The 144179-nt window shown below is 33.8% G+C and overlaps 3 long non-coding RNA genes across 3 annotated transcripts; 1 reads left to right on the forward strand and 2 right to left on the reverse strand.

Annotated features, from left to right (window-relative positions):
- Positions 1 to 12459: 12459 nt before the first annotated feature.
- Positions 12460 to 13769, reverse strand: LOC141276981 (uncharacterized). The gene is made up of 3 exons (XR_012327471.1): positions 13671 to 13769; positions 13195 to 13317; positions 12460 to 12539 (listed from the first exon to the last, which is right to left on the reverse strand). It is a non-coding gene; the product is annotated as an uncharacterized lncRNA (long non-coding RNA).
- Positions 13770 to 43296: 29527 nt separating this feature from the next.
- LOC141276982 (uncharacterized) lies at positions 43297 to 99878 on the reverse strand. Its single transcript, XR_012327472.1, has 4 exons — positions 99798 to 99878; positions 99339 to 99400; positions 80571 to 80658; positions 43297 to 43319 (listed from the first exon to the last, which is right to left on the reverse strand). It is a non-coding gene; the product is annotated as an uncharacterized lncRNA (long non-coding RNA).
- On the forward strand, positions 74413 to 95915 carry LOC141276983 (uncharacterized). Its single transcript, XR_012327473.1, has 3 exons — positions 74413 to 74561; positions 75317 to 75438; positions 95736 to 95915. It is a non-coding gene; the product is annotated as an uncharacterized lncRNA (long non-coding RNA).
- Positions 99879 to 144179: the final 44301 nt, after the last annotated feature.

Here is a 144179-nt window from a genome sequence, read left to right on the forward strand (position 1 = left end):
TTACTATAGTTGGCATTCTTCCAAAACATCAAGTGGGTAAATCTAGGTTTAAATGTACGATAATAAAGAACTAGAACTTTGAGATTATTCATCCTTTCAGTCCTCAAACAAGTGCATTCTATAATACAGTCTAAAAAGAGAAAATACTACACAAGTTTAAAAAAAAAAGGAAAATATAAATATCAGCAGAACCTGAAGGAGGAAAATTCCAAACCAGATCAGCAACTAAATAATGATATCATGACCTAATTACTCAGTGTCTTTTCCCTTCTATCTTCTTTTCCCCCTCCTCCTCTATCCTTTTCCCCATCTCACAGCATCAGTATTTATCAGAACTTGTTGATTATTCCTTTATAATGTTCCTTTTTTTAATACTTTGTCCTACTGTATATAAGTTAGTCTTTATTATTTCACATGCATATTATTAAAATAGTTTCTTGCCTTAAATATTCAATTAAAAATCACCCATTATCTCTCCTCAAATTATTTGTTTACTGTGGGTAAGAAACTTAAATACCTTGAACATGTTTTTTGAGGACATACACAAAAATCAAATGTGTGCACATCTACATATTTGTAAAATGCCATCCTGTATATGTTACTCATTTGATAAGAAATCGTATGATTTACCATTGTATGCAGAATGATCCCCAAATCAGTTGAATGTGTTTGTCAAGTGCAGAATAAATTGTGTCCTTGGTGATGATGAGCCAGATTCTCCAAATGGTTACCTAGGCTATATGGAAACTCCTATGTGGTACCATTGTGAGATGTCAGGAAGCCACAATTACCTGGAGGGGAGCCCTATGCTGACAATAATAGAAACTAAACGAATGGCAACTATGTTTTAAAATGAAAGATTAGAAACACTTGGGCAAAACCAGATTTAGTTTAGATAATCTGTTATGAAATATTAACTAGAATATCTGAGTCAAAATTGAAAATTCAGTCCTTCATCAAGATATTTCATAATTTACTTCATATCTTCAAGTCCCTGCCTCCTGCAAATGGAAGCATTGCAAGAGAGAAAAACATACTGTCATAAGATTCATACAAACCCCAAACTAAATAAAAGCCTAAGTGAAATATATTAGAAGTCCTGTTCCCATTGGCAGTAATTAGCCTGTTTGTCCATTTATCTCAGGGAGAGACAATGAATTTTGTGATTATTTATGACAGTCACATCTTACATGAACTATTGCAATTTTTCCATTTAATCTTTAAAGTAACTCAGTTAAACTTATATTCATTTTAAAGATTTGGAAACTCAGGTTTAGAGGTGTTAAGTGACATAGCTGGTAAGAGGAAAATTAATGGTTAAATTCAGCTTAGTCACTTCCACAGATCACAATTTACCAAACTTCTTTTCCAAAGTAGAAAGTAACATTTTTGAAGCCTAGTGGTATAGTGAAAAACCACATGACCCTAGACAATCCCACAGATACACCGTATTATGGAAAACATGTACTTGAATTTATTTCATCCTTTGCTTTCAGAAGCAGGAATTATCATAGATTAAAAATGTGACCTGTATTGAATACTAAAACCTATTTTTCTTTATAATAGATAAACACAAAATATCAGTGCAGAGTGTTTTGTATCTACATTTATGTTACATACTTCTTAGGAAACTCTATAATCATTCATAAATCCTGGAACATTACTTAACTGCTTGGTAAAATCAAGGTTACTATTTCCTTTCCATGCTTGATACAGTTTTCACAGTTAAACATTGTGTAATCAGGATCCTGATTTTTTAAATAGATTTTTTAATGTAGTAAAACAAGCTCATGCAATCAAAATATAGGATGAAATAAACAGATATGATATTTTTCTGAGTATATTTTTAACATAAAATATTTCTCTAAGATGTCTGTTTTACTACTTGTAAAAAAGGAATAAAATAAGAAACATTTCTAATTATATTATTGGTTAGCCTATGCACAATATAAAACAGTAATTAAAAGTCAGAGACAGAAAAATGTAAAAATATGACCATGACTATTGGTCTTACTTATTCAAAATATTTTAAATGTTAATCTTTTGTTTCTTTCAAAATTATTTGTTTATATGTATATAAATGTTCTATTAATGTTTTATATTTCATACCATCTGAATTTCACATCAGGAATTTGTATTCACTTCATACTTTCTTATATTCAAGTTGACATTCTTTAAATATACATATTAATTTAACAGTGTGATTTGGTAATACATAACTATTTACACTGTCTCATTTATCAGACAATCTGATCTCTACTCCATATTTATTTTTCCCAAATAAAATTCCTCATTATTTTTATAAGATTGGTGCTCTATTCAACACGTCATTGTTATAACAGTTGTTATTTACCATTAGGCTAAATGCACCTAACTTGTATATCACCTTTTATGATCTAGTCTCAAATCACATGGTGACTTACTTTTCTAGTGGAGGCCGTCACAAAGGTCCACTCAGATTCATGAGGAGAAGGCATAGATTCTTCACCTTGATAGGAAGGTGGTAAGATTCTTAAAATTCATGTGGAATATAGCCATTTTCGGAAAATACATTCTGCCGCAGCTGCCTTCCTACTAAATGGGACGACAGACACCCTTATTAATTACACCTGATCTCTAAGTGTTGTTTTCTTGTTTTCCTTTTTTTGTTTTTCTGGGGTTTTTTAGTATGGTTCTTAGTTCCTAGCAGTTGGGCCATAGTATATTTTCTTCATTTGCTCTCTCCTAGCATTTTCATTTCTGTAGGCCTGTGATTTTCAAACCTGTATCCTAGTGAATTAAATTACTACATATTTGAAAGTTCAATATGACTATTTTAAAAACATTTTCAATCAGAGTATAATTCCCACGATTTTACTGTTCCATGTGATTTAATCAATTTTCAAGGATTTTTCCATATTTAGTATAATCCATAATCCACTAAAAATTGTTTTCTTAAAATTGCTATCTGTGGTTTGACAAATGTGTGTACATTATATACAAAAAGTGTATGATTATTGATGGTAAATATATCTGAATGTATCATCTAACCAATCCCTTAAATCAATAGGTTATTAAAATAAAATATTAATATACTAAACTAGTTGCAAAATGTTGCCTAGCTAGTTAATAGAAGAAAAAGAAAGCATTAATTAAGCACCTATTTTTGTTAAAGGGTCTGTGCTGTAAGCTGTGAACATAAATAACGCATAAATACTATTTATTCCCTTCCTTCCTTCCTTCTGTCCTTCCTTCCTTCTGTCCTTCCTTTCTTCTTTCCTTCCTTCTTCCCTCCCTCCCTCTTTTCTCCTCTTTCTTTCTTTTCTTTCTTTCTCTCATTCCTTCTTTCTTCATTCATTCATTCATTCAACAAGTATTTCTCTACTGCGTACTATTTGCCAGGTGCTCTCCTGGACACTCAGAATATAGCAATGGATAATATACACAATATTCTCTGTTCAAAGGGAGTGTATACATTTTAATAAATTAGAAAAAATACATATATACAGATTTTTTCATGATAAGTGCCATGAGGTAAATGGAGTAATATAAAACAGAAGATAAGGGGAAGCAATAGGGTGTGGGGGGACAATAGAGATTTTTATCCCTATGAACCTTATGTTCTTATGGGAACAAACACATGATCAATAATTTTTGTGTAGTATGGTTGGTGTAGGTATATTTGGTTTGTCACAGAAGCATACGAAACACAAAGAGCTAATTATGCTGTTTTATATGTTAACTTTTGTCAGCTTCAATGTATTTATCTGTAAAATAATATATCTATCCTAACTTTCCATAATAATATTCCATCTCAAATATATATGTGACTAATTATAAAATAATTATTTGTTATTTAAGTTCTTAAAATGCAAAGTCTTAAGTACCAATGTCTTTGATACCAGGGTTTTTTGCAAGGTAGCTTAAAATAATCAGCACTTTACAGTTTTTAAAAATGCTAGATTATATTTTATTTAGTAGCAAGGAATTGTATCACAATACAACATTTTCTATTGCTTACTAGAAATAAAGTCATTCTGAATTTCCAATTGCACTTAATACTAACATCTAAAATCATTTTCTGAATATTAAACCAGTTCTTTTCTAAAGGCAGTAGTATACTATGTACTAGAAAAAAATGAATTTTTATTCTGTCACCCCTCTTTGGAAGATTTTCTTATACTAGAAAAAACAAGCAATCATAAATATAATTTTCTATGAGCATAATGTAGGTGATAATTTGTAAGCACCTTTGAAATTTTTCTTCAAATTTGTCTGTTGATTATACTCTCATTTGTATGACATTGCTATGTGAAATTATTTTTATATATACTTTTATAATAATAAAACTTTAAACAAAAGTAGTAAATTAACATAAGTACTGATATATAAAAAGGTAATTCTCAGTCTGTGCATACATGAGAAAAATTGTTTATTAATGCTTTCTTTGCAGATTATAGTTGAATAGATAATAAAAATTAATAATATATTTCCTTCTAGTTCTGCTGGTGAAACAAAGTATTTATAATGAATCTACTGTGATGCATTAAATGTGCAGCACTGGTGCTATTTTAGATAAGTTAGCCTAGATCTACTTTGATAATTTATATTAAACATCTATTTATTCTCGGTTCTCTTCATTGTGTTATACATAATTGACTAAAGAGAAGGACTAGTTCACTGCTTGCAGAAGGAAAAACTATTGTTTGGAAACTTGAATCATGAAAGGAAAAATATTTGGACAAACGATAAATGCATATAGTGACGTTACAAAATTTATGTACACGATTCATTTATCTAATAATTCCATACACGCTTTTTTATTTATAAAAATTCCAAACCAATATATTTTGAGGCAAAGCCTTTTGAACAGTCACAAATAGTTGTTTCATGTTCTCTATGTTTAAGCCCTGAGGGAAATACAGAAAGATACATATTTTTTTCCTTTTAAGATATGAATTCTCCAGTTAAGGTAAGGCATAGTACAATTTTTAGCAAGGCTTTTAAAGTTAGCAGGATCTGCAAAGAGTCAAGTTTTGGGAAAGTCACTTCACTTCTCTGAATTTTTGTTTTCTCATCTATAAAATGGGGATAATAATGATAACTATGTTACAGTGCAATGGAAGTAAATTGATAATCACTATGCCTAATACTTAATAATAGCTTAAAAAGTGTTTTATGTTATAAGCCATTGTTGTTGTTAGTAACACTGGATGCTCTACGGTCCAAAACAAATTTAAATTTAGCATAACAATGCAATTTTTCTATAAGAGGCAGAGAAGATGGCTATCAAATATTGAGTGTTAACTGTGTTTTAAAATATAACCCACTGAGGAGTCAATTGGAAATGTCATTTTACATTAAGCACAAGTATTTGCAGTGATGATGATTGTGATTACTTGGCCTAAGAATCAAACCAAAGATGGCTTTTAATCTAGAAAGAAATGAAACATTTTTGGAGATTATTCTCTTTATCCATTATTGCTCCTTGACCATATTGTATGTATTTGCATGTTGGAGGATAAAAAGAAAAGAAAAATGGTTGAAAAGGGACAGAGTAAAGATGATTGTTCTTACATATATTTAGAAAACACTGGTTCAGGAAGGAACAGACTGATATACAGAGATGTAAGTAGTATGGACTCAATGACTTTTCACTTCAGGAAAATCAGTAGTTAAACCATTTTTTTTTTCTCTCTGTATGGAAAGGCATTTTTCAACTTGTCTAATTGATTAACATCCTGAAAATAATGGAACTACATAAGCTCCAACTTTCTACTTCTGTAGAAAAGCTGGCTAAAGTTACTATGGCATAAACATTTTTTGCCTGGCAGTTTATTGCACTCCATGGGCCCTTTGAAACAATGAAATCATGACAAAGATGTAAAATAATGGAAGGACAGTTTGTTCAGTTTATAAATCTATGTAAATTACATAAATAGCAATGCTTTTCAAACCTTGTATTTATGAATCAACTGGAGAGGATGCTCAAATGCACTAGGGGTAAAATGTACTTCCCTGGTGGCACAGTGGTTGAGACTCGATGCTCCCAATGTAGGGGGCCCAGGTTCGATCCCTGGTCTAGGGAACTAGATCCCACATGCATGCCACAACTAAGAGTTCTCATGCCACAACTAAGGAGCCCATGTGCTGCAACTAAGGGGCCCATCTGCCACAACTAAGACCTGGCACAACCAAATAAATAAATATTAAAATAAATAAAATGCAGTAGGTATGGTTTGGGACCTGAAAAATGTGCATTTCTTACAAGTTCCCAGTTGGTGTGGATGCTGCAGGTCTGTGAACCAATATTTTGATCAGCAAAACTTAGAAGATACCATCAAGAAGTAGAATCAGATTAGTCTGAGCCCCAGTATTCTTTTCATGTTTAAATACTTAGAATAAATATATTCTTACTTTATTCTCATATTCTCTTTTTTTAATCATTTACATTGGTTTTTTTTTTAGTTTTTGTATTTCTTAATTAAAAAAAAAAAAGTAACCTAAAGTTGGTAACCTCCTGGGTTGCTAAAGATAACGGTAAGTGAACCACGTTACCAAGCACATTAACCAAGCACATCAACCAAGTGTATTTTAGAGTAAAAGTTATATGTAGCTGCCTCAAACACATTTTGGAATAAGCAGAACCTTATGTAATAAATAGAGTTACTTGCTGCATTTTTAAATAATTCAAATACACATTTCCACTCTATTTTAAGAAAATCTGTGGTGATGTTTTAAATCCTACTAATTGACAGAGTTTGGAAGAATCAATGATACAGCTGAGCTGGAATTTGAGGAAAGACCATAAAAATAAGCTGTTATGTCCAGAAGAAGCTAATCTATAAAATGAATGCTTGGTCATGGTTTCCAGACATTTCAGTTCTAGGTCTTCTGCCAAATAGGCAATTGACAGTAGGGTTGTTTAGGTGGTATTTTTTCTTATTTTAGGACAAGGAAGCCTAGGCTTAAATACATTAAATTGTTTTTCCAAGTTCCCAAAGCTAGAAAGAACAAAGTTAGGATTCAAATCCAGGTTGCCTAATTCCAAGTCCCTCATTCTTTTGACAAATGTACCTGAGTTTATTAGAGAGACTTCCGATACGCTGATGCATTGAATTAGGCATTGGTAGCTTCCAATCTGATTTCTGTGAATAATTTGGGGCCAAAGTTTGTGCTTGTTTTAGGTATATTTCCTAAAGTTCCACCTTCTGACACAACTCTTTATTTCTCTTAATTTGTGACCATTTGAATAATATAATTTATTTTTTACCAAAGCATTTTAATTTTATAGCCCTTTTATTGCATCCCACATCAAATCTTGGTAAATTTAATATTGGTTAGTAAATATTTGTTTTCAATTTTGTCTTCACAAGCAATGTATATAATAATACGTTTCCCTGAATTCTTGATCTCCTTTTGTACTATCCATAACAAATCAGTATTAACAAAGATAACTTTTAACTTCAAATGAAGTGAAAATTTAAAATAAATTCATTTTCTTTATATTTCATAATGCATCAGAACATTTTTGGAGTATTTAAAGACAATAACAATTTTAAGAATATTTTATCCCCCTTAGGTAATATATATGTATTTCATATATCTCAAAGTAACATAATAGTTTGCCTTCTCCTTTTATATCACATTAACAGTAATTGAATCAGAAATATGAATATTAAAATTCCACCCATTTATCAGTGTTCACAGTGATGGATTTTCCCCTTCCTCTCACAATGTAGAAACTTAGTGAAAAAGAAACTTTGTTGCAATGCAACAGAGCTCTACTTTTTTTTTTTCCATTTGTTCAAAAGGGATTTTATTCAAAGATCTCATTTTCTAATGAGGAAAGGAAGAATATAATAGTCATTTCCCACATATCTGACCCAGAGGATTAAAAAGTTGATCTTTAGTGCGCAGTCAGGAAAAGAAAAAAAAAAAATCTGTAGTCATTAGCAAAGCCAAAACCATTCGTAATTCATGCGTTTTTACATTGTAATTGGAGTCGTGACCTTAGCAAAAAGTCAGAGATAAATGATTGACTTTCATCCATGGAAAATGTTGGCTTCTAATACAGAAACTTCTAAGTAAGTATCGGCTATCCTCAAATGCCCGTTTTCTCTAGCAGCGGCATTAGCCCTGCTAGAAGTGTGCCTTAATATGGTCTAATTGACAGTCTGAATGTGAGGCCGGGAAACCTCATCGCCCCTTATGCTAACCATCAGGGCCGCTGTCCCTGGACAGAGAATAGTTGACGGTTTCAATTACACCAGGATCATAAGATCATTGGCTGGTTACTTTTCAAATGATCACGATCACGTTTCCAAAGGTTCATTCTTGTCACTTTATATGGGAAGTCATCACTTACATATGAGAATAAGACAAGAAAGAACTTAGTATTTTTATGAAGCTAAAATATCTCTAGAGAAATTAAGAACTTGATGAACTTATATAATGTGAGAAAACAGGAATCACATAAGTTATCGTTGTCTGTTTGGGGCAGCCCACAATTATATTTGATTAGGAAAACATATTTTAACCATAGTAAAATTTTCATTTTTACTGTATCCACCCTATTTGTATATCTACGTATGAATAAAAACATTAGTTTTTAAGAAGGCAGCTTTTTCAAAGGTAGTAATCTCTTTATACATAAATTAAGATACTTTAAAATTTTCTATATTATTGGATATATACATATAAATTAAACCCTAAAATTAAAAATTTAAACATAAGGTTTGAAAAATTTATGAGAAACATTTTAAAATAACCTTCATATTCTCTTTTTAGTTCAGTCTTTTTATCATATTATATTGGCAAAATTTTTTATATTGTTTTAATTAAGTATTGCAGGTTTTCTTAGTCATCACCAACAGGTAGTAGGGGAAATCTCACTTTGTATATGGGGAGAGGGGTCGATAATTTGTTTATTTCATATGATGAATTTCTTTATAAAATACAAGTAATGTACTTCTACTTGAAAAAACATATATCACAGTCTAAATTTAGAGTGCCATCTAGTGATGAGTAAGAGTTCCATCAGCTATAGAATTTAGGAGATATTACTGCTTGTATAATGTTAACTTTAGTATAGATTTCTGTTTTAACCTGGGCAATATGGCTGAGCATATTCAATATTAATCTAGTGGACAACATGATAATTTAATGAACTCTATTTAAATTGGGAGACATTTTAATTTAAAAATGATTTAAAATGCATGCAATATGTTTAAACTTAGCAACAGAGAAATTATTTTCATGTAGATTAAGAATGAAATAGATTGCACTGGCATTTACACTAAAATATTTGCAGTTAATTAACACTCACTGATCATACTCAAGGTTACAAAAGGTCCCCCAAAAATGTTTGTTGATGGATTAAATCAGAGAACAAATAAAGAATGTTTTAGAACATATTATTTCAAATGTCTGTATAAAGCAGTAACAACGACAATTTTAAAAATAAAACTCCTATTTTACAAAATTGGTCAGCTTTGAGTATTTTCTCCTTTTACTGAGTGATTGATTTTTTTCTAGAGTATTAAGTCTTTGAAATTAAACATAATAATTTATGAAAATGAAAGCAAGGAACATAAAAGTTGGCAAAGGAAAGGAAAGGTAAGGAAAGGAAAGCGGAAATAAGAATGAAATAAAGACTAAGGAAGAGAGAGCAGGAAAAGGCAGGGAAGGCAATACAGCTTTATTATCTGCTCTGTGACAGCTATTGTAACAGATGCTATAACACATATAACTCTATTTCTTTCCACCTCTTTTAGTAGGAGGGCAACTGAGACTTAGTTAGGTCAAGTAACCTACTCAACTGCTTCAAAATTTTATTTTTTATATTAATCTGATTATTCTTTCCAAGTGTTAAATATTGTTCACCTTCAAAATCTACACCATAAATGTTTTAACAAAGCAGTTGTAACAACGCTTTGCAAGTTTTACTTATTTAGAGATCTAGATTAGTTTCCAGAAGATCTACATTCAGATCATAAGCTTATTATTTATTTACTTTTCATGGGATTTTGGCAATTTACTAAAGCATTTGGGAAAAATAACAAAGGTGAGAATTTTCAATGAGGTTTACTTCAGATCTAGTTTACTATATTAAATTAGTATTTAAGCTCATTCATTGTGGTATGGCTGGCCTCATGTTGCTTGCTTATGATATTTATCCACAAACAAAATGATTCTTTTGCTATAGATTAAAATCAACGAACAAACCAAAGAAACCAAAAAGCAGGTAAATCACCCCGAAAGAGTCAGGACTGGTTTGCCTTTAAGCTATAGCATCCTCCAGTAACCAGTGTCTTCCCTTTATAATCGCTCAAGTTATTATGGGGAAAAGAACAGCAGGTTTCAGAGGACTTCTATGGTTCTAAGGGACTCTGGGGCCCCTTGATCCCACTTGACCCAGTAGCTGTGTTCTAAATCAGTATTCTGCCATAATCACTGAATTTAATGCTCCCCAATTATACTCATTCATGGATTCTGTTCAATGTAGAAGGCATTCTTCTTAACCAAATTAACATTTTTTAAATGACATGGATTCACATTATGTCCTAAATGAAAAAATAATCTTCTCTTTTATTTTTAAAGAGTTCCTTTATCTGACCAAGTTTCTGAAAGAATAATATAGTTGATGCTTTCAGGGCAGTTTCTTGAAGGGTACTGATATGGGATCTATTATATGACAGAAAAATGGCTTCAACTCCTATCAAGCCAAATAGCATTGTTCTAATTTAGTATCAACTTCAATGTGACGATATTTCTCTGGAGATTTGCCAATAACCTGCTGTCATCATAGGAAGCGACTTTGGCTCAGGCATTTAGTCAGGAAGCAAGTCACAGGGGACATTCCCAAATGAGCAAGGCAGTCTCTGCCTTCAAGGATATGGAGAATTTTCTGTAGACTATTAGTTTGTTCATTTCACATTGAGAAAAGGAAAAAGGAAGGTCATGCTAAATATGTTTTGTCTTAGAATGCACTGTTTTCAGTAAATGAATCAGGGATAACTTGTAATTGTCAGTAAAAATTGGCCTTGAGCAAATTTTATTCCATAGCAATAGTTGATATTTGCTGTCTTTCAGTTCTCATTTCTAACTCTAATTTCCTTTTGGAAAATCACTGCTTCCCAATTTCTGTAACCCTGATAGATTTGTAAATCTTGATGCCTATCCTTACAGTACAGAACCTTAGGGGAGTCCCCAGAAGGTTCTTCTATTGGATCAACGTTTTTCCAACCTTTTCCTCCACTTCCAGGACATAATTAACACTTAGTCAATCAGATGCTCTAGCTAAGGATCTTAAACGTCTAGCATGTAACTGTGAACAGAAAAAAGGAAATGGCTTTGACTTCATTCTTTGCAAACAAGAAACTCTGAACAAGCTTTCCCTCTCAACTGCATGATCATGACTCCTTACTAATCACACAGTTGGGGTTTCTTAAATTAATTATTTATTTATTTTTGGCTGTATTGTGTCTTCATTGCAGTGCATGGGCTTCTCATCACAGTGGCTTCTCTATTTATGGAGCACTGGCTCTAGGAGCATGCGCTTCAGTAGTTGTGGCTTGAAAGCTGTAGGGCACCGGCTCAGCAGTTGTGGCACATGGGCTTAGTTGCTCCACAGCATGTGGGATCTTCCTGGCCCATGGCTCGAACCTGTGTCCTCTGCATTGTCAGGCAGATTCTTAACCACTGCGCCACCAGAGAAGTCCCAGTAATCACACAGTTTTAACATGAGCATTGAGACTTGGGAATGAATATTTAATCAGAAAATAACTCACTAGAACCTATGGAACCTCACTTTGAATAATTTGTAGAATTCCTGGAAGCAGGCGATACACCTTCTAAGGGAAGGGAATGGATATTAACAAGAAAGCTATTTTCAGAGAGGTAGGTTTAACAATTGCCTGCCAAATATTTCTGACTTCCAGACTCCAGAAATATGATATTATTATTGTACTCCTTGGCCCCTTTAGAGTTGAATGGAGCCTTGTGACTAAGTAAGACTGAGTGTGAGCAGAAGAGATAAGTGCCATTTCTGGGCCACAGTATTTAATTGCTAATGCAAGATCCTCCAGGACATACTTTGCCTGTCACTTAGTAACCAGCAAAGCTAAAATGGTAGCTCTTCTGTCAATTCAGGTCCCTCAGGGACTGTGTTGAGCAGTGATCTGACACCCCATGAAGGATGTGTTAACTGGGTGAGGAGTAATCTTTTGCTGTTTTGGCTACTGAGATTTAGGGGTTGGTATTTCAATATAAAACATCATAACATAAAACAGCATATCCTGACAAAAACAATCAGCTATATTCACTAATAACGTATGTCAGGGCCTCAGCCGAGCTGGAGAGAAAGACATGAGTTGTCAGCTGTCAATTAAAACAACAAGCCAAAATGAGAGTAACAGTCAAGCCTTTAATCACTTACTGTGATATTTTAAGCAGGAGGTTAAACCAAAGAAAGCACGACTCCTCCTCTTCCATTTTCCCCCTGCTGAAGGTCCGTTGGATCAGCCCAGTCATGGGCATGACATCACCAGTGAGGGAGCCTGGAACAAAAGGTTCCTATAGTTTTATGAACCCAGGGGCCAGGGGCGAGGGAGAGGGAATGTCTAAGAGTGGAAAAGTACTGAGAACTGAGTCAGAATGGAGAAAAGTGTCTTCAAGTTTTCCCTCCCCTCTCCCCTTGTTAGAAGGCCTCAGCAGAGGCACCTGAGGAAGTTGTTGGCCAAAGGCCCCAGATAAAGAGGCTTCTGATTAATGCAACTGGGTTAAGAACGCAGATATGCATGAGCGTACGGCCCCCCAGGAGGTCTGAGTCCTTGACTGCACCTCCCTTCAGAGACTGCAGTGCACTGACTGTGCAACAAGCCAGTGTGGGGAGGGCAGCTTTCCTCTATGATGCTGCCGGGTGAAGACTTTGTAATGATCTATAGTTAGGTCTGAAAAATCACTCACAGGATTTTTGGCCAGGAGCCAAACTCTTCAATATATACTTACAAGACCAAGAATGTATCTGCTTTGATGGTAGAATTGGGGAATTGATAATCATTATTATTTTTTAATGATCAGAAATTTTTTTTAACTGATCAACTTATTTCAGTTATCTATGGCTGTGTAACAAAGTGCCCCAAAACCTAGTGGCATAAACAGTCATTTTAATTTGCTCACAGTTTGAGGTTAAGGAATTTGGAAAGGGCTAACCTGAGTAGTTTATCTGTGATCCTTTTGGTATCAGCTGGAGTAGTTGTGACTGAAGGATGCCTTCCAAGACGGCTTCTCCATTCACATATCTGTTGCCTCAGTATTTGTTAGTCTCTCCTCTCTCTGTAAATTAAATCCCATAGTTATGACGTCTCATCTTCCAGGGTCTTTGTATATGCTGGGATTTCTAAGTTTTCTCACAACTTGGTGATCCCAGGGTAGTTACATTTCTTTTATGGTGGCTGGCTTCCAAGAGAGAGGAAGTAGAAGTTAACAGGTCAGTTAAGGAGGACACCTAGAACTAACACAGAATCACGCCTGCCCTTTTTTTTTTTTTTCTTTTTTTTTTTTGTCAGTACAGTCACAGAACCCACCCAGTTTTAAGTGGTTAGAAAATTAAGCTCTATCTCTTCCTGGAGGAATGGCAAATCACATTGTAGCAGCACATATGGAATGGGAGATACTGTTGTGGTTACCTTTGGAAATCAAATCTGCCGTGCATCCCATGTTGGTGGGTTTAGGAAGACTGGAATACTAAGTAGCTCAAAGAACATCTGTAGCAAAGCATTTATATTTCCTAAGAGCAAAAATATATACAAATTACCATAATGCAACATATACATATAATATGTTGTGTAAGAAAAAGTAGGATGAAATATTTCTTTTAAGGGATAATGTTTATTTCAAAGGGAGGCTTTATTTTAGTTTTCTATTGCTGCTATAACAAATTCCCACAAACTCAGGGACCAATAACATCTCCTATTTTTTATCTCACAGGTCTACAGCTCAGAAGTCCAGGTGGGTTTAGTTGGTTTCTCTGCTCCAGGTATTATAAAGCCAAAACCAAATTAACCACAGGTCGGGGTTTCCTATTAGAGGTTGAGGAAGGATCTGTTTCTAAGCTCATGCAGGTTTTTCACTGAATTCAGTTTTTTTGTAGTTGTCAGATTGAAGTCCCTGTTTCCTTGCAGGCAGTTATTTGGGACCAGGTTTTGCTCCTAGAGGCCACACATGTTCCTTATACTTTCTATGGGGATCCCTCCAGCAACAAGGAATTGAGTCATTGTGATTTCAATCCCTCTGACTTATTCTTGTGCCATCTCTCTCCAATTCCAGGTGGAGACGTGCTTATCTTTTAAGGGCTCATGTTATCATAGTGTACCCACCCAAATAATCCAGAATAATCTATTTTAAGGTCTGTAAACATTAAGTGCATTTGTAAAACCCTTTTGCCATGTAGCATAACATATTCTTAGGTTGCAGGGATTAGGGCATGGATATACTGGGCGGGCCAAAAAGTTCGTTTGGGTTTTTCCATAACATCTTACGGAAAAGCCTGAACGAAATTTTTGGCCAACCCAATACTTAGGGGGATATTCTATCTATCACAGAAATAACAAAAACACATTTGATTGTGTTTTGACAGATGAAGAGGATATTTTAGTGCTATAGAAGTTGAAGATATGGCAGAATGTGGACTGTCTTGAATTTATGTAAGGAAATTTGAACTAAATCTGTTTTTACTAGAGTTATAAGAATGGTATTGGAGCAGAAAATAATATGATTTTCTTTGTATTTTTCACAGATAAATTTACTGCAGATGTGGAAGAATCTTTAGAGGAAACTGATTCAATGTTTAAATATCAGGAAGAAATAATAATATTATATATTTTGGCTTACTCCTAAGATTGAGAACAGAAAAAGAGAACAATTTCAAGGGGGTAGGAATGAAAGTATTTGGTGATCAACTTTTTCTTAGTTATAAAAGGATCTTGATTGACATATGTTTTGCAAGTTTATCTAAAAAGATGGGGAGGACATGGAAAAATTTGGTTTGAAATTTTTATAATATTATAATTTCAATTTGGTTGAAATTATGATTTTGAGATGTGGTTAGGCTATCTTTAAAGAAATATCCTTGAGGTAACCAGATGTATTAATAGGTCATAAGTTCAAGAGAGAGATAAAATATGCAGAGGTACTTGTGGTTTTCTATTGCCTTTTAAATAATATAAATAATAATTATATTTAGAAGACCCATGTCTTCTAGAAGTTTACAAGGACACCTTGGAAAGCATTTTCCACCTTGTCTTAGTCCATTTGGGTTACTATAAAGAAATACCACAGACTGGATAGCTTATAAACCACGGGAATTATTTTCTCACAGTTCTAGAGGGTGAAAAATCCAAGATCAAGGTGGCAGATTGGCAGGGTGAGGGCCCTCTTCCTGGTTCATAGCCAGCACATTTCCACTGAGTCCTCACAAGGTGGAAGGGGCAAGGGAAATCTGTAGGATATTTTTATTTAAAGCACTAATCCCATTTATGAGAGCTCTACCCTCATGACCTAATAGGCTCCCAAGGGCCTCACCTACCATTACCATCACCTTTGGGGGTTAGGATTTCAAGGAATGAATTTTCAGGAGCCCTGAATATTCAGACCTTAGCACATCTTTCCCCATAACATCCCCTCAGTGGCATATTATATACTTTTTCTTACTATAATAATTGTTTTTCTTCCAATTGGCTGTTGTTAATAATGCTTGAGCAAAAGCATATCTTCATGTTTTTATAATTTATCTTTTTAGCATTTAAATCCTCTTCTTAACTGGCAACTAAGATTTAGGTTACCAAATCAACGATGTCTCTAGATGTCTTATTTTGCAGCATAAATGGAACTTGTTGTCTATTGGAACTTATTCCAAAATGGAAATAGCACTGTTAAGTGGGATGAGGCTAGATCTGAAATAAATTTTGATATCTATACTTAGGAACACACACACACACACACACACACACACACACACACACACACACACACACCTTACTTGAGTTTAAAATTATGAAGAGGTAGTAAAAAGAAGTCACAGAAGTAATGAAAAGCCAAATATATTTATGTGGTCAATAGAATTTTGCAGAGGGGAAATTATTTTAACCCTTTTAGCCTACTCAAACTGTCCTCTGACATCAAGGTTATTCTGGCATAGATGCTCAAAAGGAAATGTCCTAAAGGAGGCTGTTGCACTTTTATAACTAATACCATTGTATCCATGTCCCGTTATTCTTCTTGCTTGTTTCCATATTTGTGGAACAATTATTTTACGACTTTGTTAAACTTTTCCACAAGACTTTCTTTTAGAAAAGAGTATACTGAATAGAAATATGGTCTATGTTCTAAGACCTGATATATATATATATATATATATATATATATATCTACATAAATAAAGATCTAAGCCATTATTGTATAGTTTTATGCCAGATAACAAATAAATTAAAGCATGGATTATTATGGTAATGAATTGTATAGTGGGACATTTGATTTCTTTTTATCATTGTTTAGGTTTGGTGAATTCTAGTTTTATTTTGATTTGTTTTATTTCTGGTTTTTTTATGTTTTTGTTTTTGAGAATTACTATTTTGCAATGTGAAGAATTTCAGAAAGACTTATGAAGTTTATAAATAACAATAAATAATTTGAATTAATATTAGAATTAATAAAGTTAATATTTGTAAAACTGGGACTTAATAGATAAAGTCTCTAGGGGCCCAGAAAAAAAACAATGTGGGCATCATCTACTGATAAACCCATTATTGTTTACACTGCTATTTGCTAAATGTCTCCAAATCTTAGGGACACCTAGAACAGACCTTGGCCTTGGTATACAGCCTGGTAATTGCATGAAAACTGTTGTAATATGCTTATATTGATTAATAGCAATTATATAGCATAGAATAATATCAATTTTTGACACATTGCATGGCCTTCCTATTGCCATTATTCCATAATGCCATCTAATTTTGACTGCAGATTTGCAATTATTGATCAAATGTTGATTGATTCTGTATCCACCTCCAAAATTTTCTGACATTTTTTTTTCTATAATAGTAGGGTCTATTTTTGCATTTTTGCTCCCATTTCCTTAAAAAAAAAAAAAAAAGGTTAAAAACCAGGTACCTTATTTTTGTTAACCAGGTAATCCTGCTTCCTGTCCTCATTCTTTGAATGAACTCCATTTATTTAATGAAGTAGTTTCTTAATCTCCTGCAAAAAAGAAAGAACAGAGGCAGAACTTGAATTATATTGATGTATTAATGTCACACTTGACATATGACAGTTTATTTGGTTTACAAATGGATACAAACAATAATATCAAAATGCAGAGTATGGGCTTCCCTGGTAGCGCAGTGGTTGAGAGTCTGCCTGCCGATGCAGAGGACACGGGTTCGTGCCCCAGTCCAGGAATATCCCACATGCTGTGGAGCGGCTGGGCCCGTGAGCCATGGCCACTGAGCCTGTGTGTCCGGAGCCTGTGCTCCGCAATGGGAGAGGCCACAGCAGTGAGAGGCCCGCGTACCAAAAAAAAAAAAAAAAAAAAGCAGAATTGGCTATTATTTATACTGAACAACAGTGTTATTTAGAAGTTACGAAAAAAATCAATATGTTACTTGGAATTCAGTAGAATACATTAAATCTCTTTTTGTTTATTTTGGCAATAAAAGGTAGATTGCAGAAGATAAAAAACCCTGCAGTCAAACACTAATCCACTTCCTATCTAAACTTATACATATGCATTTACATAAGCACACAAATCAGTCACACATGTAAGATATCTAATGATTTTCTGTTGCTGAAAAGCTAGAATCTTATTTATTTCATAGAACATCAGAGCTGAGGGAACCTTAAACATTACATCACTGGAGCGGGTCTTTTCATTGCCAAGGTCATAGAGTGAAAGCGATTTAAAGTAGAGTCAATTCATCTTCCAAGCCCAGTTTCCATTTTATAAGAACAGTTTGTCCCATCTATCTAGAAAACTCAAAGAGTATAATAAAAGCACATTTCTAAAATCCCAAGATCATTTTAAGGGATAATGCCCTCTCCCACCTTCACATTCCAGAAGCTTGTTATCCTATTTTTGATCCTCAACATATTAGAGGCTTTGCTAATGGCTCTTTCTGGTGTTGAATCATCCAACACAAGAAAGTTTCTCCCTTTAGTGTGTGAAGAACCTAGAATGAGTTTGGAAACTTAAATTCATTTGATAAAAGTAACACTTATATTTTTAATATTTTTAGTATAGACAAATATATCTATATTTAATTTAGAGGGATATGGTTAGAAGAAAAACGTCCTTATTTTCTATCTATATTCCTAGAATGGAAACCACCAATACAAATCGCTGAATCATGTAGTACTATAGGAAAACAAATGATGAATGAACTCAGGCTCCATTTAAGAGTATTATACTTAAAACAAATCTAAGTCCACAACATTTTTAAATTCCTTCATAATATATTTTGAAGTTAAGAAAATTTTGTCAGATGAGCTCTATTTTCAATCACTCTAGAATTTATTACTCCTTAATTTATTAGTTTATTCAACACATATTTTTTAGTGCCTTCTATGTGCCTGACACTTTTATAGGTTATTTTATCTATTGAACAGAACAAATAAACTCTTTCCCACTGAGGATTCTGTTTCTATGTCTTGGAAACTCAAACCTACAGTCTTTGTAAACTAAGCAAGAGCTAGGTAAATCTGCAAATAAAATATCTTTTTAGTCAATTTACTTATTTTCTTTTCCAAAAGAGTATTCCATCTGGTGTAGACAGGGAATTAAATGAGTGTGTTTTACAAATCAACGTAGAGTTGAGGGGATGCAGAGTGGAGCAATTAGAAATGAAGACTCTGGGGCCAATCTACTTGGGTTCAAATTCAAGGTCTGCCATTCCAGCTGTGGGCAAGAGATGATGTTGGGCATGAAGGAAGAGGCCATATGACTTAGAGTATTATACCTTTATGGAATCATAAATTTATTTGACTATTACACAAATGAAGCACTTTAACTTGTAGCATTTCATAAATAGAACTGAATATTTGATCTAATATAACTGTGTGGAAACTGTTTTTTCAGAGGGGAGCACATTTTAGGCAGAGAAATTAGTCAAGAGTTCCTAATAGCCTAAGATAAAAATTCATGAGACTGCATAAAAATTTAAAAAATTATAATTGGAAAACACCAACAATTTTTGAGCCAGTTTTACTAAAACTTTATATGTATAGCGTCACTGAATCTACCCTATGAGCTAGGAATTATTATTATTTCCCATAAAGATGAATTAGGGGGCTTCCCTGGTGGCGCAGTGGTTGAGAGTCCGCCTGCTGATGTTGGGGATGCGGATTCGAGCCCTGGTCCGGGAAGATCCCACATGCCACGAAGCGGCTGGGCCCGTGAGCCTGCGCGTCCGGAGCCTGTGCTCCGCAACGGGAGAGGCCACAACAGTGAGAGGCCCGCCTACCGCAAAAAAAAAAAAAAAAAAAAAAAGATGAATTAGGGTTCTCCAGTCAATGGTAGTGGGATTGGGGGGGAGAAACAAACTGAGTTAACCCAACATTGAAAGAGATAGTTGATTCATTTTGGCATATAGTAATTCTTTGCTAGGTAGCTAGGTACCTAAGAGCTAGGTAGCTCCTGGATGCCCATGAGAGGATGTCAAGAATATAGTTGAATACATATGTGTAAAGCACATGGTGAGGTGAGAACAAGAAATAAAGATTATGAGTTTATGATGCACACAGAGTAAAAGCAGAAAAGAAAATGATACAAAATTGTCTAAGAGGCACCAGGATAATCTGAGCAAATAAAGGGAGTGTAGCCCTCCAAGGGGCTTGGGCTCAGCAGTATTGATGGCACCATAGAGTGATACAGTCTTACAAGGCCAGAAATGATTTTCATTAAATTTCGTACCTTGGAGACTTTTAATTTCTTTAGAGATAACATTTTTAATTCAGGCATGGAGGAATTGTTGGATTTAAAATGTCAGTAGCAAATGAGATCCAGGAAACTGGACTCATAAAATATAGAATATATTTTCTATAATTTGAATGAGAGGTTAAAGAGAAAGGCAGTTTGAGGGTCAGTAGCATAGAGAAATTTGTTCTATGTAGTTTTGGTTGTTATTGAAATAGATACATACACAAGAAATTGAAAGAGGATGAGTATCTAATAGAGATAGGAAGGATCCTTTTCCTGGAGCAAATCCACGAGGAGAGAGGTGGTGAGATTATCAAAAACACTCGCATCTGGAATAAGTAGTAGACTAAGGGACCGATATCCCAAAGCAGGTAAATTCCTAAATTCTGGATCTGTTCTTTTCCATGCTTAACATAATCATCATTTCACAGATAAAATTCAATTCCCATCAGACTATAAATCCTTCAGATTTTCACTCTCCTTCTCATGACACTGAATGACTTGTCCAGAGCAGAGCCTTGCTTGTGTATTTAAATTCCACTTACCTTTTAAGAAAGTATTGCCCTAACCTTCTAGGCAATTAAAAACATTCTTTTACATAATCATAATTTCCCTATCTTAATATCATGCATTTTAAATAAGTTTTCCTGTTTTATCTCTCTATAACAAAGGAAAAATAACTGGACATTATTCAATGCTCTAAATAAAAATATGAAAGTGATCTTAAGTCTTCTAAAGATGATAGGGGATAGACATTGAACACATTCTCACTGAAAGCATTTTTGAAATAATTTCTAATAAACAAAATGGCTAAGTATGCTCTCTGTCTTTCAATTAAAAAACAATTTCAGACGACAAACCATATGACAAGTCTGCAGTGTCCAAAGGATCAATCAGTCCAAGGACCTCTTCCTCTCTATCAACATTCATTTTAGTTAAGGTACTGCTACCTGCCTTAACAAATAAATCTTGATTTCTCAGACATTTCACAAGAGATCTTGTTGGAGACTTGGAAGGTAAAAATAGAGTAGAGGCCATGTAGTAGCTCACACATATTGTCGCTTATCTGCTGGCTTCATTGGCATGAGGCAGTGGATGGGCCTGGAATGCCTTCACTTTCCTCTGGATCCTTTCTTAGCTTCTCATAGTCCTGGGTTCAGTAGGAGTGTTTATCAGTACCACAAAGGAGTCAATTTCTACACTCCTCCATCAAGGTCAGAGGCAACAAGAACTGACAAGTTTCAGTCCATCTGCATGGGAATCCAGCTTATCCTTATGGGTTCCAGCTTGACCTTGCATGCTCTCTCCCACTGTACATCCAGCTTCCCTTCTTGACTTACCTGTCCTGTTTACTTTTACTTCCAGCATCACACTTGATTAGAAGAGCCTTAAGGAGACTACTTAACTAGTTCCTAAATTGCTTAAAGTCAAATTCCTGTAACCAAAAACAAACAAATGAATGAATGTGTTATGTGTATACATACAATATAAATTATGCTGATTGTTCTGCTTCTCTAATTAAACCTTGAGAGATATACCCAGTTTTTATCTTTAACATGAACTCTCCTCTGCAATCTTCACTGATATACAACCAGCCTACTCCAATCAACACTTTAAATTTATCATATTCAGGTCAAAACTTCTAAATTTTACTCCAAAACTACTGTTTCACATACATGCTCATGTCAATAAAGGGATATTTCAACCTCTTTAGTTCCTCAGGTTTGGGAACATCTTTGATTTTGCTCTTTATCTCGCACTCACCATCCACCTATGACTTCTCTAGCAAATAAAATTTCAAGCTCATCCATGTATTTATTTCACTTTACATACTAATGAAACAATAGATTAATTAATGTGCTCCACAATGTTTCTTGACTACCAAAGGATCTTACAAGTTTACAATTATATTTTTAAAACTATAGGATATAATATTTCTCTTCAGCAGCTTAAAATCTAATTGTGGAAGAAAAAAATCCAAACAATAACAGCGGCAACATCTAGATTTTGAGTAAGTTTAATTAAAGATGAAGAAGAGGGAGGAAGAGGAGGATGAGGAGGGGTAAAGAAGAAAAGAGGAAGAAAAGGAGAAGATTTCAGACACATAGCTATGTAAATAGAAACAGGCTGGAGTTTTAAAGGCGCATATTGTGGATTGTGAGCTAAACCTTGACCAACAAATATGGTTTGGGTGAAAAGAAAGACAGGGAAAAGGCATGCCAATCTGAAGCACTAAGGATAAAAGTGCAAGAATAGCAAGGACTGCCAAAGGACTGAACACATGGACAGTGTGCAAGGTTAAATGATCAAGTTAACATAATACAGTTAATACAATCATGGTGCTAACAAGTACTTCAGTTAAAGATGACCTTTACCTACCAGCACATATACCATTAAGTTGATCTTATCTTAGAAGCAATTATATACTAAAGGTCATTTTATTCTTTATTTTAAATGAATTTCTAATGATCAGTATATCTTAGTTTTATTTCTAGCAGCGCTTCTTTTCAGCGTATTATGGAGTACGCTAGTACTCTTAAAATAATCCTTACCTTGGTCATTCCAAATAGAGTCAACATGCTTATTTTGCTGTTTTGATATATTTTAGATGTTGGGGAATTGGATATTGAAACAAAATAGAAAGTTTATAAATGAATGCACTAGGCCTTTGTAATCATAGGGGGTGGGTAAAACTGATAAGTTTGCTGATAAAAAAAGTAGTTATATGTAAAGTTGACTTCCAGAATGTTCACAGAATTATTTTTAAGTATCATAATAAAAGTTCATGAACTTGTGCCTCTATAAGTTAGAAAGCTGAATACAAGCAGCAAGGTATTCAAACAAACTTCTTTCAAGCATAGTTTCATTAACTCAAATTTCACTTCACAAGTTTACAAGATAAGTTTTCCCAAATCTTTTATTCAAAAAAATGAAAGCAATGACTTGGGATTGTTCCATTGGAGGAAAGAAAGCCCATATAGAAAACTTCTGGGAAGTAGCCTGTGCTTCCTATGAGCAAATGTGAAATTTGTACCTTTACATTACTTTATGATTTTGGATTTCATTAAATGCTTTGTTTTCTGACCAGGGCTAGTAAAGATTCTGATTCTGCGTAAGGCTGTGTAAAGCTGATTTAGTGCACCTGGCAGGTGGTGTTCTACGTTGGGCTAGCAAAACTGGCAGACTTTATGGCTGAATATTCAGAGCCTTCTTGACTTGAGAAAGTTGGGCTTTCATAAAAAATATACTGTTAAGTATTTCTCAGGAATTATATTTTCTTTGTGTATACAGTTTTTGTGAGAAATATATTATCCATTCAAAATTTGATTTGTGAACTTCTGCTCCAGTGATCAGTAAAAATTTTAAATTCTTAAAAAAAGTTTTTTCTTCATCAATAAATGGATCTTTATAACAGAGATGAGGATGAGACAAGAGAGACATATAAGTTAACATTAATTTATAATCAAATGAATTACAGTAAAGGAATTAGAGAAAGTCTCTTAATAATCCAAATAAGATATCAGACTACAGTTTTTCATGTTAGTAAATGGGGGATGGTGAGAAGGAAGAAAACAATAGTTGAGTTGTGACATAGAAAGAGAGAAGTCCTATACTTCTGAGTCCTTGATATGTGCCAGACACTTTACACATAATTTCTCATTGTTTGTTACATTGATCTTAATTGTATAAATAATTATAAAGTGGGAATTCTAAGTCATTATGACAAAAAGCCTAGATAAGGGTAGAGCCTTAAATCTACTTGTTTGATAATATTCTGAAGGGTACTCAATGAAAATACTGGAGGGTGCTTAAGAAAAAATGGAAACAGAAAATATATTCTCAACAAATTAGGAAAGCAGAATCAAAATCATAAAGAGAGAAGAAAAGAACAACTCCCTTCATTCTGTCCCATACAAAATATTTATCACACATGGACTGGGCTAAAAAACATTAAAATATCAAATATATACCATATATAGATATACACATATAAAATGTGTGTATGGATGCATGTGCACGTGTGTGTGCATGTGCCCGTGTGAGAATTTAGGCAGGATGGCTGATATGTTTAATATTTCTACATTTTCTAATCATTTGGAATCAACTTAACATTATGATATTTGCAAAGCATAAGCTGAATTCTTTAAACTAGTGATTAGCATGTTTTCTGTTTTACTAGGCAGGAGTATATAAATGAGCAATTAATATAGTGTTGATATATAGCTATATAGCTATATATTCCATTATCTGGAATCGTTTCAACTAGGTACTTCATGCACAATAATGAAGGCTATAAGCCTGACTCAGTCACTTCAAACAGAAAATGTTTTGCCCCAAAACACAAAATAGTATTTTGTAAAATGAATTTCTCTCCCTTTTTTTTTTTCTGCAATATCTCCTGTGCTTTGATATTTTGGGCTCACACATTTAAAACTGCACTTAAGCAATAGTGAAAGCTTTTGGAAAATTAGGAATTCAGTAATAGCCACTTGAAATATTTTCCACAGTATAAAAATATTTACAAAAATTTTACTAGTTCTACTTAAACTCTTTAAATACACACTTCTGGATTTTTATATAACTTTTAAGAGGGGGGAAAAAGAAAATTGCACTTTGATACCTTTAGCTACAGTCAGATTTGGGGTATGATATAATCACTACAGAATTACTATCAGAAAAAACCTGACCAAAAATTTTGACTTAGACCTGAAGGTGTCTGTCAAGGGCACATATCCGAGAGATGCTGAGCCATGACAATATTAGCACATTTATTGAGTGTTTACTATGTTCTAGCTAGCTACCCACACACTCTACACATTTAACTTATAGTACCTTGATTTTGGAAATACAGAAATGGAGGCAAAGTTGAGTTTGTAACTTCTTCAAACCAAAGTCACAAAGCTAATAAATGTTGGAAACTGGGTTAAAATCCAATCTCCAACATATTACATATGCTGCAGTGGTTGCCTTTCAAAAGGGATGTGGGGACCACACATAGATACAGTTTTAGCCAGGTTGAAGATGATACTGTCTTCTTTGTATTTCTTTTCCCAGTCTCTGCTTCCTGTTTTTATCCTGTCTTCCCAATTCACTCTAGGTAGATCTGCAACTAAAAACACACTGTAGGATAGCATCTTCAGAGTTCTGTTTTCATAGTAACTAGAATTGTGAAAGTTACCATTCCAATGAATACTTTAGTAGAAGTCAGGATGAAAAGAAATGAAAAACAGAAGTTCTGTAAAGATATTAATTTCTCCCAATGAACATAAACTGTGGCAGGAAATAACAGGAGATTCCCATTCTCTATATTGTCAATATCTGAATGGGGAGGAGTTTAAGTAAAAACAAGGCCATTCATTGTCAGACCTTCAATATGGCAAACTACCAGTACTTTTAGGATCTTAAAGTTCAGACATTTAACAACCTGCTCTCCATTTAGGCAATTTATTCCTTGTGAAAGGAAGATTGGCAGGAAGGAAAGAAAGCAAAACCCTCTGTTAATCCAAAGAAAAATAGATCCTGGGCACTAAGTGCACAATCTTCTATCATGTTATCCTGACAAGACACTTTATACATGGAAAGAATCATTTACAGGACAAAGGGTAATTGAGATATTGACCTTAACCACGCCTTGATCTTAGAAACCTGTCTACTTGCTATACAGTCCCCATGGCAGCTGTGCCTATTTATTATTCTTTCAAAAAAAAAGATCCCTCTGGATTGTCAAAGATTGAGTGTCTACACAATATAAAATTCATAAATACACACTTGGGATAAATTCTCAACTAGTGTTGACAGGCTTTTAACACCTTTTGTAGGTGTTAGAAATAAGGTAAAAGCAACATGGAGTTGCTACTTGTGAAGAAGTTACTTAAATCATTATCAACTGATCCCCTACCGATCTTTTCACTCATGTTTTTGATCATAAGGTTACAAAGAAAGTGCAGTTCTAGTCCTATGTGGAAGTCCTTAAGAATAATTTAAAGATTGTGGGCCACTCTAAAGGCATATAACATTTCATTTTTAATCCTGAGTTGAAGGAACAATACTCTCCAGTATTTAAAACGGATTTCTTCAATGTTAACTATCCATTAAGTTAGAAGGAAAGAAAACATATGTATTTATTCTTTAAATATTAGACAGCATGTCCATTTCTAAAAGAGATGTGGATTTAAGTTTGACATAATAGCTTGAAAGCTTTCTTTAAAAAATCAGAAGATAAAGCTTTTTATAACAAAGACAGCAATCACAGATCTCAATTATTTGTGTAATGTTTTTTAAAAGATTAAATAATGTGTGTGTGTGTGTGTGTGTGTGTGCTTGGGTGGGACTGGAAAAAATGGTTAATATACATGTGGTTGTGGTTAATATAAATGCAATGGCAAAGGAAAACTGTTGATTAAGTTTTTTATATCATGTGCTAAGAAATTGAATGGAATTTTACATAGTTGTTTTCTCATTAAATCCTCACAGAAGAACTTTGGGGTATTGTGTATTACCTGACTTTTACTGAGAAAAAAGACACTGAATGATTAAATATATTTTTACACATCACAGATCACTGAAATTCAAAAATTCAAACTCTCACTTTAAAGCCTGTATTTTTCTCTAGGTCATGTATTGCTATCTGCGTCACGTAGCTTTCATGCCACTGCTTCAGTCACAGCCCTACATCATTGTTTAGCTAGTCCAAATCTCTGAATTGATATGTTAAAAAAAATCAATGAAATTGTATTTTAATCTCACCATTTTTCTTATTGTAAAATGGAAGTAATTATCCATAACCTGTCAATATCATATCTCTTTAAACAGCAATTGTGACAATAGTATGAGAAATTGTAAGCATTTTACAAATTCTAAGATGATAGGAAGTGTAAGATGTCATACTTAAATTATTTGTATTCCTTTGTTGTCATATTTGAAATTTTTTTTATTCTTTAACAGTATTATACAAATGATGTCTGACCTGTGTTCCTGATTAATATTCATAAAAATCTTCTTTGGGTAAGATATTGTTCACAACATAATAATCATAACAATAAGGCAATAAAGGAGAAAATGGTTATCTGGTATGATCAGCACTTTAAATCTCTTATTTAGAATATATGTCTTTTAGTTCCACTCCAACATGTCATAATGAGACTAAAAAGGATGAATTTTTCTGCCTTTTTCCAGTTTATGAGTATTTCTAGACATGCTAATCCTCTTTACTGTTAAGACTCCTATTGGTTATCTGAAGGGCATTTTAAATCTCACTTTCTCAAAATTTGAAACTCAAAAACGCTTTTGTTGATAGTATTTCTCACTTTACAAGGGAAAGCAGCATATTTCAGGTAGTGAAATCAATGTTTCTGGCATCCCAACTTCACAGATTTTAACTTATGTTTCATTGGCTCAATATTTAGAGTATTTATGAATCATATAGTCTTAATTCCCAATTTTTAACCTATGTTCTGAATAGTTGTAGTAACTGTATATAACAACAAATATGTAGCTACCATATAATAATAATAATATATGGAAATGTTTAAGGTTGCTTTATACCCATTATTTTTTGTGGGAGAAGAGGAGCTGTATGACACCAAATGATCAAGATTGCTTTATCATGTTTGCATATTCTACCTGCTGACATTTAGAGTTGATTTGTATGTTTAGAGATGAGAAAAAGAAATTAATAGAGATATTTGTGAAATTCTGATAGGGAAGTATGGCTTGTAGCTGTGGCAGGGCTATCTTAGTGTAAGCTTTTATATGAAGGACCACAAGTGATAAACTTTTGCAGAATATCAGAGATAAAGCCATTCTTCCCACCTCTTCATAAAAGTTATCAATGTTTGAATACAAAGAATACTTAGAAATTTTAGCAGCATCAGTAAAAAGTAGACGGTGCATGAAAGCTAGTATGCCAATCATGGACACTGGAAACAAGGAGGCTTTTCAAACAACTTTGTGAGCAGTAGACACAGATAAATGCAGTCAAAATTAGAAAGGAGAAAGAAAACTGACTTTAAGGTGAATATAAGGGACAGGCTGTTTTTTTGAGTGTATGTGAGACACTTCATTGTCAACTCTCATTAGAACTGGAAGAACACACTAAGAGATGTCTAATTCCCAACAATAAATTTCTGGAGGGCACCATAATTCGAGCACAAAATGGACATATGACCTTGTTTTGTGGTCACAAGCAACATTCTAGTTAAAAGAGTGTTAACAGTAGTTACAACAATCATACAAGAAATTATTGAGGCACTATATTTAAGATTCAACATACACTTTCTGTTTTACAGACATTACCTAATGTCTGATTAATAGAAATTAATCATATGAAATGAGTATTGCTATCACTATATTACAGAAGACTTTGAAATTCAGAGATATCAATTTGTCCATAGCAAATAAATGGTAGTCAGGATTAAAATCAGTTGCTCTTATTCTAAACATTGTGCTTTTAATAAGCATTACTATAAAATTTGGACTCGGTGCATTTTAACACATGAAAAGTACTTGTTTTCTACATCATACATTACAGCTTAAAGCAACTGACAAAACTGATGTAATGTAGGCTGAAATTGGAATAAAGTAGAATATAAAGAGAATATTTATGTATATATCCTCTCTCATTAGAAACTATGTTTGATCATGTAAAATTAAAAAGAAAAAAGATTTTTACCTGTAGCTCTAACCAGTTGATATTTCATTGTCCAGACTGCATCATATGCCCACTTATATATGCAAGGAAGAATGAGAAATGTATTTCTCCCAAGTGACCACACTGGCAGCTAGTATTCTCTGCTACATAGTGCAAATGACAAGTGGGCAGGGGAAATATAGATAGAAGATAGATACATAGATACATAGATAGATGTAGATTCAGAAGCTATGAAGTATGAATGCTTAAAGTATATATTTTAAAAATAAATCTCAATAGAAATAAAGCAAAATAAAATAGTGACATATTTTTCTCTTATGAAATTGCACAGCTTTTATTTTTGTCAATGTTGCTATTGTTGTTTTACTCTTAGTTTAGTTGTTGCTTGCTTGTTCAGAATATCCACTACTGGTTAACATTTAAGGAATAGTATTTCATACATCATTGGTGAGAAGATGATGTGGGACAAGCTTTGTCAATTTGGGAATTTGACAGTGTGTATCAAAAGCGCAAGTTATTCACCATGGGATATAGTCTCCATGGGGACAGAAACCCTGGCAGTATCTGTCAGCGAGCTGAGATGAATACCAGCCTCCGTACAGTTGGCCCTCCATATCTGTGGGCTCCACATCTGCAGATTTATCCAACCACGGATCAAAAATATTTGAAAAAATTCCAAAAAGCAAAACTTGAATTTGCTCCATCCCGGCAACAATTCACATTGTATTGACAACTATTTACATTGCATTTACATTGTATTAGGCATTATAAGTAATCTAGAGATGACATAGTATATGGAAAGAGTACATAGGTTATACACACTATTTTATATAAGGGACTTGAACATGCATGGATTTTGGTATCTGAGAAGGTCCTAGAACCAATCCACCTCAGGACTCTGAGGGATAACTGTACACACATGCACTAAATGTTCTTTGAATGAGTTGAATACCCCTAATTCTAGTAATTCTGATAGTAGAAAAGCATCTTAAGGAATAAAACAGCTTTGCATAAAATATGTGTAAAATGGTGCTAAATTTGGCCTTCTTTCCAAAACTGAGAATGGAAACAATATACATATTCCAAAATATCATACTGTTTGATTAGGTTATGTTTTCCACATACAATGGGATAGTAGAGATTTATTAAAAACAGTGATATTTAGAAATATAGGGAAATGGTCATGCTAGAAGAAAGAGCATTTATTATACCTAATATGAGTTTAAAGTGGTAAAAACACCCTATTTTATATTGCTAATATAAAGTTAATGCCTACTGAGTGTTAAATAGTATTCTGAGGTTAATTTCATCCTCACAAATGAGTAACTAATCTTAGACATCTTCAAGCTTATGAGGTCACTATTGCTAATAAAGTGTTAATTAATTTTTTAAATCTCACATCAGCCCTATGAGGTCAGTATTATTTGATTCCCTTGGAGGCTGAATTGGAGAAAGCTTAATTATGTTGCTTTAGAATATACATTAAAGGCTGGCAGAGACAGGGTTTGAACCCAGGCAATCAAGCTCCAGAGCCATTCATCTTAAGCCTTCTGCTCTATGCCTGAAACTATATGCATTATAATTTTTTGGGTTTCACCTTGTATGCTGAATTATAGTAATATTTATTTTTTATAATGCACATACATTACTTTCATAATAGGAAAACCAAAGCAGTATTTTTAGAGAGTTCTTGAGAAATGTTGGCTTAAAAACATAGGAAGTAAGGGCTTCCCTGGTGGTGCAGTGGTTGAGAGTCTGCCTGCAGATGCAGGGGACACGGGTTCGTGCCCAGTCCGGGAAGATCCCACATGCTGTGGAGTGGCTGGGCCCGTGTGGCATGGCCGCTGGGCCTGCGCGTCTGGAGCCTGTGGTCCGCAACGGGAGAGGCCACAACAGTGAGAGGCCCGCGTAACGCAAAAAAAAAAAAAAATAGGAAGTAAAAAAGAAAAAAAGGCATAAGGTAATATAAAGACCTTTGGGATAGAAGATGAATAGTTTGCCAAATGGATAATAACTGTCAAGGAATCACCATGGTTAGTAACATTATTAGAGTCTGAGGTTAACAGTGCTATGGTATCAGGGGGTATTGTGTCAAGGAACGTGAGTAAGAGGAGGAACTATTACTACTTTTGTGAGCTCTTATTCTGTGGTTAATGATTCAAGCTGTGGTTGACTCAACACTGTGTTCTCTCCTCTCCATGTCTAATAAATGCCAACTAGCATATGAGTATGAATTTCAGGTAACAGGATCAAACTTAATATGTTGTTTGATTTTGTTTTGTTTTGTTTTGGGGTTTTGTTTGGTTTTTTGTTATTTTACTTTAATGTAATTTTTAAAGTAAAGTGCATAATTCATTCATGGGTAAAAATATGAAAAGTGCCCTGCTGATTTTAAAAAAATACAGAAAAAGTTGAGAAGTATATTTATTATGTCTGCTGAAATTTTATTTAATAATGGGGTTACTAGAATGCAAAACCGCATGACTGAGCGTTCTTAACACCCTCTGCATTCAATAAAAAAAGTCAGATTAAATGTTCTTTATATTTCCTTCCAACCTTCAGTTCTCATTACGTTGTGCTAAACTTTAATTTTATAAAGATGCATCCTATATAAAGAATAAACAATGTTCTATAAAAATGTTGCATATTCAAAAATTAGAAATCTATAGAATATGTATCAATGTTTGTGTTAACAATAAATTTATTTCAACACTGATATTTTCCAGTGAGTAATTTTGCAACTGAAATATCAGTGACTTCTTAATATTTACATACTTATTTTGAAATTGAATTCCAACAAAAATACACTGTTTTTGGAAGTAAAATGCATATGATTAAAAAAATCATTGGTTCTGAAATTAGGATACTATTTATTTTAATTGACATACAATTATTTTATTAGAGGCTCTTTCCAAATGCAGTGTGTAGAACTGTCTTTATTTTATAATAATTTAAGTGATTGTAAAAAGCAAAATTCTTTTTTATCTGTAACTTAAATAAATGTCTCAGAGTTGACATAGGTTATAACAGAGACAAGACATCCCATTGAGAAAGGCATTTTCAGATTTCACTTAATCATTTATATCTTTCTATATATTTTAAGAGAGTTTATATATTTATATATACATACACATATATATACATATATATACATATATATGAATGATGGAATGAAACCTGAAACATATCTGGATACACATTCTTCAAAGTCCCTGAAAATGTTAGTTACTTCTACTCCTCCAGTGCAATGAAAAGGAAGAAAAGCCATTCTCAGCTATTAGGTGATTACAAAGAGCACTTTGCCCAAATCTCAATGGGGAAGCGTGAAATTCTTTAATACCTAGGTTTGCAACAGCAGAGCAGTATCAAATCTGACAACAGTAACTAAGAACATAGAAAGAGAGTATCTTTGAACTCTAAAATTTATCACTTTCAAACAGAAAGATTGAAAATTAAAGGAGGAATATGAGGAGACACAGAATAATCTAGAACCAGTATAACAGAAATAAGCGGAATTTTGGAAGAAAAAGAAAGAAAAAATATAGAGCTCTTTCCCACACCCATGTAGAGCTAAAATTTTTATTATGAGCTCATGTTAGAGGATTTGCATTGTGACTAAAATCATCACATTTTCTTAAATTTAAATTTTGCTGTAAATAGTCATGATAAAAAAAAAGTTCATAAATTAATACAACATGATTCCTTTATCCACTCATCACTTAAAATGTATTTAGTTGTTTATAGGCTGTTACAATGGTAAAAATTGCTTCTTTGAACATTTATGTATATTGATCCTAGTGAACAAGTGCAAGGTATGAACTTTTTGATCTCAGGATATCTTTATAATTTAAAAAAAAATTAAAAATCTCCCAAAGATTTTGTTTATGTGGTCTATAATAATCAATAATTACTCTATTAATAATTAAAATTAAGATATTTAAAAATATTTGCTTTTAAGGATTAAAAATTATTATTGTTTTATAATTATAATCATATGCTTATTATATGTTAATACATTTTATTGAAAATAACACATTATTTAAAACAATTAGTGAGAAGAATACTATTGTTTTATACCTTAATAGAAAAGAGCTGGATTCTTATTTTCATTTCTGCATTCAATCTGTTGCAATAAGTTTTTCTTTTTTTTTCAGCTTGAAGAATATAAAGAAAAGCTAACTTTGTGCAGAAATAATGTTGGAAAAAATGAGAAATATTTTAGTAGCCTTTTTCAGATAATTGTGCCTATTTTTGATACTATACTCCAACTTGACAAGTGATCGTTTCTTAAAGATTATTTATAATGTAGAAATCTGAAACCATATCAATAAATCTTTCATACTTTAATATAGTAAAAAACCATTACTATCTTTGAATGGATCTTTTACCCATATATGATTTTGTATTATCATATATTGTTCATTTGGAAAATATTTCTTCAATGAATTATACAAATCTTCCTAATATTGACACATTTTATTATTCGTTTTAAAAATAATTAAAATAATAAATTATAATTGTTAATATCTCCATTATCTTATCAGAAAAACTCTAAAGTATTGGGAAGATATAAAGCTCATGGAGATGGATACAGGCTTCTACATTTCTAATACTTGCTTGAAGTAACACCTTTTTTTTTTCCTAACTGTAGGTGTGTATGGTGAAGAAAAGTGACTATTGGTATAATTTGGAGTCTCTACCTTGATTTGTGCTGACACCAGAAGTTTTACTCACCATTAGTTTTGCACCAACAGTGCAAATGTCAGTACAATTATTCTGGGATAAAAAGTGACCATTCAAAAGGTTATTCAGCACTTTGTATATTTCAGCATTGCTTGTGTTTATTGCCAAGTATTTCCATAAATTATCTTCTATGATGGCTAGTTTGCACTTATTCTGGACCAATGCAAGCAAACAACAAGTACAGCCACATCTGTGTATTAGTCCTTTCATAAGTCAAAAAGTACAATCCTAAAGACAAAATGCTGACTCAGTCTTCATGTTTTAAATAAATTATTAATTTGAAGATTTACTCTATCATTGAAAAGTACATTGACATGATTTCTTTACTAACTTTGCATCTGGCAGGCATTCACCAGTGTGAACTATTCAAGACTTTTTCAATCTCTCAGCTTTCATGTACACTTATCCAGCCAGTGAAATATGAAAATTTACCCTGTAAGAGACGACATGACTTCTTCAAATGACTTTCATCTTTAAAAGAGCTCATCATGGGCTTCCCTGGTGGCGCAGTGGTTGAGGGTCTGCCTGCCGATGCAGGGGACGTGGGTTCGTGCCCCGGTCCGCGAGAATCCCACATGCTGCGGAACGGCTGGGCCCGTGAGCCTGGCCGCTGAGCCTGCGCGTCCGGAGCCTGTGCTCCGCAACGGGAGGGGCCACAACAGTGAGAGGCCCGCGTACCACAAAGAAAAAAAAAGAGCTCATCACATTTACCTTTTAAAACATTCAAGTATTTTTTTTTAATTAGCATGATTGGTTTCAAAATGGTGTCACATTTTAACTGACACATAATATTATTCAAAAAATCTGTGGTATAAGACATGAATCATATGATTAACATCTTATAAAGCTGAGAGAAAGATGGTCTTTGTCATATTTTCTTTTCTTAGTTACAGCTGGCCCAGTTTATTTGGACTAGTTTCCTTTTTCCATGAGTCAGAATACTCACTGAAATGTCAAATGCATCTTTTTCAGTATCTGCAATCATAGATGGTAAACCTGTGGGTTGAGAAAACAGGCTGCTGAATCTCCTTTTCTGGGCCAGTGTTTCAGCATTAACTATAAGAAAAATATATTGTAAATAAACTTTATTTTATTTAGGAGACAAAATGTTTTTATTCTAAAATATCTATTTCAGATGAAATTTAAGCATTTGGAAAAGTTTTTGAGTAACATTTAAAAAAAGATAAATGCAAAACAAGAATCCAAAGTATTCTTAGTTGTGTTTCCACATATTTACATTTACAAGTGATTACTTAAATATTTGGAGGAATTTCTAGCATCTTACTATTCGTATTCTCTGTTTTGTCCTTTTTCTGATTCTATTTTACTCCTTCTATGGTGCCTTTTTTTTTTTTTAATGATTGAGATATTTTGCTGTTGTTTTATCTTCTCTCGCTTAATCAGTTTATTATTCACTCTTAGACGTTGCAAAGGTTTCTTTAGTTTAGATATTTGAGTAAACGTGACTTCACAGAATATGCTCATAAATAGGCTCTTTAAAGGCAAAATGGCTGTTGTGGCAGGAGGCATACAATGTAGGCAAGCATCCGAGGACTAAGTCTAGGAGGTGTAGACACTCCCAGGGAAGGCCATTTACTACTAGGCTTATTAAATCAGTTAGGCCAGGACCAAACCAGCAGTAATAAAACTGATCATCAGTGGATGTTTGGACCTTAAACAGCACATCATAGATCTGCGGTCCTTATCTTGGCCAATAGTTGAAAACTGTACACTCAGACATCCTCAGATATGAAGACGGAACTTCATCAGTCCATTTGCAAATCAACTCTATCTTTGCATATGCTTTGTTTTACTCTTTAATAGTTGGCCTACTTTATCCTTCCCATCTAATTTAATAATATCTAAACTTAATATCATTATTCTCCTTTGAAAAAATATTTTTCTTTGTATTCTAGTCTCTTTCCCCCCTGCAATGGATAAGTCACTATTATTGTTCTTTTAATTGGTCATAAGCATTATACTTTTATTTAATATATTAGTTAAATATTCCTACAGCATATTTTTCATTTTATGTTATGCAGTTAGCAGCTTCCAATAGATCATTCTTGTTGAAATTAATTATTCTTTTCTAAACTAAAAAAAATTCTTCAGAAAATGCTGAGAATAGAACCTAAATAAGATGATCCCACACTAAGAGTTGCATTCAAGTTACTTTTATTATAAGAATAATATAATTTTTTAAAGTATTTCTAAAGAAGGATGCCTGAATATTTTCTACTCTACCATAGGATATATTATATTATTTATTTTTACTAAAGTGTGGATAAAAAAACTATAAGTGCCCTCTGACATTTCTTCTATGAGCATGTGTTGTTGGCTTCTGATTTGTAAAGAAAACTATTCACTTTTTGCTTGATATCAATGAGTATCATTAAACTAGCATTTTAAAACTGAAATTACTTTCTATTTTTCCTATTTGTTAGTTTACTTAAACATCTACATTTATTCTTGAAGCTTTTAAAATTCCAATTAATTATTTTCCCACCTTATTAACTTTCATTATGTTTCAGATTCATGTATAGCAGTTTAACATAAAATACTTCATTTCAGTTATCCACACATGCATGAAACTTGACTATATCTATTTACCTTAGTCAACTACTTACTACTTATGTCTTCATACTGGTTACTCATTTGTCAGGTTATGGTATAACTAAAACCACTTAAAAATCTACAGGTGAAATTTTCTTTATCGTATAAAGATAAATAATTCAAAATTTATGATTTTCCAAGACCAGCCTTAGACATAGCAAACCATCAACAGTCAGAAATATGTGTTATTTATGAAGTGCAAAAGAATAATGTTCACCTTATTTTTCTCTACATTATAATCAGACGTCAATAAACCATGGAGCATGATATCACCTAAAGCTATTTCTGTTGATAGTTTGACATGAGCAGCAGACACCTTGATGTGTAAACTCTCCCCTTTCTTCTTTCTCAGGCAATTTTTAAGAGATAAATTGTGAAACTGTCAGGATGTATCTTGGATGGTTTCAATAGGCTTGAACATGAGATACTTTTCTAAAATGTTGTGCTCAGGTGAGTTAAATGTCAACCATTAATTTAAGTAGAGAATTAAAACATCAGGATCATTCTATGATCAAGGTCATAAAATGAGTGGCTGCCAAAAACTCAGGAGAAAAAAAACCAGATTGGGTTGTAGATTATGTAAAAGACAGTGATTCTAAAATTTGGAAACTGTTTTCACCATTGAGAATGATGTTGGCTGTGGGTTTGTGATATATGGCCTTTATTATGTTGAGGTAGGTTCCCTCTGTGCCTACTTTCTGGAGAGTTTTTATCATAAATGGGTGTTGAATTTTGTCAAAAGCTTTTTCTGCATCTATTGAGATGATCATATGGTTTTTATCCTTCAGTTTGTTAATATGGTGTATCACATTGATTCATTTGTGTATACTGAAGAATCCTTGCATTCCTGGGATAAACCCCACTTGATCATGGTGTATGACCCTTTCAATGTGCTGCTGGATTCCGTTTGCTAGTATTTTGTTGAGGATTTTTGCATCTATGTTCATCAGTGATACTGCCCTGTAGTTTTCTTTCTTGGTGACATCTTTGTCTGGTTTTGGTATCAGGGTGATGGTGGCCTCGTAAAATGAGTTAGGGAGTGTTCCTCCCTCTGCTATATTTTGGAAGAGTTTGAGAAGGATATGTGTTAGCTCTTCTCTAAATGTTTGATAGAATTCACCTGTGAAACCATCTGGTCCTGGACTTTTGTTGGAAGATTTTTAATCACAGTTTCAATTTCAGTGCTTGTGATTGGTCTGTTTATATTTTCTATTTCTTCATGGTTCAGTCTCAGAAGGTTGTGCTTTTCTAAGAATTTGTCCATTTCTTCCAGGTTGTCCATTTTATTGGCATATAGTTGCTTGTAGTACACTCTCATGATCCTTTGTTTTTCTGCAGTGACCGTTGTTACTTCTCCTTTTTCATTTTGTAATACTGTTGATTTGAGTCTTCTCCTTTTTTTCTTGATGAGTCTGGCTAATGGTGAAAAACTGGAACCATTTCCTCTAAGATCAGGAACAAGACAAGGTTGCCCACTCTCACCGCTATTATTCAACATAGTTTTGGAAGTTTTAGCCACAACAATCAGAGAAGAAAAAGAAATGAAAGGAATCAAAATTGGAAAAGAAGAAGTAAAACTGTCATTGTTTGAAGATGACATGATACTATATATAGAGAATCCTAAAGATTCTCTATATATAGTATAGAAAACTACTACCAGAAAACTACTAGAGCTAATCAATGAATTTGGTAAAGTAGCACGATACAAAATTAATGCACAGAAATCTCTTGCATTCCTATACATTAATGATGAAAAATCTGAGAGAAATTAAGGAAACACTCCCATTTACCAATGCAACAAAAAGAATAAACCTACCTAAGGAGACAAAAGACCTGTATGCAGAAAATTATAATACACTGATGAAAGAAATTAAAGATGATAGAAACAGATGGAGAGATATACCATGTTCTTGGACTGGAAGAAACAACACTGTGAAAATGACTATACTACCCACATCAATCTACAGATTCAATGCAATCCCTATCAAATGACCAATGGCATTTTTCACAGAACTAGAATAAAAATCTCACAATTTGTATGGAAACACAAAGACCCTGAATAGCCAAAACAATGTTGAGAAAGAAAAACAGAGCTGGAGGTATCAGGCTCTCTGACTTCAGACTATACTACAAAGCTACTGTAACCAAGACAGTATAATACTGGCACAAAAGCAGAAATATAAATCAATGGAACAGGATAGAAAGCTCAGAGATAAACCCACGCACATATGGTCACCTTATCTTTGATAAAGTAGGCAAAAATATGCAATGGAGAGAAGACAGCCTCTTCAATAAGTGGTGCTGGGAATACTGGACAGCTACATGTAAGAGAATGAAATTAGAACACTTCCTTACACCATACACAAAAATGAACTCAAAATGGATTAAAGACCTACATTTAAGGCCAGACACTATCAAACTCTTAGAGGAAAACAGAGGCAGAACACTCTATGACATAAATCACAGCAAGATTCTTTTTGACCCACCTCCTAGAGAAATGGAAATAAAAACAAAAATAAACAAATGGGACCTAATGAAACTTAAAAGCTCTTTTATTTTTGAAACTTAAAAGCTTTTGTACAGCAAAGGAAACCATAAATAAGATGAAAAGACAACCCTCAGAATGGGAGAAAATATTTGCAAACAAAGCAACTGACAAAGGATTAATCTCCAAAATATACAAGCAGCTCATGCAGCTCAATATCACAAAAAAAACCCAATCCAAAAATGGGCGGAAGACCTAAACAAACATTTCACCAAAGAAGTTATACAGATTGACAACAAACAGATTAAAGGATGCTCAACATCATTAATCATTAGAGAAATGCAAATCAAAACTACAGTGACGTATCACCTCACACCAGTCAGAATGGCCATCATCAAAATATCTACAAACAACAAATGCTGGAGAGGGTGTGAAGAAAAGGGAACCCTCTTGCACTGTTGGTGGGAATGTAAATTGATACAGCCACTATGGAGAACAGTATGGAGGTTTCTTAAAAAACTAAAAATAGAATTACCATATAACCCATCAATCCCCCTGCTGGGCATATACCCTGAGAAAACCATAATTCAAAAAGAGTCATGTACCACAGTGTTCACTGCAGCACTATTTACAACAGCCAGGACATGGAAGCAACCTAAGTGTCCATTGGTAGATGAATCGATAAAGAAGATGTGGCACATATATACAATGGAATATTACTCAGCCATAAAAAGAAATGAAATTGAGTTATTTGTAGTGAGGTGGATGGACCTAGAGTCTATCATACAGAGTGCAGTAAGTCAGAAAGAGAAAAACAAATACTGTATGCTAACACATATATATGGAATCTAAAAAAAAGAAAAAAAAAACATGAGATTAAACTTATTCACCATCCTGATTAAAGGTATTAATGAGTCCTTGATTTCACAAAATTTTTAAATCAATGCCATTCATTTTTCTTTTTCTTTACCTTTATATTTTAGAAGCAGTAAGAATTTGAAAGTAATGCAAATATTTATTTAAATGTTTCATATGAAACTAGTCTCAGCACTTGTAGTTTCATCCCAAGTATGTTGTTCCTCATTTCAACATGTCATATTTCAAATACTCAATCAAAACTTACTTTTAGAATGGATTTCCTAAGGAAAGCTCTATGGATTCCTACTCTTTTCTGTAACAACAGTACTGCCCAGCCATTGAAACTAAAGAGTAACCTATACCTGTGGGTTCCTATAATGTACCTATATTTTCTTTCTGGGACATTATTTGTATGTATGTACATATGTATGTATGTATTTGCCCCAGATGATATATATCCAACCTCACAAACAAAACATTTTGAGGAAAAATTTTATAAAGAAAATTTTTACTTGCATATCAAGTGACGCTTGATATATATCCTTCATATATCAAATTACCATATCAAGTGAAAGAAGTGTTGACATATGATATATTTAGCCTCTATTTGAAAAATTCACCAGCAGTTCCTACCTAATGAACCCAGACAATGAAGAATATTTTAGGTTAAAGAGTGTCAACTTTAAATATTCAAACATTTTCTGGCAAAAATAGCTTTGGAATTATGATGATTCAGTTGAAAAAGTTACATTGTATTAAAATTCAGCCCAAAACATTACTTATCAAAAGGTTACCTAGTCAACAATTAGCACATCTGAGCAGTTTGGGAAAGAACTATTATTGAAAAATACTTTTGTATCAGAGTTAAGAGTAAAGAGATTGCAAGTATGTCTTCATTGCTATCTGAGTATATTACCTAATTTCCCTTCCTTCCTCCCTCTCTCCCTCCCTCTCTCTCTTTCCCTTTCTTTCTTTCTTTCTTTCTTTTTTCTTTCTTCCTTCCTTCCTTCCTTCCTTTCTTTTTTGTGGTATACATCTGTGGTTTGGTTTCTGACAAATTTTCACATTTTTAATAAGAAAGATGATTTGCCTATGGAAATCTTACATTATATTTTCATTCTATGTACAATACATATAACATTAAAAGCAAAATTATTTAAAAAGAATAGTCCTCACAATTGTTACTTTTCTTATAAATATAAAACCTGGGTGGCACCAAGAAAATTGTATTGCAAGCATTAATATAAACATCCCTTGTTCTTTTAGCAAAAGGCTATAGAGCTCTCTGGTTTCTAACTCAGTCTCATCCCACCTGACCCCATTATAAACTCAGTGCAACAGATCTAAACATAAGGAACTGAAACATTTGCATTGGTTTGGAAAGAATATACACCCACATGGGGACAGAACAAGTGAGGTTTTTATAGTTCCAAATATGTTTTCTTATTGAATTTGCACCTGCTTAAAGCTCAGCCAAATTGTGGTACATGGGCCAGTTCTATTTTCCATTTTCTTTGTGAATTAAAAGTAAAATAAGTGTGCAATTGAGCCTAGATAGCAGATGGTCCGCGATAGGTATAAACACATTGTACCATATGTCTGAATGGCACTTTCAGAAGTACTTGGAACTGCTAAAATATTTCATTGTCAATAGACATATGAATATACATACACTGCTACAATTAAAGATAAAGTGACTGATTCACGTCTTACCATTTGGGAGAAGAGTGGCTTAGGAATAGGTGTGTACTACAACTGGGAAACAGCAGTTTCCTTTGTTGACCCCTGAAGGGATAGAGAAAACAAAGCCAACATAAGGTGGTAAGTTTGTGGAGAATTTTGTACATTTAATAGCCATGAACAAGTAAGTATATGAAAGCGAGCCTCCCTCTGGCTTCAGAACTGTCTCTAGGGTAGCTGGATATCCTGGGAAGAAAGTTGAAGGTACTTGAAGTCCTTCTTTTTTCCTCATATGATTAACATTATCTTTATCCCATTCCCAGATATTTTCCTTTCTTCCTTGCAAAATGGAAAAGTAAGCAACTTTTAAAGTGACAAAGTTTAGCTAGATATTTTTACAGAGGGGAAAAACTGAAGTTCAGAAATGTTACTTGCCTTGACTCATAGGACATATCATGGCAACCAACAGCTGATTCAGGTTTTGAAGCCCATATTCAGAATGTCACATATGCTGTGTCTGCACTTTCTAAAGATACATAATATATAGCTTACCTCTATATTAAGGAGTGTTTTATTTTTTCTTCTTTTAGATGATAGTTTAGATTTAGTGAATGCATAGGTATGGATTTCTTCCTTCTTTTTTTTTTTTTTTTTTTTTTGTAATTTTACCCCTGGGTGAGTCTAACCAAGGAAATGGCTTCAGACATCACCTCTATGCAATCATCACTCATTTAAGATCCAGACCCAAATCTACAACTAACAGTTACACATTCACGTATGAATGTTCCATCACGGATGTCCCTAAACCAACAGGAAAACAGTGCATTTTACTACCACAGTATCCTGGTCAGCCTTATGCCAATCTAGGTTTCTGTGGTATAGATTTTGGCCCTAATATGTGCACAAATCATGAATAAAACTTCAGTCATCTTTGTCACTTACGTCTTCGCCAACTGCCTATTCAATTTATGGATAGTACTGTCACAGGCAAAGCCCACTTGTGTCCCAGGAAAAATAAGATGTAATCCAGGTGATAAATTCTAATCTCTTCCTTTGGGCTTAGTCTAGTTTCACTCACCTATAGTGGGTTGTGTGCAGAGGCCTTGCACCTAACACACTGAGTTAGAGTTTCTAGTGCAGAACCGCTGTGCCTGACACACCAGCACCATGTGCCCTGCGAAGTGCTATGCCCGACACCTCAATTCAACATGGCGATGGTGGGCCTTGTGCAAAGATGCTGCGCCCGGCACCTCAGTCTGGGGCACAGTGTGCAGCACGCCTGCGCCCCACAGGCGAGAACTCCACCCCCTCCCCGCTGACAGAAACCCTGAAAAGCAGCCCTACCCACAGCCTTTTGGAGAGTGCATGTGCTCTAGAGCAGGAGTATGCACTTCTCCATTCTTTGATAAAGAATAAAGCTTCCCTTTGCCTCTGAACCAAACTCGGTCTCATTCTATTGGCTCAAAGGACACCTGGCAGAAGCACTCTTGTTGGGGATCCACTCAAAAGGGTGGATAACAGTTCCTTCTGGTATTATTGTAATGGCTATCTAATGTTCATTTTCCTTAGCACTTCCACAGTCCTAGTTTGTGGCCTTGTCCTAAACTTTCTACTCTATCATATTAAATACCTAATTAATCTCCTAAATGTTTAATGCTATTTTTACATACTGTTTGTGTTTTTGCAATTGTGCTTTTGCTGATTTAAATTTTGTCTCCATATTACATAATACAAATTTTAAAATATACTTTAAAACATGAAACGTACAAGAGAATGTAAGTGAATGGCTACTGTATATTTCTTCACACATTTTAAAAATATTTGGTGGGGGGAACTCCAGTTCAAGAGGGGTGACATAGGAAGATCCTGGGCTCCCCTCTTCCCAGGGACACACCAAATCTGCAGCTAAATATGGAACAACTCCCTCTGGAAAAAAAAACAAAACACCTAAAAACCATCTAAGCAACTCCTACATGAGGGGCCAATGAAAGAAGACCCCTTATCAAAGTGGGTAGGGGAGGCTGGTACACAATCTCTCCATAAACTCCATCCTTGGCACAGAGACCCACAATCAGGAGGGGACTCCAAACTCAAAGTTTGTCCGTGAGGAGTGAAAGCTTTGAACCCCACATCAGACACCCCAGCTTTTCAGACCTGTTTCTGAGAGATGAGCTCCCAAAAGGTAGCTTTGAAATCCAAAGGGGCGGGCTCAAGACCACAGGCTGTAATAATCTGCGAAAGGGCTCTTAAAGCGCTTGCAGGGTCAGTCTCTACGGCTTTAGGGCTCAGCTTGGAGGCAACAGATGGAGAGGCTTATTTGGTATTCTTCAAACATTGGCCTGAGAGGGAGGCAAATAATTTAACACACGTTAGGAGGCTGGAAGGCAACATCTTCACAGTCTTCATCTGCCTCACTACAGCTCTCTGATATCTCCCAGGAAGAAACTCATACGCTCATCTGGAGTCCCAGTTTTTGCAACTGACACCTGGGCATCAACTTCAGACCTCCAAATTGCCTGGCTCTAGTAGCCAGCCTGATTTATTCTTGTAGTCCCACAGGACTGTATATATTTGTACACTTTAAAAGCTGCTGCCTGAGCATCTGCTTCCAATCATGTTGAATCCAGGTAGTGAATGAGATCTCTTCTGGAACACTGAAAGTTCTTGGCACAACCTCAACTACTGGGGTCCATTAAAAATGAAATAGGCTGCTGGTACAATCACAAAGGTTTGAGAACAACCAAGAGATAGGCCAGGGTTGAATGATAAAGTTCATCTCCTGTGTAAGGCCACTACTTCAAGACTAAGAGAGGCGGCTCTTTTACCTAATATACAAAAAATAACATAGAGAGTCAAGCAAAGTGAAGAAACAAACAAATATGTTCTAAACAAAAGAACAATATAAAACCTTAAACTATTGTTTTTGTATCATGCAATAAATATGTATTCTGTGACTACCTTAATTCAATTAAGATTATACCCTTAGAGAGAATTACATTACATAATATGACCCACATAACCTAGAAATATTGAAAAAATAAAGTTAGGTATGTCACAAATGCATAAAATGTATGTCAATGCCATTCTATCCTTATATAAGCATACCGTGAGTAATATTTAATATAAAATTAACAGTGTGTTTTCTTACTGTCTTATAACTTTGCTTTCAAAGAACTTAGAATAGGCCTCTCTTTCATAGTCTGAGAAACTGCATATCAGCCTATAATCACAGGTAAATTATTTTTTAAACAAATGTAACAATGTTCCCAATACTGTATTATGAATATGACTGTAATACTATATACCATAAAAATTTTATCATGATTCATTCATTAGTGTATAGGCTAGGCTACCATGAAGCAATCATACAGATTACACTAGCCTACCATAAAGAAATCATGTTGCTGCTTCTTCCGTTATCAATGTATGAATTGTTTTACCTGTAAAAATATTTTTTCACATTATCTTTTTAAAAAATTTTAATGTCTAGTAGTGATATATATATCATCTACAGTGTTTTGCATCATATAAAACAATATTCATATAGGTACTGACAGACAACTCGTCTTATAAACAGATGATGTAAACTTACAGTATGCATAAATATAGTACGGTACTGTAAATATTTTCTCTTCTTTATGATTTGTTTAATAATGTTTTTCTTTTCTCTAGTTTACTTTAATGTAAGAATAAAATACGAAATATACGTTAACTGTTTATATTATAGGTAAGAATTCCAGTCAACAGTAGGCTATTAGTAGTTAAGTTTTTGGGGAGTCAAAAATTATACATGGATTTTTGACTGTGCAGGGGGAAGAGGTCAATGCCCCTAATCCCTGTGTTGTTCAAGTGTCAACCGTACTTGAGAGATAATATAGTACTACTTTTTTTTCCATTGTGTAAAAAATACTTCAACAGTGGTGCCTTGGGCCATGGCTGGGCAGTTTCAACAAGACCACCCTTCCCATAGATAAAACCTATAAATTTTGGTAAACAAAAATGCACCTGAAGCCACTAAATATAACCAAAAGCACTTAGATACTGGTAAATAAAAATCAAACTTGAATAAAAAATAGCACTAAGTAGCATTCTCTCTTTCATAGATATTTTCTTGACCTTCAACCCCAGTCATCTCCATCAGGGATAATTCAAGTCCTATTAGAAAAAACAAAACAAAAACAAGCTTAAACATTTAAAGAGATAGAAGATAGAGTTAGCACTACCAGAACCAATGTAAAGTGAAAGGGAAAATCCTGGAAATGAGAGGGCCATAGAGGAAGAGGTCCATATCTGTTTATAAAATTGCCAGTTTCTGACTGACTCTTGAACTCTGAATTGAGGCATACTCTAAGAACTACAGATAAGGTTAAAAAAAATAATTGAGATTTGAGCTCCTCTTCCCACAGGGATGACAAAACTGTGGTTCAGCCAAGATGAATGCTTGCTTAAAAAGCAGAATCAGACTCCCTCTTGTGAGAACACCAGGATCACAACTAGCTGCTGGACAATCATTGACAGGAAGACACTGTAATTCACCAAAAAAGATACCCCACATCCAAAGACAAAGGAAAAGCCACAATGAGATGGTAGGAGGGGCACAATCACAGTAAAATCAAATCCCATAACTGCTGGGTGGGTGACTCACAGACTGGAGAACACTTATATCACAGAAGTCCCCCCACTGGAGTGAAGCTTCTGAGACCCACATCAGGTTTCCCAACGTGGGGGTCTGGCAACAAGAGGAGGAATTCTTAGAGAATCAGACTTTGAAGCCTACTGGGATTTGACTGCAGGACTTTGAAAGGACTGGGGGAGACAGAGACTCCACTCCTGGAGGGCACACACAAAGTAGTGTGTGCATCAGGATCCAGGGGAAGGAGCAGTGACCCCAGGGGAGACTGAACCAGACCCACCTGCTAATGTTGGAGGGTCTCCTGCAGAGGGGGGGTGGGGGGTTGTGGCTCACGGGGGGACAAGGACACTAGCAGCAGAAGTTCTGGGAAGTACTCCTTGGCGTGAGCCCTCCCAGAGTCTATCATTAGCCCCCAAAAAAGCGCAGGTAGGCTCCATTGTTGGGTTGCCTCAGGCAACCAGGGAGGGAAGCCAGCCCCACCCATTAGCAGTCAAGCAGATTAAAGTTTTACTGAGCTCTGCCCACCAGAGCAACAGTCAGCTCTACCCACCACAAGTCCCTCCCATCAGGAAACTTGCACAAGCCTCTTAGATGGCCTCATCCACCAAAGGACAGACAGCAGAAGCAAGAACTACAGTCCTGCAGCCTGTGGAACAAAAACCACATTCACAGAAAGATAGACAAGATGAAAGGCAGAGGGCTATGTACTGGATGAAGGAACAAGACAAAACCCCAGAAAAACAACTAAATGAAGAGGAGATAGGCAACCTTCCAGAAAAATAATTCAGAGTAATGACAGTGAAGCAGATCCAGGACCTTGAAAAAGAATGGAGGCAAAGATCAGGAAGATGCAAGAAATGATTAACAAAGACCTAGAATAATTAAAGAACAATCTAACAGAAATGAAAAATACAATAACTGAAATGAAAACTACACTAGAAGGAATCAATAGCAGAATAACTGAGGCAGAAGAACGATAAGTGACCTGGAAGACAGAATGGTAGAATTCACTGCTGTGGACAGAATAAAGAAAAAAGAATGAAAAGAAATGAGGACAGCCTAAGAGACCTCTGGGACAACACTAAACACAACAACATTTGCATTATAGGGGTCCCAGAAGGAGTAGAGAGAGAGAAAGGACCAGAGAAGATATTTGAAGAGATTATAGTTGAAAACTTCCCTAACATGGGAAAGGAAAGAGCCACCCAAGTCCAGAAAGAGCAGCGAGTCTCATACAGGATAAATTCAAGGAGAAACATGCCAGGACACAGAGTAACCAAATTGGCAAAAATTAAAGACAAAGAAAAATTATTGAAAGCAGCAAGGGAAAAACAACAAATAACATACAAGGGAACTCCCATAAGGTTACCAGCAGATTTCTCAGCAGAAACTCTACAAGCCAGAAGGGAGTGGCATGATACACTTAAAGTGATGAAAAGGAAGAACCTACAAACAAGATTACTCTACCCAGCAAGGATCTCATTCAGATTCCATGGAGAAATCAAAAACTTTACAGATAAGCAAAAGCTAAGAGAATTCAGCACCACCAAACCAGCTCTACAACAAATGCTAAAGGAATTTCTATAAGTGGGAAACACAAGAGAAGAAAAGGACCTACAAAAATAAACCCAAAACAATTAAGAAAATGGTCATAGGAACATACATATCGATAATTACCTTAAACATGAATGGATTAAATGTTCCAAACAAAAGACAAAGGCTTGCTGAATGGATACAAAAACAAGACCCATATATATGCTGTCTACAAGAGACTCACTTCAGACCTAGGGACACATACAGACTGAAAATGAGGGGATGGAAAAAGATATACCATGCAAATGGAAATCAAAAGAAAGCTGGAATAGCAATACTCATATCAGATAAAATAGACTTTAAAATAAAGAATGTTATAAGAGACAAGGAAGCACACTACATAATGATCAAGGGATCAATCCAAGAAGAAGATATAACAGTTATAAATATATATGCACCCAACACAGGAGCACCTCAATACAAAAGGCAACTGCTAACAGCTATAAAAGAGGAAATCAACAGTAAGAAAACAATAGTGGGAGACTTTAACACCTCACTTACACCAATGGACAGATCATCCAAAATGAAAATAAATAAGGAAACAGAAGCTTTAAATGACACAATAGACCAGATAGATTTAACTGATATTTATAGGACATTCCATCCAAAAACAGCAGATTACACTTTCTTCTCAAGTGCACACGGAACATTCTCCAGGATAGATCACAGCTTGGGTCACAAATCAAGCCTCAGTAAATTTAAGAAAGTTGAAATCATATCAAGCCTCTTTTCTGGCCACAACGTTATGAGATTAGAAATGAATTACAGGAGAAAAAACGTAAAAAACACAAACACATGGAGGCTAAACAATACATTATTAAATAACGAAGAGATCACTGAAGAAATCAAAGAGGAAATCAAAAAATACCTAGAGACAAATGACAATGAAAACACGATGATCCAAAACCTATTGGATGAAGCAAAAGCAGTCGTAAGAGGGAAGTTTATAGCTACACAAGCTTACCTCAAGAAACAAGAAAAATCTCAAACAATCTAACCTTACACCTAAAGGAACTAGAGAAAGAAGAACAAACAAAACCCAAACTTAGCAGAAGAAAAGAAATCATAATGATCAGAGCAGAAATAAATGAAATAGAAACAAAGAAAACAATAGCAAAGATCAATAAAACTAAATGTTGGTTCTTTGAGAAGATAAAAAAAAATTGATAAACCATTAGCCAGACTCATCAAGAAAAAGAGGGAGAGGACTCAAATCAATAAAATTAGAAATGAAAAAGGAGAAGTACAACAGACACCGCAGAAATACAAAGCATCCTAAGAGACTACTACAAGCAACTCTATGCCAATAAAATGGACAACCTGGAAGAAATGGACAAATTCCTAGAAAGGTATAACCTTCCAAGACTGAACCAGGAAGAAATAGAAAATATGAACAGACCAATCACAAGTAATGAAATTGAAACTGTGATTAAAAATCTTCCAACAAACAAAAGTCCAGGACCAGATGGCTTCACAGGTGAATTCTATCAAACATTTACAGAAGAGCTAACACCCATCCTTCTCAAACTCTTGCAAAAAATTGCAGAGGAAGGAACACTCCCAAACTCATTCTATGAGGCCACCATCACCCTGATACCAAAACCAGACAAAGATACTACAAAAAAAGAAAATTACAGACCAATATCACTGATGAATATAGATGCAAAAATTCTCAACAAAATACTAGCAAACAAAATCCAACAACACATTAAAAGGATCACACACCATGATCAAGTGGGATTTATCCCAGGAATGCAAGGATTCTTCAATATACGCAAATCAAACAATGTGATACACCATACTAACAAATTGAAGAAGAAACACCATATGATCATCTCAATGGATGCAGAAAAAGCTTTTGACAAAATTCAACACCGATTTATGATAAAAACTCTCCAGACAGTGGGCATAAAGGGAAACTACCTCAACATAATAAAGGCTATATACAACAAACCCACAGCAAACATCATTCTCAACGGTGAAAAACTGAAAGCATTTCCTCTAAGATCAGGAACAAGACAAGGATGTCCATTCACCACTGTTATTCAACATAGTTTTGGAAGTCCTAGCCACGGCAATCAGAGAAGAAAAAGAAATAAAAGGAATACAAATTGGAAAAGAAGAAGTAAAACTGTCACTGTTTGCAGATGACATGATAGTATATGTAGAGAATCCTAAAAATGCCACCAGAAAACTACTAGAACTAAGCAATGAATTTGGTAAAGTTGCAGGTTACAAAATTAATGCCCAGAAATCTCTTGGAGATCATTTTCAATATTTCCATCTTCATAAAGAACTTGTGTATGAGGTAAGTGTTGTTATTTTATATATATTTCTATGTAAGAAATGATTTTCAGATTGATGAGGTGAATAAATAAATATCCTGATTCCAATGACTGATAGAGTTAACATATTAATCGTTGTACACTGATTTATATAGTCTAACAAATGATTTTTTTACTGAATGTGACTGGTTATATTTTTTGGCTTCTTTTCCTAATCATGTTGATAAAGTTTGCAATTAATTCAGTGATAGAGAATATGCCGATCTATATGAGCTGATATTTTGTAACAAATAGTACAGCTAAAACCTAAAGTGACCTTGCATTCATATGCAAAATATTCTCCTTACACTTCTGTATGTGACTGAAAAGCTTTGAGTTTATGAAAACAAAATAGCAGAATTAAAGATGAGTGAAGAACATCAGACTTAGTTATATTTTGATGAAATATTCCTGCTATTAATAGGTATTTTTAATAGGTATTTTGATTTGCCTTCAAAATGGGATTTGTGACAGTTGAGAAGAATTTTTTCTCACAAATTATTGAAGAGAGATGAGTATGCACATCTCCATCCTATTGAATAGGTCACCAAAGCATGGGCCTTGAAAGTCTGAACAAAATATCAATATTACCCAGGATTTAGAGTAGGGAAGAAAAGGTAGAGATGATAATTTGTGGCTGAGAATTAAAAAACAAAATAAAATGCATCATATCAAGTCCTGAATAAAAGATCTACTTGCTTCTGGGTGTGCAAAGGTGGTAAACAATTCTGTTATGTGCTTACCCCAGATCCCCCAGCTGTTAACATCTCATCTGCTTTGCCAGTATCTATATATTTATATCTACATCTGTATCTATATCTGTCTGTTTGTCTATTATCAATCTTTTTGGGGTTTTTTGAGAGCAGTTTGCAGAAATGATGAACCATTAGCCTGAATAAGTTAGTGTCTATAATTTATGAACAAGGATGTCTTCTATAACAAGTACACAAACATCCAAATCAGGAAATTAAACATCAATACACTTCTAGTGACAAACCACAGACTCCATTTAAGTTTCACCAGTTGTCCCAATCACGGCCTCTATAGCAAAGGATCCAATATTACATCACACATTTCATTCACTTGTCGACTCTCTCTAATCACATTCAATGGAATGCTTTTGTAGTCTTTTCATTACTTTCATGATCCTGAGTTTTTTAAAGTACTATACTACAGGTAGTTATTTTACTGAATGCTGTGTCAGTCTTTGTTTGACTGATATTCATCATGATTACTTTTTTTAGCTGTTTTAACAGGGATATTGAAGATGAAATGTATATTCTTTTTATTCCATCATGTCAGTTGGTACATGATAAAAAATTGCCCTATTGTGGGTCATGTTAACTTTGATCACCAAATTATAGCAATATCTGTCAGGTATCTTCATTCTCTTTGTCTTTGTAAATTATGAGTATTTTGTGATGACATACTTTGTGACTAAAATTACACTTTGTGTAAAATTGTGTAAATTTATACTTTGTGTGAAAATTTTTCTGTTTCACATTTTTACCCATTACTTTTCATATTCATTGATAGTTGTCTATATCAGTTATTGCCAGGAGGGTTACCAAATCGTGATTTTCTAATTCCATAACTTCTTCTGCATTTGTTAATTGGCATTTAACTGTAAAGATGAGTTTTTCTTCTCCATATTTATATATTTATTCATTTATTTATATTGGTATGGACTTATGAATTCTTATTTAATCAATGAGCAACAATCTGTTACAATATTTTTGTATGTGTGTGTTCACTTTTACTTGTCTCATATTTGTCCAGTGGGAGCCTCTTAAAATTAGAACTCCTGACCTTTCAGGATGTCTCTCATTCCTTGAGAATTTGCTTATTTTCCTTACTGGGTTTTTTAAAAATTTTATTTTATTTATTTTTTATACAGCAGGTTCTTATTAGTTATCTATTTTATACACATCAGTGTATACGTGTCAATCCCAATCTCCCAATTCATCACACCACCACCACCACCCACCCCCAGCCACTTTCCCCCCTTGGTGTACATACGTTTGTTCTCTACATCTGTGTCTCTATTTTTGCCCTGCAAACTGGTTCATCTGTACCATTTTTCTAGGTTCCACATATATGTGTTAATATACGATATTTGTTTTTCTCTTTCTGACTTACTTCACTCTGTATGACAGTCTCTAGATCCATCCACGTCTCTACAGATGACCCAATTTTGTTCTTTTTTATGGCTGAGTAATATTCCATTGTATATATGTACCACATCTTCTTTATCCATTCATCTGTCAATGGGCATTTAGGTTGCTTCCATGACCTGGCTATTGTAAATAGTGCTGCAATGAACACTGGGGTGCATGTGTCTTTTTTTTTTTTTTTTTTTTTTGCGGTATGCGGGCCTCTCACTGTTGTGGCCTCTCCCGTTGCGGAGCACAGGCTCCGGACGTGCAGGCTCAGTGGCCATGGCTCACGGGCCTAGCCACTCTGCGGCATGTGGGATCTTCCCGGACTGGGACATGAACTCATGTCCCCTGCATTGGCAGGCGGACTCTCAACCACTGCGCCACCAGGGAAGCCCTGCACGTGTCTTTTTGAATTATGGTTTTCTCTGGGTATATGCCCAGTAGTGGGATTGCTGGGTCATATGGTAATTCTATGTTTAGTTTTTTAAGGAACCTCCATACTGTTCTCCATAGTGGCTATATCAATTTACATTCCCACCAGCAGTGCAAGTGTGTTCCCCTTTCTCCACACCCTCTCCAGCATTTGTTTTTTACAAGTTTCTGATGATGCTCATTCTAACAGGTGTAAGGTGATACCTCATTGTAGTTTTGATTTGCATTTCTCTAATAATTAGTGATGTTGAGCAGCTTTTCATGTGCTTCTTGGCCATCTGTATGTCTTCTTTAGAGAAATGTCTATTTAGGTCTTCTGCCCATTTTTGGATTGGGTTGTTTGTTTTTTTAATATTGAGCTGCATGAGCTGCATCTCAATATTAAAATTGATATATCTTGGAGAGAGAATTTGCTTATTTTCTGACACAGCAAAATATTCCAGGTTTATTTTATTCTTTGTTTTTTCCAGATTTTTATTGGTCATTTTTTCAAAGAATCTGTATTCCTTGCAGTGGAGAAAGATATTTGGAAATATTTCTAATTATTTAGGAATGCAAGATCTGAGTACTAGATTTGCTCATCGTTACAGGGGTGTCACTGCTTCCAGGATTTTTCAGAGAATAGATCCCAAAATATATGAATGTTTATACATGCATAAACACACACACACATAATCCACACAGGCATACATATGTTTCTTTCTATACCTATCTCTATATTGAAAATTATTAGTTTACACCCAAAACTATTCTGACACCAATTATTCTGACACCAATTATTATAGTTCATGTTGCCTTTGACTCTTTCTCTCCTTATAACTCCTCTCTCTGACAGTGAGAAAACTCATTTCATTTTAGTTAAAAATCATTACGTTTTGGCTCAATCCCTCCCTATATCACAATCTGCAAGGCTATTCTTCACTCATACCTAACAGTCATACTTCTGTTTACTGGACTGTCTGTAACATTACTGAGACCTGAAACATAGCTTGGCCATGGGCTTGAAGCTCTAAACCAGAAGGCCACCTTCAAAAAATACATTGTGAAACAAGTGGGGCTATAATGGTTTTTTGCTTCACTTTTTTTTGTACATATTACTTTTGTCCCTAATGTTTGCTTCATCTTTACTGTGATGGAGGTACTTGTATAGATGGAGATAGATAAATTGCTAACAAAGAAGGAAAGGGCCATCAACAGCAAGACACAGTATATGCTGTAGGATGTTCATTTATTTATTTAGCTAATATATATAATATTATAGATATATTTTATACATGAAATATAATATATAATTATATAAACATGCATATGCCTGTCTATAATCATATATTTTTGTGTATGTACATATTTTATATAGAAACATATATATACATATACACACATAGAGCAAGAAAGAGAGAAAGAGAGTCAGAGAGACAGAGAGAGACATATGGACCATCTTCTATTTGCCAGGATCTATGTTAAGGCTTATAAAAGAATACATATCTTGCCTACAATCAAAAAGCTAAAGAATAGGGAAATGAATATGAAAAAGAATATATTTATATGTGTGTGTCTGTATAACTGAATCACTTTGTTGTGCACCTGAAACTAGCAAACATTGTAAATTAACTATACTTCAATGAAAAAAAGGAAAGTTGAAGATTTAAAAAAAAAAGCAAATGTGTGCCTATTAAAATAGTTTTTTCAATTAAAAAAAAGCTAAAGAGCAATCTACTTAAATTCAATATAGATGTCATACTCTTACTACTCTATAAAGTTTGAAAATTTATAATAATATTTTAATATTTATTTTATAATATTTTTCTCTAATAGTTTTATAATATTCATACAATATCATGTATATTATAATAGTTATATCTTATTGTGCCTAAATTAATTTCAGGGATCACTTTAAAACTGCATACAAAATTACTTCACTACCCAAAATATATTTGATTTTTTTATGTGTTTGGTAAAAAAGGGGTAAATAGAACAACAGAATTATTGTTGAGACAAAGTAAAATAACGATAATGGTAATGATGATGATAATAATAAAAACTTTATACAGATTCTCTATAGAAATTAATTGAATTGACTGCAGTTATCTTGAGAAGAGATCTACTGAGCACCTTTGTGTAAGAACACATAAGTATAGCTTATTGCCTTCCTGATTGTTCACTTCCTCTTTCAATAGGCAGAAAATTGTTATCAATACAGAACTCTGTCTTTGAAGATAATTTTAATCACCAATCACACATATAGTTTGTAAATTACCCTGAAGTACAATTCCACAGTACATAAGAATTTAATAGAACTCACAAAGGCAGGTCCTTAGTGTCAGCTAAAATAGAATACTTTCAGATGAAATTACTTTCTAAGCCATAGTTGAGGAAAGGCTAAACAATTTTCTACAAACAATTATTATTGACTACTCTGCTGGTAGCATGATGTTAAAAAGAAATTTATTACTCTGTTTTAGGTTTCTGAATTTTCAGTTTATAGTCTAACATCATGTCTATATCCGATTTCTATTAAGCTGGGAGATGAAGGAGACTGTATGTTTTCAGAGGCATTAAATAGGAGTTTAGATTTTGTTGTTAATTCAGGCTTGACATATTACAATACATATACTAAGAAAGGCAATTTATTTAGAATGCTTACTGTGTTTTTCTGCCTTGTTTTTTAATTTGGGGAGATTATGGGTTTTTTTTATTATTGATCTGATGTAATTATGTAGTTCCCATGTTAATTAAACTATAATGCCATAAAATAACTAGATATTATAATCTATCATGCTCACAGAATTTTGAAATTTTCAGATTGAAGACTGAACAGTGATCTAGAAATTTGTCACAGTTTATATGTTATATTTTACAAATATAGCTTTTATTTGCAAGGTATGTAATAAGATGTAATAACCAGAAACAAATAGATGAGTAGCATTTGTTGATTGTTTATAATGTGTGAGGTACTGTTCTAGCCCTTTTCATAAACATTTTGCTCATTTTATAGAAAAGGAATCTCAGGCTTATCTAAGGTCACATAAAGTGGGGCTGAGGTTCAGAAAGGATCTGTCAACATGATTAAACATTACTCAATACCTAGTTGTTTAGCATTAAGTAAAGGAATATTTTTATAGAATATAGTTTTTGTTCAGGATAATGCTTTTATGTTTTATTTATGTTTTTCTAATTAGAAATTAACTTTCTAATTTTCTTTATTCCACTTACGAGGACTTATTTTGATTAACTATATGTATTAATTATTTGTTGCTGTTGTGAAATACTACCACAAACATAGTGGCTTAAAAGAACTCAAATTTATTAATATTTTCTTTCACCTTTATCTTATAGTTCTGGAGGGCAAAAATCTTAAATGGTTTTCACTGGGCTAAAATCTAGGACTTCCTTTCAAAGGCTCCAGGAGAGAGTCTGTTACCTTGCTTTTTCCAGGTTCTAGAGGCTGACTGTAATCCTTGGCTTGTGGTCACTTCTTCTATGTGCAAGCCAGCAGTTATGACATTTCGATCTCTGCTTCCTCTGCTTCCATTGTTCCATCTTCTCTGACTTTGACCTTCCTGCTTCCATCTTATTAGGATCCTATAATTACACTGAATTTGCCTGAATGATTCAGTATAATTTCCCTATTTCAAGATCCTTAATTTATCTGTAAATTCCTTCATTTGTAACAGCAGGAGGGCAACACGTGATATCACTGCAATGTGTCAACTCAAAGTACATGATAAAAATATTTACAATGGAGTGATATTCTTTCTAAATGTTCAAAGATTACATTTAAAAATGTGAGTCAAACAAATAAATCATAATAAGTGTATTCTTTTCCAAAGAATCACAGAAAAATAACTTTCTTATCTTAGAATTTTTGTTTGTTCTTTTAGAACTTAGTAATAAAATTTTCTTCTGAGGAAAAATTGAAGGTTTTGAGAATCACCACAACATATGCCAAATTCCCCAAAGAACACAGAACCAATGATTCAAGGAAGATTGTGAGGAGAGGTAGTTGTTGAAGGATTATTTAAAAGAAGCCCTGCATTTTATGTTCTGTGTCCATCCCTATTCAGAGAAGTAAGATGGCCAAAGATTTTTACTATTTTTGGTATTAAGTATGTATCTATTGAGATGGGTACATATAGCTAATCTACACACATAAGGCCCTATAATAAAATCTAATTTCATGGGAAGAATAAATTAGATAAGGTTATCCTACATCCATAGTTATTACATTTCTCATTGTGAATAGTTAAACTTGAATTCTGGTTTATAGTTAAATTATTTCTGAGGTTGCTGGTGTGAGGTCATGCATAGGTAATACAGTCATTCTCAATGTATCTTGAAATTAACTTTTTTAAGCCTTCAACCCTTAAAGTTAGACTTTACAAATTTGTGAATTCATGATGTTAAAACTTAGAATGTTAGCTAGAGATGACTTCTAACATCATATTTATTTTACCAGTTACCATTTATCAAAAATCTATAACCTTGCCCTTTGCTCAAGCTGGTCTCAGGAGTGGGCAAGCAACTAAGAAGATTGTCAACAAAGTATAGAACAGAAAAGATTTATACCACAGCCACTGGAGAAAAAGAAGAAAATGTTAAAAAGAACAGATATGAGGACATACTGCCATTTGACCACAGCCGAGTTAAATTGACTTTAAAGACTCCTTCTCAAGATTCAGACTATATCAATGCAAATTATATTAAAGGTGCTTATGGGCCAAAAGCATATGTGGCAACCCAAGAACCTTTAGCAAATACAGTAATAGATTTTTGGAGGATGATATGGGAGTACAATGTTGTAATCATTGTAATGGCCTGTCGTGAATTTGAGATGGGAAGGAAAAAATATGAGCACTATTGGCCTTTGTATGGAGAAGACCCTATAACATTTTCACCATTTAAAATTTCTTATGAAGCTGAACAAACAAGAACATACTACTTCATTAGGACACTCTTACTTGAATTTCAAGATGAATCTCATAGGCTATATCAGTTACATTATGTGAACTGGCCAGACCATGGTGTTCCCTCATCATTTGATTCTATTCTGGACTTGATAAGCTTAATGAGAAAATATCAAGAACATGATGTGCCTATTTTTATTCATTGTAGTACAGGCTGTGGATGAACAGGTGCCATTTATGCCATAGATTATATGTGGAATTTAATATTTTTAACTTAATACAATGTTTAAAACATTTTTTAATGCCATTGCTGTGTCAATTTTTAACTGAAGTATGATTGACTTACAATATTATATTAGTTTCAGGTGTACAACATAGTGATCCAATATTTTTGTACATTACAAAATTATCACCACGATAAGTCCAGTTACCATCTGTAATCATACAAAGTTATTATAATATTATTGAACTATATTCCCTGTGCTGTACATGACATCCCTGTGACTCATTTGTAACTGGAAGTTTGTACCTCTTAATTTCCACCTAGTTCACTCATCCCCCCACCCCTGTTCCCTCTGGCAAAAACCAGTTTGTTCTATGAATCTGTTTCTGTATTGTTAGGTTTGTTCATTTGTTTTGTTTTTTAGATTCCACATATAAGTGAAATCGTACAGCATTTGTTTTTCTCTGTCTGACTTAGCATAATACACTCTAGTTCCATTCATGTTGTTGCAAATGGCAAATTTTCATTCTTTTTCATGGCTGAGTAATATATATTCATCATATGTACATGCCACATCTTCTTTATCCATTTGTCTATTAATGGGCACATAATTAAACTAAAAAGAGACAATTTGTGCTAAATGAGAAGGAAAGCAATAAAAATAATGCAATTCGCAATCTGAAGCTTTTGAGAGAAATTCAAGTGAAGAATGACATCTTAAGTATATTTAGGTTTAAATTGTGGTCTGATTATAATATTTTTGTTGAAGTACATTTTTGGTGGTCTTGATTGCAATCTGTGAAGTCATTCAATTTTAATCCTAAATATAGAATTAAGTTTAATTAAATCACTGTTGTGCTAGTTTTGGAAAAGTTTTTGCTGTTTTTGTTTTCTTGCGCAGATGTCTCCTAATTGCCTGCTTTTAGTGACGTTATTTTAGATATCAAAAATTCACATTCACATTTAGCAGCTTTCTAAATAATCAGATGTGAATTAATTTCAGTTTTTTAATACTCTATTCTCCAATTTTGGATCTTTGTTACACAGCTCTTAAAGGCCAGAAGCTCATATTTTCAATTCTGGCAGATGGAGAATTTGCGAAAACTTTAACAAAAATGTTGGCACATATCCATTCAATATATTATGCTAAAAGTAGCTCTAGTTTTTACTATAAACTGTATTTTCTTAACAGATTTGCTGTTTCCCCCACTCTCTGTCTTTAAGGTGCACAAACCTTGTATGATATGCAAATGACCGATTAGATCATGAACAATTTATTTAGTGAAAAGCAGCTATGCTTGGGTAGCTCAAGAAGATGTGTCTCAGTGTTTTAAGCTATAACAAATCTGAGTTTTGTTGAGTTAGTGGGTGAAGGGAATTCCAAAGATTCCAGCCATTTTTCCTGGCCTATGTACTATAATCATGATTTAATGTAATAGTATTTGTTGCCTTATGTATTGCATTGCTCCTATGTTGGGTGCATATATATTTATAACTGTTATATCTTCTTCTTGGATTGATCCCTTGATCATTATGTAGTGTCCTTCCTTGTCTCTTGTAACATTCTTTATTTTAAAGTCTATTTTATCTGATATGAGTATTGCTACTCCAGCTTTCTTTTGATTTCCTTTTGCATGGAATATCTTTTCCATCTCCTACTTTCAGTCTGTATATGTCTGTAGGTCTGAAGCGGGTCTCTTGTAGACAGCCTATATATGGGTCTTGTTTTTGTATCCTTTCAGCGAGCCTGTGTCTTTTGGTTGGAGCATTTAATCCATTCATATTTAAGGTAATTATCAATAGGTATGTTCCTATGACCATTTTCTTAATTGTTTTGGGTTTGCTTTTTTAGGTCCTTTTCTTCTCTTGTGTTTCCCACTTGTAGAAGTTCCTTTAACATTTGTTGTAGAGCTGGTTTGGTGGTGCTGAATTCTCTTAGCTTTTGCTTGTCTGTAAAGCTTTTGATTTCTCCATCAAATCAATGAAATCCTTGCTGGGTAGAGTAATCTTGGTTGTAGGTTCTTCCCTTTCATCACTTTAAATATATCATGCCACTCCCTTCTGGCTTGTAGGGTTTTTGCTGAGAAATTAGCTGTTAACCTGATGGGAGTTCCCTTGTATGTTATTTGTCATTTTTCTCTTGTTGCTTTTAATAATTTTTCTTTGTCTTTAATTTTTCCAATTTGATTACTATGTGTCTCAGTGTGTTTCTCCTTGGGTTTATCCTGCCTGGGACTCTCTGTGCTTCCTGGATTTTGGTGGCTATTTCCTTTTTCATCTTAGGGAAATTTTTGACTACAATTTCTTCAAGCATTTTCTTGGGTCCTTTCTCTCTTTCTTCTCCTTCTGGGACCTCTATAATGCAAATGTTGGTGCGTTTAATGTTGTTCCAGAGGTCTCTTAGGCTGTCTTCATTTCTTTTCATTCTCTTTTCTTTATTCTGTTCTGTGGCAGTGAATTCCACCATTCTGTCTTCCAGGTTACTTATCTGTTCTTCTGCCTCAGTTATTCTGCTATTGATTCCTTCTAGTGTTGTTTTCATTTCAGTTATTGTATTGTTCATCTCTGTTTGTTCTTTAATTCTTCTAGGTATTTGTTAAACATTTCTTGAATCTTCTTGATCTTTGACTCCATTCTTTTTCCGAAGTTCTGGATCATCATCACTATCATTATTCTGAATTCTTTTTCTGGAAGGTTGCCTATCTCCACTTCATTTAGTTGGTTTTCTGGGGTTTTATCTTGTTCCTTCTTCTGGTACATAGTCCTCTGCCTTTTTATTTTGTCTGTCTTTCTGTGGATGTGGTTTTTGTTCCACAGGCTGCAGGATTATAGTTCTTCATGCTTCTGCTCTCTGTCCTCTGGTGGATGAGGCTATCTAAGAGGATGGTTTGTGCAAGTTTCCTGATGGGAGGGAGTGGTGGTGATTAGAGCTGGGCGTTGCTCTGGTGGCCTGAGCTCAGTTTAACTTTAATCTGCTTGTCTGCTGATGGGTGAGGCTGCATTCCCTGCCTGTTGATTGTTTGGCCTGAGGTGACCCAGCACTGTATGGTTCTTTGGTGGGGCTAATGGCAGACTCCAGGAGGGCTCATTCCAAGGAGTACTTTCCAGAACTTCTGCTGCCAGTGTCCTGTCCCTGCGGTGAGCCACAGCTGCCCTCTGCCTCTGCAGGAGACCCTCCAACACTAGCAGGTAGGTCTGGTTCAGTCTCCTATGGGGTCACTGCTCCTTCCCCCTGGGTCCTCATGTACACACTACTTTGTGTGTGCCCTCCAAGAATGGAGATTCTCTTTCCCATAGTCCTGTCGAAATCCTGCAATCAAATCCTGCTGGCCTTCAAAGTCTGATTCTCTGGGAATTCCTCCACCCATTGCTGGATCCCCAGGTTGGGAAGCCTGACGTGGGGCTCAGAATCTTTACTCCAGTGGGTGAAATTCTGTAGTATAATTGTTCTCCAGTTTGTGAGTCATCACCCAGCAGTTATGGGATTTGATTTTATTGTGATCGTGCCCCTCCTACCATCTCATTGCAGTTTCTCCTTTGTCTTTGGAAATGGATTGTCTTTTTTGGTTAGTTCCAGTGTCTTCCTGCCAATGATTGTTCCACGGTTAGTTGTGATTCTGGTGCTCTCGCAAGAGGAAGTGAGTGCACGTCCTTCTACTCTGCCGTTGTGAACTGAGAACTGTTTCAATTTTATATTTTCTGTTTTAATTATTTGGGTGTTTTAGATCCAGTTCTTTTTATTAATAATATAAATTTCTACAATCTCTTGACATTACAGTATCTTTACAATTAGTATCATTCTAGGCTATAAGTTACATGATAAAGGCACAACAACTGTCTTTTGTGCACCATTGTGCATCTACAAGTGGATAACAGCTGCTCAATTAGTAAGTGATTAATAATACTATATATATTATTCAGATATATATAATATACTAGGTATATATGTAATTAGGTGTATATTTTATCTGATACATATTAGATTTTATATATATATATATATAAAAAGTTAATATTCCGTGTCCATTTATTTGCTAATTCATACATCAATCATTCATTATCCATTCATTCATTCATTTATATATATATGAATGAAAATGATTAAAAGAGAGAGTGTTTTCAATTGCAGACCATTTCTTAGGAGAAAACCATCCTTTGAGACAGATAGAGAATGCATCTGCAAATTTAGATCAATCTCTTATTCTCTGCAACTGTTCAAAATCCACCTAAATCTTCAACTTTAGTTTGCATATAAATTTAAGGCATTCATAATGATTTTAGAGGCTTCTGGGTTACATGTAAATATAAGGTGTGTATATTGATTTGAGGGTACTCACTTCACTGCCAGTAGCATTTGATTTCAAAGGCTAGAAGCAATTTTGCTTTGCACTTATCAAAATAAGAAATGGATTTCTTTTTAAGTTTCTATTATGTGTCCTTGAACTAAAAGACTTCAAGTTGTTTAGGCATCTACATTACTGATCAGTTCCACTTTCTTTATTAGGATAATTTTAGGAAGTGTGCTCTGTAGCTTATTCTTTAGAACACTGGCATTTTTTGTGCAATTTATTTGACAGCAAGGATTTCAACCTTATGATCAATTTTATCTCAAGTGGAAGTCAACACACAGGAGTAATAAAACTAAATCAACACATTAAATTTTTTATGGGTTAGCAGCATTTATCAAAAAAAAAAATACTTAGTGGTGACAAGATGCTCTGTGGTGTAAGGGATACTTGCATGTACTTGATTTCCATTTCCTTCTTATATAGGAACTCCACATCTGCTTATATCTTTGATTCTTGGATATATTCTTAATATCTCAAGTCAAGATTTTCCTGGAGTTTGGATGATTTAATATCTTATAGCTAAGCCTGATGCCTTGCCAGAATACTGCTTCCAAGTTGTCAATAAAGCTGGACGGTTCTAGTACTCAGATATCACAGGTAATAGAACTCCATTTATTATGTTGTCCTCAGGGATAATGTTATTATAAAGTGATGTAATGATCTCTTTAAAATATGTGAGTTTTATATGTTTGTTTTTAAAATGCAATCATCAGTTTAACACAAAATTTATTCAGTGCCAGTAACATTAATTTTAATATTTATTTTATAATTTATTTATAATTACAGGTAAATTAAAAAGAATTAAAAACAATGGTTGATATATGCTTATAAAGAAAATTCTAAATTAATATTATTATTAAAATAAATGTCTTTAAATATTTCTGTAATTTGAAGCTTGATATAAAAATATTTGTCCTATACTTCTATAGTAACCTTGATGTTCAAATATTTTATTATTCACCTAACAAATGGAAACTATTAGGAACTAAATGGAAACTAAATAAACTATTAATGTTTCTTTGTTAAATCATGTTTAATGGGCAGACTTTATGGAATCTAAGAATGCTAGGGAAATCAGTTATGTTGGTAGCATGTAGTAATATATTGCATTCCAGATATTCTCATCACACTATATAATACTTACAAAGTAATGCAAAATACAACTGACAAAACACACTATAATGGCATACTTTAAGTTAATGTTTATGAGAAATTGTAATGCTTCACTTCCATCAGAATAAATATAATCATGAAGTTTAGGAACATTGATGTATTGACATTAATGTGCAACTTCCACATTTAGAGGAATAAATAATTTTTACAGTAGTTCTAAGATTCATACAAATATAGGCAATCTGAAAATAGAATATTAAAACAGTTTAAGGAAACAAAAAAATTCAAAGAATTACAATCATCTTAAATAAACCGTAAGGTACTTAAAGATGCTATTATTTTGCAAACATTTAGAATATTTGAGAGAGTCATTGAAAGTAGACAAAAAATTCTCAACATCTACTTGATCATGAGTCAATAAAGCACCAGGAAATCTAGCTTTACTGTATGCTATTTCCCACTAACAAAAGCACTTTGTAGGCTGGGAATGAGTTGTGGTGCATTGGCTGCCTAAACAAATTGCAGAAGCAATAATCCAAGGTTCACCTTTGAAGATATTGGTGCTTTTTCTGAAGTTAAATGCAGTGAAGCCTATTACATTTGTGTCTTATTAACCAGCTTCAAATAGAGCTATGAAGCACTTTGTCCTCACTTTACGGGAAGCCCTAGAGACATTATTTTGCTGCTAAATGATTTGTCTTTGAAACATTGTTTGGTAAATTTCCACTTACTACAATGAATGAAATAAGGGGGTTTTTGGCATGTGTTCAAAAGGAAAGAAAGCAATTGTACAGTGTGTTTTTTCCCCTAATTGGACAATGAGAAATGGCTTAAAACATAAATGTTATGTGTCTATTTGCCCCTGGGGATTTTGGGATTTAGAACAGAAAATTGGGATTAAAAACTAAAACTCTGTAAGTCAAATGGAATTTTTAAAATAATGAATTTGCTTCACATTTGGTAAACAAAAGTTGAAATATGAAATGGTCTATATAACTGTGATAATTGTCTATCATACAATGTGGAGATAATAATATCTTCAAAATTGCACCATTTTAAAATAATATTTAATTGATTCTTTTGAATAAGGATTGAAAGCACCCATTCCACTGCCCAAAAAACAAAATACCTCATTGGAAGTGTTGACATTGATTCCTAAGAGAACTAGTAAGCCAAAGTTTGGAAAACAAAAACCACCTTTTATCAGTTGTTTTAGGCTTCATGAGGTACCAATAAAGTGTTAAAAGCATCAAAGTAAATTCCTTTCCACAGGGGCACATTAATGTATTTAAGAAATTGGTAAATTTTTAGATCAGAATTATCTGGCAGAAACTTCAAAGTCAACAGCTTCTTAAACACAACCCAGAATAAATTATTCACTTCTTTTAAGTTGCAGAAATTCTTATTGGTTAAATAGCCATGCTCCTTGTTTAGAGAGTTTCTAGAGGATTGAGATGTAAAGTACTACATTATATATTTCATTGCAACCTGTATCTCCAGAGAAGGTATTCAGGTACATCATTCTCTCCTTCTGTGCACTATAATGTATCTTCACTCATGATATTTCCAGAGTATTCCAAATTTGGGAGCCATGCTTTATTCATTTTTATATCCCTAATATTAACAAATATATTTTCTTTAATTATGTACTGAATGAACAAGTAAATGAATCCATTGAATGAATGACCAAAATTAAAATCTCTTTGATCTTTAGAATACAATGTAAAATACCTTAGGAATAATTGGTGCAGTAATTAGTACATTTACATTTGCTTCCATTAATTCTTCAAACAACAGTAACAACAAAAATCCAACTGAGATCTGGTATCACAAAAAGTACATTTTGTGTCGAACATGTTTATATTTCTACAGGCATTCAGTAATACTTACTAACTTAAAAAAATACTGACACCCATTCTGTTACTTCCGTGTTCCAAAAAATGAAAACCACTGACTTAGACAAGCCTCCTCATTTAGTAGCTGAAGCTATTAGGATCAAGAGACATTAAATCCCTTTGATTTTTTCACACAGGTAATGAATGTCAGAGCCAGGAACTGGTCCCCAGCTTCCTGGAATCTAATCTGGTACATTATCTTTTAGAGTGCTCTACTTCCCTATTTGGACCATTCTTCTCAGTGAGAGCAAATACAAAGATGAAGAATGAATGGGACTCGGTGGGTTGGTTGTCAGAGTTTAGTGAATAACTCAGGGGTTCAAAGCTTTCAGAACAGTTCTGGTGAACATTCCCTGAGAGTTAATGACATGTTATTTTGTTCCCTTATGAATTCTTGAAATTCCAGCATACAATAGTCAGGAGCTTAGTCACAAAAGCATAATGTAGACATAGTTATACTAAGGCAACACAATTATTACTAAGAGGGCTTAGTGTGACCAGTTTAAAAAGCAACACACAATAAAATTGGTGATGTTGAGTTTGTACTTTTAAACTTCTGGGTATTATGAAAGGGAAAAGAAACAATTTCAGATAAGGAAGGGAAAGAAAATAAATATAACTTTGTAAGGAAAAGAGCATATTTCAAAGATCAAATGGTAAAAACAACAACAAAACAAGGAATTTTGATAGAATTTGTATTATTTACTGCAGCATAAAAAAACTAAATAAAAAGTTATTGATGTCCTTGGAAGCAACCTGAGTGTTCATCAGCAGATGAATGGATAAAGAAGATGTGGCACATATATACAATGGAATATTACTCAGCCATAAAAAGAAAAAAATTGAGTTATTTGTAGTGAGGTGGATAGACCTAGAGTCTGTCATACAGAGTGAAGTAAGTCAGAAAGAGAAAAACAAATACCATATGCTAACACATATATATGGAATCTAAAAAAAAAAAGGTTCTGAAGAACCTAGGGGCAGGACAGGAATAAAGACGCAGACATAGAGAATGGACTTGAGGACATGGGGAGGGGAAAGGGTAGGGTGAGACGAAGTGAGAGAGTGGCATTGACATATATACAGTACTAAATGTAAAATAGATAGCTAGTGGGAAGCAGCCACATAGCACAGGGAGATCAGCCCGTGCTTCATGACCACCTAGAGGGTTGGGTTAGGAAGGGTGGGAGGGATATGAAAGAGGGAGGGGATATGGGGATATATGTATACGTATAGCTGATTCATTTTGTTATACAGCAGAAACTAACACAACATTGTAAAGCAATTATACTCCAATAAAGATGTTAAAAACAACAAAAAAGTAAAACAAAAAAGTTATTGATGTCCTCAACATGTTTACTATTCAAAGGGGAGAATAAGTACATGATAACATGTCATATGTTTGGTAATGATCTAAATGTTTTGTAAATATTGTATCTTTTAATCCTTACAATAGCCCACTGAGGTAGCTGTTATTATTGTCCCCATTCTTTCTTGGGGAACCTGATGAAAAGACTTTAAATAAATTGTCTGTAGTATCATAGGTAATTAACAACCTTGACAAGGTTGATAATTGTGGTTATTCTGACTTCAGGTAAGTACTCCCTAAACATTATGCTCTACTGTCTCTGAACCACTATGCTATACTCTGTCAAGATGTAAAGCTAGCATGATAGAAACTATGATGTAAAACAAATAGAAATTAAATAGTAAAAGAACACAGGAAGGTGTCAGTTATTTTAAACTGGGAATAGTGAAAGTTTAACTAAATTAGTGGCACTTAAAATTGGCTTAGGAAGTCCACAGATAGAAAAGAGAGAAAAAAATGTTGTATGTACAAGTACACAAAAAAGTGATTATTCGTGAACTGCCTCAATCCACACTGTAGCTGCAATATTTTTCCACGGATTCTTTTCTAAACTTAACATTTGGATATTTCACCTGCTAACTCTTCTTGTCTACCACACTCAAGATTCAATATAACTACCTAATTATTAATTTATACTGTCAGCCCAAATATGGAGAATTTATAGTATGTTCCAAGTCCCTTTCCTAAGTGAATAGGAAACAGAAATCAAGATGTAGTCCTTACCAACACAGAGTATGCAGTACTGTGTGGGATGCAGAAAAATAAAAATTTATCTGTAATTTACATGTTATTTGGTAGAAGTAAGCCCAGAAGTTAAGAACAATCAAGCCAAGTCTACTAAGGTTCAGGGAAATATTCCTGTAGAAAAAGATGCTGAAGCAAGTACTGAAAGATAACTAGGAATAATAATTGGAGTAAAATAACATTCTAGGTCAATGAACAAAATATGAAGAATTATGGCAGAGAGAAAGACATACACCATTCTCTAAACCATGTGATATATCACTCAAAATTTCCCTAACTCTATCTGTTTGAGACAAAGATTTTATAGCACATAGGGTCAAGTGGTACTACTGCTAATTGAGTCTTCCATCTGCTAATTCTTATTATTTACAAACTGTAATAAGACTTGAACTCTGCAAGAAACATCAACATGCTTAGGAGAGACTGCCATACTCTATCCTTAAAATATTTAAAAATACGAAAAACTGCAAGTGAGGCACTAAAAAGGAACTGTGATCAAACCAGGGACTGAAATAAGTGGGAATAAACGTACCTTGCATCATATACCTTGCTAAACAAAGAGAAACAAAATCAAAAGCGATATGGTTGTATATGAAGGACAGAATAGTCCCTGGTAGACCACGGGGTTGGCATGATAACCCAGGTAGCCTCGCCACCCAGTTAAATGCTGCAAGTTGCATATAGAATGTGGCTTAAAAGTAAAAATAAAAGGTCTAGTGAAAAGTGAAGTGATATTGTGAAAAATAATTTGCTAAAATCTTAGTATCGTCTCTTCTTACAAAGCTTTCTTCAATTTGTGCAGCCAGAGTAAATTACTCACATTTCCATGCTCCCCTAACATTCTGTACAAATGATGATTACAGCTCTTACCAAATTTTATCACACATTCCATATTTATTTCTTTTTGTTATACAATAAGTTTCCAATTATTCCAATGAATGATGTATGAATTAATTTTTTAACTAATTAACTGATGAGAAAATTGAATACATATTTTTGGAACCTGTTCATATACATAATTTGCTTTTATACATTATTATTTTGTGAATGGCTAATTTAGAAGAGGAAAATCAGCTCAAACACTTGCTATAAAATATTTCAGATAAAGTATGTATAAATATTGAATAGAAGTTTAAAGGAAAGAAATAAGCTAGTGAAACTTCATCTGTGAGATCCAAAGTCTTTTTAATATTTTATTTTCAAATTAAATAATAGGCATTTGTATTTTCTTTTTTATATCAACTAAAGTACAATATAAAATATAATGCATGTAATCATATAGATATTAATTTAGTATATAAATATTATACCCTAATAGATTTTTGTTGTGATTATTTTGATTTTATAAATTTTTATCATATTCCAGTAAAATGATATAAGGTGGTACATGCTACTATATTTTATCATTTTACATATGTATCAAGTCATTTTTCTATAACAAGTTACTCAACAAATAAGTACTGAGGCCCTTCCACCGAGAGTCCAAAGATTCTGGGAACACAATAAATTAGACTGGCAAAGCCTCACTATTACACAATGTATATTCTAGTTCGGAATTATATCAGTAATTAAGCTCTTGTCATTCAGCTTCCAATCAACCCCTTGATATTCTACTTTGCAATACTTGGACTAGGATTCTTCAAACCAATTTTTTTTTTTCTCGTCAGCTGACTTCTTTTATCTTCTGCCAAATGGACACACTATAGGAAGGTAGGAAGGAAAAGGATGGGTGTACTTTTTCCTGTCTCTTTGGTTGCTGTTTCAGTTGGCACCTCTATGTCATTGGATCTTTGCCTTGGAAGTAACACCACTTTGATCCATTTTCCAACTTCCTTCAGCACTCACAACCAATCTTGTTATACTTTCTCAGAACTATCTGAGAAATTACTATTACTAGCCAGACAGTGACCCCTGCTCAGAGCCCAGATCTGTAGGTTTATCGCTCCTGATGTATCAGCACCAGCCAGGAAGTACCCCTCCTCAATGTCTGACCCCAGGTTGACAGGGACTCTTCCTTTGAGTGTCTATACTTGGATAACCCAATATTATCTCTGTTTTACTTAAGTGTTTTCAGTTCACTTTTCCAGACATCCCAAAATTACCTAACTAATATCCTATACTAAATTTTCTCTGTTGAAATACTTACTGTGGCTTCACTTTCCCTGACTGGGTTCTAATTGGTATTAGATTCAGTACTTGCTATTAGAAATGGTCCAAAGAAAACAGAACCATACATATGTGATTATGAAACTGCTTGGTTATGTTTTGTCTTAAGGCAGTAATGAATTCCTTGACAATGAAAAATGGAATATTAGTGGGTTTCCCTGAAAATAAAATTTATTAAATTAATACGTGTTATTGACTGTGAAGTAATGATTGCTGAAGCAAGTGCACTGGGGAGCAAGAGGCTGTTGTACATGACCATTACATTTATAATGATGACAACAGGATCTGATCAGTGCAATCTCTGATTCTGAATGCACCAAAGAGTTTATGTAAAGAAAATCCAAGCTTACAACTTTGCATTCTCAGCTCACATAATTGAGAACCAGAGAGCTTCCATGGAAGCCTCAAAAGAATCACCTAACAATCTTGTATTCCTTATAGTTTTAAGACAGAGCTCACAGAATACCAGAACCAAATTGTAATCGTATAGCTTTCAGAATCACAGCATATGCTGAATTCATAGATCTCTCCTCTCTCTCAGTGAAGTATTTATTTTGAAAGAATAAGACTCTAAGATTATAGTCATATAGATAGAATCAGATGAGCTGAGAATATTTAATACCCAAATCTCTCTGAGCCACATTTGCTAGCAGAAGGATACCCACTCTAAAGAGATCTATGCTCTCCAATGTCTATGGAGACAAGTTTTACTTGCTATTGCCTGACAGGTACAATAGTATACCTTCATGGTCTTTTTTCAAGGCGATATCAATTTTCCTGCTTTTTACCATAATCTAGTCTGCAAGCATCTTGGTAGTATCAAAAAACCACAGAACAATTTACACTGTTCACCTATATTTATGAGACATTCCTTATTAAATATAATGGCAGGAAGTAGCAATGGCCATAAAACGCTTAGTAAGAAAATTGTGAACCAAAGGTTGGAGTTAAACCCCACAAAAATGAGGGTCTTGCCATCTCATTAAATGATGTGAGTATTCACTGAACTAGAGCATATAAATATAACCCCTCCTATGGCACTTTGCATCATCTACTTTGAAAACAATATGTTATACATACTTTGTATAACAAATAAGACTGACAATGTTCAGTGAGTGAGGCCAAGGGCAAGAGAAAACTCTTTAGAAAGTCCCATCTGCAATAAAAGTTATGATGTCATATGAACTTTTTCCAAAGCAGTTCCGCTGTTATATAAAATATCTGTGGCAAAAAAAAAGGGCTGTTCTGTGAAATATTTAGGAAGGCCAATAGGGCACTGAAAACTTCTAGGACTGTTATGAAGCAACATCTTTCCCTCTTCTGCATATAACATTTTTTAAATTTCCTTATAAGAAATACTTTCTGGCTTGTTACTGGGCCCTGTATAAATTGAAAAATGATCACAAGACATCAAGAGATCATGCAGCTTGACCTAACAATTTGGTTGGGCATCTTCTGGCTACCAAATTGTAAGACAGAACATTCACAGAAGCCATCAATCATCCTATGTAAATGATGCATTAGAGATCATGTTCCAGCAGGTAAATAAGATACAAAGAAGTTTAATGAGAAGCTGGCTCAGATTCCTTTAATATCTTCTCTCAAAACATTACCACTCCTCTTCTCATGGCCTCTTGCAGAGTTCCTTATGACAAATTGACTGAAGAGGAAAGAGGAAATATCTTAGGCCTTTTGTCCATACAGTGTATCTAACCATAAACAGACTACTGCAGTAATAGAACTTCGATCAGAAGTGTGTTCTTGAAAGTCAACGATAAATGAAAATCATCTCAGTTGGCAGAACGTCAATCTACAATATTTTTGTAGATCCTTTGTCTGGATCAATAAATACATAGATGTATAGATCTATATGCATTTGTATGTGGGCAGTAGCTAGTGGTTTGGCTGTATGATCAGAAATTTGGAAAATGAGTAGAAAACAGAATCGAAAAATTAGTGACAATGGGTTCATAGGACTATATAAATACACCTATTGGAATGAGAAGAGTATGAAGCTATTTGTCTACCATTGAATGCTGACCTGACAAACATTCATCTAATTCAGAGGAGGCTTTCAATAATCGGATGGACAACATGACCTCTCTTTTGGATAACATTCTGTCTCCAACCAACTTGATGCTTGATACTGACTTATAAATTGGCCATGGTAGAAAGGATAGCGGCTCTGCATGGGCTAAACAATGTGGAATTTCCTCGCTAAGACTCATTTTGCTATTTCCACTGCTAAATACCTAACTTTGCAACATCAGAGAAAAAATTACTGAGGCCCTGATACGGCACCGTTCCTAGGGATGATTTCATTGGTTACCATCTCATAGGAAGGGCAGTGATTTGTCCTAACGGGTTTAGAAAGATACCTTATTTATGGATTTGCTTTTCCTGCACATAATGTTTAATAGCACCACCACCTATGGACTTATTACTTCTGAACAAAGGAATTATTTGCAGCAAATAAATGTGGAAATGGGCATGTGCCATAAAATTCAGGGTTTTTTTTTCACATACTTTATCATCCCAAGCAGCTGCCTTCATAGAAAAGAGGAGTGACATACTAAAGGCTCAGTTATAGTGTCAGTTGAGAATTAATTCCATGAAAGTTTACTGTTCTATCTTACAGATATGTGATCTATGCTTTAAGATAAGTATCGAAATATGGACAATATTTTTCCGTTGCCAGAAAATATAGATCTTAGAATCAAGGGGTGAAATGAGGGAGGATCAAATTACTATTGCTTTAGATTTCTATTGCTGCCATAAAAAAATGTCACAAACTGAAACATTCACTTAAAATAGCGCAAATTTATTGTCTCAGAATTCTGTCAGTCAGAAGTCTGGTGGTCTTGGCTGGTTTCTTGGCTTAGCTTATAAGAGGACTGAAATCTTCTGGTAGCAAGATTTTCTACCAATTTTCTATGCAATCTTTTCTGGAGGCTCCGGAGACAAATCCACTTCAAAGCGCATGCAGAATTTTTTGGTCAGAATCCAGTTCAATTTGGTTGTAGGACTAAGGTCTCCATTTTCTTTCTGGCTGTCAGACAGGGTTTCTTCTTATCTTCTCATCTCAGGTTACCCCCATACTCTATCTCATTGAATCTCTCCTCCATCTCAAAACCAGCAATGAGTTGTATTCTCATTCATAAAATTTCAATCTCTCTGACCTCCCCTTATGCTTCATTTCTCCTCTGCACCTGTCTGAATGACGCTTCTGCCTTCATTTTCTGTTTTTAAGGATTCACATGAATACATGGAACCCACCTAGATGATCTAAGATAATGCCACGTTGAGGTCATCTGATTAGTAATCTTAATTCCATTACCAAAGTCCTTTCACAGAACTACCAAGATTAATATTTGTTGAATAACTAGGGGATGAGTATCTTGAAGACACTTTTATAATCCTGCCTGTCACACTACTGCACCTAATAATTCATTTAGAAATCTTTCCCTGTACCAAAAATGTTTGTTGTGCTCTTACCACTAGGGCACAGAAAAAAGGCCCACTGAACTGGAGGTTGAAGTCATCATTTGGCCATTTGATCTCCTCATTCCACTGAATATGCAAAGAACACGATAGTTATGGGGTGATGTTAATGATTGTGATACCTATGAGGTAAATACGTTACTGATACACATTAGGGATAAAGAGGAGTGTGCTTAGAACCCACAGATTTATCTGAGGTGTCACTTAGTACTTCCATGTTTAAAAGTAAACGTTAATGAAAACTACAGCAACCAATAAAAGCCAGAACAAAAAAATGTTAGATCTTTCAGAAATGAATTTTGAAAAAAAAAAAAGAAATGAATTCTGTGGTCACCCCATAAGGTAAAGAACTTGAACCTGCCTAGAACAATGAATTGGTAGTTAAAAAAAAAGAATGAAAAAAATATCAGCTTTGTTGATTATGGGCTTACATTTAGAGAAAAAAAACAGGATTGTAGCAGGTATGCATATTCCCCCCTCTACTTGTTACACACACACACACACACACACACACACACACACACACACACTAGTGAATATACTTTCCAATTTTTTTGTTTCTACCTCCTATTTTTCTTTTATTATTGTGTAAATGGAACATTGTCTGTTAGTTAACTTTTCGTGTAGCATTTAGATTTCAATATATTCATATGTGGGGGGGGGCTGTAACACCATTAGTGGACTATTTAAAATAAATCAGAGGTGGATGATATGATAGTTTCTGTGAGTTGAATAAAATGAGTCTTAGCATCTTGCCCTGTCTTTTGGAAAGAGGGTAATAACTTCTCTGTTTGCATGAAAAATAGTTACATCTTATTAGGCAAAAGGATAAAGTTGTATTTGTTATTGGATGGAAGTTTATTATAATAAATGTATGTGTGGATACAGTGTACAAAAATGATGAGATATACTGGTTGTTAAACATTTTCTCTCTGCTGCATCATATCATTTGCTCCCCAGCTTTTTAACCACTAGCCAGATAGCATCCCATGCTTATCAGTCTAAGTCTCATTTCCATTGGGCCCATTTCTCCAAGTTCTTAAAGCACTACCAACAGCCAGTTTAGTGTCTTCCTCGGAGTTTGAGCCTTTCTTTGCAGGGCCCATTCTATGAGTTCTTAGGTTCTTGTACTCTCTGCCTCTTTTTTTTTTTTTTTTTAAATTTTTAATGTCAGCTGTAGGGGTAGTAGTCTGATGCCTGCAGTTGCAATGTCTATGTTACTTCAGTGTTGTCTTTTTGCTTTTCCAGTTCTCCAATACCTACGAAATAATTCCTTATATTTAATTCTCTATTGAAATAACCAGTATAGTTTCTGTTTTTCCTTGAAAGTACCCCCCTCAGAGAGAGGGAAAGAGTTAATAAGCAAGTAAAACAGTATAATATTAGTTAAACATGATGTTAGAGAAAGTGAATCAGAGAGAAACAGAGGTAAAGACAGAGAAAAGAAGGCAGGAAGAAAACCAGAAGAAAGGAGGTAGGAAGGAAAGAGAAGAGAAGGAAGGAATTTCATACAGTAGAATTATGAAGGAAATAAAGAAAGATAATAGGATGGAAGTTGACTGAGGTGAATAGTGAAATTTCATACAGTATGATTGAGGAAAGACTCTAGGAATGGGACACTTGAATGAACACCTAACATAATAGCCTGGTGTGATACTGATAAATGTTACAGCAATTTTCCCATCAGCTTAGTAATGACATACGATTTTCAGCATGGAGCATAACACAGTGTAGTGCATGCGGCAAAGCAGAATCAGTATGAGGATTTGAGCAATGGGAGAGCTGTTATGGAAATGTTTAATTCCCCATTCAAAGTTTTGACCCTAAATATTGTTGAAATCCAGATGGCTGACCTAAAGCATACCACAAAGGAGAAGTGTGGAATGTCCCTAAAGTGTTGGAATGTAATTGAAGTATCATCTGACTTTTCATTTGCAAGGTAAGCAGTTTTTCATGGTTTCCTTTTTATATTTACATAAAAAGGATTTCTTAGTGAGACCAGAAGGCTTAGTAATGAAATAGAACTTTTGAAGCAATAGCAGTCAAGTTGAGAAGTTGTTTTCCAGAAAAGACAAGAAGAACAAAATATAATAGATAGGAGGATGAAGATCTCTAGCAAAATAAACCAGTTTCTTCTACTTTGGAGGGAATTTGTTCAGTGAAGTTTAAGTCCCTGGTGAGTATTAATCCATATAATTTTGCAGTGTGTATGATATACATGCTTCATTGTGTCAGTGCAACCACTGCATTTTTGAGAGATAAATTGAAAATATTAGAGATTGATGATCCAATTAATGAGATTAGCAGCAGCAGAGGAGAGAGCAAAAAATTTAACTTAGAGGAGATAAAAGTTCTCTACCTGTTTTAACATCTATTGGTAGATATTACTTTCTGGGGAAGTTAACAGGTGAAGAAAATTGGAAATGCACCAAAAGTTTTGTATTTACAAGTAAGAAAAATAGTGCCATTTTAACGGCTGTCTTTATTGTTTTACTTTCAATATGCAAGTCACAGAAGCAATCATTATGACACTGGATATATCATATTGTTGCTATATAGCACCTTAAGACAATTACACCTCCTAACTGATCTCTGAGATAATTGTGTTTGGTCCATCAAACCATTTTACGGATAGTATGAATAGAGAATATGCTACCAATCTATACCCCTCAAAATTTTTTCCTGGAAAATCATGAAACACATTTTTGCCAGAGAGAAGACAAGTTAGTCTCCATATAAAATTTCTCGTGTATATAACTTCATAATAAAAATTGATTCAAATTCCTTATCACATGAATCTCCAGTACCATTGAAATAATAACAGTTCATGTTGTTTATACCATTTTACAGTTTACAGTGTGCTCAGTTCAATTTAATTTAATGTTTCTCAACATATTTGTAGTGCCTACATTATGTTTTGTGTTATTTTAGGTATAAAGATGCAATGATAGATCACCATTATCTTCAATTTGCTCACATTCCAGTGAGTCAGAAACCTAAAAATGTTATTATGGATTGTACTGAAACCTACTCAGCACAGCTTCACAATCAAGGTAAACATAAAAACCAAAGGCAATTTGTAAAGAAGTGACTATACTATCTCTTCACTAGAGAATTGAGAGACCCATACATATAGGTCTAAGGAAACTCTATCTTGTTGCTTTTAACTTTTCTTTTTTCCCATTTTCCTGGATTCTAGTTAGTTTTCTAATAATTTGCTACATTGTTCATACTGCTGTCTTCATTATATTCCTTTTATTCTGTGATTATGAGTAAAATAATTACAGAAAAAAATTACAAAAAAATGTGTGCATTTGTTGGAATATTATAGATTTAATAAAGTTATCAATAAATTTAAATCAGCTTAATATATCATTGGAATTTAAATATGGACATTTAGGAAAATGATTACTTGCTTTTGTGTTTTGCAAGTATGTGGACTGCTTGCCTATAGAGATGAGTGGAATCTTCTGTTCTACCTCCCTACCTTCAATACCATGGCTATTGAAGGGGGGAAAATCCTAAGCTGAACATCTCTATAAATTCATACATTTAATGTCAGATACTTGTCCAAAAATTTGTGTTTGGTGGTGTAAGTATGAGCATTACATTTAATAGACGTTAATAAAAGGTTTTTAACGGATTCAGTGATGTATCCAAATTACAATGTTACACAGTTTTTAGGCAGTAAAATAAGACTTGATCTGCTGCCACATAATTATTTTTTTCCAGTATTCCATGTTATTTGGGCTAAAATCCATGAAAATACCCTGACCTTATTCTAGTATTTGAAAGTGGATGGTAGATTCCTCTTCTTCCACCTACATCAGAATAAAATAACCTGAGACCTATAAGATCACAAGGAAGCAGCCATGCAAAACTGCATTAGCACTTTCCAAACAGAATGGAAGGAAAGACCATTAGATCTGAGAGAGAATGAATAGGACATAATGAAGCAAAAGAGGCAGTCCAGTGAGGCAGGAGAGGAGCGAATAGAGTTTAAAGGGGAGGGCTATTATAAGAGAACAGAGAAGTAGACAGAATTCTGATGTGGTAGTCATTAATTTTTAGTTTATTTGTTTGCTTCTTTAGTTAATTGGTTTACAGCTATAGACACACTTGGTAATTTTATTTTCTTGTGAGAACAGCAACAGTGCAAATCTAATAGAATCACCAAAGGTGGTAGTGAATAGACAGCCTATGAAAATATCTTTTAGGTGATCTTATTATTTGATTCGATGCAGTACTAAAGACAGATGAATTCTGTATATTTGAAGAATATCTTCCTTAAATTCTGTCTCTATTATTCGTTGGGGTATAATATATGAGTAACTGTATCTATTTATTATTAAAAGCTGTTTGAGGATTTTAAAAATATTCATTCCATACAGCACTAGGAATGGATAATGATAATTTATAAAATAAAGAGGTTTTCTGGATATTAAACTGATAAATCTTATTGCTTTGCTGTAGCGTTCTGAATTTTGTGATGAAAAAATGCCAGACTTTTCTTATGAAAGACAAGTTACTATCACTTAGGGACTTCGTATAAGTTCTTAATTTCAGTGCTAAATTAAATGACTCCATTATCCTGGGGAGGGGGAAATAAATGTCACCTTTTTTCAAAATGTGAGTGTCATCTTTGATATTATTAGTCTCTGCATTGTGTTAGGCAAGCTGATTTTATGTGTTGGAGCAAAACCCATGGCTCATAAACTCAACAGAGGTGAGTGAGTTATGATAGTCTTGGAAATGCATTAATGAAATTCTGCAAACATCAGTATGGTACATTAGTCTTCATCATATTTGGCTTTATTAAACACACAGATAGATGAGAGGCTGTCATGTATGCCAATTGTTTTGCTTTTTCAAAATGACCCAAGGAAATATAAAAGGTTTTCCTTTTTTTCCAGCTATTTTAACATCATGTGTAAATGATAACATTTCATAGTTTGTTGATTTAAAGAATGAGATAGTTTAGGATTTTGTCATCACCATAATTTAATATTCATCAAGGATCTATAATATGTTGGACACAAAAGAAAAAAAAAGGACACTGCAAAGACACAGTTTCTACCCTTAATTTATTTTTGCTTATTTTCTCTAAAGACTAGAGAAAATATAATGTTTACTTCAGAGTACACGTTTTGAAAGCTGAAGTTTTCCATCAAAACCAATGGGGCTTAAACCATAGTAAGGACTAGGTTGATTTGTTCATTTCAAGGCAAAGTAGATGTTAAAATGACATTTATACCAACTAAATAAAATAAAAAACTAAAAAAAAACTAAAAAAACTAAAAAAATAAAAATTTAAATGTTGAGCTCATTGAAGGAAAATTTTGCTCTATTGACCAATTATATGAATGTTTGGTTTTTGAATTCAAATTAAAAACATGACTTACAATCAGGATTTTTTTTTAAATTTGGGGTGATATATAATAAACTGTGTAATTAATTTAGATTTTGGAACAGGAAGATGGCAGTCACTTTAAAAATGTGATGTAATATATACCCTAAAATATTTTATTGTATGTATTCTTTACACATACTTTAGCCATGGGACATTCCTTTAATATATCCTTTATAATATCCTAAGAGTAAAGTATCTCAAATACCAAATTCATCTTTCTTTTCAAACATAGTTTCCACGTTTAGCCAATGTATATTCTTTCCTACAGCCATATTTTATTATGTGTATATATCTATCACTCTTTGTCTAATTTTCTTCTCTCATATTTGTCAAGGTAAATATTATGTCATACTACTGGTGATTTTCTAATGGAGCATTACACAAGTTCCTCAGATCTTTTGTTTTAGTTGCTGTTATTCAATTTTTATTATGATGATGATGGTTGTTATCTGAATTTTGATATCTCTTATTCCTGATCATAATGTATAACTGTATATTATCTAAGCACTCAGTGTTATTAGTTGGCTATATGAATACATACTATCCTTCTATCCATCTACACACACATACTTATATATATAAGTATATATATACATATATGAATATATGTATTCATGTATATCTGTATGCATATATATGTGTATACATAAATTATGGATAGTGAGGGGTAGCATTTAAAATATATATTTAAAATTTAAAAATCAAAAGAATGCATATGCATCAAGAGGATTTTAGTTACAAGAAAACCAATAATTCAGTGCAAGGCTTATAGGATTCATGAAATTCATTTTATTAATTGCATAAAAATTGTAGAACTATTTAGAAACTTGTCAGTAGGATTCTAGTAATATTTTAATGTCCTTTAAACTTTCTACATTGCTTTAGGTGAGTGTAGATATTAGAATATGAGGTTTTTAAAAATAATTAATTAATTATTTTAAATTGAGGTTAACATCGGCTTATAACACTCTTTTTATCCATTTATAACCAAAATTTATCTTATCAATTATCAGTTAGTTGAACATTATTGTAAAGGAAAATTTGAATTTCACATTGATGTGGCAATATCATTTAAGAATCAAACATTTGGGAATAACTGTATTTCTAAATATATCTACTAGATTACTATATAAATATTAACAAAAGTCCTTTTTGAAAATAGAATATAAGAAATGGTTTCTTTAGCCAATTCCAGTCAGATTTCTGTGCATTCTACTGAAAGTAATACATATCAAGGTAGATGATTAAAGTTATGCTTATCTGACAGCTGATGTCCAGTTAAGAGTATAAAATTTACTTCCATACTCAAATATTCATAGTATGTAATGGAAGATAATAATGAAAGACATTGGACTGAACACAATTATTTATTTGTTCTCTGACCAAAGGGATCAATAATGATAAAAAAGGAATAAAAATATTATGGAAAAATATAATAAACTTAGAGTGGGTATCATTGAGGCTACTCAAGATAATTGAAAATAATTCCTACATTTTGAAAATGTCACCAATTGTTAGTTTAGACTTACTAGTATATGACCTGTAAATTCTTATTTCTAGTCTTCCTTACTACAGTGGAAACTTGTGATCTACATTATACTAACTGGATGTACCTCTTTAAGGCTTATTTTCTTATGCATGAAATATGATGTCACAGAATTCAGGGAAAATGACTTTCTGGCTATCATGGTGGCAGAGTTGTTAGTTGTTCAGAAGCAGTTGTGTTATTATCTGTTACTCAATAACTAGATGCTAAACATTAGGACAATGCTTTTTTGTACATTGGTTGTTGAACTACGTAGCTTCAGAATTTGATTCCCTGGCTATCTGGAAGATTCTGTGAGTCACCTAATATTTATTAATAATTTTTTTTAACTACCAAGAAACGGATTTTACTACTTGCAAGGATGAGTTCTAGGCAAAAGTAATAACTTCAAGAAATGATTGCAATTAATAAATATTCAAGGATATGATAAATTTGGATTTCTTATGTGACCTGGTCTGAATTCAATACTACAGGATAGAAAATTGGAAGTCAGGAGAATCCAGTGGTGCATATATTATTCAAATTCTTACTTTTACTCACCTGGATCATAATGCCTGTGAAAAGCAAGACTCTGACAAACTAAGGGCTACTTCATATTGTACCAATTATTTAATGATAAAATATGGCCTTCAGCTTTTAAATGCTTACCTCAAGACACAGTCATAGAAAATGGAGATTTTTATGATGCTCTACTTTCTTATTTCCTCCAGCATGGTGATAATGATACTGAAAATCAAATGTATGCTCTGAATCTGCAAATTTCTGAATTATAAGAGAGGATGGATCTCTAGGCTTTATATTCTCGTGTGTGGAATTTTGGTAATTAATTAGAATTAAAGATGACCAGGAAATTGAGAAAATTTTGAAAATGCCAAACACACAAAAATTTTTTTCACCAACCAAAGAAGCTCCTCTTCTGCTCACTGAAGCTTAAAGACCATGTAATTATCTTGCCTGAGAAAATCACCTAGTAAAAGTAAGAGTATTCTCTTCATATCCTACTGTAACTACCATGCATCTTCCACAAATCCAGAACCATATCATATTGCACAAGGCCAGCTGCAAAATCTCATTTAAGGAGGCTTACAAGACAAAGAATGCACGTTCTGTGATCACATCTATAAAGAAAACTTAGGTATATGTATAAAAATGTATGCCTGTGGTGCTAGACAAGGAAATGAGAAATATAATTTTCTATATGTTGCATTTATAAATATGAGTTCACTTACCAGAGATTTTGAATTAGATGTACTCCCACAAAGTGGTAGTAATTGATTTCTCAGTAAGAGTAGACAGTAACCTAATTCAATGGGGGTTCTACACAAAATAAAGTTAAGATGTCAGAAATTCCTTGCCAAATTGGAGAGGTAAGATTCCAAGTCTAATGAAGATACAAGTGTTGGAATAGATTTATATGGCCTGCTGTGCACATCTATCATTTAGATATGCTCTGGGGTGAGGTTAAAAAAATAAATCATTTTAACAGGCATTGAGAAATTCTTTAGTGAGGGGGGAGCAAGCATCTTATAAAAATATTCTTTTGGCTGTTTTCTAAAGAACAGAGATGTGGGTGTTAAATGCTGTTAATAAAATGTGTTGCTTGGTTTCAATGTGGGTAAGATGCTGATCTGGCAGAATTCTAGTACCAGTACTAAATCACCAGAGGTAACCTTCATAGCTACTAGGTTTTGTCTCTAATTAGAACAGAATGATCTGCAAGACTAGTTGATAGTAACTAATTAATCATTGGTTCCCACAACAAATATAACTGGGTACAATTTGTATAATTATATTAGGATTGTATAATTGAAAAAACAAAGCATCCTATAGGCCTGGAAAACAGTTCCCTAATATGAATCACTACAATACAAAATCTCTACCCTTGCCTCATATTTTAATCTTAATTGATTCAGACCCAACGTGGGCCCCTAGTGTGTCCTTGAGTGAGATCTATACTATGATACTACAAGCATCTGTTATATCATCATTCTAACATTTTCTAACAGACATGTGTCATTTACCAAGGTTACTCTGTACTTGTAAGTTAATGGCAATTTTCTTGTATAATTTTCCTGAGTTATATTCATTAGAACTCACAATGGCACTGTTGTCATGGTAGTATCTTATGGCTTTCAGGTTTCAAATATGTTTGGTTATGTACAGCTTACTTATCAGTGCTTTATTAGGTAATAGAAGTCTATTTAGTATTGCACATATAATATTCCCTTTGGAGTTTTTACAAGACTCAGCAGCAGATTTTTCAGCACTGTCACTTGTGTGACTATAGTAAGAGGTAAGACTAATTTAAAGTTGCCATAGAGGTCCTTTGGTTTAAAAGCATTCACTAGGTTAGGAAATAACTTCTCTGAGACTATTACATTCTTTTGCAAGGTATTCAGTATGCATCAAAAGCATCAATCCATTCCACAATAACGACGGTTTTTGTTGTCCTATACTGACTATATATTGAATTAATTCCCCAAAGTTTTCCTCCTCTTCCTGCACTTTATCTCAATTAATAATAGATATAATCTTAAGTTGTTTGTGAAGCAGATACTTCTATAGAATCATAAGGACTAGCTCCATGGAAAAACTCCCTGGAGAAAGAAGAAGGAATTTATCTGCCTATTATTCTCTCATTTTACGTTTGATTTGATTCAGACCAGAATAGTTTCTCTGCTGAGGCTGACCAGCCCCGTAGCTAGTGACTCTGTTTCAAACAAGATATTTTTGCAACATGTCTTGCCACACCACTGAGCAGAAATCTGAATTCTAGAGTGGCTGTATAATAAATCATCTAACACAAACATTAAGCATACGTTGGGTGTGTGGGGGCATGGAAGGCAACTTTCTGCTTGGAGTTAGTATGGGGACATAAAAAAAATAATGCTGTTAAAACCCTTCATATGATCACAAGTAAAATTTGATCTCAACATCATACCACAAACAAAATGATTTCTAGATAGTTTAGAAGTCAAAGTGTACAAGACATATATAAAACATTTTTTAAGAAAATCCAGAATATGTTCATCTCCTTGGTAGAGAGGGTTACTACTTTAACAAAACATAGAAAGTTGAAATGGTAATAAAACATTGAAAATAAAATTTACTACATTAAGTTTAAGAACATGCATTGCTCACAAGATACCATACAATGTGTATAAAGAAAGCCACAAACTGGGAGAAGATATGTAGAACACATTTAAGTCACAAAATAACAGCAAGAGACTACATACGGTACCCTGAAGAATAAAGAAAATAAAGACAAATATATGTGTAAATAGACAAAAGCATAACCCATAATTTGAAGGAATAAGAATCATGTTGCCATATTAGTAACCGGTAGCAATCTATGTAATAATTAGTAAACAGCAATGATATATGATTTGACACTGACTGGATTGGCAAAAAAAAAAAAAAAAAAAAATGAGCGTAAAATTACAAAACATTGACGGGGATGTTAAACAAAAATCCTTTAGTGGTTTAAGGATAGAAGAAAACATTCTTAACATGAAAAAACTTAGTAACACACCTACAAAAAATTTAAGTGATGGAGAAATGGTACCTTTATTCTCTAAAACGGAGATAAGACAGTGATGTTTAATAAATCTCTCATTGCTCACATGTCACTATGTATTCTAACCACAACTATAACACAATAAAAAAGGAAGAGATGTTAAGACAGAAATGAAGGCAATAGGATTATTGTTACTTACAGGCAATATAAAAAGATTTGATCCCACTCTAATCTAAAAAGACTAGAAATAAGAAGATCAGTAATGTTCTGAGTATGAAAATTGATTCACAGAAATAAATTGGACTTGTTTTCAAGAGCAATAATCAACTAAAAATTAGTAATATGCAAGAATTTAAGATGTCAACAAAAACTATAAATTACACAGTAATATATTTAACGCACGTTAGCATCAAGGTAATGTTAAATCCTTTCTAAAAGTTATAAATAAAAGTCAAAATAAATGGAGATATAATGCACACTGTCAGATGGTGAAATAAATGATATCAATTAATTTCAAAATGATCTACAAAATTATTTCATATATGTTCATATGTATCTAAGTCATTTTAAAAGCAGAGCAAAGGGAAAAATTCAAAAGACATTTAGACCTATTAAGCCATTTAAAAGGGCAAATCTACCAGTAGGAATGAATAGAAAGTTCAGATATCTACTTACATCTATCTATTTACCTATCTATCTATCCTTCTATTCATCTAATACAATTTATTGTAGGATAAATACGGTGAAAACAAATCAATATGTAAGTGACAATCTATTTAGTTTACCATATCAAGCAAGTGGGCTCACTTCATAGAAGAAAATAAAATGACATCTCTACAGCATCTACAAACGTGGATTTCAGATTTTCCTGGCTTAAATGTGAGTAAATAAATCATTAAATAGATACAGGAAAATATAACTTGTATATGCTTGGTTTAGGAAAGGAATTTTTAAAATAGTATATCTAAAGCATATAAAATAGTATGAAGAACTGATGAATTTAATTATATACATATCATATACGAAGTCTAGGAAAAGTCATATTTAAACTCAAAAACCTACAAGTGGCTAACATCTAAAATAAAATTTTAAAAAACTTCTGAAAATCACTAAGAAATAAAGTAGGAAGCAACAGACATATGGAGAACATATATAAACAAACAATTTACAGAGGACAAAACTCAAATTCTATATAAGGTACACAAAATCATAGCTAACTAGTAAATGAAAATAAAAATGTACTACATTTTATTCATGACACGTTCAAAGATAAAATATTGGGTAAAACTTCTGGTGGAAATGATGTGAACTCTTCATTGCTGGTATAAATTTGACTGGTGCAGTAAACATGGTATGTAGCCTGATATACTCAGTCAAAATACACCCTATGATTCATCAATCCTTTGCCATCATATATGGCCCAGAGAAATTCTTACACACTTCTGTAAGAAAATGTGTCAGAAGCTATTTTCAACATTCTTGTGGTATTGGTATTTGGAAGCTGTTTAAATTTTTATTTCTGACAAAGGAGATAAATAGTAGTTGCAGTCTATAGAATAAAACACAGCACTCAGAAGAAATAAACTAGTATATGTACACCTCATAAGTAAATAGATAACAGAAACATGTTTTATATTACCAAGTCATTTATGCATTTTAAAATTATGTATTCCCAAAATAAAATATATATAAAATTCAAGGATATATGTTAAACATATTGGAGTGCCTGTAAGGTGATGGGAATGAGACTGAGAAAGGGGAAGAAAAGTGCAATGAATGAATGAAATAATGAATAAATAAATAAAACAAAATAGGGCTGATGGATGAAGACTGTATACCTTAACTGAGATGTATGTTTAACCCAAGTCTGTAAACGTGCATTAAAGAAAGAAAAACAGTACAATAGGTCAGGAAAGCTAGCATAACCATGTGATAGATGATTAAGGAAGTCACAACTCCAGCATACAGTTGCTAATGACATGCACATTTCCTGTTGAGTTTGGAGTACATAGACAGTTGCACTTGTCACGGTGTCTAGCTGATACTGGGATTGTATTCAGCAGTATTTTCTACTTCCAGGCTCACCTTTTCAAAATGTGATAATTCTGCTCTGTATTAGGTTTGGAGATTCAAATTTCAAACTCTTTATCCAATACTTAGAATCAACAAATAAATAAGGAAAAAATGCAAACCATAAACCCTCTCTAATGTGTTTTATTTAAAAGATTTAGATTGTCAGGAGAGTTGTTACTAACTCATCTAACTCATTTTTGAAAACACTTAATTGAAATAGTTTATATTTAACAATGTATTGTAAAATAAGTGAACAATTACTGAACAATTTTATTACAGAAAGAACACTTCAGTACAATTTTCTTGTTTATTTATCGTTAACTAAAATCACTGTGTTCAATAAAATCTTAGTTTTACCCCCAGATTTCTCAGAGAAAGAGCCCTATATCCCATATCTTTATTCTAGGAACAGGTCAAATACTTTACAGAGGATCAAAATCAGTTTCCTCAATTTAGCTATCAGTTCAGAAAAACTACATTATTTTAAGAACTTGCATTTATAAATAAAATTTGTCTTAGAATGAATCTATGCATGCCTTATATAACTGTCAAATTTTTGGAGGTTTTGCTTATAAATTAAAAATGGAAGTACTTTATTCATAAACATGTTTTTCTGCAACAATTGTGGTGGAAGGTAGGTTATTAAACATGGATCAAAAACAGTCTGTGAGAAAATGAATTAGGTTTTTCAGAGAACTCAGAAATTGGGAAAAAAGAGTGATGAACTGGGAGCCAAGAGACTTGAGTTCAAGGTCTAATCTTGCTGGGAATATGTTGTGTGAATTTAGATACATCCTTTTCCCATCTAATTTTCTAGTTTCCCATGCTGAAAAAGACAAAGGAGCTAGAAGCACACTTACACACAGTACATTTCTAGTTATTCAATACATAAAGAGTCCATTCACTCAAGTAATCCTTTCTGAAAAGCTACTATGTGCAGACATTGTTCTGCATGATGGGGAAGCAGTTAAAAAGAGTGAAGAGACGAAAAGTTGAGGGTTTATGCAAGGGAGTGGTGATAATAATGGTTCACGAAACTTAACCTATAAAGCAGGAAGGAAAAATCATCAGAGGGCTGAAGAATAAGCGGCTTTAAAAATGTAGCAACAAAGGATTTTAAGTCTAAATAGGATGAAAGCAGTTTGGAGTTGGAGAACTCAAGGATTAAACTGGATTGATAAGTGACTGGAGAGGGAAATGTTTGAAAGTGAGATAATGGAGGGGTTGAAGGTTTTGGTAACAAGAAGTTTTCAACTCTCCTTATTTCAGAGCTGCAGCTTCTACACTGACTCCATCATCACCTATCCTCTCCCGCATTATCACCACATTCCTCTCAAAAATTACTGAGGCTTTATCCTTCCAGGTTGAAACTCAAAATTATCAGCCATGTACCTGTATATTTGTGGGCAGTAGAATTTGAAACATGATTTTGTTGGGGGCTGCTGGTATACTCTATCACTAACATTTGAGAAGGAGATCTACCCAAGTAAAATTTTATTCAAAACAGGAAAAACATTGAGTTCTCTTAGGAAATTCAATATATGAAAGTAGAATTGATGCTATAAAGTCAAATAGCAAATGACTATTAGAGTAGATCAGCATGACTTTTGTGTTTTTGTTCCATATCTAGATTCTCCTTTCTAAAGATTATTTTCTCTCTCTAATATTTAAAGATTATGGACCAAGATTGTGACCATATACAGGTATTTGTTATTCATATTGTGACAATCCAATATACATTTCATTGGATGTTTCCATTTAGTATAAAAAATTCATGATCAAATGGTGATTTATCCTAATTTTTTAAAAAAAGTTTTTGTGGTAAGAAAACTTGAGATCTACCCTCTTTACACATTTTTAAGTGTATAATTCAGTATCATTATGTACAGGCACATTGTTGTACAGTAAATCTCTAGAGCTTATCTTGCATAACAGAAATTTTATTCTTGTTTATTAGAAACTCTCCATTTTCCCTTCCCCCAGACACTAACATAATTCTATGCTTCCTTTCCATGAGTTTTACTACTTTGGGAACCTCATATAAGAAGAATCATGCTGTATTTGTCCTTCTGTGACTGGCTTATTTCACTTAGCATAATGTCTAGTTTCATTCATGTAGTTGAAAATTGCAGGATATCCTTTTTTAAGGCTGAGTAATATCCCATTGTATGCAATACTACACTTTATCCATTCCTTCATCCATGAACATTTAGGTTGCTTCTACCTCTTGGTTATTATAAATAATGCTGAGAGAAACATGGGAGTGTTAATATCTCTTCAAGATCCTGATTTTAACTTTTTGGACAAATACCTAGAAATGTTATTGCTGGATCATATGGTAGTTCTATTTTCAATTTTTGTTGGAACTGCCATAGTGTTTTCCATAGCGACCACATCATTTGTATTCCTGCTAATAGTATACAAAGGTTCCAATTTCTTCACATCCTCACCAACACTTAATGTCTATTTTTTTGATAATAGCCATCCTGACAGATGTGAGGTGATATCTCATTGTGATTTTGATTTTCAATTCCCAGATGATTAGTGATGTTGAACATCTTTTCATACACCTGTTGGTCATTTGAATGTCTTAGTTGAAGAAATATTTATTCAAGTCCTTAGCCAATTTTTTTTTTTTTTTTTTTTTTTGCAGTATGCAGGCCTCTCACTGTTGTGGCCTCTTCCGTTGCGGAGCACAGGCTCCGGACGCACAGGCTCAGCAGCCATGGCTCACGGGCCTAGCCTCTCCACAGCATGTGGGATCTTCCCAGACCGGGGCACGAACCCGTGTCCCCTGCATCGGCAGGTGGACTCTCAACCACTGCGCCACCAAGGAAGCCCCCCTTAGCCAATTTTTAACTGGGTTATTAGTTGTTGGTTTTTTGTTTTGTTTTGTTTTGTTTTTGCTATTGATTACAGAAGTTCCTTTATAGTATGGAAATTAACTCCTTATCATATATGTGGTTTGCAAATACTTTCTTCCATTCCATAGGTTTCCTTTTCACTCTATTATTTCCTTTATTGTGCATAAACTTTTTATTTTGTTGTAGTCCCATTTAGTTTGATGTTTTCTGTTTTCAATTTTTTTCTTTTGGCTTTTGCTTTTGGTGTCATATCCATGAAATCATTGTCAAGACCAATGTCATGAAGCTTTTCTCCTATTTTTTTTTCTAGGAGCTTTGTTTCAGGTCTTACGTTTAATTTGTTAATCCATTTTGAATTAACTTTTGTGTATGGTGTAACATTAAGTGTCCAATTTCATTCTTTTGCTTGTGGATATCCAATTTTCCCAATACCATTTTTTGAAAAGAAATAAAAGACATCCAATTAAAAAGGAAGAAGTAAAATGGTCCCTTTCTGTAGCTCACATGATCTTATATATGGAAAACCCTAAAGATTACACACACACACACACACACACACACACACACACACACACACACACACTCACACAAAACTGTTAAAGCTAATAAATGAATTCAGTAATGCTGAATGATACAAAATCAACATATAAAACTCAGTTGTGGGCTTCCCTGGTGGCGCAGTGGTTGAGAGTCCGCCTGCCAATGCAGGGGACACAGGTTCGTGCCCTGGCCTGGGAAGATCCCACATGCCGCGGAGCGGCTAGGCCCGTGAGCCATGGCTGCTGAGCCTGCGCGTCTGGAGCCTGTGCTCCGCAACGGGAGAGGCCACAACAGTGAGAGGTCCGCGTACCGCAAAACAAACAAACAAACAAACAAAACTCAGTTGTGTTTCTATACACTAATAATGAACTATCTGAAAAATATTAGGAAAACAATTCAATTTATGATTTTATCAAAAACATAAAATACTTATGAATAAGTTTAACTACGGAAGTAAAAAACTGTAGGCTGAAATCTACAAAACACTTATGAAAGAAATTAGAGAAAACACAAACAAATGGAAAGACATCCCATTTTGATGGACTGGAAGATTTAATATTGGTAGTCCATACTACCCAAAGAAACCTACAGATTCAATGCAATCACTATCAAAATCTCAATGGCGTTTTTTTTTTTTTACATCTTTATTGGAGTATAATTGCTTTACAATGGTGTGTTAGTTTCTGCTTTATAACAAAGTGAATCAGTTATACATATACATATATCCCCATATCTCTTCCCTCTTGCGTCTTCCTCCCTCCCACCCTCCCTATCCCACCCTTCTAGGTGGTCACAAAGCACTGAGCTGATCTCCCTGTACTATGCGGCTGCTTTCCACTAGCTATCAGTTTTACATTTGGTAGTGTATATATGTCCATGCCACTCTCTCACTTCGCCCCAGCTTACCCTTCCCCCTCCCTGTATCCTGAAGTCCATTCTCTAGTAGGTCTGCGTCTTTATTCCCGTCTTGCCCCTAGGTTCTTCATGACCATTATTTTTTTACCAATGGCATTTATTATAGAACTAGAAAAACAGTGCTAAAATTTATATGTAACCACGAAAGACCCCAAGTAGCTAAAGCAATCTTGAAACAGAAAAAAGCTGGAGGCATCACACTTCCTAATTTCAAGTTAGGTAATGTATTGTACACGTGTGATTTGTTCTAAACCATCCCGACACCCTGAAACTATATAATTCATGTTGCCTTATATGACAAAAAGGACTTTGCAAATTCTATTAAATTAAGTACCTGGAGATGAGGAATTATTTTCAAGTATCCAGATAGGTCAAACCTGATCACAGAGTCCTTAAAAACAGAGAAGCTTCCCAGGCTGTGGTCAGAAAAAAACATGTGACAATGAAAGAAGTTAAGTAAGATATAAATGTAAATTAGATATACAGTTAAATACATTTGTATATAAATTTGAGATGAAGTTCTGGGTTTGAGAGACACATTTGTGAATTCTCAGTGTAAACACGGAATTTAACAGCCTGGGATGGATGAAGGAAATGTGGGAGTGAATGCAGGTAGACATGAAAACAGGATTAAGGACTGACTCTGATAAAATGTTTAAATATTGATAAGTCAGGGAACAGTCAAGGGAGACTGAAACAATGGCTAGAGATGGAGTACTGTGTTGGGAATCCAGTGAAGAATATGTTCAAAGAGGGAGGTGGATAGACTAGCTACTCATAGATCAAGACTGAAGATTAACCTTTGAATTTGTCAAAGTGGCTGTTGTCACTGACCTCAATTACAAATCATTGTGTGGTGAGTTGAGGACAAAATTTTGATTGCAGTGGTAACAGGAAAAATAAAATATGAGAAATACTGAAATACTGGTGATTTCAAATATAATAGCGTAATACAGTTGCTTTCTTTCTTTTTTTTTAATGATGTCTTGACCTAGTTTTGTGGCACTGACTAGAGGTCCTTCAATTTTCCTTCTTGAGTAGCTGAGTAAATTTCACCCAACAACTTCCCTTATCTTGTTTTCACACTCTGAGACCACTATGCATCTACTTTAATCACCCTGAGGCCAGGTGCCAGAAAAGTAGAGACAGCCTCTATTCCTCAGAACCCACAGAATTATTTAAATTAGCCAATCTACAGGGAACCCATGAAATGTAGTTTACCTCACCTCTTTTGCCATACATAAATTGCCCCTACAACTCCAGATTACTGGTACTCTGTCTCTGTCCTGGGGTTCTGTTCTTTGTAGCCCTGAGTGGCAGCTTTCTCTCCTTTAGAATTGCAAGTAACAAAGAGTTTTGTCTTTCATTTCTCCAAATGTAATTAGTGTCATTCTGCTGTGTCTTGCCATCAAAAGAATCTTTAAATCATAAAATGAATATCTCTTGAGAACTTTTGGTATCAGAGAAAGAATTGCGGTTATAGGAAGATTTGAGGGCAAGGGAAGGTTTTTTCTCTTTTTATTACTTTTAGCAGTGATTGTAGCATATTTGGAAGCTGAGTAATTTAACAAGGGAGAAAACATTGTTGATTTGAGAAAAAGTGAGAGTATTGTAGGACCAATGATTTTTGAACAAGGCATCCATACTGGTTAATAGAGGTGATGGTGAGAGCAAGGGAAATTCACAATAAAATTGCTACTTTTATAGCAGAAACAAAAAATGGATATTTGGTGACAGTAATATTAAGCTTATGCCATAATATCACTGTATACTGGCTCCCAAGAGAATACACTTCAGCAAAGCACAGTTAAAACTTCAAAACACTAATGTGTTGTGCTATGGATCAAGAAGTTTCCTCTGGAGTGTGAAAACTTGGCTTCTTTTCATTACATTAAAAAAAAATCAAACTGGAAGAATTGCTGAGCTCCACATTTCTCCATGGAAATTAACCAATTTAAACAAACAAAAAGCAGTGAAATGTGATTCACTCACTAACAATTAAGACTAGCTCAGTATACTCAGCATCAACATACAATTTTTCTTTAGACTAGCACTGTCCCCAGAGTGTTCAGTAGTAGTATAAAGGGTCAGGCTTATTAAATTATTAAATATCCTACTGGGAACCCATTGCATAACCTATATATTTTCTGAGTAGTATTGCAGCAATAAGAAATGTGTGGGTGTTTGGTTTTATGCATATATTTGTAGCCTATCCAATTTTTAAGAACTTGGGTCAAAAAAAATTGTGCCTGATATTTATTCACAGTAAATTTTTCTTTATTTCAGTAAAGTACACTTAAATTGCTAACCTCAGATTTTGACTTTGCATACTTTTTATGCCTTTATTTTAAGGTTTTCTTCTGCTGTGAAACTGGTGACTATGCTTTTGTACTCTTTATAATCAATGACAATTCTATTTTCTTGTTATCTATTGTTAATATAAAAATACTCTAATAATAATTCTGGCTGATAAATATAGCTGATAAAAAGATTTGCAACAAAGAGTTCTGAGATAAAACATTATCATTTTGTTTTAATTTATTAACAGATATTTTTGAATGACATAAATATTATATTTCCCATTAAGAAGATATTAAATGTTTCATGGATTTTCAAATATTTTGATATTCCAATTGGTTATATTTAGTATTCATTTATATTTTCTTGAAAATATTATTTGTTAATAAACTGAATCATTATTTTGTCTTTCCAACAGTTGTATTACAAGCAAAATCAAAGAGATATAAATGAAGTCCTGAAAAATAAGATTTTATTTAGTTGAGAATTACTTTTTGATATGAATATATACAATGCAAAGTAAAAATTATATGTTAATTGTGTATGTGAATATACCTTATATACTTACAATGTCAATGATTTGATTATAATGACAATAAGAAAAAAAGAATAATTTGGGGAAACTTTATGTTATAGGTGATTTCATTTTAGATATTATTACTGAAATGATTTTTCACTATAAAGTTTACTGTATTCTCTAAGTAATATGTCAGTGTATTTGCTTTAATACCTGAAATCCATATAAATAGAAAGTTTTTTTTTATCTTTTAGCATATAAACTCTCAAAGATTTCAATCTCTCGACTTAGTTATAGTAAAGGTTGGGAAATAAAAACTATAAAAATAAAATAAAATTTAATCAGAATTTGGAAATATTCTGTTACATTTATTTTTTAGTTTTATTTGAAGACAGATTTTTTTTTTTTTTCAGATTTTTAATTTAATGTTTACTTCCAAAAATATTTAACTAACCTCTAGAATAAACTGTTTATCTTTCAACATATATTGGGAATGATTCCTGAGGTATAGATTTTTAGTTTAAAAAAGAAAAAAATGGAGTGTTGAATTGCAAAAGCTTCTTTTTTTTAACTGACTCTTAGAATTTAAATTAGATTAAATATTCAACTCTGTTCAAAAGGAGCTGATGACTCATCTATACACTCTAGGTGTAAGGAACATTACATGCTACTGATTATTTTCTTTAAAAGAAGTCAATGTCTTTCCATTAATAGAACACTGAGGATAATATTATATTTCTGTTGCAGTTGAGTTGAGTGATGGATTGGCATAAACTTGGTGAAGAAAATATGAGCAAGGAATACTGTTTAAATGGAAAATTCAACCTGATTTGTTGGTAATGAGAACCCAGTATTTTGACTGTTAGGATGCAATAACCTACATGTTATAGACCCTGATTAGTTAGAATGAAAGCATTTAGTGTAAGTAAATATATGGTTTCTTAAATTAAATTTCCTTAATAAAACATATTCTTTGTAGAATAACAAGTATTCTCAACAAAGACTTTGACGGTTTAGTGAGAATTTGGAATAAGATTTCACAGGGATTTTGGGGGGTTTTTTTGGTTTGCTTATTTTTAGGTGGGAAAAAGAGAACGTGCATGTATACCTTATCTAGAATATTTATGTGTGTTATCCAAGCTGGTTCCCGTAATTTTTATCTTCCTTTTACATGAAGGATACATGGCCCTAGTAGGTATTGATACTGGATTAGAACCCAACTGACAGATAACAAACTACTCTTCCTAATATAGCCTGTTGCTCAGAATACTTCTTAGATATTACCTTATTTGGATGTGCCTTAAATTTGAGTTCTTAGAACTCAAAATCTTATTTAGAAATTTGGAGTAAGCATATTGATTCTCCCTTCACATCTCTTATGAAAAGCAACCTTACTAATATAAAATTATAAATAATTTGATAAAATTTGTAGTTCGGAAAAAATAGTCAAACTAATGTTATCTCTATTTCTTGTTTAATCAGTATTTAAAATATATTTTATTTAATATCACAGATATTTCCCTATGCTTGTTTCGTTTCTCTTTTTTTGTCATATTAGTTATCATGTTAATCAAATGTTATACTACTGTAATTCTTTAACTCTAATATTTCTAAATCTATACTCCTAGAAGATATAGAAGACATCAGAAAACCAAATGGCAAAAATCTGCACAGAGAAATGCTGCTCAAATTTATATTGAAATGAAAGAATTTGAATTTTTATAGATGAATTGATAAATAGATAAATTTCCAAGAATATGATTTTAGAGGATAGATGTGTAATCAAGTTATTACAAACCTGTTGTTTTATGTATGAATGGAGACAGTGTGGTTAAAAAATTATCTGTGAGCCAGATAGAAAACCTTTTTGTGGAAACATCCATCTATCAGTGGAATATCATCTGAGATTTAGCTTATGGGCAACAAGATTTCTAAGATGCCAAACGCATAAAAAAAAAATTGATAAATGCATATGCAGATGGTTTAGGATTTTTTGCCTAAGTTCAGTAAGAAAGGACTAGAACAAGTTCCAAAGGTTCAGCTCCATTGTTATACTATTCTGATTTATGTTTCTTTAGCATATTTACTATTATTAATTTAGCAGCTCCTACTTTTCCTTTATCAGCTTAAAAAATGAGTTCTGCTTTATAATCTAGTTAATAAACACAGAAAAGTCTAGAGATAGAGATCAGATTTTATATTTTCTCTAGGTAGCTGCTGAAAATTATTTCTCCTGAAAGTGCTTTTGATGTCCTCACTAATTCCTGACTCATGACTTTGATTTATTCTTTGAGTGTAACATCACTTTTTTTTTCACCCAGTGTTCCTATAAAAACATGGTTGTACTCAGTGCAGTAGTAACTCACAAAGTTTCAAATCAAGGAGCTATCATGCCAAGGAATAAATTGGAATAAGAGAAAGCTGGCCAGGCAGGTCATAGATTATTGAGGGGAAGGTTTGTTTCCAGGAAGAGATGACAGGTCTACTCAACTGTAAGCTTTGGGTCGGGCTCTACAGTGATTTAGTTCTAGAGCAGTGAGCTATAGAAGAAAAAGCTAAGCAAGTCTCATAAATCTTGACATGCACAATGACAAATGCTATAGCACTCAGGTAATGCACATTTTAGAATATGTGAAGTAAATTCGAAGTAGAAGCACCCCTGAAAAGAAACCCTGGTTGTGGATTGTGGTCACAAAAAGAAATATTTCACTTGTTTTATATTGCTTACTGAGAGTGGAGAGTTGAGATAGGCCAGACCACAAAGAACAAAGTGGGATAAAAATTTAATGAGAATGATGGCTCTGTTTAAGCTTTGAAAATGAGCAATACAGTGAATATATAAGAGAATTAACACAAGATCAGAAACGTAAGAGAGTAGAAGCTAATATTAATTTCTTGTATTGGTCCAAAAAGGTATATCAGAATTTTTATGTTTCAATGCAACTCATGTGGAATGAGAAATTTATTCAGATTATTGGAGCTCAGTGCTGAACTCAGGCCATTAGTTTTGATATAGAGATGTGTTGGGGGCACTTCAGCGACTAAAGTCTGATGATTTCAATTAAGAGATTCCTGGCTTTGTCGTACTTCCACACTATGTCATATTCTCATTATGCATATAGATATAAATATAGTTACAGATATAGATATAAGTAGAAGATAGATATATTTCATATACATAAATATCTCTGGGCTTATAGCAGATGTGGTGTTTGCTTGCCTTGTGACTTTGATTCCAACCATATATTTAGTAGGAACTGATTCAGAAAACTGTTACCACCAAGAGGTCCTTAGAAAACAAGAACTCACACTTTAAAAACCTAAAACTGGAAGGGATTAAAAATTATTCAAATTTATATAAATATGTACTTAGGTATAGACCATGGGAAACATTTTTTATTTATTTATTTTTCATTAAACCTTATAGCACATTTTTTAAGAACATTGACTTTGGATCTAGATTGGTTACATATCCTAGCTCCACTACTTACTAGCTTTATGATTGCATATAAGTTACTAAAACTTTGTGCTTGTTTCCCCATATGCAAAATGGAAATAAAAATCATTCCTATTCTATTGGGCTGTGATGAAGATTAAATAAATAAATAAATGTAAAGTTACATGATTGCATGATATAAAGTCTTCCTTTTTTTTTTTTTTTAAACTTCAGAGTTTCATTGCATTTCACTAAAGGAGCAGCAAGATGGCTATACAATGTTCAGTCTTGAAAATTTAAAGTACTTGCAAATTCTTAAGAATACCTTTACTGCCAGTTTAGAACAGTAAGTATAATAACATATTCCTTATTAAGTAAAGTTTCACAAATTAAAACACATTTAAAATAGCTTTAAATGCATTCTTCACAAGTAAGTCAGCATATACTCTCTTTATATATACATACACACAAATATATGTGTAAATATGTATATTCTAATTATTATATAGTATATAACAATATGTATAATATAATTTGGGTGAAAAAAGCATGGTTTAGAAAAGTATGCATACTCTCCTAACTAACTATTGTGTTAAAAAGATAGAGACTATGAATGAATGCCTTTGTTTTAAAAAAAATAACAAAATGTGTGCCTAATCAGAGGAAATGAACATGGAGGAAGAACAGGAATAAAATCTAAACTTTTTAATAAATCTTATTTTACATTTTAACTCTGAAATATATAAATATTTCACATAGTTTAGAAACAAAATTTAATTTAAAACATTTTACAAACCTATTTGTCCATATTAAGTGTTCAATGTCCTACCACCAACCATGATGGTAACAAAGATGTATGTACATACTAAATATTTTAATAACTCTGGAAATATCATCAAGAAAAAACCAAAAGTTTCCTCCTTCATGAAGAGTGAGACTATGAGAAGCCAATATAGATGATACAAATATCAAAAACAGAGGACTGGGATAAAACATTTTAATTGTGATGATAACTTCATATGACTTCTGGTCAAACCTAGCATTTTAAACTTAAGGATTTAGTACATTCCTTCCTAAGGATACATGACAAGATCATATATAACTACTGGTATAATGGAAAGGGACAGGAGACAGCAGCATTGGAGAGTTTTAAATATATTTAGGAAAAACAAATATTTATAGAAGTGTTTAAACTGACATAACAGGGTAATAAACAGAGACCTAAGTGCTTAACAGTAAGAATGACAGATGGTAAGGTACTTTCTGTTATAACATCACCATAAAGACTAAAATATTTTAGAGAATAGATATAATGAAATGAGGAAAAGTAATAAATTACATTTTTAACAGGGTGGAAGGTTTGATTGCAATCTTTGAAGGAAAACTTACAAACTAAGAGCGGGATCAGGGAAGAAAATAATAGATCATATATAAAAGATCAAAAATAGAGTGACACTGCAAGTTTTAATAGAAAAATTAAAAGATAACAAAGCAAAACAATCCTCATTCTTGATAAAATATTTCTTAACTTGGTATTTTAATCTAGAGAAATACTTATTCAAGTATGAGAATATGTTTTCTGATATGTAAAATCTCCAAAATGTATCTGTTGTTATCCCTTTTTCAGGAAGTTATTAGAAGATGTGTTCCAACAAAATGTGAAAGCAAACCAAAAATATTGAGAACACGAGAACCAGGAAACATGATCTACAACACAGAGTTGAGCAGAACTTCCAGGAAAACATATTATTTTAAACTACAAAGGTAAATGTAAGAAATGAAGAATGAGATTACAGTTGAGCAGAGAGGGGACTGAAATTTTTAATTTTTAACATTTTAATTTAATTTAGCTAATTTTGTTGAGTTTAAAATGTTTAAAATGAATTTTAAACATTTCTTCCAACCATACGGTTGTATTATCTTTGTGAAAATATAAATTTATGGAAAATAATTATGAGGATAAGTAAAATTTGGACAAGTAAAAAGTTTTAATATTTTCAAAAAAATTTTAAGACGTAAATAAATTTTAAATAGATTGGAACACATAGATTGGAACAAATAAAAGAATATTCAGATGTAAAATAAAAAACAGGCACATACACACTAACAAACGTAGTAAGGTAGATAGCTAGTTGGAAGCAGCCGCATGGCACAGGGATATTGGCTTGGTGCTTTGTGACAGCCTGGAGGGGTGGGATAGGGAGGGTGGGAGGGAGGGAGACGCAAGAGGGAAGAGATATGGGAACATATGTATATGTATAACTGATTCACTTTGTTATAAAGCAGAAACTAACACACCATTGTAAAGCAATTATACCCCAATAAAGATGTTAAAAAAAAAAAAAAAAAAAAAACAGGCACCATGAAGAAGCTATTCTGTGGATTTTTATCCCAGAGAGCCATTTTTAAAATATTGGTACGTATCTTATTCAGGTTGTAGAAAACAATGCAAAAGAGAAAACATCCTAACTGGTTAAAGCAAAAAGAGACTTTCTTTTTAAAGGCTTAAGAAAATAACTTGAAACTGAGCTTAGGGAAGGGACTTCTAAAACCAAACACAGATGATGGTCACAAATTTTGCCTCTCTGAGTACAACAGTCAAGAAGCTGTAGTTTCAGGAAGCTGCTGCCATAGCTGCTGATTCTAGAACAAATCCCTGGTCACACCCTTGTCAGATCAAGAGGCTCCTGGATCCTCAAACCACACAGATAGCTGCCAGCAAAATGGACACATTGGACTATGTCAGTTCTTTACCTCATTACAATCCAGGCCTAGATCAAATTCACACAAGCGTGCATCTGATTGGAAACATCTAAATTACCCCCAGGGGCCTGCCTAACTGCAAGGAAGTCTTAGAAAATAGTTTTTGTCCTCCCACTTGCACAGTAAAAAATATTAGAAACAGGTTGGAATAGGTGTTGAGCAAGTCAGTGACACATACACAAATTCCCCATAGTGAGAACAAGTATATACTGCTCTTTCACTTGATTTTTTCACTTTAAATAGTCTCTCCTTTCCAGTGCACAACATATCTCATATACAGATTTATAACAATTTGTGTAATGATTCTCCTATATAGATTTTAATATATCTAGGTTTCTTTTACTGCTATTTCGAACAATACTGTTGTCAATAAATTTGCATGCTCGTCACAGCAAGCATGCATTTATTTTTCTAGGATACCTCCCCAGAATAGGATTGCTCTTTGGAAATTCACATCTTTAGCTCAAGTCAATTAGCCAATTTGACTTTCAAAATACTTGTTCAAAATACATTTCCCTCAAAAAGAAACAAACAAAAAACACTGTGAATACTGAAATCATTAAAAAATAAAGTATCAATCTTTAGTGTTTAATTTTAGTTTGCCTTGTTATGATTATTTGTAAGCATCAAACATCTTTTGATATGTTTATCTACAAAGTGACCAATATTCTGATATTTCCCAGGACATAGTTTCATATCGCTTAATTAAAAGTAACACTCCCTATCTATATCTGGTCTATTTTTCCATTAAACACCATGCCTGATTCTTATTTTTAGGTGCACTTTTAGTAAGGATTCATCAAGCAATTACATTTAGGATTCATCAAACAATTACTTGTTATATGTGTTACAAATATTCTCTCCCAGAGTTTAATTTTTACATTAAACTTTGATTTGTAGTGTCTTTATCCTATTCAAGCCTTTGTTTCGTACTTAGCCAATGCTGTTGATTTTATTATTTCTTTTTAGAGTGTCTGAGATATGTGTTATAGTTTAAAAGTCTTTCCTTACATCTTAAAATGAAGATTTGGACTTATATACAATACATAAAACTAAAGAAACTATGTGCCTTACCATAAATTCATCTCTCTCCCCAGGAAACTACTTCCCTTTTAGCCAGTATGTTAAACGATCATCTGAAAGTACAAACACCAGCCCAAGAGACAGTGTTAGCATGTTCTTGAGTTAAGAGGAAAAAGTGAAGAAGGACAGGGAGGGGAAGGGTAGGAAGATAAGGAGGGGAAGGAGGGAAAGGAGGAAGAGGGCAAGAAAAATACTTGAGAGACAAAGCTTAGTTTCTTGGTAGATTTTAAATTCAATGCTGTGTGATCGAAGGTTCTGCCAGGCATAGAGCTTTCCAGAAACCTGGAAATCTTCTAGAGGTCCTGGGTGCTACTGATATTAAAATTCAGATACTTTGAAGTATTTTGAATCTCTTTTGGACTGGTGGTTATTGTATATATTCTCTCTAAACATTAGCATCTGGAAGGGAGAAGAGGCGGTCATGGGCTTTCCAAATTTCCAGTATCCTACCATATATGTTCCTTCCTCCTTCCAGCACATGAAGTCTCATTCTTGACCTGATCAAGGCACTGTCTCCATCCCAGATTGAACCAGCATCAAGGATGGGGAATGTTCTGGGTAAACAAAAAGGAAGTTTGAGTATAATGACGTACATAAACGTAAGACTTCAGAGAGAGAGGTATACTCTTTCAAATTCAAATGGGACATTTAGGCATTCTATGCCAAGCAGAAATTTTGGATTTAGGTAAATGTGATCTTTTAGAAATTTTGGATTGAGAAAATCCCAGAATGTAAACCTAGTTAGGGGCTGATGAGCTGGTTCATATGTGAGCTTATTCTGAACAATTTTAGATGCCAGAACTGAAATTTAACCTTTTCCAACTACCCTAGTCCATAAATACATTAGACTTAAAATATTCCCAAAGATTGGTTGCAACAAATGGTTGCTATGTACTCAGAAAAATTTGGTTCCTTTATTCAAGACTTATTTTTCAAATATCCCTTTAATTCTGTGATGTACATGGTAACTTCCATTAATGTCTATTTTGCTTACACCAGACATGGTTATTTCTGTTGTTTAAAATCAATACACTATGGTTATACACCAATGGTTATAGTTATTAGTATCTGGAATTGAGGTGTTGATATGACAGCCACTGATAGATGAGGGGAAGTGGGTGAGTACACTTAAGTTTATTCATTCCTGGGCAATATTTATTAGGTGGTAACAAAGCATCTGGTGGTTGCCAGTTATATCCTTTCACATTTTCTGTAGTTTCGAGAAAGTCTTCAATCAAGGAGCCCCTGCATTCCAGCAGGGATTTGAGATTATGATATAGGTTGTAAAGAAGAGTATCCTATTCCCTGAACATGTTTTTTATTCAAGTAGTGAAACATGACCTACGTAGGCCCATAAATTTTTTTTTTTTTGCTGTACGCGGGCCTCTCACTGTTGTGGCCTCTCCCTTTGCGGAGCACAGGCTCCGGACACGCAGGCTCAGCGGCCATGGCTCACGGGCCCAGCCGCTCCACGGCACGTGGGATCTTCCTGGACCGGGGCACGAACCCGTGTCCCCTGCATCGGCAGGCGGACTCTCAACCACTGCGCCACCAGGGAAGCCCTCCACACTAATTTTTAATGTTCAGATTGTTTGCAAGCTGCTCATAGTTCTTTCATATAAAATGCCTTCCCCATTCTTAGCAAAACACAGAAATAGCACACATATATTTTAAAATTTAAACCACTGAACAAAAATTTACATTGCCACCAAAACTGCAGAAAAAATTGATTGTATTAAAATAATTCTGATTAAGAGAGACATACTTGCAGTTACAAAATAAATGAGTCATGGGGATGAAATGTACAGTGTGGGTAATGTAGTCTCTAATTATGTAATACTTTTGTATGATAAGAGATGGAAACTAGAATTATTGTGGTGATCATTTTGTAATGTATAAAAATATCTGGTCCCTATGTCATGCACCAGGAACTAACACAGTGTTGTAGGTCAATTATACTTCAAAAAACAAATATACAAACACATAGAAAAAGAGATCAGATTTGTGGTTATGAGGTGGGAGACAGAGGGAGGAGGAATTGGATGCAGGTAGTCAGAAGGTACAAACTTCCAGTTATAAGATAAATAAATACTAGAGATGTAATATACAATATGACTAATATAATTAACACTGCTATATGTTATCTACGAAAGTTAAGAGACTAAATCCTAAATGTTCTCATCACAAGGAAAAAAATATTCACAGCTGAATTATTTGATGTTTGCTTACATGAATTGTACTCCCTACTAAAATTTCAGTATACTGAGGACAACACTGCTTTTTACATGTTCTCATATCCTTAAAAGTATATGTATTAATTTGATAAATTAATTAAATAAATAGAAAATAAACCTTACTAATACTTGTTTGGAAATAAATTATCTCAAATTTAAGTAGCCTGTTGAGTATGAGCATGTTGACTTAGATGGAAATTTGCTTATATTCATGAATCCCAGGCAAACACTGAATTTTATTTCCATCCTTTACATTTCATTCCATTAATATCCTTTAGGTAGTGTTAGTCAAAGGAAGAAAAATTTTACTTTCTATGACTTAAAATTATTTACAGATGATTACCTCAATATATTATTATTGGAAGATATCTGTGAGGTTAATTTATGTTTAATTGTTATTATAGAATATAGTACATCCTTAGTGTGTCTCAACCAAATAGCCACATAGGGGAGCTCTAACCTAACAAAAGAATAAATCACCTGCTAAACAGGACACTGTAACAATACTTTTCCTCTTTCACAATAAAATCCAATGACAGTTTTAGCCATTTGTACAGTATTCCAATCATATACCTTTTTGGCTTCTTGGAAGTATGTTTGCCTGAAGATTATATAAGTCACATTCAAAACAAATTATAGCAAAAGGCAGGAATTTTTTTTTTTTTTTTGTCCAACCAACCAGTTTAACATTCTGTATTACCTTGGAACCATATTACTATGGCTAGAGATTTTACTTCAAAGCAATTACACTTAATGAAAATGACTGTGAATTCTAGCAGTTGCTTTGATAGGCTGCAGTAACTGATGAAAGGAAGTGCCTGTAAATTATGTAAAGATGAAAGTAACAGAGCATATCTTTAATAATTCATATTTAATTGCCTTGGTAAGACTTTTTTTTAAACTCTGTTCTATATGGAATATATATTTTAACATTTCCTGCTGGATGGTAATTTTAAGTGAACTACAACATTTGTTTGTTGCATTATAAAATGAAATACAAAGTGAGAAACTTAACATCATTACATACATTTATTTTAAATGATTAAAAATCATCTTTTAATAGCACAGAACTCGTAACAATTTAATATTTTTTACTTTCATTTCATTTCACAAGCTTTTCTAAATGATTTCAGCAAAAATTAGATAAAGCTATACTGTTGGGGATTACTTTCTGAATGACAGTGTGAGAAATTCCACAGACCCCCAATCAATGAAATCAAATATAAACTGATGGAAATTATTTTTTCAAAAAAACCAAAGGCTTTTAAAATTATCCTAAGAGCATACAGCAAAGGAATAAATGTTTACTCAACACAAATAGAATAAATCTTGATAACAACAGTGAGGGTCTGTGGCTCTTAGGACAGTTCAGCCCCTACTCTCAGATAAGCATGACTGAAACTCCACTCAGGCTGAATGTGGGTAAGAAAATATGGCTTCTTTTCCCTGCCTCAGCTCCTATTCAAGGGTTACAGTATCACAATGGACAGTGGAGTGACCACCCTGATTTCTTATAATCCCCAACACTTTGTTTCTGAGGCTAATCCCAGGTAAGTACAGTCAAAGGGCTGGGGGCTTCCTTCTTCTACCCAGCTTGCACTTAAAGGGCTGAGACTTTACCTAAGGTGTGGCAGGCCAAAAAAACTGGGGCCCCAATTTTCACTGCCTCAGCTCACTTACATGGTGATGGTTCAATGTGAAAAGAGACAAGCCAAGAAGACCAGAGGTACAAACAAACAAGCGAAAAACAACAAGCCCCAGAAAAAGGGGAGATTAATATATATTTGATAGGTTATCTAACCTGTCCAGTTTTAAACAAAAAAATATTATGGTATGTGCAAAGATAAGGGAAAGTGAACATGCACAAGAAAAAGCAGGCAAAAGAAACTTTGAGAGGGCTGATATATAGGACTTAGAAGACAATGACTTGAAAGCAATTATTATAAATATATTCAAAGAACTAAAGGAAATCATGCATAAAGAAGTAAAGTATGGTGACAATATACACCAAATATTGAATATCAATAAAGAGAGTCATTTTAAAATGAAAGTGGTGATGTTTAATAGTACAACAAATGAAAAATTACTAGAAGGTGTCAAAAGTAGATTTGAAGGAGAAGAAAGAGTCTGTAAATTTGATGACAGTGATTATGCAATCTGAGTAACAAATAGACAAAAGAATGACAAAAATGTACAGGCCTTCATAGAAAAGGAGGACCTTGTTAACTACACCAACTATGAATAAAATGAGTACCAGAGGAAGAGGAGAGAGAGAAAAGTGCAGAAAAAATTTTGAAAAATTACAGAGAACTTCCCAAATTGGATGAATGACATTAATCTAATCTTCCAAGAAGCTCAGTGATTTAAAAATCAGATAAATGCAAAGAGATCCACATCCTAACATATTATATAGTATACTAAAAATTATCAGGGGCAAAGACAAAAAGAAAATACTGAAGCAGCAAGAGAACAAGTGACTCATCACATACAATGGAACACTAGTAAGATAAATAGCTGACTTCTCATCAGAAAAAACTGAGGCCTGAAGGCAGTGGGATGACATATTCAAAGTGCTAAAAGGAGAAAAGAAACACACAAAAAACTGTCAACCAAGAACCTTATATCCAGCAATATGTCTTTCACAAAAGAAGATAAAAAGACAACAACATTCACAGATAAAAAGATTATCTATTGCTAGCAGACTCACTTTACAAGAAATATGAAAATAAGTTCTTCCATTTGAAAATAAGTGGCTCAAGATAGAAATCTGAAAACAAATAACAAAGCAATCATAAAGAAAAATCTGTAATTGTAAAAAACAATTCAAATTCATGTCTTTTCTCCTTTCTTCCATTACCCAAGTCAAAAAGCAATTTTATTAACAACATTAATACAATAGAATTTTTGGTTCTATAACATATACAAATGTAACATCTTTGACAATAGAAAAGGAGGCACAAAGGAGGCGAGTGAGAACAAAGCTGATGTGGAGTAAGGAAGTAATATTAGATAGTAACTCAAATCCACAGGAACAAATGTAGAGAAGTAGAAATGATAAATAGGAAAGTTAAAATGTATATATTAAATATGTATATATGTAAATATATAAATATGTATAACTATAAAATAGATATCCTCCATTTCTTCTTTCATTTTAGCTAAAACACATGAAATTATATAAAGTAATAATTATATCAATGTATTGGTGGATTTGTATTATATTTAGATATTTTTTAAATGCTCAAAAAATGATGAAGCATATAGCAATGTAAGCAATATATATCTACTAGAATACAGTTAGCATACATCTGTAGTGGATCATGGTGAAGTTAAGAGGCTTTGGCAGGACCTAGAACAATGATTTAAGAAAATAATTTATAAATACAGTGTAAATTTTTAAGAGAATTAGAATGTTAAACTAGAAAATACTCAATGCAAAAGAAAGTAGTCAAGTGGAGGCCAAAAAGACATGAAGTATACAGAGAATAAAAGGTAAATTGAGAGACATAAATTCAACTATATTAATGATAACATTCAATATGAATGGATTAAAGAGTTCAAATAAATGAATGAAACAATTGACAGAATTTTTTTTTAAGTACCAGATATATGCTCTCTACTGGAGACAGGTTTTAAATTCAAAGAAACAAATAGTTTGAAAGTAAAAGGATGGAAAATATATATCATGCAAATAGTAACCATAATAAAGCTGGAGTAGCTATATTAATATTAGGCCAAAAAAAGATTTTAAAACAAAAAATTTACTAGAGATAAAGAAACACAATGATAAAAAAGAGTAAATCCATTAGAAAGACATAACAATTATCTACACATGTGCACCTAAGAAGAGGGTCCACAAATATAGAAAACAACTAAGGAAACAATTTTGCAGGTGAAAATTGGCAATTCTAAAGTAATAGTTGAGAAAAAAGTGGCAAAAGAATGACAAGAAAAAAGAAGATAAATACAACACTGAAAACCAACGAGAACTCACAGACATGTCTAAAGTATGTCACTTGATAACAATAGAATACCAATTATCTGTTATACATTTAACATTCTTCAAAATAGACCACATGCTAGGATACAAAATAAGCTTTAATACATTTAAAAGGAGTGAAATCCTTTAAGAATTTTCTTTGATCATAATGGAAAGAAATTAGAATGCAATATCAGAAGGAAATTTGAGAATTTTACAAATAAGTGGAAATTCACAGAAACTGCTAAATAAACAATTGCTCAAAGAAGAAATCATGAGGAACCTAGAAAATATCTTGAAATGAATAAAAATGAAAAGATGACATACCAAAATTTAAGGGATACAACTAAATAAGTATCCAGAGAGAAATATATTTTAAATGCCCATATAAAAGAAAACAAAAAAGATGGTGATTACAGTTAATAATACTGTATTGTATACTTGAACTTTGCTAAGAGATAAACCTTAAGCATTCTCACAACATATATACACAAAAAAAGACTAATATCTGAGGTAATAGGTATATTAATTAACCTGACTGTAGTAATCTTTATACAATGTATACATATATCATCACTTTGCACACTAAATATAGACAATTTTTAAAATTATACTTCAATAAAGCCAGGGGGGAAAAGAAAGATCTCAAATAAATAACCAACCTTCCACCAGAAGCAACTAGAAATAGTAGAGCAAAATAACTGAAGGAAAGCAGAGGAAGAAAATAATAAAGATTAGTGCAGAATTTTAAATAATAGAAAATAAAGTCAATAAAACCAAAAGTTGGTTCTATGAAAAAATAGGAGAAAAAATGACAATGCTTTAGCTATCTAGACCAAGTAAAAAAGAAAGCTAGAAGAATCAAATTATTACAAGCATATGATTCCACTTATATGAAATATCCAAAATAGTAAAATTGTCAGCAAATATACAAAAACAAAGTTTATTATTTTGCATAAAACCAGGTGGTGGTAGGATATGGGAAGTGATTGCTATTGGGTATGTGGGATTTGGGGAAGGATGATGATAATGTTCTAAAATTAACTGTGGTGATGGTTGTGCAACTCTGTGACTATACTAAAATTGTGTGCTTTAAATAGGCAAATTATATATCAGAATTTGTATATATATATATATATATACAATATATGTATATGTGTATATATGTGTATATGTATATACATGTGTATATGCGTATATATATAGTTTTTCAGTGGGGAACTATGTTACTCAGGTTGTGAAATTCCACTTATAAAATGCATTAAATAAATTGAATCTTATTTTTCTAAGAATATTTTTACTCTCATTCATTAAATTTTTTTTTTTTTTTTGTGGTACGCACGCGTCTCACCGCCACGGCCTCTCCCGTCGCGGAGCACAGGCTCCAGACGCGCAGGCTCAGCGGCCACGGTTCAAAGGCCCAGCCGCTCCGCAGCACGCAGGATCCTCCTGGACCAGGGCACGAACCCGTGTCCCCCGTATCAGCAGGCGGACTCCCAACCACTGCACCACCAGGGAAGCCCAACATTCATTAAAATTTTTAAAAATCATTTTATTAATTTTATTACTTTCATTCATTAAAAATAAACCATTTTTCAGTTTTTTTCAGAGATGTAAACACTTTTTGTAAGAAGTGAAACAAACCTCTATAATCAAAAGAAGATACTTCTATGCTCTTCTTCCTCGTGGAGTCAAATCACATTTGTTGAAGATCTTTGTTCATTACAGGTACCACCAAACTCTATTCTTCTTATGTGAAGAAACTGAACATTGGGTTTGCAAAGGTACTTAATGTATCAAGAAAACCTTTTATCGACACTGTTTTATAAGTCACAGACTCCATCACTCTCACAGAATGACAGAAAATCATTGAAACAAAAATGCCTACTACCCTGCAATAGCGATAAAAAGTACATTTACCCGGAAACAATACATCCATTATCTCATAACCTTAGGGATGTAAGGAAGAGATAAAATTGAGACAAGACTCCTTAGCCTAAATTAATGGTTCAGTCATTTCCATTGACATAATTTCAAATCAGCAAGAAGACAAAATTGAGATTTTAACTTTTTTATTCATCATTCTAGTATTGTTTTTCAAAATTTTCCTTATAAAACCAAATAAAATCATACGTGATATGGTATATAACCATGTTGCTTAACATGTATTATAATCTAAACATGAAGCAGATTTGTTGAAAAATCTTTTTTCAATCTAAAGAGAAAATACAAATGTTTATTCAAAAGCAACTAATATTATTGGTATAATACATGACAATAACAGTTGAATAAGAATGAATGTAGTCTTCACAATAAGTTTAAATTAATGTTTTCTGACCACATTGTTAAATTTTAAGTCAGAGCATCATCATAGTGTTCTATAGACCAAGAATAGTTTGAATTTGTCTTAGGGTCAAATTCTACTTTCAATTCAGCTCTTATTGCAGTCTGGGAATGAAAGCTCCTTTATATTTAATATTTTGAAATGCTATCAATTGACACATAACTATATATCTATTACTTCAAGAAAAATTTGCAATAGTTAATGACAAAGAAAAATATTATTTTATGATTAAATATTTATGACTAAATATTAAGAACTTTTAAATAGCTAAATAAATAAGAAAATAGATAAACTGTTACTATAATTACTAAAAGTAATTATACTCCAATAAAGATGTTAAAAAAAAAAAAAAGAGTATAGCTAGCTAATTACCTCTAAGAAAAAAAGTAACTTTTAATAGTTTTTTTCCCTGAAAGCAGAAAAGAGGCTAGGATTGGGTGCTGGTATTTGTATGGGTCATGATCCTGGGAAACAGGACTGAGATTGCAGGAAGAAGGAGGTAGGTGAAGAAAAAAGTAATTCAAAGTTTGTTATTAAAGCTGCTGCTGTATTAATGGTAGCTCACTTGTGCCAGGTCTTCTGTCACTCCAAATTGTGCACCTGAAGGACGGTAGCCAAAGCATTAATCCTACCTCATAGATTGGACATTTCCCTGCCTCCAATAATGTCAATTGCCTTTAATTCAGATAAGCATATCTAGCTGAATATATTCCTGTGTTTTCAATGAAGGCTCTGAGACAGAAATTAGAAAGCTGTGTGACACAGATATATTGTGGAATACTGTTGGTTGAATCCAAACTGTAAATTGTATGGCACTGTCCACTGAAGCTGAGGCTGAAGTCAGAGGGAGCCTCATGTGATACCACATGATCACCAAAAGTGCCTACTACATTTTTATTTCTTTGAGCTAACAAATATTTATAATATTTTAATAACGGTGATTTTTAAATTAATGTTTCTTTATCTTTTTCCAACAGTTTACTTTCAACCTACCTAATTTTTATATTTGTAGTAATTTTTTTGTAGATAATATAGAGTTGGATCATGTTTTTTAAATCAACTTTTCCAATTTCTTTCAAAAGAATGCTTAAATCATGCATATTTAGGATATTTATTGATAGATTATGGCTAAATTTGTCATTTTATTTTTTATTTTGTGTTATCTCTGGTTTTCATATCTTTGTTTTCTTTATTCTACATTAGTGTGGGTGATTTTAACATTAAAAAAACTCCATTTTAATATGCTAATAGGTATTTGCATGCATTGCTTTAGTGGTTGCTCTAGAGATTACATTATACATATAAAACTCATCACAGTCTACTGATGTTCACATTTTACCAGTTTGAGAAAAGTGTAGAAGGTTTATCTCACTTTATATCTCTTTAATCTCTCACATTTATAATTGTCTTTAAAAATTTCCTCTCCATATATTTAAATCCATATCTGAAAATGTTTTAATTTTGGTTTCAACCATGAAACATAACGGAGAAAACATATCAGGAGAAAGAAAATGGATTGTTTTTAGTCACATTTTCTTTTTACATTATTTTTTCTTCTTTACTGATGCTCTCAACTTTCTTCTTTTATCATTTCCTTTATTTTCACAGAACATTTTTTTGGCCATTATTTGTGGGTAGGTCAATTGTTGACAAATTCTTAGTTTTCCTTCATCTGTGAATGTATTGAGTTTCTCTTCATTCCTGATGGGTAAATTCACTGGGTATAAAATTTTTGGTTGAGTGTACTTTTTGGCCTCCATGGTGTTGGATGACAAATTGACTGTTACTCGAATTGTTTTCCCCCCATTGCTAAAGTTCCATTTCTCTCTGTACGCTTTCAATATTTTTTGTTCATCTTTAGTTTTCAGAAGTTTGATTATATATATATGGGTGTGGATTTCAAGTTTATCCTATCTGGGAGATGTTCAGTTATTTCTATCTGTAGGTTTATGGTTTGTGCCAAAGTTAGGGAGAGGACTCAGTCATTATTACTTCCAGTACTTTTCAGAACCACTCTTTTTAACCTCTCTTCTCAGGATTCAAAAAACACTGGTGTTAGATCTTCAGGTTATAGTCCAAAAGGTCCTAGGGCTCTACTCATATTTCTTGCAGAATATTTTCTCTACACTGTTCAGATTTTATTATTTCTATTGTTTTATCTTCAAGTACACTGATTGTTTTCTATGTCTCCACCATTGTGTTGTTGAGCCCATTTACTGAGATTTTATTTTAGTTATTAATTTTTTTTAATTCTAAAATTCCCATTTGCTCTTCAAGTGGGTTTATTCCAGGCATAACATGAAGGCTCCTTGTGGGTTTGAAATGGTCTTTATCTTGACTGTATCAATGCCCATATCTTCATTGAAATGTTGTATTATAGTTTTTAAAGATGTAATTACTGAGCAAAAATGGGTAGAGGGTTTGTGGGAGTGCTCTGTATTTTTTATAACTGCATGTGCATCTACAACCATCTCAAAAAGTATAATAAAATGTAAAGTAAAAAAAAAAAAATCTGTCCTGACTACTCTAAACCTTTCTATGTAACAATATTCAAATCAGATTTTACACTTTCATGAAGCTGATTACTATCTGTTCTAATTAGTAACACTATCTTACAAATCACACAAAATTTAATTACTTTTGTAAAGGTAATAATTTATTGCATCTCAGAGTTTTTTGGGTCCATAGTTCAGGAAGGGCTCAGATTCACATTTCTTGCTTGGAGTCTTTCATGGATTTGTAATTAGATAACAGCTGGGACCACAGTTATTTGACGACCTGGAGACTGGAGGGGTCACTCACATAGCTGGCCAACTGGTAATGATTGTTGGCTAGGGGTATTAGTTTCTCTCTGCACCTCTTCTTTGGGATCTTTAGATTTTTGTTTTAATTGCATGACGGTGAACTTTCTCCAAAGCAAGTCATCTAAGAGACCAACTTGGAAATGATAAAGGCTTTTATGACATACCCTAGAAGTCACACATTACCACTTCTTCAGCATTCTTTTCATCATATGGGAACAGTGTATGAGAAGATTATATAAGTGCATGAATATTAGGAGCCCAGAACAATTATGGCCATTGTGCTCCCTGGCTAAGTGGCAAACATGGTAATTTCATTAAAATATCAAATGATTCTATATCTATAATAATATACATTTTAAAGTTTAAATACAATAGTAAGTCTTTCTATTTAAAATTTAGATTTCAAAAATAATTGGTATAGATCTGGACGATTCAGTTTATAAAATCATACTTCTGATGCCAAGAATAATTTGAGCACATATATATGACATAAGGTTTAGCTCACTCAACAGAAAGTCTCCTAGGTTTCTTAGCTTACATTTAGGAAATTTGCTAACAATAATGAATATACATAAATTCCAAATTTCAAAAACATATATTTGAGTACCTAATGGGCTTAACACAGTGAGCTACAGTTTTTAAGGAAAAAAAACAAAAACAAAAAAGGTTTTTACTTGTTAAAATTACCAATTATGAGCAAGTGCACCAAATTGCTAGGTGAAAATAGAATACCCACCCTACATCATTATTAATCCCATCCAAAATTTTATGTTGCTGATTAGAGAGTAAAAGGATTCAATTTCCCTGAAATTACAATATAGTCATAAGTACAAAAATGAAAAAGAAGGGCTTCCCTGGTGGTGCAGTGGTTGAGAGTCTGCCTGCCGATGAGGGGGACGTGGGTTCGTGTCCCGGTCCGGGAGGATCCCACGTGCCGCGGAGCGGCTGAGGCCATGAGCCATGGCCGCTGAGCCTGAGTGTCCGGAGCCTGTGCTCCGTGACACGGGAGGCCACAGCAGTGAGAGGCCTGTGTAACGCAAAAAAAAAAAAAAAAGAAAAGAAAAAGAAAAGTAACATATGCAATGTTTAATTTCCCTCCAAAATTGATTAATTAAGGTTTAGACTCTTCTTTGAAAGTGATAACTTTTATATCAAGTCTTTGAACATAATAGAGGTTATATTTTTCAGAACATTTGGTCCCAGATGTCTCAAAAATCCACTGGGATATGGTTAGGAATCAGTAGTTCAGATCTTTATACTGTCCCTTTGTTTATCAAAAATGTTTATTCAAAGTAGGTGTAGACAAATATTATAATAGCGCTTAGTTTAGAGATTTGAAAAGTAGTCACAATACAATGTTTTCAATAAAAAATGCAAATATTATTTAATATCTAATTATATAGAAATGTGTATTCAAAGTTATAGGTGCACATATATAGCACATTTAAAGAGTAATGACTGTAGCAAAAAATCATAATTATGTAACTGGTGTATGAAGAAATTTTCATTCAGTTCTTCCTTTAGCAATAATCTATGTGGAGCTTCCTCTAGGGAGGACCAGCTTCTGTTCTGAAAGTTTAAGTTTAATTGTTAATTATAATATACAATCCTTTGTAATAATGCTAATTAGTTTCTAAGAGGCTGTACAACTATCCTCAGAGCTGTCTTCTTGCCAGTCGACAAGAAATACTGTGATACTTCAGTGTTCTATGAGTACAATACTGCAGAAGACATAGTGAAGAGAAAGACTGTTGAATGGCAATTGGCAATTCTGAATCAGTCTTTTCCCTTCTGTTCCATTAAAATCCTCAATACAGTTTAATGAAGACTAGTAAAAACTTTGGAAATACCTCCATAGAAAAGCATTCAGTACTCTATGATAATTTTGCATTACATTACACTTAGTCTTTTAAACTGCTTTCTTTTCACATTTTTAAAAAGAGTGCATCTATATTTCAAGAAATTTACCTTAGAAAAAAAGTCTACACCTAAATATTTTCATATTCTAATGTGCTTAACTGCTTGTCAATTAAAAACAGAATGCATAAAAAATTACAATAAAATATTTTGTAATTAATTTTAGATTAGATCACAGACATCATTTAAGAGCAAGTTATGTAATCAACTAAAAGATGTAATTTTCATATTTTTACATATTAATAGAAGTTTTATGCATTTAATAACTATAATTCATAAACATGATTATGATGATGATGAAGAATTGAATAAATGTCCACATGTCAGACTCTGCAGTAAGGATTAAATTGAAATCTAATTTATTTTGTCTCCGTTGGGGCCCACGTAAGGAGCTAGACACATGATAACCCCTTCGATCCGTAACATTAAATTTTTTCATATACCTTTATGTGCATGTTAGTTATTGATATACATCTCTGTATATTTATATCCAAATAATCTTGATTAAGTCATAAATTTTAAGATTTGCTTGGTATATTCATAGATGTACACACACGTGTAATATCCAATTTAAATTTTTCTATTTTATATTAAGACAGGGAAATCAAAAGACTTAATCGTCAGAATAATATTTACCTAGATGTGCCTAAATTGCTAGCTGGGAGGGAGTCCGGAAAAAACTCTAGACCTGCCTAAGAGGCAAGAGACCATTGTTTCAGGGTTCGAGAGGAGAAGGGATTCTTACCCTGTCTGCCCACAGGCAGCAGAGCACCATCTAAATGAGCTCCAGAGATGGGTGCAGGCTGCGGCTATCAGCTTGGACACCAGAGATGGGCATGAAACGCTAACACTGCTGCTGCAGCCACCAAGAATCCTGTGTGCAAGCACAGGTCACTACCTACACACCCCCGGGAGACTGTGCAGCCCGCCACTGCTACGGTCCCATGAGCCAGGGACGAATTCCCTGGGAGAACACATGGTGCGCCTGAGGCTGCTGTAATATCATGCTGGACTCAGCCGCTGCAGGCTCGCCCCACATTCCAATTGTAACTACTGTACCCCTCCTTCCCCCCCACATGAGTGAGCCAGAGCCCCATAATCAGCCGCTGCTTTAACCCCATCATGTCTGGGCGGAACAGAAGCCTGAGGGCAACCTACACACAGAGGCAGGGCCAAAACTAAAGCTGAACCCCAGAAGCTGTGCAAACAAAGAAGAGAATGGGAAATTTCTCTGTGCAGCCTCAGGAGCAGCAGATTAAATCCCCGCAATCAATTCCACAACTTGCATCTGTGGAATACCTGAATAGACAACAAATCAACCCAAAATTGAGGCAGTGGACTTTGGGAGCAACTGTACACTTGGGGTTTGCTGTCTGCAACTGACTTGTTTCTGATTATTATGTTTATCTTAGTATAGTTTTTAGCGCTTGTTACCATAGGGGATGTGTTTAATACTTTGGTTGCTCTCTCCTTTTTATTTTATTACATTTTAATTTTTTTATTTTAATAATTTTTAATAATTAAAAAAATTAATTTTAATTATTTTATTATTTATTTATTCTTTTTTTTCTCCCGTTTCTTCTGAGCTGTGTGGCTGACAGGGTCTAATCTGATTGAGATTCGACAGAGAAATTAAAACTTTTACAGACAAGCAAAAGCCAAGAGAATTCAGCACCACCAAACCAGCTTTATAACAAATGCTAAAGGAACTTCTCTAGGCAGGAAACACAAGAGAAGGAAAAGACCTACAATAACAAGGAAAAAAATTAAGAAAATCGTAATAAGAACATACCTATCGATAATTACCTTAAATGTAAATGGATTGAATGCTCCAAATAAAAAAAATAGCCTGGCTGAATGGATACAAAAACAAGACCCATATATATGCTGTCAACAAGACACCTACTTCAGACCTAGGGACACATACAGACTGAAAGTGAGGAGATGGAAAAAGATATTCCATGCAAATGGAAATCAAAAGAAAGCTGGAGTAGCAATTCTCATATCAGACAAAATCGACTTTAAAATAAAGACTATTACAAGAGACAAAGAAGGACACTACAGAATGATCAAGAGATCAATCCAAGAAGAAGATATAACAATTGTAAATATTTATGCACCCAACATAGGAGCACCTCAATACATAAGGCAAATGCTAACAGCCATAAAAGGGGAAATCAACAGTAACACAATAATAGTAGGAGACTTTAACACCTCACTTTCACCAACAGACAGATCATCCAAAATGAAAATAAATATGGAAACACAAGTTTTAAATGACACATTAAACAGGATGGACTTAATTGATATTTATAGGACATTCCATCCAAAAACAACAGAATACACTTTCTTCTCCAGTGCTCATGGAACACTCACCAGGATAGATCCTATCTTGGGTCACAAATCAAGCCTTGGTAAATTTAGGAAAACTGGAATCATATCAAGTATTTTTCCAACCACAACGCTATGAGACTGATATCAATTACAGGAAAAAAAAATGTAAAAAATACAAACACATGGAGGCTAAACAATACACTACTAAATAACTAAGAGATCACTGAAGAAATGAAAGAGGAATTCAAAAAATACCTAGAAACAAGTAACAATGAAAACACGATGACCCAAAACCTTTGGGATGCAGCAAAAGCAGCTCTAAGAGGGAAGTTTATAGCAATACCATCCTACCTCAAGAAACAAGAAAAATCTCAAATAAAAAACCTAAGCTTACACCTAAAGCAATAGGGAAAGAAGAATAAAAAACTGCAAAGTTAGCAGAAAGAAAGAAATCCTAAAGATCAGATCAGAAATAAATGAAAAAGAAATGAAGGAAACAATAGCAAAGATCAATTAAACTAAAAGCTGGTTCTTTGAGAAAATAAACAAAATTGATAAACCATTAGCCAGATTCATCAAGAAAAAAAGGGAGAAGACTCAAATCAACAGAATTAGAAACGAAATAGGAGAAGTAACAACTGACACTGCAGAAATACAAAGGATCATAAGAGATTGCTACAAGCAACTCTATGAAAATAAAATTGAGGAAATTCTTAGAAAAGCACAACCTTTTGGAAGGTTGAAATGGACAAATGCTTATAAAAGCACAACCTTCTGAGACTGAACCAGGAAGAAATAGAAAATGTAAGCAGACCACTCACAAGCACTGAAATTGAAACTGTGATTAAAAATCTTCCAACAAACAAAAGCCCAGGATCAGATGGCTTCACAGGCGAATTCTATCAAACATGTAGAGAAGAGGTAACACTTATCCTTCTCAAACTCTTCCAAAATATAGCAGAGGGAGGAACACTCCCAAACTCATTCTACAAGGCCACCATCATCCTGATACCAAAACCAGACAAAGATGTCACAAAAAAAGAAAACTGCAGACCAATGTCACTGATGAACATAGATGCAAAAATCCTCAAAAAAAGCACATTAAAAGGATCATACACCATGATCAAGTGGAGTTTATCTCTGGAATGCAAGGATCTTCAATATATGCAAATCAATCAATGTGTGATACACCATACTAACAAACTGAACGATAAAAACCATATGATCATCTCAATAGATGCAGAAAAAGCTTTTGACAAAATTCAACACCAATTTATGATAAAAACTCTCCAGAACGTAGGCATAGAGGGAACTTCCCTCAACATAATAAAGGCCATATATGAAAACCCACAGCCCACATCATTCTCAATAGTGAAAAACTGACACTATTTCCTTAAAATCAGGAACAAGAGAAGGATGCCCACTCTCACCACTATTACTTAACATAGTTTTGGAACTTTTAGCCACAGCAATCAGAGAAGAAAAAGAAATAAAAGGAATCCAAATCGGAAAAGAAGTAAAATTGTCACTGTTTGCAGATGACATGATACTATACATAGAAAATCCTAAAGTTGCTACCAGAAAACTACTAGAGCTAATCAACGAATTTGGTAAAGTAGCAGATTACAAAATTAATGCACAGAAATCTCTTGCATTCCTATACACTAACAACAAAAAATATGAAAGAAAAATTGCGCAAACACTTCCTTTTACTAGTGCAAAAAAGAAAGAATAAAATACCTAGGAATAAACCTACCTAAGGAGACAAAAAACTTGTTTGCAGAAAACTATAAGACACTGAATAAATAAATTAAAGATGATATAAACAGATGGAGAGATATACCATGTTTTTGGATTGGAAGAATCAACATTGTGAAAATGAGTATACTACTCAAAGCAATCTACAGATTCAATACAATCCCTATCAAACTAGCAATGGCATTTTTCACAGAGCTAGAACAAAAATTTCACAATTTGCATGGAAATACAAAAGACCCCAAATAGTCAAAGCAATCTTGAGAAAGAAAAACAGAGCTGGAGGAATCAGACTCCCTGACTTCAGACTATACTGCAAAGCTACAGTAATCAAGACTGTAAGGTACTGGCACAAAAACAGAAATATAGATCAATGGAACAGGATAGAAAGCCCAGAGATAAACCCTTGCACATATGGTCACCTTATCTTTGACAAAGGAGTCAAGAATATACAATGGAGAAAAGACAGCTTCTTCAATAGTGGTGCTGGGAAAACTGGACAGCTGCATGTAAAAGAATGAAATTAGAACACTTCCTAACACCATACACAAAAATAAACTCAAAATGGATTAAAGACCTGAATGTAAGGCCAGAAACTATAAAACTCTTAGAGGACAACATAGGAAGAACACTCTTTGACATAAATCACAGCAAGATCCTTTTTGACCCACCTCCTGGAGAAGTGGAAATAAAAACAAAAATAAACAAATGGGACCTAATGAAACTTAAAAGTTTTGCACAGCAAAGGAAACCATAAACAAGATGAAAAAGACAACCCTCATATTGGGAGACAGTATTTGCAAACGAAGCAACTGACAAAGGAGTAATCTTCAAAATATACAAGCAACTCATGCAGCTCAATATCATAAAAACAAACAACCCAATCAAAAATGGGCAGAAGATCTAAATAGACATTTCTCCAAAGAAGATATACAGATTGCCAACAAACATATGAAAGGATGCTCAACATCACTAATCATTAGAGAAATGCAAATCAACCCTACATTGAGGTATCACCTCACACTGGTCAGAATGGCCATCATCAAAAAACCTACAAACAATAAATGCTGGAGAGGGTGTGGTGAAAAGGGAACCCTCTTGCACTGCTGGTGGTAATGTAAATTGATACAGCCACTATGGAGAACAGTATGGAGGTTCCTTAAGAAACTAAAAATAGAACTACCATATGACCCAGCAATCCCATTACTGAGCATATACCCTGAGAAAACCATAATTCAAAAAGGGTCATGTACCACAATGTTCATTGCAGCACTCTTTACAATAACCAGGACATGGAAGAAACCTAAGTGTCCACTGACAGATGAATGGATAAAGAAGATGTGGCACATATATACAATGGAATATTACTCAGCCATAAAAACAAACGATATTGAGTTATTTATAGTGAGGTGGATGGACATAGAGTCTGTTATACAGAGTGAAGTATGTCAGAAAGAGAAAAACAAATACCATATGCTAACACATATATATGTAATCTAAAAAAAAAAAAAGGTTCTGATGAACCTAGGAGCAGGACAGGAATAAAGATGCAGATGTAGAGAATGGACTTGAGGACATGGGGAGGGGGAAGTGTAAGCTGGGATGAAGTGAGAGTGTAGTATTGAAATATATACACTACCAAATGTAAAACAGATAGCTAGTGGGAAGCAGCTGCATTGCACGGGGAGATCAGCTCAGTGCTCTGTGACCACCTAGAGGGGTGAAATAGGGAAGGTGGGAGGGAGATGCAAGAGGGAGTGGAAATGGGGATATATGTATACATACTGCTGATTCACTTTGTTATCTAGCAGAAACTAACACAACGTTTTAAAGCAATTATAGTACAATAAATATGTTTAAAAAAAGATAATGTTAGTGATCTGTTTTCCAATTGCATAGTTCAACAATTCAAATACAGAATCTGTAATATTTATGAGTCTAGAATCTTATCAAAAGAGGAAATGTAATATTTTTGCACATGATACCATTACTGACCTTATTCTAGTTTCTAAAAATTAATGCACTATATCAAAAAGGATTTAAATGAGATTCTTTTAAACTTTTCTGAAATATTGCTGAATGATAGGCATTATCTTTACTAATTCTTAATTTGAGAAATCACAAGATTTTCCATCTTAAAATTGGAATAGCAGTTATTACTCTTTGCGTCTCTATCCTTTTAAGCAAATATTTAAAAATTATTAGATAGTGTGCCAATATTATCTGCAATTACATTATCTAGTAGGAATATTACCTGTAATGGAAGAAGTCCATGCATATATAACAGTCATGCATTTTATTTAATCTTGTTACTTCCTTTGCAATTGAATTGTTTCATAATATTACTTGTTTTACCATATCCAGGTCAATTATCATTCTTCTTGAAAACAAAGAAATAATCAATATAAGCAATGCATAATTCCCTATCCTTAATGTTGTCTGCTAATATAATACCTTTTCTCAAAGAAGGTGATTTCTTTAAAAATTTTTTTCTATAAAAATACGTTTTTAACTAAAATTTTAGATGTAGGGAGTTTAATCTTACTCTTAAATTCATAGTATATTATATTCATTGAGTCATGTAAAACCCTTTGTTATTCTAATTTTTTCACTTAATACTGATTTCCACTCATTTTCCTTCCATCCCTCCAGCACTTGTATATGAACTTACTCTGATATTTTTATAAAAGTCCTTAAATATTCATGAGTCTGCACAAAATGCATAATTATGTTTTTGCTTAATAGTTTTACTTTTGCATAATTGAAATTGTGCTATGAAATTTAAACATTTCCATGTTTTTGAATGGAAGTACATGATATTTTACTAGATGGTGATTATTCCTTATTGATGGTTACTAGTTTACCACATTGCTGATACAAATAATATGGGACACCTTATACTTATATCTTACATGTTTGGACTAAGTTTGGCTCATCAGGTCAAAGGGCATACCCATAATTAATTTAATATTACAAAATTAGCTTCCAGAATGACTGTTCCAATTTACTAACTTTCCAAGAGCTTGCTATCTTTCAAAAAATGCTCTTTCCAAATTGCCTATGTCCAAAACAATGCTTTGATAATCGAGGTCTATGATTTTCTATATTTGGATGGATTTAGTTGTGTATATCATCACTGATATAATTTGTATTCTGTATTACAGTGATTTGGACCATCTCTTGCAGCCTTTCAGAGTTCACCTTCTGTGACTTGAATCTACATATTATCAAATACATATATATATCTCATTGGAGATATATATGTGTATACATATGATATATATATATCCTACTGGTTTCCTTAGTTATCCAATTGGATTTATATTTTTATATTCAGCTTATACACTGTATTATCATTTCCATGGTCAATATTTCACTTAGTACTTCTTCAATACTATTGTTCTTCCTTCTTGTTTCCAATTTTTAAACATCTTTTTGGATTTTAACTTTTCTGAGTTCTTAATTTTAATTCTTCTAATTTTTCCAATGTGAACAAATCTTGATTTGCTTGATGTACTCCATACCTAGTCTAGTTATATCTTCTTGTAGCTATAAATCGAAGTTATCCCCTAAAGTGAGTTCCCCCCATGAGTGGAGGAGGGGTGTCCATTTATGATTGCAGTGTGAGCCTCATCATTCCATGTGGACCCTGCCTCAGCTTATCTCCAAATCGCTGTATTACAGACCGTGCTCTTGTTTTTGAGTGTAGCTTTCCTTTGAATTATTCCCTATTCCAAGGGTTACGTAAAAGAGAGTTCAGAGGTCTGCAGTCCAGATACCCTCAAGTTCTTGGCTCCTCAACCTAGTAATAATAGTCTAGCATATTCTTAATATAACCCTACCTGTTGGTTCTACTGCTTTGCTGCCTTTTTGATATGAGTGGATCTGGCAAGATTCTGGATTACAAGGTCTGGGCCAGGGGTGTATAATAATTAAGTCATTTCTTACTTATGCCTTACGTTAGTTTAGAGGGTTTGTGGCAGCATGAACACTCCTACTGGCTCGAAAGTGTGAACATGTTTGTGAGTACAACCTGGGTCATTTTCAACTTTGGCCTCATAATCATGTTGTCATACCTCTAGCTTCAGGCTCTCAGAGTCACAACATGAAGGGAAAGGGAAAAATTCTAGACTTTTCTTCCCCAGAATACTCCTACAATCTGATCCTCTGGTCCTCTCCAGCCATAAGCCTCCATTTCTCCCAACAGTTGTAACCCAGCTACTGCCTAATTCTTCGGGGCTTTATCATATGTGTCCCATTATTTGGATTTAAATTTTATCAGCATTGAAAATATTTTTTTCTTAAATTTCTAGGTTTTTACTCAACAACTGGAGCCATTAGCCAGTTCCTATTTGCTGTCTTACTCCACTAAACATTTCAATTCTGAGTCAATCAAGAAATAACTCAAAACTTTTGCCTTTATCAGCTCTTGCTAAATCACAGTCTAAAAACCTATAGCAAATATGACTGATGGACCATTACGTTTCTCATAAATTTTATTTTCTTCCACTCAAATTCAGTAACTGGTGGGTTTCCTTTGGAACTGTTATATATTGTCATGTCATGTTTAAATTTTCTCAGAGACAAATTTCTCACATTTTTCTTCTCTCTTGACTAAATGTGTAGGACTGAACATTTTATCCTTGCTCTTAATTTCTCTCTTATTACCCCTTATTGAAAATTGTATTTCACTTAGCACAAAGTGTTTTCCTTGAGTCAACTAGATTGATTCTTAGAGAATATGTTTATATTCTCCACTATGTAGAAGTTAAAAAATATGTCCCGTACCTGTTTTATGGTTTACTTGGTTCAAAATTCTTTTGTTTTCCTCAACATCTTTGTCTTGTTTTTAGTCAAAGTTTGGATTCCTTTCTGGCTTTTCAGAATTGTTTGTTCATTAAAATAAATTTATGTTCCATTAAGTATTTGTTATGGATTATTGGATTAACATTATACAAGTTTATGGATTTCAGGGAGCAAGGACAATGGACAGTAAGTTATATGTTTGAATCATGGTCCTAAAGTAATATGAGCATCTAGAACAACAGGTTGAATATAAGTTGATTGAAACAGTGGAAAAATGAAGTTTATACTTCAGTGAGTAAAACAACTAATATTTGCAATGGGTATTACCTGGCTTAACATTAACATGTGGGAAATATGCCTTTTGGTTAACAGAAGTTCTATCAGTGTGTTGCAACTCTCAAAAATGTACGTACTTTTTCATTTTTCACTCAATGTGTAGAAAGAGGAGGATTATGACTCAGTTTTCGTCTGTTCCTTTCTGTGTACAGTGTTTTCCAACAAGATGAATGGTCAAAGGTAGTGGAGATCAAAAGCTCTGCCCAAAATTGGAAAATCTGAAGAAATGAGATTTATCACATAATGCTTATTTTCAAATATTATGAAACATTATATGGTAACAATCACTTTTGCTTCTTCAGAGGAAATAATTAGTCTACTCTGTACAAGAGTGAATACAGAAAATAGACAGGCTTCTGGAAAACACAGTAACAAAATCAAGAGTTCAATCCTCCAAAATGAGATGGCAAGGGATGGCATATTTATTTAGAAATCAGGCTCAGAAACCTCAGTCATGGAGTGAATCCATTGCCCAAATGCTACCTCTGATAAGAGCAAATAAAAAAAACAAATTCACAATCTATTGGTCAATCATGTGTTATTGATTCAAGCAAGTTAAAATTTGAAAGGTTTAGATTTAATCTGTTTCATCACAAAGGAAAACTAATCTATGACATGTGGATCATGATTATAGGAAAACAGACTTAGATTAATGAAAATGATGCTTTTTTTTCTCCATTAGAGTGGTCAGAAAGCTACATGGATTGCCTTAGCAGTTTGTAAGTCCACCATGCTTGGCTGGTGAAGAAGGAAAGGAGAACTAAATTTCCAGCACCATTCTGCTTCGTGTCCACACTGCTTTAGAAACCAAGAAGGGACAGAACCTGCAGTAGGAGCTTCTGTGAATTCGCTTCTTTGAATAAAAGAGGTAAGGGAAATGACAGGAAGGTGAAAACATGTATTGATTTTAAGGCTATTATTAAAAGCATAGCATAAAATTTCAACACCTTTGTGATAAATGGTAATCTGATGATTCTACCACACTCATCGTTACTCCAAATTAGTTTGGGCTCCTGAATGACACTCATTCCAATTGACTAACCTGCCATCATACTTCATGATGTCAAGAGCTATTAAACCTGGTCTCATCAATCCTTAAACACATCCACTGCTGCAATTTTCATTCCATTCCACTTTAACTTTATATCCCATTGCCACACCAATACATCATCATAATCAGAAATACACAGAAATACACCGTCTCTGAACCTTAAACTGAAATATTCTACTTGGAATAATATTAATCCTTTCTCATCTAAGTCTCCTAAATTTGTTCTCCCACTACACTTACTCTTTTAATGCTTTTAGTGAACTACACCATATATAAAAATATGTATAATATAAATGAACAATTTAAAGAGTAATAACAAGAGAACTCAAGCACACAAGAAATAGTGTATGTATGTATATCTCTAGTATTCTATATATACATAGATGAAAGTATACATGTATGTGTCTTTTATATAAAGAAATGTATTTTATACATTTAATGTATATTGATATATAATGTGCAAATAATATGTATAAAATGTGTGTATATGTACTCTATCTGTGTGCATGTGTATATATTATTACACATGCACACACACACATATGTGTATCTCCAGTGTTTTGGAAACAACCATATACTCCTGCCTATCACATACCCTTCCCCAGTGATAACTGTTAATTTGCACAGTATTTTCTATATTCCAAGAACTATTTTAGATCCAAAGAGAAAGAAAAAAATATCAGTAGAAAAACTGAAGAAATACTTTGCCTTTGTTAATCTTACATTCAAGTATGTACCTTTCAGAGCATGGGAAAGCATACAACAATTACATGAAATATGTTGTTTTCTAAATGGTAATAAATACTATACAGAAAACAAAGCCAACAGTGTCATAAGGATTGTTGATTGGGAGGACTTGCAACTTTAAATGTGTCATTCAGGCAGACTTCACTGAGAAGGTACAACATGTACCTTCACTCACGTTTCATTGGTCAGAGCAAAAAGCTGACCACGCCTAACTTCACAATGATCCTCCCCTATGTACTAAATTGGAAAGGAACTGTACATTGGTGAATAATAACACTTTCACATCGATTTTGTACTGCTGTGAGACATGATAACACATTTAGCATTGCAGAGTAATTACAGATATACAGAAAAACTAAGAGTAGTGTTAGTACCATGAATTATGCTGTATATAATAGGACATTATCAATTAACAAGACTGGGAAGAAAAGTATTTGCAATATAAGGTACTAGGTGCTGGATGAAATAAAATTTGAACAGATTCCTTCTCTATAACAGATTAGAATTGAGACTGAAAGACTTACAAAGCAAAATCATTTGTTGTAAATGGAACCTTGACCCAACCAAATTTTCTTTTGTGCTCTGTTTATGCATACCATATTTAACTATCTGTTTACCAGTTTCTCTTAAGAGATTATAAACTTTTTTAAGGTACAGAATCTAGCATCATTCCTGAAACATAGAAGGCAATAAATAATAATTATTAAATTGATAAATAGATGAACAAATTTACATTAGTGATATCATAGAACCCAGGCTTTAAAGTATCATCTTTTTCACATTTTATTTTGAAATGATGAAACAATGAAAGTTTATTCATTTTCAGTTATGTATATGTGTGAGAAGGAGAGAATGTCAAAATTATTTTTCATTTTGTCTCTAGACTTCAATTATGGAAAAAATTCTACTTCTTAGATATGTGTTATGTGAATTCTTAAATGAATTTTCCAGTAGTAGGGTAATAATTTTTGTTTAGAATTCATACTTTCTTGAACTATAGTCAAACACCTTTGAGTTTGCTGGGGTTAAGGTTTTAAGATGAAGATACTTGCAACAATTCACTACCAAAAAAAAAAAAAGAAAATTTAAAAAAGAAAAAGAGGGTAACTGCCTAGTTTTGAGTTGTGAGAGGAAATTGCTTTGATCACTCAGTGACACACAATGCAATTGCTGAAACATTAACAATAAGAAAGGCAGCCAAGAAAATTACTAGAGTGGACAGTCACAAAATGTTTTTCTAGTCCATTAGACCACAGCATATCCAGCTAGATTTTAACAGATGTTCTGCGATTCCTGTAAAATATTAAAACGCTCTTTAATTCAATCATAGGGTTTCATCTGAAGAAACAGCCCGATTTATTGCACCTTTTTCAGCTAATACCAAAGGTTCATTGATAGAGCAGTGAAAGCACAAGGAAGTCTGGGACAGCTCAGCTTCTTTGGCTCCAGGCCAGGGCTCTCTAGCTAGCCACTGGGTGTTATTGCGATGCAAATGCCTGGAAGCCAGGCACCAACTGCATTTGAATTAATAGAGAAGGAAACAAAAGGAACAAAAAACAAAAACACAAGCAGAATCATAGTTTAGAAAACAAATCTTGGCATGTTCAGTGGCATTTCGAGCCTCTAAATAAGAAATTAAAAGTAATTTATTCAGCAGGGCCAAGGAAAAACAACAGAGCATATCAAATCTACCTGAAGGGTTTTATGAGGTGGTGATGGCTTGACAAAATTTAAAAGAATGAAAAGAATCTTTCTTTCCCTCTTATCCAAACAGTTTACCTTACAGACTTTTTAAAGTGTTTTTAAACTTTTTGTTTTAATTAAAAGTTTTAAAAAGTATATTGATGAGATGCATTTCAAAATGAAAAAACTACACAAATAAAAATCAGAATATATCAGTTATTCCAAAAGAAGCTGGATTACTATATTCTAGATAAAACAGATAATCTTACTATAAAAACTATACAATTAACCAGGATTAACTCTACATCTCAAAAAAGAATATATAATTATTCATTATTTTTTGTTCTAAGGACATGTGTTCTGAGCTTTATGACCTGGGAACAAAACGAAACCCCTACCAATTTGCAACTACTGTATCTTCAACTGTTTGCTAAATATTCAAAATAATATAACAAAATTAAATATAAAAAAGCTCTATTCAAATATTTGCAATGAAAGAGAATATATATTAATAGAAAATTATGCTGGGTAAGTTCTAAACTTCCTTTCATTCTTTATGGATAGATTGTCTTACTTTCCTTTGTGTTGTTGGTATACAGACATTGTGTTAGACATTAGTGCTAGTCACCAAAGATTTCTGGGCCATCTCTTTAAAGAAGCACATGATAAGACTATGTTTCTCTATGCCCTTGAAGTTAGGAATGGACCTGTGACTTGATTTGGCCAATGGAGTGGTAATTTAAGTGATAGGAGACATTTCTGGGCAGAAGTATTACAAGCCACACTATTTATACTGTTTTCTTCTACTGTCATGGTGATCTTGGAAGCAGAGTCAAAATGAAATGGAACTGATCTTTGTTTTCTAGTGAGGCTAATGTCGAGCCAACCAACTCATGTTGGAAAAAGTGTAAGTAATAAAATTTTGTTTTACTAAGCCAGTGGAATTTAAAAGCAGTTTGTTACTACCTCAGCATAGCAGACCCCATTCTGATATACACAGTCACAGAAGGAGATGCTGCTTTAACAAATAACTACAATGTGTGGCACATTTTAAAAGCCCTGCAGTGAGCAGAAAATAGGAGAAACTCTTATTGCAACATGGAAAAATAGTGACTCAGGCAATAGAGTGATAAAAAGAACTGGTAAACTGGCTACGTTTGATAATAACAAGACAGATCATGGATGTAATGACCTTATATCTTTTAGACAAAAAGTTGGAAACCAAATATTAGAAGTGTGTATGATTGGCTATTGACTGCAAAAAAAGGTCAGATATTAATTTTCAGGTTTGATAAAAGGAATGAAAAGAGATAAGGAGTACAAAAACTTAGCAGTTTGAAAAAACAGCTGCTTCTCACATGCAATTTCTAAAATATATTTTTAAAAAAGGAAGTCATGGACTACAAAAAACATTTAGAATTCACCATTACAATAATCATGAAACCAATCATATGTACATCACACTTACTGTTCAAAGCTCTGTTTAGATTAAGAAGTCTCAGATTAAAGGATTAATAGTGTGGTTTGCAGTAAATCCTGTTTCTTAATTGGACAAAATACTGTACTTCAGAGAAAAGAAGCTAATCATTTCTCCCAGTCTAGCACTGTGGGCTCACAGTACCTGAGACTAAATCATAAAGGGAGACATAGGGATGGGAAAGCAAAGATGTATACAAATATAAGGAGTAGATTATGAAAATTATCATGAGTGTGATTATTGCCTCAGAGTAGTGTCCGTTACCAAAGAAATAAAAATAAAAGTCAATTAAATTAAGGAGAGTTATGTTTTCCACTCTGCGTGAATAAAGAGGCTAAAAACTTCTGAGATTTAAAGCTTGCCTTGGTGTCCCCTCTACAAGCTGCTGAAAGGAAACAGGATGAAATGTTTTCAATCTATCAAGTTGCTAATGCCAAAAACAATGGAAATGAAGGGATCTTCCAGAAAGTGAAAACAGGATTTCTGGAGAATCATGAACATGGAAGCTCCTTCCAGGGAGCAGAACTAAGGTCTCATCAAGTGCCCCTTCCCTCAGGAAGACATAAAGCATCAACCAGAAATTCTGGACTCTGAGCTCAATCTCATAACTAGATTGAGATATAGGGATTTTGTCTCACTTGGGAACCTTGGGGGTATTTATAGTTTATGTAGAAATCAATCCTACTTCTGGGTATACATCCAAAGGAATTCAAAGCAGGATCTCAAAGAGATATTTGCATGCCCGTGTTCATAGCAACACTATTCACAATAACAAAGAGGTGGAAGCAGCTCAAAGGTCCATGGACAAATGAATAGGTAAACAAAATGTGGTGTATACATGCAATGGGGTATTAGGCAGCCTTGAAAAGGAAGGAGATCCTGTCGCACGCTACAATATGAGGACATCATGTTAGGTGAAATAAACCCATCACAAAAGGACAATTACTACGTGATTCCACTTATATGAGGTATCTAAAGTAGTCAAATTCATATATATAGAAAGTAATGTGGTTACCAGGGGTTGGGGGAATGGGGCACAGGGGAGTTGTTTTTTTAATAGATATAGAGTTTCAGTTTTGCAAGGTGAAAAAATATTGGAGATGAGTTTTACAACAATGTGAATATACCTAATGTCACTGAACTATACATTTAAAAATGGTTAAGACAATAAAATTTATGATGTGTTTTTTACTACAATTAAACAAAATTTAAATTATGCTCTTAGTAATGTTACATTACTGTTATTTTAGAGTTGCATTATTTTATTCCAGTAAATCTACAAATCTAGCCTATAATATGTAATACAGAACAAATATTCTCTGGTTTTCTACTTAAGCAAAAAGAATAGGAAATATATATATAGATTTCTACATGAACTGTTATGGTATGAAAGTGCTAATGACCAAAACACAAGCGTAAAATATAACATTGGGAACACTGAATTGCCTTTCTAGTTCTACTCATTAATTAGGGTAACAATAATCAGGTAACAAAATTGCATTAGCTAGCCTGCTTTCTCTTGGACTTTGACTTTAGATCAGGGACAAAAGGAGTGCACAATACAGTAAACAAATAGTAAAAATGTATCATGATAAAGGCATGAAAAAAGGCTATTGTGAGACGGAGGGGTGCTGCTCCTGTTTCTAACAACAAAAATTAGCCAATCTCACATTCTTTTTGCTAGAAAACACCTCCTACAGTTAAGAGGAAATGTGAAACCACAACATGTTAACACCAAAGTAGAGAGAAAGTTTAGCATTGGTAGACCCTCATTTTAAGAACCAGTAAAAGGGGTGCACACAAAAAAAGAAAAGACTGCCTACATAACTACTAAGCAGTAAATGCTTTCCTTATAAAGTAACAGTTAAGGGGTGTATGAATAAAAGATAAGGTTAGCCAAGTGGAAAGAAACTGAGGAATAGAATAGGCACGAAAAGAAATGTATTTCAGACATATGAAAGGTCACCGTGAGGTGCAGGAATGGGATCAGAGGACAGACTCAGGATATATGTAGATTCAGTATCAAAAGCTATGTAACAGTCATATTACAACATCTTACGTGCTGTACCAGGAAGGTATTCTATTATTAACCAGGCAATGGGGAGGGAGGGTAAAGTCTTAGGTAGTTTGTTGACATTCAGATTGTGTTTCCAAAACACAGATATTATAGCAGTTTTGTGGGTTGATTGTAATGGGAGGCCCACAAATATGTAAAAAAAAATTGAGCAAATCCTAAAGAAGAGTAAGGGAAGTGTGAATGAAAATTTTGTGAAGTTGGAAAAGCTTTTGTGAATGAATGTGTGAGAAAGGAGAAAGGGGAAGAATTTACTTTTTTTTTTGCTGAGTGTCTGGGAGAATATTGATCACATTTATTGTGGTAAGAATTAACCAGAAGGGAAAAACATGGGATGATAAATAGGAATGGGGAAAATGTTTAACTGTTTTCAGGAGGGAGTACATAAGGAGGAACGAATGGTGCAATCCCAATGTTCTTATTAGAAACATTGAGAGCTCAAGGCTTCCTTTCCTGCCATACACACAATCTTGGCAAAATCTAAACATCGTAATGATATTTTCATGTTTTTCTTATTGAGCTTAACATTTTAACTATGGCAAAATACTAGGCAGAATAATATTCATATTTGAAGAACACAATCAAATAATTAAAAATAATACTTTCCTCTATATAGTTGAGCCATGGGAAAAATAGATTTTTAAAATGTATTTTACTTAAGATTATTGCAAAGAATTCAAACACACAGAAACTACCAAGAGAGAACAACTTAGTGTTTTGGTGACTGTTTATGCACCTTGGTTACCATTTCTTTGTGAAGTTCAGAGGTACTAATTCCACGTCCTAGTTAGTGACAGCAGAAATGAAACTTATTAAATCTATCATATTCCTAAGATGCAATCTATATTTGATATGCATTGAGATATGCTCAAGTGTTTCCAAATATCTTGTGATGGAGGTCTCCAGACCTTCTGGATTTAATTTTACTGGACTCACTCTTACTGAGGAGTACTGACTGCTAAGCAAAAGATGGGTTTTTTGGGCCATATCTAAAATGAAAAAGCTCAGAGGCATCTCTCTGTAGGGAAACCTGGCCCCAAAAAGCTGTATAAGTGTCAGTTCTAAGAGTAGATGTTGCTATTTCCAATCCCTAGCCCCTTTCTTGGCCTGCTTTCCATCCTCCAGCTGTTATTGTTGCCTGATAACAGTTCAGTCTTCCCTCTTTTCTTAATTGAGCATGGTCAAATGGGAGCCACTCTACGCAGACCTTGCCTAATGCCTGACATGGGGATGCCAAAGGCCAGCCTTTTGTCTCAAGTTGAGACAAAAGTTCTCAAGTTCTAAGTTGTGCTCCAGGACTTGTCTGTGTTTCTAAAGCTAAGAATATATTCTTGCTTAACTTTATTTCTCTATCCCTTCTTGCTTTCTCAATTTCCCTTCTCCTGAAAGCATACCCCAAATAATACTTGAACAAGAATCCCCACCTCAGAATCTGCTCCTAGAGAATAACTGACCTAAGTCAGCTATTTTCTTTTTCAAAGTGAGCAGTCCCATTCAACATTATTACATTAAATTAGAAGTCCTTCCAGCCGAACAGGCCAGAAGATTCTGGGTTAAAGCTATTTGGATTTTCTCACTCATCCCCCTGTATAGGAAGTTAGATTTCTCCAGATTGCTATTATTTTTATTTAGGGAAGAGCAGACATTGTTGCACAATGTTCAGAGCTATGGCAATGGCTGAGAGAGAGCAAGTATGTCTGGGAGGTAATATTATCCACATGCCAACTAAACTAACTCCAAATATATATATATTATATATATATAATATATATATATTATATATATATTATATATATATATAATATATATATATTACTCATTTGACGCTAAAGAAGTCTTTTGGTATAGCTAGTGCAAATGGGAGACTGAGTGTGACCATTACATTTTTTTTGTTGTTGAAAGAAAATTCTCTTAGGTTAGTTTTATGATAGAAATAGAATCCATTATGGATTAGAAACCTAAATGTTAGTCAATGGTGTAGAAAATGCATTTGACAAAATCCAACACTTATTCATGACAAAAACTCTCAGTAAACTCTTTCCTCAAGTTGATAAACAATATGTATAAATAACTTACAGCTAATATCAAACTTAGAAACTCAAAGTGAGAAATTCTCAGCTCTCCCACTAAAATCAGGAATAAAGCAAGGATTCACCCTCTCACCACTGCTTTTCAACATCATAACTAATGTATTAAGAAAAGGAAGGAATAATTGGGAAGGAAGAAATAATAACTGTATTTGTCCCCAGATAACATGACGGTCTGTGTGGAAAATCCAAAAGAATCTATAAAAAACATCCTGGAACTAATTGATTATAAAGAAGTTGCAGGATATAAGGTTAATATAAAAAAGTCAGTTGCTCTCCTATATACCAGCAGTAAGCAAATAAAATTTGAAATTAAAAACAAAATATTCTTTATATTCACACCCCCCAAAATAAAGTACTTAAGTGTATAAATCTAACAAAATATGGACAGGCTCTATATGAAGAAAACTACAAAACTTTAGTACAATATAAGTGGAGAGATACTCCACATTCATGTATAGAAAGATTCAGTGTTGTCAGTATGTCAGTGGTTCCCAGTTGATCTATAGATTCAATGCAAGCCTAATCAAAGTCCCAGCAATTTGAGGACACACACAAAAAATTTTAAGTTTATATTGGAGAGGCGAAAGTTCCAGAGTATCCAACACAATGCTTGAAGAATAAAGTTGGAGGACTAACACTGCTGTACTTCAAGACTTACTATAGATGTAAGTAATCAGGACTGTGTGGTGTTGGCAAGATAATAGGCAAATAGATCAATGGAACATAATAGAGCGCGCAGAAATAGACTCACAAAATATGGTCAACTGATCTTTGACAAAGGAACAAAGGTAATACAATAGAGCAAAGATAGTCTTTTCAACAAATGTCACTGGAACTACAGGACATCCACAGGCAAAAAATAAAACTAGACATAAAATTAATACCCTTCACAAAACTTAACTCCAAATGGACCACAGACCTAAATTAAAAACACAAAACTGTAAAATTTCTGGAAGATGATGTAGAAGTATGATGACCTGGGGTATGATGATGAGTTTTTAGATTCAAATTTAAAGACATGATCCATGAAAGAAAGAATTGAATAGCTGGACTTCATTAAAATTAAAACCTCTGCTCTGCAAAATGTCAAGAGAATGAGAAGACAAGCCCTTGACTGGAGGAAAATGTTTTCAAGAGACATATCTGATAAAGGATTGTTATTCAAAATATACAAATAATTCTTAAAGCTCAACAGAAAAAAAACAACCTGATTAAAAAATGGGCCAAGATCTTAATAGGTACCTCACCAAAGAAGATTATATGGTAAGTAAGCATATAAAAAGATGCTCCACATCATATGTTGTCATAGAAATAGAAATTAAAATAGCAATGAGATACCATTACATACCTAGTAGAACAGCAGAAATCTGGAACACGAATAACACCAAATGCTGGCAAGATGTGCACCAATGTGAACTCTTATTCATTGCTAGTAGGAATGCAAAATAATACAACCACTTTGGAAGACTGTTTGGTGGTTTCTTACAAAACTAAACATACTCTTACTATGCGATCCAACAAACCGAACTTCTTAGACATATTTACCCAAAGATGTTAAAAACTTATGTTTATGCAATTACCTGCACATGGATATTTATAGCAGCCTTTTTCATTATTGCCAAAATTTGGAAGGAACCAAGGTGTTCTTTACTAGGTGAGTGGATAAACTGTGGTATTCTAGACGATGAGGTATTTTTCACAACTACAAAGAAATGAGCTATCAAGCCATTAAATGACATGGAGGAACCTTAAATGCATATTAATAAGTGGGAGAAACCAATCTGAAAAGGCTAATACTATATGATTCCAACTATGTGACATTCTGGAAAAGACAAAATTATGGAAACAGTAAAAAGATCAGTGAGTTCCAGGGATTGGGTGAGGATAAGTGGTGAATAGCTGGAACACAGAGGATTTTTACAGGAGTGAATATCCTCTATATGATACTAAAATGAAGGACATATTTCATCTCCATAAAAATTAAATGTACAAAACCAAGAGTGCATTTTGGGTGATATTGATGTCTCAATATATGTTTATAAATTATAACAAATGTACCATATAACAAATGTTGATAATAGAGGAGTCTATGCGTGTGTGGGAGCAGGACGTTTATGGGAAATCTCTGTACATTCCCCTTAATTTTGCTATGAACGCAAAATGGCTCTAAAAATGAAGTTTATTAAATAAGTAGGGAGAGAATACTTACAAAGAAGAGGCTCAAGCCTTCTTGGGTTGTTATAGAGTACAGATTTTGGGGATACATAAAGGAAAAATATGTAATTTCTATCCCTATCTATCAATCTACCTACCTACCTAGAGAGAAAGTTTTTTTTTTTTTTTTTCTTGTGGTACACGGACCTCTCACTGTTGTGGCCTCACCCTTTGCGGAGCACAGGCTCCGGACGCGCAGGCTCAGCGGCCATGGCTCACGGGCCCAGCCACTCCGCGGCATGTGGGATCTTCCCGGACCGGGGCACGAACCTGTATCCCCTGCATCGGCAGGTGGACTCTCAACCACTGCGCCACCAGGGAAGCCCGAGAGAAAGGTTTTAAATGAACAGTGTAGTAAGTTGATATCCAAAATAAAGCGGTTATCACGGAAAACCAATCTATGTCAAATGCAGCTAATATATTGAATGAATCGTAGAATGAAAATTGTCATTAGATTGGCATAGTGGAGATCACTGGGCTTCTTTCCTCTGTGTAGTGGGGACAAGGAACTGACTGGCCTGGATTCCAGAGAATTCAACAGGAGAGAATGGAGGATAATGTAAGTAGAGCACTCCTTGATGACTTGCTACAAAACAGAAGCATGCACAGGAGTGGTAAGTGGAGGAAGATGTTGGATAAGGTTGTTTGTTCATTTGTTTTGCAGTGAAAAATATTAAAGTATTTTCTTACTGTTGATAGGAATTATTCTTGAGGCAAAAAAAAAGGGAAACTTAAAAATAGGAATTCTTTGTAGCGATACACCAGTGGGATTCAATGCACATGTGGAGATTTTGGCCTCAGATGGAAATATTTCTAAATCATTCATTGTAAAGGGGAAACAAAGGAAAAGTCTGATAATTTTTGCACTGGGTAGATATGGGAGATCTCTTTTGATTGCCTACAGTAGCTCAGCGATGTAAGAAGCAAAACTAACTGAGGACTCAGAAGAAGGCATAGAAAATTAGTTGCATAGAAAAATAGGAAAAATGAATTGATATAAGTATAGGAGAACTCCCTTGAGGATTATACTGATTAATGAAAGGTGAGAATGTGCACATGCGTGCATGTTTGTGTGTGTGTCCCCATCTATATTCACATGCTGCATTGCAGGCAGAATGTAAAATTCAAATGTGGTTGTAATCCACACCCCCCTGCCAATCTCAGGAATTTAATCAAGGGAGAGAGCAAACCTGAGGATATATGCAAGGAGATAATTATAAATGTGGACAACTTGTTCTGTATACAGAGAAGTCAGGCTGTGAGAGGCTGATGAAAAGTAAAAAAGGTCAGTAACTTGTAGGTTATAGAAATGACTATAAAAATTTAGAATCAAGTTATTTGAGTGATTGCATTATGAAGATAGAAGGTGATAGAAAGATAAAAGATATTGAAATTCAGGAGGTGGTTCAATTATTACTCACTGCAAACCTAGGTGTGGCATTTAGTATGTCTGAGGTCAGGTGGAAGAAAAATTCAATAGAGGAGAAAACGTCAGGAAACTATGGAGAATAGATATTTACATTGAATGATCATGAATGATGAAATATATAACTGGTAATATACAAGGAAGCACATGAAAATCTTCACTGAATGAGGGGAATTACAGAAGGACATAGATGACTGCAAACAGGGAGGAATCACATTATAGCAAGCAAATCAAAGTGCTGGTCTTTTAAGAGTCTAAATATTAAGGAATTTGGGGGAGGTTGACTAGTTTGTGGGGACTGAGATCACCTAGAATGAAAGGCATGATGAGTCTAGCTCTCACGCTAAATTAGGGAGTTATGATGACCACGGAAGTGTAGGTAGCTATGCTAATAACAGTGTCCTTTTATGGGACTGGACGCTTAGGCAGGATATTTGAGAGAGAAAGTAAAGTGGCTGTCTCAGTGGGAGCGTAAGGAGCTCTCTAGGTCTTACTTCAACTCTGTTATCTTACTGTGTGTGGAAAATAGTCTTACAGTTAATGCTAGAACTTGGATGAAAGCAGTATTGAACCTGAGGGAAAACTCATGCCATCCTGCCAACTACTTAACAGAGCACAAATATTCTTTCATAAACCAGTACAGTATATGTCATGGTATTGGCCAGTATATTATTTTGTTAATATTTTTGAATATTATAATAACCTTGAGGACTTACTGATGTATTATTTCAGGAACATCCTGATGGTTATAAACTTGTCTTCAGTGGTGGGAACCAAGCAACTAAAAATGCAAAACAAAAAATTACAAAATTATTAAAAATTCATACATGAAGAGCTGAGCTTATAAAATATCTTTCAATGTTTAGGAAAGATTTTTTTTTTTTTAATTCGGTACGTGGGCCTCTCAGTGTTGTGGCTTCTCCCGTTGCAGAGCACAGGCTCCGGACACGCAGGCTCAGCGGCCATGGCTCACGGGCCCAGCCGCTCCGCGGCATGTGGGATCTTCCCGGACCGGGGCACGAACCCACGTCCCCTGCATCGGCAGGCAGACTCTCAACCACTGCGCCACCAGGGAGGCCCAGGAAAGTATTTTTTACAGTAACTTTTACTTTTAACTTTTCTCAATCACTTGGACAATTTTTAAAGCAGGCATATATTCTTTTTATTTCTTTGTTTACAGAGATCTAAAACTATTATGAAGATTATCATTGCTTTAGTGGAAATAAGTCAAAAATGTATTTTATCAAATAAAAAGTGAATTATTTTTTAAAAATCATTGAAAAATTCCGTAATTTAGTAAAAGAGAAATAGAGGTGAAAGGATGGCAAAAGGAAAAGTGATAGAAGTTTGACCAAAATCACGAGTTATCTGAAAGTCATTCAGATGCCTTTCTGTACAAATAATTGAGTTGGAAATACTAGAACAGACTGTTCTTGCCAGAATAAAAAGTTACTACTTTGAGCATGCTAGGAATGTGACAGTTTTATCTACTGATATTTTCACATATGATAGCTCTTCCATTCCCAGTTTCTTTGGGAAACAGAAAAGCAGGGATGTGTAAAAAATTTACAAATTGTTAAATATAAGATAAAATAGAACTTCAAGGACATATGAGTCAAAATGAATTTTCAATGTAAGTGAAGTAATATTAAAGTCATTCTTTATTATATTAGCATCATAGATTTCGATGTGTAAAAAACTTAGTATAAAACAGGAAGATTTAACATGGCTGGCAAAAGATCATGCAACAAGGTCTTCCCTGGTAGCTCGGTGGTTGAGAGTCCGCCTGCGGATGCAGGGGACTCGGGTTCGTGACCCGGTCCGGGAAGATCCCACATCCCACATGCCGCGGAGCGGCTGCGCTCTTGAGCCATGGCCGCTGAGCCTGTGCATCTGGAGCCTGTGCTCCGCAACGGGAGAGGCCACAACAGTGAGAGGCCCGCGAAAAGATCATGCAACAAGTATCGTATGAGCATGAGTCAATATTGTAAGAATAATGAAGATAACTATGTTTGCCTGAATTAAAATATTTTTGATTGTATATCTTTTCACAAACATTGCAATATTGGGGTAGAGAAACCAAAACACACTCATCTTAATTCACTTTGGGGGTTCATTTCAGCTATTGAGTATAGGGAAGTTTATTGATCAATAAGAAAAGTTGATTTTCAAACAGTATTATTTTACTGTTTTTTCAATAATGCATTATGACAAGCATGCATAATAATATTACTTTGTTCTACTATTAGAATAGTAAAGTATTCCAGAAATGAAAAAATAAAATCCTTGGTACTGCAAATTAATAAAATTAGGGTTATTAAGTTGTTTTAAAATCATTTCAGGAGCTGACCTCATATTTTAAGAAGGCCATGTACTGGGAATTTCAGAGACTCAAAAAGCTATTAAAACACACACACACATTCAAACACACGCACACACAGACTTCTTGGGTAGGTTTTTATATTGTAAACTCTTTGATTCTCAGGCTTTCGGAAAGTTGTTTGCAAGGGTTCCCTTAGTATAAGACATACAGTACCAAATTAAAACTTGGAGACTTGGGTCCTGTTTTTGGCTCTGCTAGTTACCAAATCTATCACCTTGGACAGATCATCACCCTCTGAATATATCACATGCATATTGTGCATGCATAATTTAAAAAGAGCTTGGGAATGGCCTACAGTATAAAAATATGAGAGAATATTTTAATAATTGTGAAAGGCAAGAGAAGTTCCAAAAATAGTTTTTTGCCTTCTCCTGAATTTCCTGATGCCTCTTGAAAGCTTTATTAAATGCCCACAAGATTTAGGCATTTAAGTTTTACGTAAGCTCCCTGGAAACCACAAAACAATAACCTATAGGAGATACACAGGGTCCACGTGAAGTTGTTCTGGGTTCCCGTCCTAAATTAAAGGAAACTTTTATAATGCCTGAAGATACCGACATGCTACAAATACAGGAGAAGGATGTCCTAAATTCCTTGAAGCAGGAATCCACTTAGGAGGCACCAACCTTGACTTCCACATGGAACAGTACTTCAACTAGAGGTAAAGTGATGGCATCTACATCATACAAGTGAGGAGAACCTGAGAGAAGCTTTTGCCAGCAGCTCGTGCTATTGTTGTCATTGAAAACCTGAATGATGTAAGGTTTGCTTACCAGGGAATTCCTTACGAGGAATGCTGACCAGGGAGCTGTGCTGACGTTCGCTGCTGTCACTGGAACTACTCCTATTGCCGCAGCTTCGCTCCTAAGCCTCCGATCACCAGATCCAGGCAGCCTTCCAGGAGCCGCGACTCTTGGTCTCTAGAGGTGTCTGGTATTAACCTGTCTACCAAGGCTCTCGGTACCAGACCGTCCTCTGTGCTAAGCAGACATCGTCACCTGAGCAACAACGAAATTCCCTCAGCGGGTGTCTCGCCGCGCAAACTGGCCGGGCCTGGGAAGTTCTGCGCATGTGCGGCATCTTCTCGCGAGAAAATCGAGGGCGTTCGCTCGTGATCTCCACAGATCCTGAAGAGACTGGAAAGGGAGGGCGGGGTCTGCAGAAAAGGCTGCAAATGAGTAGGAAATTTACGGTGAACGGACTGCTACTGCTACTGCGCCTCAACCCGAGGCCGCAGACGGTGCTGAAAGAGCCCCAGTGCCCATCCTGCCACTCCGTGCTGAGGACCGACTGGGCCTCAGGCCTCTGCTGGAGTCAGGACTGCAGCTCCCACTGCTCAGGCCTCTGAACGGTAAGAACAGCCACTGAGTGGTCTTATGTTGTTTTTCCACGGAGTCTTAGAAAATGGAATAAGGTTAACAGAAAATAAGTAGTTTCTAAGGGAAAAGAAAAGAAAAAAAAACCGCTTCTTTGTTTGCTGTAGTGTGGGACTCGTCAATGGCTTTCATTGCCATCGGCTTTCACGGCTTGGTGTTTTGGGCCCCGTCCTTCCATTGGGAGTCTTACAAGTTTGGGCACTAGATATGAGGTCCAAACCCTTCTCTTCTCAGGGAGAATCTGGGAGTTGGGGGTTCCCTCCTGATTGTAGGGTGCTGTGCGGGTCTGGGGTTTATGGCGGGAGTGTGTCTCAGCCTTTCCTGCTTTGATGTGGGTATTTTCTCATTAGCTCAACGTATAGGATTCACTCAGTTTGTTTCTGCATTTCTCTGGGGGTAATTGCTCCGTTTGTAGCTGTACATACCGTACACCTGTGGGAGGAAGGAAGTTCAGCAGGCTTTTATGTCATTATCTTTGTCTCACTCTCTCTCATAGATAATTCACCAATCCTGATTTTTATCTCCAAAATTTTAGACGTTCACTTATCTTTTTTTTTTAAATGTTATGCTGACTAATCAAAAGGCATCTGACAAACAGATCTCATTCTTAAATATCCTTAGATCTTCTAGAAAAACTGTTTGGAAAAGTAATAGCAAGTCTAAAGGTCACATGAATATTAAAAATTGTGTTAAAGTTTGTGGCCTGAACTTTTCCTAGGACTGTTATTACATTTTGGTGTTATAGTCCATCCTTGATAAAGGATTCCTTAAAAGTTTATAACTGTCTGTTTAGCAATCTCTTATCTACAAATTAAATTATTTTAGACTACTCTGTTTTTATATAATTTCTGAGAATAAAATATCAAAATAAAACCTAAGTAAGCATTTGAGCTACAAAGATAAGTTCTTAGATACAATTAAAAACATATTACATATAAATTAATTATTCAAGTAGCAAACCACCAGCAAAGTGATGTCCTGGGTGATGAAGGAATAAGAAAGCCTCTGGTAATTTGAAAATTTCTCCAAATTACCTTATATATCTTAACTGCACTTAAAAGAAAATGCGAGCATGTATCAAATTCTTTATTATACTGAAAAGGAGAACATAGAACTAGAACTCCTTGAGAAAATAAGTAAACTTCCAAGACTTGCTGAGAATACTAAAATCTTAAGAAAAGAAAAAAATGAAGACTGGGGTGGTCTACTGGAAAGCAAAACAAAATGTACATATACGGATCTTAGAGCTAGGAAAACCCGTATTCAGATATCAACTTTGACTTAAGATAGGTGTATACTTAACTTCATTTTTTTGAACCTCTGTTTTTCACTAGTGAATTGAAAGTAGCAACCAAAGCAAAGAATTATTATTTTAATTTATTTTAAATTTTGTTGTTTTACATTATTGAAGCAATCATAGCCCTTTAGGGTAATTTATTTACTTGTAAAACTCTATTGTTTTACAAATAAATCTTCACTGAGATCAGTTCGCCACTTGACATAATCTTACTGATTTTTAGAGCCTATTGAAGGTAAGCAAATTGTAAGATTTTCTTTTATAAAGTTGTTTACCAGTTTTTAACTACAAGTTTGGTACTTAACATTGTTTACTTAGTATATAAATAGGTTGAATTATTTCATAATGTATATCATTCATCTTCAAAACAATTATATTGCTACCAGGCTAAGTATCATCTTCATTTTACAGAGGAGAATACTATGGCTCTGAGAATTTAAGCTTAATATCCTGATTTTCATAAAGTCAAAATATCACCAAAACAAAACTCAAAGAACATTGGACTCCAAAACAAAACATACAACACTGCATAACCATTACCTGTTCACAGTTTAGACTTGAAAAGAAATGATGTGCCATCGAATCACCTTCATTTATCTAAGTATATGATTTAACTACTTAAGATTTAAAGAAATTAGGAAAATATAGGGTTTTTTTAATAAAATGTTTCAAAATCTTCATTGTTCACACTGCCTTGGTTTAAATATGATGTGAACTCTTGCCTTTTGTTAACTGAAGCATTTCCTATGAGTATTCTAATTACATCAACCACACATACTGGATCTGTTATTTTGCACTTATTATTTCCATGTAGACTTCTTTGAAAATTAGGATCTAACTTACATTATCTCAGAAGAGTTCCAGAACATGACATTTAGTACTTTAGAAATCAAAGTTGCTTGCTTTTTTATGCTGTAACCATATCGGATATATGTATGCCTCTTGTCTTTCAAGCCTGAAATTAATTTCCTGAAATGTGAATTTTAACTATAAGATAAGAATTGAGTACCAAAAAAGTTTGCTTCAGTGAAGAATAACTAAGCCGTAGACATTGCTTTCAATCTTTAAGAGAATGCAGATTACCCATTAAAGAGTAAAACCTTCATTTCATAAATTGCATAGAAAGACGATTGGAAGTAATTATGACTGCTTAAAAGTAGGTTGCTTGGAAAAGTCACATCTAAGAATCTCTCCCGAGGGCCTGTAATGTTTTTATTTAATTTTGAATACAAAATATTTTCATTTATTTTAAGCATCTAATGTTTTATTTTATTCCCTTAAAACTAGAATTGATTGGTATGAATAATTCAGCAGTAAGTATTCTTTTATTTAAAAATAAATTCTGAAATTTATATTCATGTTAGGTAAAGAAGCACATCTTCTATATTCATTGAAACTAAAACCCTTACAATAAACATTTATTCTGCTTTGCTATCAACTCAACCTTATAATAAGTGGTATGGTCTACTAATAATAACTTACTCTTGATATAAGATGAGTGTCGTAAAGTATTTGAAATGTTCAAAGAAAAAAACAAAGGCCAACCTAAAATTCTGTATCTAGTGAAATTATCCTTGAAAAATGAAGAAGAAATACTAAGACAAAAGTTGAGGAAATATTTTGCCAGTAAGCCTACCTTGAAATAAATGTTGTAAGAAGTTCTTCACAGAAAAGAAAAATGATATCGTTCAGAAACTTTGATACACATAAAGAAAGCAAGAACGTTAGAGAAGGAGTAACTATAGGTAAAATAAAATATTTTATTTTTTCACTCTCAAATTATCTAACAGATAAGATTTTGTTTCAAAATAATAATAGCAGCAATGTATTGAGTGATTATAGCATGTGGATAAATGAAATAAATGACAGCAATGTTTTAAGAGACAGGTGGGAAAAATTGGTAATATTTTGTTGTGAGGTGTGTGTATTATACATGAAATGGTGTAGTGCTATTGGAAAAGAGATTTACATTAGTTGTAAATTATTTTACAAACTCTTGGGTAACCACTAATAAAAAAATAAGGGAAGTATAGTTAATATGCTGAGAGGATAGAAATTGGAATCATGAAATGTGATCAATTTCAGAGAAGGCAGAAAAGGAATAGAAGTAAAGAAATAAAGAACAAGGACAACAGATAGAAAAAAGGTGCAAATATGGTCGATATTAATTCATCTATATGAATAATCACTTTAAACATGAATGGTCTAGTACAACAAATAAAAAAGCGATTGCTGGAGTGGATTTAAAAAAATCAAAATCCAACCATATAGGTTTCTACAAGAAACCCACTTTAAATTTAAGACCCAGATTAAAAGTAAAGAGCTGGAGGAAGATGTATCATGCTACCAGTAATCAAAAGAAAGCTGGGGAAGTGTTAATAACCATAGTGTGTCCTAGGGTTATCCTAACAAAGTACTAACAGACTGAGTGGCTTAATACACAGAATTACTTTTCTTACAATTCTGAATGCGAGAAGTCTGATATCAAGGTGTTGACAGGAACAGTTTCTTGTAAAGCCTCTAACCTTGGTTTATAGATGACCATCTTCTTCCTAAGTCTTTACACAGTTTTCCCCCGTATGTGTATCTGTGACCGAATCTCTTCTTCTTTTAAGAACACAAGTAATATTGGATCATTTTAATAATCTTCATTTTAGCTTAATTACCTTTTCAAAAACTTAATCCAAATACAGTTACATTCTGAAGTACTAGGGCTTATGACTTAAACATGAATTTGGGAGGAACACAATTCAGTGCATAGCAGGTGGCCATATTAATTTTGGACAAACTAGACTTTAGAACAAAGAAAATTATCAGGGATATAGAGAAACATTATATGATGAAAAAGGGGTCAATTCTCCAAGATGGTATAATAATCCTTAATGTGTATATGTAAGGCAAAAACTGATAGAACTGTGCAATGATATAGACAAAGCTACTATTATAGTTGGAGACATCAGTGCTCCCTATCAGTAACTGACAGATCCAGGAGGCAGAAAATCAGTAAGGGTATAACTAACTGAACAGCACTGTCAATCAACTGGATACTTGACATTTAAGGAATATTTTATCCAACAGCAGCAGAATAGACATTCTTCTCAAGCCGGCATGGAACATTCATCAAGATAGACCACATTCTGGACAATAAAACACACCTTAATACATTTAAAAGAATAGAAAACAAAGTATGTTTTCAGGCCAAAATAGAATAAAAGTAGAAATCAGTAATAAATTCCAAGTATATGGAGGTTAACCAACACATTTCTAAATAGCACACGGATCAGAGAATAATTCTCAAAAGGAATTTATATTTTGAACTACATGAAATTATAGCTCATCAAAATTTGTGGGATGTAGCAAAAGAAGCGTTTAGAGGATCATTATTAGCATTGATTGCATACATTACAAAAGAAGAAAGATCTAAAATCAATATTCTAATGTTCACATTCACTCACTAGAAAAGGAAAAATAAATCCAAGGGAAGCAGGAAAGAATTAAAATTAGAGCAGAAATCAATACCACTGAAAACAAGAAATCAGTAAAGGCAATTGATGAAACAAAAGTTTGTTCTCTGGAAAGATCAGTAAAATTCACAAGTCTCCAACCAGGTTAGCAAAAAAAAAAAAAAAGAGAGAGGAGGCCCAAATTACTAATGAAGTGAGAGAGAGAGTCTTACAACTAATACCATGGATATTAAAAAGATGATAAAGAAATGTTCTGTATGACACTCTATGCCCTCAAGTTTGATAACCCAGATAAATGAGCAATCTTTTTGAAAGACACAAACTAGCAAAATTCAAAAGGATAAATAGATAATCTGAAATATTTATATGTATCAATGAAAATGAATTAATAATAACCCTTGAAACAGAAAGCACCAGACCCATATGGGTTCACTGGTGAATTTCACCAAATATTTAAGGAAGAAATTATACCAATTCTCTGCAATCCCTTCCAGAAAATGTAAATAGAGGGACTGCTTCCTAACTCATCCCGTAAGGCTAGATTTACCCTTTAGTACAGTACTAAAACCAGACAAAGACAAGAAAAGAGAAACTATAGGCAAACATTTCTTGTGAACAAAGATGGAAAAATCTTCAACAAAATTTTAACAAATCTAACTCAACAATGTGTAAAAATAATTATATACCACAATCAGTTAGGATTTATTTCAGGTATGCCAGATGGTTTGCCATTCAAATATCAAACAGTGTAATCCATCATCTCAATAGGCTCAAGAAGAAATATCATAGGATCATATCAGAAGGTGCATAAAAATTGTCATTTGTCATTAGAGGATTACAAATTAAAACAATGAGATAGCACTGCATACCTATTAGAATGGCTAAAATCGAAAAGATTGACACACCAAATGCTGGCAAGGATGTGGAGCAGCAGGAACTCTCATTCATTGCTGGTGGGAAAGTAGCCACTTCGGAAGATAATGTTAGTTTTTCTCAGCACACTCTTATGGTAGTATCCACCATTCATGCTTCTTGATATTT

The sequence above is a fragment of the Tursiops truncatus genome, chromosome 18 (genome assembly GCF_011762595.2).
Source record: "Tursiops truncatus isolate mTurTru1 chromosome 18, mTurTru1.mat.Y, whole genome shotgun sequence".
Classification (NCBI taxonomy): Eukaryota; Metazoa; Chordata; class Mammalia; order Artiodactyla; family Delphinidae; genus Tursiops; species Tursiops truncatus.